The 144,179-nt window shown below is 41.5% G+C and overlaps 2 pseudogenes; both read left to right on the top strand.

The window, feature by feature from the left end:
- The first annotated feature begins 64,171 nt into the window (after window positions 1-64,171).
- LOC140036304 (uncharacterized) lies at window positions 64,172-114,842 on the top strand (annotated as a pseudogene).
- Window positions 114,409-140,295, top strand: LOC113720461 (uncharacterized; annotated as a pseudogene).
- Window positions 140,296-144,179: the final 3,884 nt, after the last annotated feature.

The raw sequence follows: 144,179 nt of genomic DNA, 5'->3' as shown, positions 1-144,179 counted from the left end.
CTCAAGGCTTCCATAGGAACATTGAAGGCTTGGAAGTTGCTAATCAAGGCATCTACACATTGATCCAAGTCAAGGAAGCATCAAGCGCGGCCTCAGCTACTTGGGCCGAGCACTAGGAATGTTAGCATTGTTAGTCGTATGAGTTGTTAGTTGGTTTTGATCATTATCGAGTCATTAGTTGTTAGTTGGTTTGTTAGTCGTGTTTTAATTAATAGTTTATTAGTTATTGGAGTCAAACAATCGGCCCACTCATGTTCAAGAGTGGATCGAGCTCCTTTTCTAGTTTAGGTTGGTGGGCCGCCAATCCTTGACCACAAAGGTTTCTAGCCTATAAAAAGGCGCCTTTTGTACCAGCAAAGGTTAGACACTTTTGATAATAAAATTTCAATTTGTTCTCTTACAATTTCGAGAGTACATTCCTACTTGCTTGGCAAGGGTTATTTGAGCAATCACGCGTGACGTCCTTGGTTGTTCATCCGGCCTATCTACTTGAGTAACCACCTCAATTGGAGTCGCCGTTCTGCCGCCTTGAATCGAGTTGAGTCGTCCCTCTTGGTTCTAGGTTCCGTAATCCAAACGGTTGAGTATCCCTCTAGGTCCTTGGGCAATCGTGCTACGTGTCTCGGAACGAGTTGACCGAGGAACGTATCAGTTGGCTTCAGAGCTGGTTGAGGTATCAAGTCGTTATATCCTCTTACTTGTTCTTGTCTAGTTCGTTTTAGGGTTCCTATTTTTCCGCTGTCTTGTTTGTTTGTTGCATCGCTAGTTGTTTCTTCGTTGTTCACAAATCTGTCCGAAGTTGTTTTGCCATTGGCGTCGTCAATTTCTGTCCGTTTTGTGTTCAATCATTGTGTTTTGCAATCGGGCCGTAGTTGGATTTTACTTATGTGTCAAATCTGTCCGAGTTTATTCCCTTGTTGCGCCGAATTTCTGTCCGTGTTTGTACCCTGTCGCGAGTCGTCAATATTCTGTCCGTTCTTGTGTTGGTTCGTTGTCTTGAATCTCCCCATAATTGTGTCCACAAATCTGTCCAAGTGCGTCTTCTAGTTCCGTCCATAGTGCCTTGAAATTCTGTCTTGTGTTCCATCGTTGGCTTGTCTATTGCTGTCCATAATTTCTGGTATCATTGTTTTGAGTTATCCAACTTGTTTACTTGGTTTTTCAAATCTGAATTGTGGTGAAACTTGTTGGTATTTGTGAATCTTGAGAGAACCTACAAGAATCTTGAGTTTCTCGACCACAATCTTGAAATTCTTGAAGTTCTTGATAACTTCCTTGAAAGTTCTTGAAGGATCTTGAAGTTCTTGAAGATTCCTTGTGCGTGTGAATTGGCTGAACCAAATCCGGAAAATAGTCCAATCGGCCAAGCTTGTGTTGTGTTGTTCGTATAAGTCAAAAAAAAAAAAAAGAAACGAAAAACAAGAAAGAAAGTCCGAAGTTTATTGCCAAAATCAATCACGGATTACATCTTGTATCCAAGACTACAAAAAGGAAAAAAAAATTTCAAAAGTTTCGGTCCACTACTACTTCTTGAAGTTCTTGAACCTCTTGATTCTTGGAAATTTGTTTCGTCCGTCTAGCGAACAATTTCTTGTACTCTCGAGCATTGGTGAAAGGCTTTCTTGGAGTCTTTGCTTCTATCTAGGGAATATCTTGGGTAACCCATTGGGGGGGAGCCTGAGGAGGGTTGATTGCGTCACGTTGTTGAGATTCCATCTAGTTGCTATTGTCTTGAACAAACATCCGAAACTGCCTTGGGTGTGTTTGAACAGAAAATCCGAGCTTGACCTTGTGCTTGCAAGTTAAGGCTAACGTGGGTGGGTCTTTAATAGCCTACCTTCCAACCGTACAAAAGGTTTCCAACCGAATTGTTCTTTCGGGAGTTGGAAGTGACAAAGTGTGCAGTCTCATCATTGATGGTAGTAGTTGCACCAATGTAGCAAGTTTGCCCATGGTAGAGAGCTTGGGACTTCCAACGACTAGACATCCACACCCGTACCGACTACAATGGCTAAGCGAAGATGGTGAAGTACGTGTCTACAAACAGGTACGTCTTCCTTTCTCCATTGGCAACTACATTGACGAAGTTGTTTGTGATGTTGTCCCCATGCATGCTACCCATGTAATTTTAGGAAGACCCTGGCAATTTGATAAGCATGTCACTTTTGATGGTAGATCTAATAAGTACACTCTCTTGCACAATGGAACGAGAATGTGACTTAGACCGACAAAAGAGGAAACAAAAGACGGCCGAATCTGGAAATTGCTCCACTTCCACAAATGAGCATTCGGCCAAGGGTCATACACTGATTAAATCAAGCACTAGGAAGCAAAACGTGATAATCAAGGCTAAGGAAGTTAGGAAATGTGTGAATTCTGATCAGCCTGTATTACTCATGATTTGCAAACATGTACTCTTGAATGTTGATGAACTCGATAGGGCATTGCCTTCGGGAGTAGTTGCTTTGTCGCAGGTTAAGCAAGGAGAGAATGAGTTGATCATGGCATGTTCCATCCCTAACTCCATTGGTGAATATCAGAATCTTCATGAAGTTTGCCTCTTAAGTGTTGTATCCCTTTACGATCCATTGGTATTTAACTTCACCCATGAGTCTGTTTTGCTTGTTGGGAGGAGTAATGGAGTTTCAATGGGGGTTCTTGCGTTTGAATCTTGTCCTATGCCTTCTTACCCTTTTGCAACAAGTGTTCCAAGTGATGATCAGTCTAATGCAGTTGAACGTGTTCAAAGTGTTCTTCATTATATCAGTTGCATTTTGGAGGATCCAAAAAGATGTAACCGAAGCTATATGCGTTATCTTCGAGGAGTCATTGGAGTAAAGCCATGAGTTTTTCTTGGCTGGCTGTGAGCATTTTCAAACTGACCAAGAGACATGTGCACCGCATTATAATAATCATGACGTATGCAAGTATCATTCAATCTAAGAGGGCCAATATGTGGTGGCATTAGATTTGAGGTTTCGTACTCCAACTCTTGCTAGTATCATTCATTTCCATCCAGATTTGAGGACAAATCCTTCTCAAGTGGAGGGGACTGATGTGTGCACGGATGGCGGCCTTGACTCAAGGCTTCCATAGGAACATTGAAGGCTTGGAAGTTGCTAATCAAGGCATCTACACATTGATCCAAGTCAAGGAAGCATCAAGCGCGGCCTCAGCTACTTGGGCCGAGCACTAGGAATGTTAGCATTGTTAGTCGTATGAGTTGTTAGTTGGTTTTGATCATTATCGAGTCATTAGTTGTTAGTTGGTTTGTTAGTCGTGTTTTAATTAATAGTTTATTAGTTATTGGAGTCAAACAATCGGCCCACTCATGTTCAAGAGTGGATCGAGCTCCTTTTCTAGTTTAGGTTGGTGGGCCGCCAATCCTTGACCACAAAGGTTTCTAGCCTATAAAAAGGCGCCTTTTGTACCAGCAAAGGTTAGACACTTTTGATAATAAAATTTCAATTTGTTCTCTTACAATTTCGAGAGTACATTCCTACTTGCTTGGCAAGGGTTATTTGAGCAATCACGCGTGACGTCCTTGGTTGTTCATCCGGCCTATCTACTTGAGTAACCACCTCAATTGGAGTCGCCGTTCTGCCGCCTTGAATCGAGTTGAGTCGTCCCTCTTGGTTCTAGGTTCCGTAATCCAAACGGTTGAGTATCCCTCTAGGTCCTTGGGCAATCGTGCTACGTGTCTCGGAACGAGTTGACCGAGGAACGTATCAGTTGGCTTCAGAGCTGGTTGAGGTATCAAGTCGTTATATCCTCTTACTTGTTCTTGTCTAGTTCGTTTTAGGGTTCCTATTTTTCCGCTGTCTTGTTTGTTTGTTGCATCGCTAGTTGTTTCTTCGTTGTTCACAAATCTGTCCGAAGTTGTTTTGCCATTGGCGTCGTCAATTTCTGTCCGTTTTGTGTTCAATCATTGTGTTTTGCAATCGGGCCGTAGTTGGATTTTACTTATGTGTCAAATCTGTCCGAGTTTATTCCCTTGTTGCGCCGAATTTCTGTCCGTGTTTGTACCCTGTCGCGAGTCGTCAATATTCTGTCCGTTCTTGTGTTGGTTCGTTGTCTTGAATCTCCCCATAATTGTGTCCACAAATCTGTCCAAGTGCGTCTTCTAGTTCCGTCCATAGTGCCTTGAAATTCTGTCTTGTGTTCCATCGTTGGCTTGTCTATTGCTGTCCATAATTTCTGGTATCATTGTTTTGAGTTATCCAACTTGTTTACTTGGTTTTTCAAATCTGAATTGTGGTGAAACTTGTTGGTATTTGTGAATCTTGAGAGAACCTACAAGAATCTTGAGTTTCTCGACCACAATCTTGAAATTCTTGAAGTTCTTGATAACTTCCTTGAAAGTTCTTGAAGGATCTTGAAGTTCTTGAAGATTCCTTGTGCGTGTGAATTGGCTGAACCAAATCCGGAAAATAGTCCAATCGGCCAAGCTTGTGTTGTGTTGTTCGTATAAGTCAAAAAAAAAAAAAAGAAACGAAAAACAAGAAAGAAAGTCCGAAGTTTATTGCCAAAATCAATCACGGATTACATCTTGTATCCAAGACTACAAAAAGGAAAAAAAAATTTCAAAAGTTTCGGTCCGCTACTACTTCTTGAAGTTCTTGAACCTCTTGATTCTTGGAAATTTGTTTCGTCCGTCTAGCGAACAATTTCTTGTACTCTCGAGCATTGGTGAAAGGCTTTCTTGGAGTCTTTGCTTCTATCTAGGGAATATCTTGGGTAACCCATTGGGGGGGAGCCTGAGGAGGGTTGATTGCGTCACGTTGTTGAGATTCCATCTAGTTGCTATTGTCTTGAACAAACATCCGAAACTGCCTTGGGTGTGTTTGAACAGAAAATCCGAGCTTGACCTTGTGCTTGCAAGTTAAGGCTAACGTGGGTGGGTCTTTAATAGCCTACCTTCCAACCGTACAAAAGGTTTCCAACCGAATTGTTCTTTCGGGAGTTGGAAGTGACAAAGTGTGCAGTCTCATCATTGATGGTAGTAGTTGCACCAATGTAGCAAGTTTGCCCATGGTAGAGAGCTTGGGACTTCCAACGACTAGACATCCACACCCGTACCGACTACAATGGCTAAGCGAAGATGGTGAAGTACGTGTCTACAAACAGGTACGTCTTCCTTTCTCCATTGGCAACTACATTGACGAAGTTGTTTGTGATGTTGTCCCCATGCATGCTACCCATGTAATTTTAGGAAGACCCTGGCAATTTGATAAGCATGTCACTTTTGATGGTAGATCTAATAAGTACACTCTCTTGCACAATGGAACGAGAATGTGACTTAGACCGACAAAAGAGGAAACAAAAGACGGCCGAATCTGGAAATTGCTCCACTTCCACAAATGAGCATTCGGCCAAGGGTCATACACTGATTAAATCAAGCACTAGGAAGCAAAACGTGATAATCAAGGCTAAGGAAGTTAGGAAATGTGTGAATTCTGATCAGCCTGTATTACTCATGATTTGCAAACATGTACTCTTGAATGTTGATGAACTCGATAGGGCATTGCCTTCGGGAGTAGTTGCTTTGTCGCAGGTTAAGCAAGGAGAGAATGAGTTGATCATGGCATGTTCCATCCCTAACTCCATTGGTGAATATCAGAATCTTCATGAAGTTTGCCTCTTAAGTGTTGTATCCCTTTACGATCCATTGGTATTTAACTTCACCCATGAGTCTGTTTTGCTTGTTGGGAGGAGTAATGGAGTTTCAATGGGTGTTCTTGCGTTTGAATCTTGTCCTATGCCTTCTTACCCTTTTGCAACAAGTGTTCCAAGTGATGATCAGTCTAATGCAGTTGAACGTGTTCAAAGTGTTCTTCATTATATCAGTTGCATTTTGGAGGATCCAAAAAGATGTAACCGAAGCTATATGCGTTATCTTCGAGGAGTCATTGGAGTAAAGCCATGAGTTTTTCTTGGCTGGCTGTGAGCATTTTCAAACTGACCAAGAGACATGTGCACCGCATTATAATAATCATGACGTATGCAAGTATCATTCAATCTAAGAGGGCCAATATGTGGTGGCATTAGATTTGAGGTTTCGTACTCCAACTCTTGCTAGTATCATTCATTTCCATCCAGATTTGAGGACAAATCCTTCTCAAGTGGAGGGGACTGATGTGTGCACGGATGGCGGCCTTGACTCAAGGCTTCCATAGGAACATTGAAGGCTTGGAAGTTGCTAATCAAGGCATCTACACATTGATCCAAGTCAAGGAAGCATCAAGCGCGGCCTCAGCTACTTGGGCCGAGCACTAGGAATGTTAGCATTGTTAGTCGTATGAGTTGTTAGTTGGTTTTGATCATTATTGAGTCATTAGTTGTTAGTTGGTTTGTTAGTCGTGTTTTAATTAATAGTTTATTAGTTATTGGAGTCAAACAATCGGCCCACTCATGTTCAAGAGTGGATCGAGCTCCTTTTCTAGTTTAGGTTGGTGGGCCGCCAATCCTTGACCACAAAGGTTTCTAGCCTATAAAAAGGCGCCTTTTGTACCAGCAAAGGTTAGACACTTTTGATAATAAAATTTCAATTTGTTCTCTTACAATTTCGAGAGTACATTCCTACTTGCTTGGCAAGGGTTATTTGAGCAATCACGCGTGACGTCCTTGGTTGTTCATCCGGCCTATCTACTTGAGTAACCACCTCAATTGGAGTCGCCGTTCTGCCGCCTTGAATCGAGTTGAGTCGTCCCTCTTGGTTCTAGGTTCCGTAATCCAAACGGTTGAGTATCCCTCTAGGTCCTTGGGCAATCGTGCTACGTGTCTCGGAACGAGTTGACCGAGGAACGTATCAGTTGGCTTCAGAGCTGGTTGAGGTATCAAGTCGTTATATCCTCTTACTTGTTCTTGTCTAGTTCGTTTTAGGGTTCCTATTTTTCCGCTGTCTTGTTTGTTTGTTGCATCGCTAGTTGTTTCTTCGTTGTTCACAAATCTGTCCGAAGTTGTTTTGCCATTGGCGTCGTCAATTTCTGTCCGTTTTGTGTTCAATCATTGTGTTTTGCAATCGGGCCGTAGTTGGATTTTACTTATGTGTCAAATCTGTCCGAGTTTATTCCCTTGTTGCGCCGAATTTCTGTCCGTGTTTGTACCCTGTCGCGAGTCGTCAATATTCTGTCCGTTCTTGTGTTGGTTCGTTGTCTTGAATCTCCCCATAATTGTGTCCACAAATCTGTCCAAGTGCGTCTTCTAGTTCCGTCCATAGTGCCTTGAAATTCTGTCTTGTGTTCCATCGTTGGCTTGTCTATTGCTGTCCATAATTTCTGGTATCATTGTTTTGAGTTATCCAACTTGTTTACTTGGTTTTTCAAATCTGAATTGTGGTGAAACTTGTTGGTATTTGTGAATCTTGAGAGAACCTACAAGAATCTTGAGTTTCTCGACCACAATCTTGAAATTCTTGAAGTTCTTGATAACTTCCTTGAAAGTTCTTGAAGGATCTTGAAGTTCTTGAAGATTCCTTGTGCGTGTGAATTGGCTGAACCAAATCCGGAAAATAGTCCAATCGGCCAAGCTTGTGTTGTGTTGTTCGTATAAGTCAAAAAAAAAAAAAAGAAACGAAAAACAAGAAAGAAAGTCCGAAGTTTATTGCCAAAATCAATCACGGATTACATCTTGTATCCAAGACTACAAAAAGGAAAAAAAAATTTCAAAAGTTTCGGTCCGCTACTACTTCTTGAAGTTCTTGAACCTCTTGATTCTTGGAAATTTGTTTCGTCCGTCTAGCGAACAATTTCTTGTACTCTCGAGCATTGGTGAAAGGCTTTCTTGGAGTCTTTGCTTCTATCTAGGGAATATCTTGGGTAACCCATTGGGGGGGAGCCTGAGGAGGGTTGATTGCGTCACGTTGTTGAGATTCCATCTAGTTGCTATTGTCTTGAACAAACATCCGAAACTGCCTTGGGTGTGTTTGAACAGAAAATCCGAGCTTGACCTTGTGCTTGCAAGTTAAGGCTAACGTGGGTGGGTCTTTAATAGCCTACCTTCCAACCGTACAAAAGGTTTCCAACCGAATTGTTCTTTCGGGAGTTGGAAGTGACAAAGTGTGCAGTCTCATCATTGATGGTAGTAGTTGCACCAATGTAGCAAGTTTGCCCATGGTAGAGAGCTTGGGACTTCCAACGACTAGACATCCACACCCGTACCGACTACAATGGCTAAGCGAAGATGGTGAAGTACGTGTCTACAAACAGGTACGTCTTCCTTTCTCCATTGGCAACTACATTGACGAAGTTGTTTGTGATGTTGTCCCCATGCATGCTACCCATGTAATTTTAGGAAGACCCTGGCAATTTGATAAGCATGTCACTTTTGATGGTAGATCTAATAAGTACACTCTCTTGCACAATGGAACGAGAATGTGACTTAGACCGACAAAAGAGGAAACAAAAGACGGCCGAATCTGGAAATTGCTCCACTTCCACAAATGAGCATTCGGCCAAGGGTCATACACTGATTAAATCAAGCACTAGGAAGCAAAACGTGATAATCAAGGCTAAGGAAGTTAGGAAATGTGTGAATTCTGATCAGCCTGTATTACTCATGATTTGCAAACATGTACTCTTGAATGTTGATGAACTCGATAGGGCATTGCCTTCGGGAGTAGTTGCTTTGTCGCAGGTTAAGCAAGGAGAGAATGAGTTGATCATGGCATGTTCCATCCCTAACTCCATTGGTGAATATCAGAATCTTCATGAAGTTTGCCTCTTAAGTGTTGTATCCCTTTACGATCCATTGGTATTTAACTTCACCCATGAGTCTGTTTTGCTTGTTGGGAGGAGTAATGGAGTTTCAATGGGTGTTCTTGCGTTTGAATCTTGTCCTATGCCTTCTTACCCTTTTGCAACAAGTGTTCCAAGTGATGATCAGTCTAATGCAGTTGAACGTGTTCAAAGTGTTCTTCATTATATCAGTTGCATTTTGGAGGATCCAAAAAGATGTAACCGAAGCTATATGCGTTATCTTCGAGGAGTCATTGGAGTAAAGCCATGAGTTTTTCTTGGCTGGCTGTGAGCATTTTCAAACTGACCAAGAGACATGTGCACCGCATTATAATAATCATGACGTATGCAAGTATCATTCAATCTAAGAGGGCCAATATGTGGTGGCATTAGATTTGAGGTTTCGTACTCCAACTCTTGCTAGTATCATTCATTTCCATCCAGATTTGAGGACAAATCCTTCTCAAGTGGAGGGGACTGATGTGTGCACGGATGGCGGCCTTGACTCAAGGCTTCCATAGGAACATTGAAGGCTTGGAAGTTGCTAATCAAGGCATCTACACATTGATCCAAGTCAAGGAAGCATCAAGCGCGGCCTCAGCTACTTGGGCCGAGCACTAGGAATGTTAGCATTGTTAGTCGTATGAGTTGTTAGTTGGTTTTGATCATTATTGAGTCATTAGTTGTTAGTTGGTTTGTTAGTCGTGTTTTAATTAATAGTTTATTAGTTATTGGAGTCAAACAATCGGCCCACTCATGTTCAAGAGTGGATCGAGCTCCTTTTCTAGTTTAGGTTGGTGGGCCGCCAATCCTTGACCACAAAGGTTTCTAGCCTATAAAAAGGCGCCTTTTGTACCAGCAAAGGTTAGACACTTTTGATAATAAAATTTCAATTTGTTCTCTTACAATTTCGAGAGTACATTCCTACTTGCTTGGCAAGGGTTATTTGAGCAATCACGCGTGACGTCCTTGGTTGTTCATCCGGCCTATCTACTTGAGTAACCACCTCAATTGGAGTCGCCGTTCTGCCGCCTTGAATCGAGTTGAGTCGTCCCTCTTGGTTCTAGGTTCCGTAATCCAAACGGTTGAGTATCCCTCTAGGTCCTTGGGCAATCGTGCTACGTGTCTCGGAACGAGTTGACCGAGGAACGTATCAGTTGGCTTCAGAGCTGGTTGAGGTATCAAGTCGTTATATCCTCTTACTTGTTCTTGTCTAGTTCGTTTTAGGGTTCCTATTTTTCCGCTGTCTTGTTTGTTTGTTGCATCGCTAGTTGTTTCTTCGTTGTTCACAAATCTGTCCGAAGTTGTTTTGCCATTGGCGTCGTCAATTTCTGTCCGTTTTGTGTTCAATCATTGTGTTTTGCAATCGGGCCGTAGTTGGATTTTACTTATGTGTCAAATCTGTCCGAGTTTATTCCCTTGTTGCGCCGAATTTCTGTCCGTGTTTGTACCCTGTCGCGAGTCGTCAATATTCTGTCCGTTCTTGTGTTGGTTCGTTGTCTTGAATCTCCCCATAATTGTGTCCACAAATCTGTCCAAGTGCGTCTTCTAGTTCCGTCCATAGTGCCTTGAAATTCTGTCTTGTGTTCCATCGTTGGCTTGTCTATTGCTGTCCATAATTTCTGGTATCATTGTTTTGAGTTATCCAACTTGTTTACTTGGTTTTTCAAATCTGAATTGTGGTGAAACTTGTTGGTATTTGTGAATCTTGAGAGAACCTACAAGAATCTTGAGTTTCTCGACCACAATCTTGAAATTCTTGAAGTTCTTGATAACTTCCTTGAAAGTTCTTGAAGGATCTTGAAGTTCTTGAAGATTCCTTGTGCGTGTGAATTGGCTGAACCAAATCCGGAAAATAGTCCAATCGGCCAAGCTTGTGTTGTGTTGTTCGTATAAGTCAAAAAAAAAAAAAAGAAACGAAAAACAAGAAAGAAAGTCCGAAGTTTATTGCCAAAATCAATCACGGATTACATCTTGTATCCAAGACTACAAAAAGGAAAAAAAAATTTCAAAAGTTTCGGTCCGCTACTACTTCTTGAAGTTCTTGAACCTCTTGATTCTTGGAAATTTGTTTCGTCCGTCTAGCGAACAATTTCTTGTACTCTCGAGCATTGGTGAAAGGCTTTCTTGGAGTCTTTGCTTCTATCTAGGGAATATCTTGGGTAACCCATTGGGGGGGAGCCTGAGGAGGGTTGATTGCGTCACGTTGTTGAGATTCCATCTAGTTGCTATTGTCTTGAACAAACATCCGAAACTGCCTTGGGTGTGTTTGAACAGAAAATCCGAGCTTGACCTTGTGCTTGCAAGTTAAGGCTAACGTGGGTGGGTCTTTAATAGCCTACCTTCCAACCGTACAAAAGGTTTCCAACCGAATTGTTCTTTCGGGAGTTGGAAGTGACAAAGTGTGCAGTCTCATCATTGATGGTAGTAGTTGCACCAATGTAGCAAGTTTGCCCATGGTAGAGAGCTTGGGACTTCCAACGACTAGACATCCACACCCGTACCGACTACAATGGCTAAGCGAAGATGGTGAAGTACGTGTCTACAAACAGGTACGTCTTCCTTTCTCCATTGGCAACTACATTGACGAAGTTGTTTGTGATGTTGTCCCCATGCATGCTACCCATGTAATTTTAGGAAGACCCTGGCAATTTGATAAGCATGTCACTTTTGATGGTAGATCTAATAAGTACACTCTCTTGCACAATGGAACGAGAATGTGACTTAGACCGACAAAAGAGGAAACAAAAGACGGCCGAATCTGGAAATTGCTCCACTTCCACAAATGAGCATTCGGCCAAGGGTCATACACTGATTAAATCAAGCACTAGGAAGCAAAACGTGATAATCAAGGCTAAGGAAGTTAGGAAATGTGTGAATTCTGATCAGCCTGTATTACTCATGATTTGCAAACATGTACTCTTGAATGTTGATGAACTCGATAGGGCATTGCCTTCGGGAGTAGTTGCTTTGTCGCAGGTTAAGCAAGGAGAGAATGAGTTGATCATGGCATGTTCCATCCCTAACTCCATTGGTGAATATCAGAATCTTCATGAAGTTTGCCTCTTAAGTGTTGTATCCCTTTACGATCCATTGGTATTTAACTTCACCCATGAGTCTGTTTTGCTTGTTGGGAGGAGTAATGGAGTTTCAATGGGTGTTCTTGCGTTTGAATCTTGTCCTATGCCTTCTTACCCTTTTGCAACAAGTGTTCCAAGTGATGATCAGTCTAATGCAGTTGAACGTGTTCAAAGTGTTCTTCATTATATCAGTTGCATTTTGGAGGATCCAAAAAGATGTAACCGAAGCTATATGCGTTATCTTCGAGGAGTCATTGGAGTAAAGCCATGAGTTTTTCTTGGCTGGCTGTGAGCATTTTCAAACTGACCAAGAGACATGTGCACCGCATTATAATAATCATGACGTATGCAAGTATCATTCAATCTAAGAGGGCCAATATGTGGTGGCATTAGATTTGAGGTTTCGTACTCCAACTCTTGCTAGTATCATTCATTTCCATCCAGATTTGAGGACAAATCCTTCTCAAGTGGAGGGGACTGATGTGTGCACGGATGGCGGCCTTGACTCAAGGCTTCCATAGGAACATTGAAGGCTTGGAAGTTGCTAATCAAGGCATCTACACATTGATCCAAGTCAAGGAAGCATCAAGCGCGGCCTCAGCTACTTGGGCCGAGCACTAGGAATGTTAGCATTGTTAGTCGTATGAGTTGTTAGTTGGTTTTGATCATTATTGAGTCATTAGTTGTTAGTTGGTTTGTTAGTCGTGTTTTAATTAATAGTTTATTAGTTATTGGAGTCAAACAATCGGCCCACTCATGTTCAAGAGTGGATCGAGCTCCTTTTCTAGTTTAGGTTGGTGGGCCGCCAATCCTTGACCACAAAGGTTTCTAGCCTATAAAAAGGCGCCTTTTGTACCAGCAAAGGTTAGACACTTTTGATAATAAAATTTCAATTTGTTCTCTTACAATTTCGAGAGTACATTCCTACTTGCTTGGCAAGGGTTATTTGAGCAATCACGCGTGACGTCCTTGGTTGTTCATCCGGCCTATCTACTTGAGTAACCACCTCAATTGGAGTCGCCGTTCTGCCGCCTTGAATCGAGTTGAGTCGTCCCTCTTGGTTCTAGGTTCCGTAATCCAAACGGTTGAGTATCCCTCTAGGTCCTTGGGCAATCGTGCTACGTGTCTCGGAACGAGTTGACCGAGGAACGTATCAGTTGGCTTCAGAGCTGGTTGAGGTATCAAGTCGTTATATCCTCTTACTTGTTCTTGTCTAGTTCGTTTTAGGGTTCCTATTTTTCCGCTGTCTTGTTTGTTTGTTGCATCGCTAGTTGTTTCTTCGTTGTTCACAAATCTGTCCGAAGTTGTTTTGCCATTGGCGTCGTCAATTTCTGTCCGTTTTGTGTTCAATCATTGTGTTTTGCAATCGGGCCGTAGTTGGATTTTACTTATGTGTCAAATCTGTCCGAGTTTATTCCCTTGTTGCGCCGAATTTCTGTCCGTGTTTGTACCCTGTCGCGAGTCGTCAATATTCTGTCCGTTCTTGTGTTGGTTCGTTGTCTTGAATCTCCCCATAATTGTGTCCACAAATCTGTCCAAGTGCGTCTTCTAGTTCCGTCCATAGTGCCTTGAAATTCTGTCTTGTGTTCCATCGTTGGCTTGTCTATTGCTGTCCATAATTTCTGGTATCATTGTTTTGAGTTATCCAACTTGTTTACTTGGTTTTTCAAATCTGAATTGTGGTGAAACTTGTTGGTATTTGTGAATCTTGAGAGAACCTACAAGAATCTTGAGTTTCTCGACCACAATCTTGAAATTCTTGAAGTTCTTGATAACTTCCTTGAAAGTTCTTGAAGGATCTTGAAGTTCTTGAAGATTCCTTGTGCGTGTGAATTGGCTGAACCAAATCCGGAAAATAGTCCAATCGGCCAAGCTTGTGTTGTGTTGTTCGTATAAGTCAAAAAAAAAAAAAAGAAACGAAAAACAAGAAAGAAAGTCCGAAGTTTATTGCCAAAATCAATCACGGATTACATCTTGTATCCAAGACTACAAAAAGGAAAAAAAAATTTCAAAAGTTTCGGTCCGCTACTACTTCTTGAAGTTCTTGAACCTCTTGATTCTTGGAAATTTGTTTCGTCCGTCTAGCGAACAATTTCTTGTACTCTCGAGCATTGGTGAAAGGCTTTCTTGGAGTCTTTGCTTCTATCTAGGGAATATCTTGGGTAACCCATTGGGGGGGAGCCTGAGGAGGGTTGATTGCGTCACGTTGTTGAGATTCCATCTAGTTGCTATTGTCTTGAACAAACATCCGAAACTGCCTTGGGTGTGTTTGAACAGAAAATCCGAGCTTGACCTTGTGCTTGCAAGTTAAGGCTAACGTGGGTGGGTCTTTAATAGCCTACCTTCCAACCGTACAAAAGGTTTCCAACCGAATTGTTCTTTCGGGAGTTGGAAGTGACAAAGTGTGCAGTCTCATCATTGATGGTAGTAGTTGCACCAATGTAGCAAGTTTGCCCATGGTAGAGAGCTTGGGACTTCCAACGACTAGACATCCACACCCGTACCGACTACAATGGCTAAGCGAAGATGGTGAAGTACGTGTCTACAAACAGGTACGTCTTCCTTTCTCCATTGGCAACTACATTGACGAAGTTGTTTGTGATGTTGTCCCCATGCATGCTACCCATGTAATTTTAGGAAGACCCTGGCAATTTGATAAGCATGTCACTTTTGATGGTAGATCTAATAAGTACACTCTCTTGCACAATGGAACGAGAATGTGACTTAGACCGACAAAAGAGGAAACAAAAGACGGCCGAATCTGGAAATTGCTCCACTTCCACAAATGAGCATTCGGCCAAGGGTCATACACTGATTAAATCAAGCACTAGGAAGCAAAACGTGATAATCAAGGCTAAGGAAGTTAGGAAATGTGTGAATTCTGATCAGCCTGTATTACTCATGATTTGCAAACATGTACTCTTGAATGTTGATGAACTCGATAGGGCATTGCCTTCGGGAGTAGTTGCTTTGTCGCAGGTTAAGCAAGGAGAGAATGAGTTGATCATGGCATGTTCCATCCCTAACTCCATTGGTGAATATCAGAATCTTCATGAAGTTTGCCTCTTAAGTGTTGTATCCCTTTACGATCCATTGGTATTTAACTTCACCCATGAGTCTGTTTTGCTTGTTGGGAGGAGTAATGGAGTTTCAATGGGTGTTCTTGCGTTTGAATCTTGTCCTATGCCTTCTTACCCTTTTGCAACAAGTGTTCCAAGTGATGATCAGTCTAATGCAGTTGAACGTGTTCAAAGTGTTCTTCATTATATCAGTTGCATTTTGGAGGATCCAAAAAGATGTAACCGAAGCTATATGCGTTATCTTCGAGGAGTCATTGGAGTAAAGCCATGAGTTTTTCTTGGCTGGCTGTGAGCATTTTCAAACTGACCAAGAGACATGTGCACCGCATTATAATAATCATGACGTATGCAAGTATCATTCAATCTAAGAGGGCCAATATGTGGTGGCATTAGATTTGAGGTTTCGTACTCCAACTCTTGCTAGTATCATTCATTTCCATCCAGATTTGAGGACAAATCCTTCTCAAGTGGAGGGGACTGATGTGTGCACGGATGGCGGCCTTGACTCAAGGCTTCCATAGGAACATTGAAGGCTTGGAAGTTGCTAATCAAGGCATCTACACATTGATCCAAGTCAAGGAAGCATCAAGCGCGGCCTCAGCTACTTGGGCCGAGCACTAGGAATGTTAGCATTGTTAGTCGTATGAGTTGTTAGTTGGTTTTGATCATTATTGAGTCATTAGTTGTTAGTTGGTTTGTTAGTCGTGTTTTAATTAATAGTTTATTAGTTATTGGAGTCAAACAATCGGCCCACTCATGTTCAAGAGTGGATCGAGCTCCTTTTCTAGTTTAGGTTGGTGGGCCGCCAATCCTTGACCACAAAGGTTTCTAGCCTATAAAAAGGCGCCTTTTGTACCAGCAAAGGTTAGACACTTTTGATAATAAAATTTCAATTTGTTCTCTTACAATTTCGAGAGTACATTCCTACTTGCTTGGCAAGGGTTATTTGAGCAATCACGCGTGACGTCCTTGGTTGTTCATCCGGCCTATCTACTTGAGTAACCACCTCAATTGGAGTCGCCGTTCTGCCGCCTTGAATCGAGTTGAGTCGTCCCTCTTGGTTCTAGGTTCCGTAATCCAAACGGTTGAGTATCCCTCTAGGTCCTTGGGCAATCGTGCTACGTGTCTCGGAACGAGTTGACCGAGGAACGTATCAGTTGGCTTCAGAGCTGGTTGAGGTATCAAGTCGTTATATCCTCTTACTTGTTCTTGTCTAGTTCGTTTTAGGGTTCCTATTTTTCCGCTGTCTTGTTTGTTTGTTGCATCGCTAGTTGTTTCTTCGTTGTTCACAAATCTGTCCGAAGTTGTTTTGCCATTGGCGTCGTCAATTTCTGTCCGTTTTGTGTTCAATCATTGTGTTTTGCAATCGGGCCGTAGTTGGATTTTACTTATGTGTCAAATCTGTCCGAGTTTATTCCCTTGTTGCGCCGAATTTCTGTCCGTGTTTGTACCCTGTCGCGAGTCGTCAATATTCTGTCCGTTCTTGTGTTGGTTCGTTGTCTTGAATCTCCCCATAATTGTGTCCACAAATCTGTCCAAGTGCGTCTTCTAGTTCCGTCCATAGTGCCTTGAAATTCTGTCTTGTGTTCCATCGTTGGCTTGTCTATTGCTGTCCATAATTTCTGGTATCATTGTTTTGAGTTATCCAACTTGTTTACTTGGTTTTTCAAATCTGAATTGTGGTGAAACTTGTTGGTATTTGTGAATCTTGAGAGAACCTACAAGAATCTTGAGTTTCTCGACCACAATCTTGAAATTCTTGAAGTTCTTGATAACTTCCTTGAAAGTTCTTGAAGGATCTTGAAGTTCTTGAAGATTCCTTGTGCGTGTGAATTGGCTGAACCAAATCCGGAAAATAGTCCAATCGGCCAAGCTTGTGTTGTGTTGTTCGTATAAGTCAAAAAAAAAAAAAAGAAACGAAAAACAAGAAAGAAAGTCCGAAGTTTATTGCCAAAATCAATCACGGATTACATCTTGTATCCAAGACTACAAAAAGGAAAAAAAAATTTCAAAAGTTTCGGTCCGCTACTACTTCTTGAAGTTCTTGAACCTCTTGATTCTTGGAAATTTGTTTCGTCCGTCTAGCGAACAATTTCTTGTACTCTCGAGCATTGGTGAAAGGCTTTCTTGGAGTCTTTGCTTCTATCTAGGGAATATCTTGGGTAACCCATTGGGGGGGAGCCTGAGGAGGGTTGATTGCGTCACGTTGTTGAGATTCCATCTAGTTGCTATTGTCTTGAACAAACATCCGAAACTGCCTTGGGTGTGTTTGAACAGAAAATCCGAGCTTGACCTTGTGCTTGCAAGTTAAGGCTAACGTGGGTGGGTCTTTAATAGCCTACCTTCCAACCGTACAAAAGGTTTCCAACCGAATTGTTCTTTCGGGAGTTGGAAGTGACAAAGTGTGCAGTCTCATCATTGATGGTAGTAGTTGCACCAATGTAGCAAGTTTGCCCATGGTAGAGAGCTTGGGACTTCCAACGACTAGACATCCACACCCGTACCGACTACAATGGCTAAGCGAAGATGGTGAAGTACGTGTCTACAAACAGGTACGTCTTCCTTTCTCCATTGGCAACTACATTGACGAAGTTGTTTGTGATGTTGTCCCCATGCATGCTACCCATGTAATTTTAGGAAGACCCTGGCAATTTGATAAGCATGTCACTTTTGATGGTAGATCTAATAAGTACACTCTCTTGCACAATGGAACGAGAATGTGACTTAGACCGACAAAAGAGGAAACAAAAGACGGCCGAATCTGGAAATTGCTCCACTTCCACAAATGAGCATTCGGCCAAGGGTCATACACTGATTAAATCAAGCACTAGGAAGCAAAACGTGATAATCAAGGCTAAGGAAGTTAGGAAATGTGTGAATTCTGATCAGCCTGTATTACTCATGATTTGCAAACATGTACTCTTGAATGTTGATGAACTCGATAGGGCATTGCCTTCGGGAGTAGTTGCTTTGTCGCAGGTTAAGCAAGGAGAGAATGAGTTGATCATGGCATGTTCCATCCCTAACTCCATTGGTGAATATCAGAATCTTCATGAAGTTTGCCTCTTAAGTGTTGTATCCCTTTACGATCCATTGGTATTTAACTTCACCCATGAGTCTGTTTTGCTTGTTGGGAGGAGTAATGGAGTTTCAATGGGTGTTCTTGCGTTTGAATCTTGTCCTATGCCTTCTTACCCTTTTGCAACAAGTGTTCCAAGTGATGATCAGTCTAATGCAGTTGAACGTGTTCAAAGTGTTCTTCATTATATCAGTTGCATTTTGGAGGATCCAAAAAGATGTAACCGAAGCTATATGCGTTATCTTCGAGGAGTCATTGGAGTAAAGCCATGAGTTTTTCTTGGCTGGCTGTGAGCATTTTCAAACTGACCAAGAGACATGTGCACCGCATTATAATAATCATGACGTATGCAAGTATCATTCAATCTAAGAGGGCCAATATGTGGTGGCATTAGATTTGAGGTTTCGTACTCCAACTCTTGCTAGTATCATTCATTTCCATCCAGATTTGAGGACAAATCCTTCTCAAGTGGAGGGGACTGATGTGTGCACGGATGGCGGCCTTGACTCAAGGCTTCCATAGGAACATTGAAGGCTTGGAAGTTGCTAATCAAGGCATCTACACATTGATCCAAGTCAAGGAAGCATCAAGCGCGGCCTCAGCTACTTGGGCCGAGCACTAGGAATGTTAGCATTGTTAGTCGTATGAGTTGTTAGTTGGTTTTGATCATTATTGAGTCATTAGTTGTTAGTTGGTTTGTTAGTCGTGTTTTAATTAATAGTTTATTAGTTATTGGAGTCAAACAATCGGCCCACTCATGTTCAAGAGTGGATCGAGCTCCTTTTCTAGTTTAGGTTGGTGGGCCGCCAATCCTTGACCACAAAGGTTTCTAGCCTATAAAAAGGCGCCTTTTGTACCAGCAAAGGTTAGACACTTTTGATAATAAAATTTCAATTTGTTCTCTTACAATTTCGAGAGTACATTCCTACTTGCTTGGCAAGGGTTATTTGAGCAATCACGCGTGACGTCCTTGGTTGTTCATCCGGCCTATCTACTTGAGTAACCACCTCAATTGGAGTCGCCGTTCTGCCGCCTTGAATCGAGTTGAGTCGTCCCTCTTGGTTCTAGGTTCCGTAATCCAAACGGTTGAGTATCCCTCTAGGTCCTTGGGCAATCGTGCTACGTGTCTCGGAACGAGTTGACCGAGGAACGTATCAGTTGGCTTCAGAGCTGGTTGAGGTATCAAGTCGTTATATCCTCTTACTTGTTCTTGTCTAGTTCGTTTTAGGGTTCCTATTTTTCCGCTGTCTTGTTTGTTTGTTGCATCGCTAGTTGTTTCTTCGTTGTTCACAAATCTGTCCGAAGTTGTTTTGCCATTGGCGTCGTCAATTTCTGTCCGTTTTGTGTTCAATCATTGTGTTTTGCAATCGGGCCGTAGTTGGATTTTACTTATGTGTCAAATCTGTCCGAGTTTATTCCCTTGTTGCGCCGAATTTCTGTCCGTGTTTGTACCCTGTCGCGAGTCGTCAATATTCTGTCCGTTCTTGTGTTGGTTCGTTGTCTTGAATCTCCCCATAATTGTGTCCACAAATCTGTCCAAGTGCGTCTTCTAGTTCCGTCCATAGTGCCTTGAAATTCTGTCTTGTGTTCCATCGTTGGCTTGTCTATTGCTGTCCATAATTTCTGGTATCATTGTTTTGAGTTATCCAACTTGTTTACTTGGTTTTTCAAATCTGAATTGTGGTGAAACTTGTTGGTATTTGTGAATCTTGAGAGAACCTACAAGAATCTTGAGTTTCTCGACCACAATCTTGAAATTCTTGAAGTTCTTGATAACTTCCTTGAAAGTTCTTGAAGGATCTTGAAGTTCTTGAAGATTCCTTGTGCGTGTGAATTGGCTGAACCAAATCCGGAAAATAGTCCAATCGGCCAAGCTTGTGTTGTGTTGTTCGTATAAGTCAAAAAAAAAAAAAAGAAACGAAAAACAAGAAAGAAAGTCCGAAGTTTATTGCCAAAATCAATCACGGATTACATCTTGTATCCAAGACTACAAAAAGGAAAAAAAAATTTCAAAAGTTTCGGTCCGCTACTACTTCTTGAAGTTCTTGAACCTCTTGATTCTTGGAAATTTGTTTCGTCCGTCTAGCGAACAATTTCTTGTACTCTCGAGCATTGGTGAAAGGCTTTCTTGGAGTCTTTGCTTCTATCTAGGGAATATCTTGGGTAACCCATTGGGGGGGAGCCTGAGGAGGGTTGATTGCGTCACGTTGTTGAGATTCCATCTAGTTGCTATTGTCTTGAACAAACATCCGAAACTGCCTTGGGTGTGTTTGAACAGAAAATCCGAGCTTGACCTTGTGCTTGCAAGTTAAGGCTAACGTGGGTGGGTCTTTAATAGCCTACCTTCCAACCGTACAAAAGGTTTCCAACCGAATTGTTCTTTCGGGAGTTGGAAGTGACAAAGTGTGCAGTCTCATCATTGATGGTAGTAGTTGCACCAATGTAGCAAGTTTGCCCATGGTAGAGAGCTTGGGACTTCCAACGACTAGACATCCACACCCGTACCGACTACAATGGCTAAGCGAAGATGGTGAAGTACGTGTCTACAAACAGGTACGTCTTCCTTTCTCCATTGGCAACTACATTGACGAAGTTGTTTGTGATGTTGTCCCCATGCATGCTACCCATGTAATTTTAGGAAGACCCTGGCAATTTGATAAGCATGTCACTTTTGATGGTAGATCTAATAAGTACACTCTCTTGCACAATGGAACGAGAATGTGACTTAGACCGACAAAAGAGGAAACAAAAGACGGCCGAATCTGGAAATTGCTCCACTTCCACAAATGAGCATTCGGCCAAGGGTCATACACTGATTAAATCAAGCACTAGGAAGCAAAACGTGATAATCAAGGCTAAGGAAGTTAGGAAATGTGTGAATTCTGATCAGCCTGTATTACTCATGATTTGCAAACATGTACTCTTGAATGTTGATGAACTCGATAGGGCATTGCCTTCGGGAGTAGTTGCTTTGTCGCAGGTTAAGCAAGGAGAGAATGAGTTGATCATGGCATGTTCCATCCCTAACTCCATTGGTGAATATCAGAATCTTCATGAAGTTTGCCTCTTAAGTGTTGTATCCCTTTACGATCCATTGGTATTTAACTTCACCCATGAGTCTGTTTTGCTTGTTGGGAGGAGTAATGGAGTTTCAATGGGGGTTCTTGCGTTTGAATCTTGTCCTATGCCTTCTTACCCTTTTGCAACAAGTGTTCCAAGTGATGATCAGTCTAATGCAGTTGAACGTGTTCAAAGTGTTCTTCATTATATCAGTTGCATTTTGGAGGATCCAAAAAGATGTAACCGAAGCTATATGCGTTATCTTCGAGGAGTCATTGGAGTAAAGCCATGAGTTTTTCTTGGCTGGCTGTGAGCATTTTCAAACTGACCAAGAGACATGTGCACCGCATTATAATAATCATGACGTATGCAAGTATCATTCAATCTAAGAGGGCCAATATGTGGTGGCATTAGATTTGAGGTTTCGTACTCCAACTCTTGCTAGTATCATTCATTTCCATCCAGATTTGAGGACAAATCCTTCTCAAGTGGAGGGGACTGATGTGTGCACGGATGGCGGCCTTGACTCAAGGCTTCCATAGGAACATTGAAGGCTTGGAAGTTGCTAATCAAGGCATCTACACATTGATCCAAGTCAAGGAAGCATCAAGCGCGGCCTCAGCTACTTGGGCCGAGCACTAGGAATGTTAGCATTGTTAGTCGTATGAGTTGTTAGTTGGTTTTGATCATTATTGAGTCATTAGTTGTTAGTTGGTTTGTTAGTCGTGTTTTAATTAATAGTTTATTAGTTATTGGAGTCAAACAATCGGCCCACTCATGTTCAAGAGTGGATCGAGCTCCTTTTCTAGTTTAGGTTGGTGGGCCGCCAATCCTTGACCACAAAGGTTTCTAGCCTATAAAAAGGCGCCTTTTGTACCAGCAAAGGTTAGACACTTTTGATAATAAAATTTCAATTTGTTCTCTTACAATTTCGAGAGTACATTCCTACTTGCTTGGCAAGGGTTATTTGAGCAATCACGCGTGACGTCCTTGGTTGTTCATCCGGCCTATCTACTTGAGTAACCACCTCAATTGGAGTCGCCGTTCTGCCGCCTTGAATCGAGTTGAGTCGTCCCTCTTGGTTCTAGGTTCCGTAATCCAAACGGTTGAGTATCCCTCTAGGTCCTTGGGCAATCGTGCTACGTGTCTCGGAACGAGTTGACCGAGGAACGTATCAGTTGGCTTCAGAGCTGGTTGAGGTATCAAGTCGTTATATCCTCTTACTTGTTCTTGTCTAGTTCGTTTTAGGGTTCCTATTTTTCCGCTGTCTTGTTTGTTTGTTGCATCGCTAGTTGTTTCTTCGTTGTTCACAAATCTGTCCGAAGTTGTTTTGCCATTGGCGTCGTCAATTTCTGTCCGTTTTGTGTTCAATCATTGTGTTTTGCAATCGGGCCGTAGTTGGATTTTACTTATGTGTCAAATCTGTCCGAGTTTATTCCCTTGTTGCGCCGAATTTCTGTCCGTGTTTGTACCCTGTCGCGAGTCGTCAATATTCTGTCCGTTCTTGTGTTGGTTCGTTGTCTTGAATCTCCCCATAATTGTGTCCACAAATCTGTCCAAGTGCGTCTTCTAGTTCCGTCCATAGTGCCTTGAAATTCTGTCTTGTGTTCCATCGTTGGCTTGTCTATTGCTGTCCATAATTTCTGGTATCATTGTTTTGAGTTATCCAACTTGTTTACTTGGTTTTTCAAATCTGAATTGTGGTGAAACTTGTTGGTATTTGTGAATCTTGAGAGAACCTACAAGAATCTTGAGTTTCTCGACCACAATCTTGAAATTCTTGAAGTTCTTGATAACTTCCTTGAAAGTTCTTGAAGGATCTTGAAGTTCTTGAAGATTCCTTGTGCGTGTGAATTGGCTGAACCAAATCCGGAAAATAGTCCAATCGGCCAAGCTTGTGTTGTGTTGTTCGTATAAGTCAAAAAAAAAAAAAGAAACGAAAAACAAGAAAGAAAGTCCGAAGTTTATTGCCAAAATCAATCACGGATTACATCTTGTATCCAAGACTACAAAAAGGAAAAAAAAATTTCAAAAGTTTCGGTCCGCTACTACTTCTTGAAGTTCTTGAACCTCTTGATTCTTGGAAATTTGTTTCGTCCGTCTAGCGAACAATTTCTTGTACTCTCGAGCATTGGTGAAAGGCTTTCTTGGAGTCTTTGCTTCTATCTAGGGAATATCTTGGGTAACCCATTGGGGGGGAGCCTGAGGAGGGTTGATTGCGTCACGTTGTTGAGATTCCATCTAGTTGCTATTGTCTTGAACAAACATCCGAAACTGCCTTGGGTGTGTTTGAACAGAAAATCCGAGCTTGACCTTGTGCTTGCAAGTTAAGGCTAACGTGGGTGGGTCTTTAATAGCCTACCTTCCAACCGTACAAAAGGTTTCCAACCGAATTGTTCTTTCGGGAGTTGGAAGTGACAAAGTGTGCAGTCTCATCATTGATGGTAGTAGTTGCACCAATGTAGCAAGTTTGCCCATGGTAGAGAGCTTGGGACTTCCAACGACTAGACATCCACACCCGTACCGACTACAATGGCTAAGCGAAGATGGTGAAGTACGTGTCTACAAACAGGTACGTCTTCCTTTCTCCATTGGCAACTACATTGACGAAGTTGTTTGTGATGTTGTCCCCATGCATGCTACCCATGTAATTTTAGGAAGACCCTGGCAATTTGATAAGCATGTCACTTTTGATGGTAGATCTAATAAGTACACTCTCTTGCACAATGGAACGAGAATGTGACTTAGACCGACAAAAGAGGAAACAAAAGACGGCCGAATCTGGAAATTGCTCCACTTCCACAAATGAGCATTCGGCCAAGGGTCATACACTGATTAAATCAAGCACTAGGAAGCAAAACGTGATAATCAAGGCTAAGGAAGTTAGGAAATGTGTGAATTCTGATCAGCCTGTATTACTCATGATTTGCAAACATGTACTCTTGAATGTTGATGAACTCGATAGGGCATTGCCTTCGGGAGTAGTTGCTTTGTCGCAGGTTAAGCAAGGAGAGAATGAGTTGATCATGGCATGTTCCATCCCTAACTCCATTGGTGAATATCAGAATCTTCATGAAGTTTGCCTCTTAAGTGTTGTATCCCTTTACGATCCATTGGTATTTAACTTCACCCATGAGTCTGTTTTGCTTGTTGGGAGGAGTAATGGAGTTTCAATGGGGGTTCTTGCGTTTGAATCTTGTCCTATGCCTTCTTACCCTTTTGCAACAAGTGTTCCAAGTGATGATCAGTCTAATGCAGTTGAACGTGTTCAAAGTGTTCTTCATTATATCAGTTGCATTTTGGAGGATCCAAAAAGATGTAACCGAAGCTATATGCGTTATCTTCGAGGAGTCATTGGAGTAAAGCCATGAGTTTTTCTTGGCTGGCTGTGAGCATTTTCAAACTGACCAAGAGACATGTGCACCGCATTATAATAATCATGACGTATGCAAGTATCATTCAATCTAAGAGGGCCAATTGGTATTTGTGAATCTTGAGAGAACCTACAAGAATCTTGAGTTTCTCGACCACAATCTTGAAATTCTTGAAGTTCTTGATAACTTCCTTGAAAGTTCTTGAAGGATCTTGAAGTTCTTGAAGATTCCTTGTGCGTGTGAATTGGCTGAACCAAATCCGGAAAATAGTCCAATCGGCCAAGCTTGTGTTGTGTTGTTCGTATAAGTCAAAAAAAAAAAAAAGAAACGAAAAACAAGAAAGAAAGTCCGAAGTTTATTGCCAAAATCAATCACGGATTACATCTTGTATCCAAGACTACAAAAAGGAAAAAAAAATTTCAAAAGTTTCGGTCCACTACTACTTCTTGAAGTTCTTGAACCTCTTGATTCTTGGAAATTTGTTTCGTCCGTCTAGCGAACAATTTCTTGTACTCTCGAGCATTGGTGAAAGGCTTTCTTGGAGTCTTTGCTTCTATCTAGGGAATATCTTGGGTAACCCATTGGGAGGGAGCCTGAGGAGGGTTGATTGCGTCACGTTGTTGAGATTCCATCTAGTTGCTATTGTCTTGAACAAACATCCGAAACTGCCTTCCTTGGGTGTGTTTGAACAGAAAATCCGAGCTTGACCTTGTGCTTGCAAGTTAAGGCTAACGTGGGTGGGTCTTTAATAGCCTACCTTCCAACCGTACAAAAGGTTTCCAACCGAATTGTTCTTTCGGGAGTTGGAAGTGACAAAGTGTGCAGTCTCATCATTGATGGTAGTAGTTGAACCAATGTAGCAAGTTTGCCCATGGTAGAGAGCTTGGGACTTCCAACGACTAGACATCCACACCCGTACCGACTACAATGGCTAAGCGAAGATGGTGAAGTACGTGTCTACAAACAGGTACGTCTTCCTTTCTCCATTGGCAACCACATTGACGAAGTTGTTTGTGATGTTGTCCCCATGCATGCTACCCATGTAATTTTAGGAAGACCCTGGCAATTTGATAAGCATGACACTTTTGATGGTAGATCTAATAAGTACACTCTCTTGCACAATGGAACGAGAATGTGACTTAGACCGACAAAAGAGGAAACAAAAGACAGCCGAATCTGGAAATTGCTCCACTTCCACAAATGAGCATTCGGCCAAGGGTCATACACTGATTAAATCAAGCACTAGGAAGCAAAACATGATAATCAAGGCTAAGGAAGTTAGGAAATGTGTGAATTCTGATCAGCCTGTATTACTCATGATTTGCAAACATGTACTCTTGAATGTTGATGAACTCGATAGGGCATTGCCTTCGGGAGTAGTTGCTTTGTCGCAGGTTAAGCAAGGAGAGAATGAGTTGATCATGGCATGCTCCATCCCTAACTCCATTGGTGAATATCAGAATCTTCATGAAGTTTGCCTCTTAAGTGTTGTATCCCTTTACGATCCATTGGTATTTAACTTCACCCATGAGTCTGTTTTGCTTGTTGGGAGGAGTAATGGAGTTTCAATGGGGGTTCTTGCGTTTGAATCTTGTCCTATGCCTTCTTACCCTTTTGCAACAAGTGTTCCAAGTGATGATCAGTCTAATGCAGTTGAACGTGTTCAAAGTGTTCTTCATTATATCAGTTGCATTTTGGAGGATCCAAAAAGATGTAACCGAAGCTATATGCGTTATCTTCGAGGAGTCATTGGAGTAAAGCCATGAGTTTTTCTTGGCTGGCTGTGAGCATTTTCAAACTGACCAAGAGACATGTGCACCGCATTATAATAATCATGACGTATGCAAGTATCATTCAATCTAAGAGGGCCAATATGTGGTGGCATTAGATTTGAGGTTTCGTACTCCAACTCTTGCTAGTATCATTCATTTCCATCCAGATTTGAGGACAAATCCTTCTCAAGTGGAGGGGACTGATGTGTGCACGGATGGCGGCCTTGACTCAAGGCTTCCATAGGAACATTGAAGGCTTGGAAGTTGCTAATCAAGGCATCTACACATTGATCCAAGTCAAGGAAGCATCAAGCGCGGCCTCAGCTACTTGGGCCGAGCACTAGGAATGTTAGCATTGTTAGTCGTATGAGTTGTTAGTTGGTTTTGATCATTATTGAGTCATTAGTTGTTAGTTGGTTTGTTAGTCGTGTTTTAATTAATAGTTTATTAGTTATTGGAGTCAAACAATCGGCCCACTCATGTTCAAGAGTGGATCGAGCTCCTTTTCTAGTTTAGGTTGGTGGGCCGCCAATCCTTGACCACAAAGGTTTCTAGCCTATAAAAAGGCGCCTTTTGTACCAGCAAAGGTTAGACACTTTTGATAATAAAATTTCAATTTGTTCTCTTACAATTTCGAGAGTACATTCCTACTTGCTTGGCAAGGGTTATTTGAGCAATCACGCGTGACGTCCTTGGTTGTTCATCCGGCCTATCTACTTGAGTAACCACCTCAATTGGAGTCGCCGTTCTGCCGCCTTGAATCGAGTTGAGTCGTCCCTCTTGGTTCTAGGTTCCGTAATCCAAACGGTTGAGTATCCCTCTAGGTCCTTGGGCAATCGTGCTACGTGTCTCGGAACGAGTTGACCGAGGAACGTATCAGTTGGCTTCAGAGCTGGTTGAGGTATCAAGTCGTTATATCCTCTTACTTGTTCTTGTCTAGTTCGTTTTAGGGTTCCTATTTTTCCGCTGTCTTGTTTGTTTGTTGCATCGCTAGTTGTTTCTTCGTTGTTCACAAATCTGTCCGAAGTTGTTTTGCCATTGGCGTCGTCAATTTCTGTCCGTTTTGTGTTCAATCATTGTGTTTTGCAATCGGGCCGTAGTTGGATTTTACTTATGTGTCAAATCTGTCCGAGTTTATTCCCTTGTTGCGCCGAATTTCTGTCCGTGTTTGTACCCTGTCGCGAGTCGTCAATATTCTGTCCGTTCTTGTGTTGGTTCGTTGTCTTGAATCTCCCCATAATTGTGTCCACAAATCTGTCCAAGTGCGTCTTCTAGTTCCGTCCATAGTGCCTTGAAATTCTGTCTTGTGTTCCATCGTTGGCTTGTCTATTGCTGTCCATAATTTCTGGTATCATTGTTTTGAGTTATCCAACTTGTTTACTTGGTTTTTCAAATCTGAATTGTGGTGAAACTTGTTGGTATTTGTGAATCTTGAGAGAACCTACAAGAATCTTGAGTTTCTCGACCACAATCTTGAAATTCTTGAAGTTCTTGATAACTTCCTTGAAAGTTCTTGAAGGATCTTGAAGTTCTTGAAGATTCCTTGTGCGTGTGAATTGGCTGAACCAAATCCGGAAAATAGTCCAATCGGCCAAGCTTGTGTTGTGTTGTTCGTATAAGTCAAAAAAAAAAAAAAGAAACGAAAAACAAGAAAGAAAGTCCGAAGTTTATTGCCAAAATCAATCACGGATTACATCTTGTATCCAAGACTACAAAAAGGAAAAAAAAATTTCAAAAGTTTCGGTCCACTACTACTTCTTGAAGTTCTTGAACCTCTTGATTCTTGGAAATTTGTTTCGTCCGTCTAGCGAACAATTTCTTGTACTCTCGAGCATTGGTGAAAGGCTTTCTTGGAGTCTTTGCTTCTATCTAGGGAATATCTTGGGTAACCCATTGGGAGGGAGCCTGAGGAGGGTTGATTGCGTCACGTTGTTGAGATTCCATCTAGTTGCTATTGTCTTGAACAAACATCCGAAACTGCCTTCCTTGGGTGTGTTTGAACAGAAAATCCGAGCTTGACCTTGTGCTTGCAAGTTAAGGCTAACGTGGGTGGGTCTTTAATAGCCTACCTTCCAACCGTACAAAAGGTTTCCAACCGAATTGTTCTTTCGGGAGTTGGAAGTGACAAAGTGTGCAGTCTCATCATTGATGGTAGTAGTTGAACCAATGTAGCAAGTTTGCCCATGGTAGAGAGCTTGGGACTTCCAACGACTAGACATCCACACCCGTACCGACTACAATGGCTAAGCGAAGATGGTGAAGTACGTGTCTACAAACAGGTACGTCTTCCTTTCTCCATTGGCAACCACATTGACGAAGTTGTTTGTGATGTTGTCCCCATGCATGCTACCCATGTAATTTTAGGAAGACCCTGGCAATTTGATAAGCATGTCACTTTTGATGGTAGATCTAATAAGTACACTCTCTTGCACAATGGAACGAGAATGTGACTTAGACCGACAAAAGAGGAAACAAAAGACGGCCGAATCTGGAAATTGCTCCACTTCCACAAATGAGCATTCGGCCAAGGGTCATACACTGATTAAATCAAGCACTAGGAAGCAAAACGTGATAATCAAGGCTAAGGAAGTTAGGAAATGTGTGAATTCTGATCAGCCTGTATTACTCATGATTTGCAAACATGTACTCTTGAATGTTGATGAACTCGATAGGGCATTGCCTTCGGGAGTAGTTGCTTTGTCGCAGGTTAAGCAAGGAGAGAATGAGTTGATCATGGCATGTTCCATCCCTAACTCCATTGGTGAATATCAGAATCTTCATGAAGTTTGCCTCTTAAGTGTTGTATCCCTTTACGATCCATTGGTATTTAACTTCACCCATGAGTCTGTTTTGCTTGTTGGGAGGAGTAATGGAGTTTCAATGGGGGTTCTTGCGTTTGAATCTTGTCCTATGCCTTCTTACCCTTTTGCAACAAGTGTTCCAAGTGATGATCAGTCTAATGCAGTTGAACGTGTTCAAAGTGTTCTTCATTATATCAGTTGCATTTTGGAGGATCCAAAAAGATGTAACCGAAGCTATATGCGTTATCTTCGAGGAGTCATTGGAGTAAAGCCATGAGTTTTTCTTGGCTGGCTGTGAGCATTTTCAAACTGACCAAGAGACATGTGCACCGCATTATAATAATCATGACGTATGCAAGTATCATTCAATCTAAGAGGGCCAATATGTGGTGGCATTAGATTTGAGGTTTCGTACTCCAACTCTTGCTAGTATCATTCATTTCCATCCAGATTTGAGGACAAATCCTTCTCAAGTGGAGGGGACTGATGTGTGCACGGATGGCGGCCTTGACTCAAGGCTTCCATAGGAACATTGAAGGCTTGGAAGTTGCTAATCAAGGCATCTACACATTGATCCAAGTCAAGGAAGCATCAAGCGCGGCCTCAGCTACTTGGGCCGAGCACTAGGAATGTTAGCATTGTTAGTCGTATGAGTTGTTAGTTGGTTTTGATCATTATTGAGTCATTAGTTGTTAGTTGGTTTGTTAGTCGTGTTTTAATTAATAGTTTATTAGTTATTGGAGTCAAACAATCGGCCCACTCATGTTCAAGAGTGGATCGAGCTCCTTTTCTAGTTTAGGTTGGTGGGCCGCCAATCCTTGACCACAAAGGTTTCTAGCCTATAAAAAGGCGCCTTTTGTACCAGCAAAGGTTAGACACTTTTGATAATAAAATTTCAATTTGTTCTCTTACAATTTCGAGAGTACATTCCTACTTGCTTGGCAAGGGTTATTTGAGCAATCACGCGTGACGTCCTTGGTTGTTCATCCGGCCTATCTACTTGAGTAACCACCTCAATTGGAGTCGCCGTTCTGCCGCCTTGAATCGAGTTGAGTCGTCCCTCTTGGTTCTAGGTTCCGTAATCCAAACGGTTGAGTATCCCTCTAGGTCCTTGGGCAATCGTGCTACGTGTCTCGGAACGAGTTGACCGAGGAACGTATCAGTTGGCTTCAGAGCTGGTTGAGGTATCAAGTCGTTATATCCTCTTACTTGTTCTTGTCTAGTTCGTTTTAGGGTTCCTATTTTTCCGCTGTCTTGTTTGTTTGTTGCATCGCTAGTTGTTTCTTCGTTGTTCACAAATCTGTCCGAAGTTGTTTTGCCATTGGCGTCGTCAATTTCTGTCCGTTTTGTGTTCAATCATTGTGTTTTGCAATCGGGCCGTAGTTGGATTTTACTTATGTGTCAAATCTGTCCGAGTTTATTCCCTTGTTGCGCCGAATTTCTGTCCGTGTTTGTACCCTGTCGCGAGTCGTCAATATTCTGTCCGTTCTTGTGTTGGTTCGTTGTCTTGAATCTCCCCATAATTGTGTCCACAAATCTGTCCAAGTGCGTCTTCTAGTTCCGTCCATAGTGCCTTGAAATTCTGTCTTGTGTTCCATCGTTGGCTTGTCTATTGCTGTCCATAATTTCTGGTATCATTGTTTTGAGTTATCCAACTTGTTTACTTGGTTTTTCAAATCTGAATTGTGGTGAAACTTGTTGGTATTTGTGAATCTTGAGAGAACCTACAAGAATCTTGAGTTTCTCGACCACAATCTTGAAATTCTTGAAGTTCTTGATAACTTCCTTGAAAGTTCTTGAAGGATCTTGAAGTTCTTGAAGATTCCTTGTGCGTGTGAATTGGCTGAACCAAATCCGGAAAATAGTCCAATCGGCCAAGCTTGTGTTGTGTTGTTCGTATAAGTCAAAAAAAAAAAAAAGAAACGAAAAACAAGAAAGAAAGTCCGAAGTTTATTGCCAAAATCAATCACGGATTACATCTTGTATCCAAGACTACAAAAAGGAAAAAAAAATTTCAAAAGTTTCGGTCCGCTACTACTTCTTGAAGTTCTTGAACCTCTTGATTCTTGGAAATTTGTTTCGTCCGTCTAGCGAACAATTTCTTGTACTCTCGAGCATTGGTGAAAGGCTTTCTTGGAGTCTTTGCTTCTATCTAGGGAATATCTTGGGTAACCCATTGGGGGGGAGCCTGAGGAGGGTTGATTGCTTCACGTTGTTGAGATTCCATCTAGTTGCTATTGTCTTGAACAAACATCCGAAACTGCCTTGGGTGTGTTTGAACAGAAAATCCGAGCTTGACCTTGTGCTTGCAAGTTAAGGCTAACGTGGGTGGGTCTTTAATAGCCTACCTTCCAACCGTACAAAAGGTTTCCAACCGAATTGTTCTTTCGGGAGTTGGAAGTGACAAAGTGTGCAGTCTCATCATTGATGGTAGTAGTTGCACCAATGTAGCAAGTTTGCCCATGGTAGAGAGCTTGGGACTTCCAACGACTAGACATCCACACCCGTACCGACTACAATGGCTAAGCGAAGATGGTGAAGTACGTGTCTACAAACAGGTACGTCTTCCTTTCTCCATTGGCAACTACATTGACGAAGTTGTTTGTGATGTTGTCCCCATGCATGCTACCCATGTAATTTTAGGAAGACCCTGGCAATTTGATAAGCATGTCACTTTTGATGGTAGATCTAATAAGTACACTCTCTTGCACAATGGAACGAGAATGTGACTTAGACCGACAAAAGAGGAAACAAAAGACGGCCGAATCTGGAAATTGCTCCACTTCCACAAATGAGCATTCGGCCAAGGGTCATACACTGATTAAATCAAGCACTAGGAAGCAAAACGTGATAATCAAGGCTAAGGAAGTTAGGAAATGTGTGAATTCTGATCAGCCTGTATTACTCATGATTTGCAAACATGTACTCTTGAATGTTGATGAACTCGATAGGGCATTGCCTTCGGGAGTAGTTGCTTTGTCGCAGGTTAAGCAAGGAGAGAATGAGTTGATCATGGCATGTTCCATCCCTAACTCCATTGGTGAATATCAGAATCTTCATGAAGTTTGCCTCTTAAGTGTTGTATCCCTTTACGATCCATTGGTATTTAACTTCACCCATGAGTCTGTTTTGCTTGTTGGGAGGAGTAATGGAGTTTCAATGGGGGTTCTTGCGTTTGAATCTTGTCCTATGCCTTCTTACCCTTTTGCAACAAGTGTTCCAAGTGATGATCAGTCTAATGCAGTTGAACGTGTTCAAAGTGTTCTTCATTATATCAGTTGCATTTTGGAGGATCCAAAAAGATGTAACCGAAGCTATATGCGTTATCTTCGAGGAGTCATTGGAGTAAAGCCATGAGTTTTTCTTGGCTGGCTGTGAGCATTTTCAAACTGACCAAGAGACATGTGCACCGCATTATAATAATCATGACGTATGCAAGTATCATTCAATCTAAGAGGGCCAATATGTGGTGGCATTAGATTTGAGGTTTCGTACTCCAACTCTTGCTAGTATCATTCATTTCCATCCAGATTTGAGGACAAATCCTTCTCAAGTGGAGGGGACTGATGTGTGCACGGATGGCGGCCTTGACTCAAGGCTTCCATAGGAACATTGAAGGCTTGGAAGTTGCTAATCAAGGCATCTACACATTGATCCAAGTCAAGGAAGCATCAAGCGCGGCCTCAGCTACTTGGGCCGAGCACTAGGAATGTTAGCATTGTTAGTCGTATGAGTTGTTAGTTGGTTTTGATCATTATTGAGTCATTAGTTGTTAGTTGGTTTGTTAGTCGTGTTTTAATTAATAGTTTATTAGTTATTGGAGTCAAACAATCGGCCCACTCATGTTCAAGAGTGGATCGAGCTCCTTTTCTAGTTTAGGTTGGTGGGCCGCCAATCCTTGACCACAAAGGTTTCTAGCCTATAAAAAGGCGCCTTTTGTACCAGCAAAGGTTAGACACTTTTGATAATAAAATTTCAATTTGTTCTCTTACAATTTCGAGAGTACATTCCTACTTGCTTGGCAAGGGTTATTTGAGCAATCACGCGTGACGTCCTTGGTTGTTCATCCGGCCTATCTACTTGAGTAACCACCTCAATTGGAGTCGCCGTTCTGCCGCCTTGAATCGAGTTGAGTCGTCCCTCTTGGTTCTAGGTTCCGTAATCCAAACGGTTGAGTATCCCTCTAGGTCCTTGGGCAATCGTGCTACGTGTCTCGGAACGAGTTGACCGAGGAACGTATCAGTTGGCTTCAGAGCTGGTTGAGGTATCAAGTCGTTATATCCTCTTACTTGTTCTTGTCTAGTTCGTTTTAGGGTTCCTATTTTTCCGCTGTCTTGTTTGTTTGTTGCATCGCTAGTTGTTTCTTCGTTGTTCACAAATCTGTCCGAAGTTGTTTTGCCATTGGCGTCGTCAATTTCTGTCCGTTTTGTGTTCAATCATTGTGTTTTGCAATCGGGCCGTAGTTGGATTTTACTTATGTGTCAAATCTGTCCGAGTTTATTCCCTTGTTGCGCCGAATTTCTGTCCGTGTTTGTACCCTGTCGCGAGTCGTCAATATTCTGTCCGTTCTTGTGTTGGTTCGTTGTCTTGAATCTCCCCATAATTGTGTCCACAAATCTGTCCAAGTGCGTCTTCTAGTTCCGTCCATAGTGCCTTGAAATTCTGTCTTGTGTTCCATCGTTGGCTTGTCTATTGCTGTCCATGATTTCTGGTATCATTGTTTTGAGTTATCCAACTTGTTTACTAGGTTTTTCAAATCTGAATTGTGGTGAAACTTGTTGGTATTTGTGAATCTTGAGAGAACCTACAAGAATCTTGAGTTTCTCGACCACAATCTTGAAATTCTTGAAGTTCTTGATAACTTCCTTGAAAGTTCTTGAAGGATCTTGAAGTTCTTGAAGATTCCTTGTGCGTGTGAATTGGCTGAACCAAATCCGGAAAATAGTTCAATCGGCCAAGCTTGTGTTGTGTTGTTCGTATAAGTCAAAAAAAAAAAAAAGAAACGAAAAACAAGAAAGAAAGTCCGAAGTTTATTGCCAAAATCAATCACGGATTACATCTTGTATCCAAGACTACAAAAAGGAAAAAAAAATTTCAAAAGTTTCGGTCCACTACTACTTCTTGAAGTTCTTGAACCTCTTGATTCTTGGAAATTTGTTTCGTCCGTCTAGCGAACAATTTCTTGTACTCTCGAGCATTGGTGAAAGGCTTTCTTGGAGTCTTTGCTTCTATCTAGGGAATATCTTGGGTAACCCATTGGGGGGGAGCCTGAGGAGGGTTGATTGCTTCACGTTGTTGAGATTCCATCTAGTTGCTATTGTCTTGAACAAACATCCGAAACTGCCTTGGGTGTGTTTGAACAGAAAATCCGAGCTTGACCTTGTGCTTGCAAGTTAAGGCTAACGTGGGTGGGTCTTTAATAGCCTACCTTCCAACCGTACAAAAGGTTTCCAACCGAATTGTTCTTTCGGGAGTTGGAAGTGACAAAGTGTGCAGTCTCATCATTGATGGTAGTAGTTGCACCAATGTAGCAAGTTTGCCCATGGTAGAGAGCTTGGGACTTCCAACGACTAGACATCCACACCCGTACCGACTACAATGGCTAAGCGAAGATGGTGAAGTACGTGTCTACAAACAGGTACGTCTTCCTTTCTCCATTGGCAACTACATTGACGAAGTTGTTTGTGATGTTGTCCCCATGCATGCTACCCATGTAATTTTAGGAAGACCCTGGCAATTTGATAAGCATGTCACTTTTGATGGTAGATCTAATAAGTACACTCTCTTGCACAATGGAACGAGAATGTGACTTAGACCGACAAAAGAGGAAACAAAAGACGGCCGAATCTGGAAATTGCTCCACTTCCACAAATGAGCATTCGGCCAAGGGTCATACACTGATTAAATCAAGCACTAGGAAGCAAAACGTGATAATCAAGGCTAAGGAAGTTAGGAAATGTGTGAATTCTGATCAGCCTGTATTACTCATGATTTGCAAACATGTACTCTTGAATGTTGATGAACTCGATAGGGCATTGCCTTCGGGAATAGTTGCTTTGTCGCAGGTTAAGCAAGGAGAGAATGAGTTGATCATGGCATGTTCCATCCCTAACTCCATTGGTGAATATCAGAATCTTCATGAAGTTTGCCTCTTAAGTGTTGTATCCCTTTACGATCCATTGGTATTTAACTTCACCCATGAGTCTGTTTTGCTTGTTGGGAGGAGTAATGGAGTTTCAATGGGGGTTCTTGCGTTTGAATCTTGTCCTATGCCTTCTTACCCTTTTGCAACAAGTGTTCCAAGTGATGATCAGTCTAATGCAGTTGAACGTGTTCAAAGTGTTCTTCATTATATCAGTTGCATTTTGGAGGATCCAAAAAGATGTAACCGAAGCTATATGCGTTATCTTCGAGGAGTCATTGGAGTAAAGCCATGAGTTTTTCTTGGCTGGCTGTGAGCATTTTCAAACTGACCAAGAGACATGTGCACCGCATTATAATAATCATGACGTATGCAAGTATCATTCAATCTAAGAGGGCCAATATGTGGTGGCATTAGATTTGAGGTTTCGTACTCCAACTCTTGCTAGTATCATTCATTTCCATCCAGATTTGAGGACAAATCCTTCTCAAGTGGAGGGGACTGATGTGTGCACGGATGGCGGCCTTGACTCAAGGCTTCCATAGGAACATTGAAGGCTTGGAAGTTGCTAATCAAGGCATCTACACATTGATCCAAGTCAAGGAAGCATCAAGCGCGGCCTTAGCTACTTGGGCCGAGCACTAGGAATGTTAGCATTGTTAGTCGTATGAGTTGTTAGTTGGTTTTGATCATTATCGAGTCATTAGTTGTTAGTTGGTTTGTTAGTCGTGTTTTAATTAATAGTTTATTAGTTATTGGAGTCAAACAATCGGCCCACTCATGTTCAAGAGTGGATCGAGCTCCTTTTCTAGTTTAGGTTGGTGGGCCGCCAATCCTTGACCACAAAGGTTTCTAGCCTATAAAAGGCGCCTTTTGTACCAGCAAAGGTTAGACACTTTTGATAATAAAATTTCAATTTGTTCTCTTACAATTTCGAGAGTACATTCCTACTTGCTTGGCAAGGGTTATTTGAGCAATCACGCGTGACGTCCTTGGTTGTTCATCCGGCCTATCTACTTGAGTAACCACCTCAATTGGAGTCGCCGTTCTGCCGCCTTGAATCGAGTTGAGTCGTCCCTCTTGGTTCTAGGTTCCGTAATCCAAACGGTTGAGTATCCCTCTAGGTCCTTGGGCAATCGTGCTACGTGTCTCGGAACGAGTTGACCGAGGAACGTATCAGTTGGCTTCAGAGCTGGTTGAGGTATCAAGTCGTTATATCCTCTTACTTGTTCTTGTCTAGTTCGTTTTAGGGTTCCTATTTTTCCGCTGTCTTGTTTGTTTGTTGCATCGCTAGTTGTTTCTTCGTTGTTCACAAATCTGTCCGAAGTTGTTTTGCCATTGGCGTCGTCAATTTCTGTCCGTTTTGTGTTCAATCATTGTGTTTTGCAATCGGGCCGTAGTTGGATTTTACTTATGTGTCAAATCTGTCCGAGTTTATTCCCTTGTTGCGCCGAATTTCTGTCCGTGTTTGTACCCTGTCGCGAGTCGTCAATATTCTGTCCGTTCTTGTGTTGGTTCGTTGTCTTGAATCTCCCCATAATTGTGTCCACAAATCTGTCCAAGTGCGTCTTCTAGTTCCGTCCATAGTGCCTTGAAATTCTGTCTTGTGTTCCATCGTTGGCTTGTCTATTGCTGTCCATAATTTCTGGTATCATTGTTTTGAGTTATCCAACTTGTTTACTTGGTTTTTCAAATCTGAATTGTGGTGAAACTTGTTGGTATTTGTGAATCTTGAGAGAACCTACAAGAATCTTGAGTTTCTCGACCACAATCTTGAAATTCTTGAAGTTCTTGATAACTTCCTTGAAAGTTCTTGAAGGATCTTGAAGTTCTTGAAGATTCCTTGTGCGTGTGAATTGGCTGAACCAAATCCGGAAAATAGTCCAATCGGCCAAGCTTGTGTTGTGTTGTTCGTATAAGTCAAAAAAAAAAAAAAGAAACGAAAAACAAGAAAGAAAGTCCGAAGTTTATTGCCAAAATCAATCACGGATTACATCTTGTATCCAAGACTACAAAAAGGAAAAAAAAATTTCAAAAGTTTCGGTCCACTACTACTTCTTGAAGTTCTTGAACCTCTTGATTCTTGGAAATTTGTTTCGTCCGTCTAGCGAACAATTTCTTGTACTCTCGAGCATTGGTGAAAGGCTTTCTTGGAGTCTTTGCTTCTATCTAGGGAATATCTTGGGTAACCCATTGGGGGGGAGCCTGAGGAGGGTTGATTGCTTCACGTTGTTGAGATTCCATCTAGTTGCTATTGTCTTGAACAAACATCCGAAACTGCCTTGGGTGTGTTTGAACAGAAAATCCGAGCTTGACCTTGTGCTTGCAAGTTAAGGCTAACGTGGGTGGGTCTTTAATAGCCTACCTTCCAACCGTACAAAAGGTTTCCAACCGAATTGTTCTTTCGGGAGTTGGAAGTGACAAAGTGTGCAGTCTCATCATTGATGGTAGTAGTTGCACCAATGTAGCAAGTTTGCCCATGGTAGAGAGCTTGGGACTTCCAACGACTAGACATCCACACCCGTACCGACTACAATGGCTAAGCGAAGATGGTGAAGTACGTGTCTACAAACAGGTACGTCTTCCTTTCTCCATTGGCAACTACATTGACGAAGTTGTTTGTGATGTTGTCCCCATGCATGCTACCCATGTAATTTTAGGAAGACCCTGGCAATTTGATAAGCATGTCACTTTTGATGGTAGATCTAATAAGTACACTCTCTTGCACAATGGAACGAGAATGTGACTTAGACCGACAAAAGAGGAAACAAAAGACGGCCGAATCTGGAAATTGCTCCACTTCCACAAATGAGCATTCGGCCAAGGGTCATACACTGATTAAATCAAGCACTAGGAAGCAAAACGTGATAATCAAGGCTAAGGAAGTTAGGAAATGTGTGAATTCTGATCAGCCTGTATTACTCATGATTTGCAAACATGTACTCTTGAATGTTGATGAACTCGATAGGGCATTGCCTTCGGGAGTAGTTGCTTTGTCGCAGGTTAAGCAAGGAGAGAATGAGTTGATCATGGCATGTTCCATCCCTAACTCCATTGGTGAATATCAGAATCTTCATGAAGTTTGCCTCTTAAGTGTTGTATCCCTTTACGATCCATTGGTATTTAACTTCACCCATGAGTCTGTTTTGCTTGTTGGGAGGAGTAATGGAGTTTCAATGGGGGTTCTTGCGTTTGAATCTTGTCCTATGCCTTCTTACCCTTTTGCAACAAGTGTTCCAAGTGATGATCAGTCTAATGCAGTTGAACGTGTTCAAAGTGTTCTTCATTATATCAGTTGCATTTTGGAGGATCCAAAAAGATGTAACCGAAGCTATATGCGTTATCTTCGAGGAGTCATTGGAGTAAAGCCATGAGTTTTTCTTGGCTGGCTGTGAGCATTTTCAAACTGACCAAGAGACATGTGCACCGCATTATAATAATCATGACGTATGCAAGTATCATTCAATCTAAGAGGGCCAATATGTGGTGGCATTAGATTTGAGGTTTCGTACTCCAACTCTTGCTAGTATCATTCATTTCCATCCAGATTTGAGGACAAATCCTTCTCAAGTGGAGGGGACTGATGTGTGCACGGATGGCGGCCTTGACTCAAGGCTTCCATAGGAACATTGAAGGCTTGGAAGTTGCTAATCAAGGCATCTACACATTGATCCAAGTCAAGGAAGCATCAAGCGCGGCCTTAGCTACTTGGGCCGAGCACTAGGAATGTTAGCATTGTTAGTCGTATGAGTTGTTAGTTGGTTTTGATCATTATCGAGTCATTAGTTGTTAGTTGGTTTGTTAGTCGTGTTTTAATTAATAGTTTATTAGTTATTGGAGTCAAACAATCGGCCCACTCATGTTCAAGAGTGGATCGAGCTCCTTTTCTAGTTTAGGTTGGTGGGCCGCCAATCCTTGACCACAAAGGTTTCTAGCCTATAAAAAGGCGCCTTTTGTACCAGCAAAGGTTAGACACTTTTGATAATAAAATTTCAATTTGTTCTCTTACAATTTCGAGAGTACATTCCTACTTGCTTGGCAAGGGTTATTTGAGCAATCACGCGTGACGTCCTTGGTTGTTCATCCGGCCTATCTACTTGAGTAACCACCTCAATTGGAGTCGCCGTTCTGCCGCCTTGAATCGAGTTGAGTCGTCCCTCTTGGTTCTAGGTTCCGTAATCCAAACGGTTGAGTATCCCTCTAGGTCCTTGGGCAATCGTGCTACGTGTCTCGGAACGAGTTGACCGAGGAACGTATCAGTTGGCTTCAGAGCTGGTTGAGGTATCAAGTCGTTATATCCTCTTACTTGTTCTTGTCTAGTTCGTTTTAGGGTTCCTATTTTTCCGCTGTCTTGTTTGTTTGTTGCATCGCTAGTTGTTTCTTCGTTGTTCACAAATCTGTCCGAAGTTGTTTTGCCATTGGCGTCGTCAATTTCTGTCCGTTTTGTGTTCAATCATTGTGTTTTGCAATCGGGCCGTAGTTGGATTTTACTTATGTGTCAAATCTGTCCGAGTTTATTCCCTTGTTGCGCCGAATTTCTGTCCGTGTTTGTACCCTGTCGCGAGTCGTCAATATTCTGTCCGTTCTTGTGTTGGTTCGTTGTCTTGAATCTCCCCATAATTGTGTCCACAAATCTGTCCAAGTGCGTCTTCTAGTTCCGTCCATAGTGCCTTGAAATTCTGTCTTGTGTTCCATCGTTGGCTTGTCTATTGCTGTCCATGATTTCTGGTATCATTGTTTTGAGTTATCCAACTTGTTTACTAGGTTTTTCAAATCTGAATTGTGGTGAAACTTGTTGGTATTTGTGAATCTTGAGAGAACCTACAAGAATCTTGAGTTTCTCGACCACAATCTTGAAATTCTTGAAGTTCTTGATAACTTCCTTGAAAGTTCTTGAAGGATCTTGAAGTTCTTGAAGATTCCTTGTGCGTGTGAATTGGCTGAACCAAATCCGGAAAATAGTCCAATCGGCCAAGCTTGTGTTGTGTTGTTCGTATAAGTCAAAAAAAAAAAAAGAAACGAAAAACAAGAAAGAAAGTCCGAAGTTTATTGCCAAAATCAATCACGGATTACATCTTGTATCCAAGACTACAAAAAGGAAAAAAAAATTTCAAAAGTTTCGGTCCACTACTACTTCTTGAAGTTCTTGAACCTCTTGATTCTTGGAAATTTGTTTCGTCCGTCTAGCGAACAATTTCTTGTACTCTCGAGCATTGGTGAAAGGCTTTCTTGGAGTCTTTGCTTCTATCTAGGGAATATCTTGGGTAACCCATTGGGGGGGAGCCTGAGGAGGGTTGATTGCGTCACGTTGTTGAGATTCCATCTAGTTGCTATTGTCTTGAACAAACATCCGAAACTGCCTTGGGTGTGTTTGAACAGAAAATCCGAGCTTGACCTTGTGCTTGCAAGTTAAGGCTAACGTGGGTGGGTCTTTAATAGCCTACCTTCCAACCGTACAAAAGGTTTCCAACCGAATTGTTCTTTCGGGAGTTGGAAGTGACATAGTGTGCAGTCTCATCATTGATGGTAGTAGTTGCACCAATGTAGCAAGTTTGCCCATGGTAGAGAGCTTGGGACTTCCAACGACTAGACATCCACACCCGTACCGACTACAATGGCTAAGCGAAGATGGTGAAGTACGTGTCTACAAACAGGTACGTCTTCCTTTCTCCATTGGCAACTACATTGACGAAGTTGTTTGTGATGTTGTCCCCATGCATGCTACCCATGTAATTTTAGGAAGACCCTGGCAATTTGATAAGCATGTCACTTTTGATGGTAGATCTAATAAGTACACTCTCTTGCACAATGGAACGAGAATGTGACTTAGACCGACAAAAGAGGAAACAAAAGACGGCCGAATCTGGAAATTGCTCCACTTCCACAAATGAGCATTCGGCCAAGGGTCATACACTGATTAAATCAAGCACTAGGAAGCAAAACGTGATAATCAAGGCTAAGGAAGTTAGGAAATGTGTGAATTCTGATCAGCCTGTATTACTCATGATTTGCAAACATGTACTCTTGAATGTTGATGAACTCGATAGGGCATTGCCTTCGGGAGTAGTTGCTTTGTCGCAGGTTAAGCAAGGAGAGAATGAGTTGATCATGGCATGTTCCATCCCTAACTCCATTGGTGAATATCAGAATCTTCATGAAGTTTGCCTCTTAAGTGTTGTATCCCTTTACGATCCATTGGTATTTAACTTCACCCATGAGTCTGTTTTGCTTGTTGGGAGGAGTAATGGAGTTTCAATGGGGGTTCTTGCGTTTGAATCTTGTCCTATGCCTTCTTACCCTTTTGCAACAAGTGTTCCAAGTGATGATCAGTCTAATGCAGTTGAACGTGTTCAAAGTGTTCTTCATTATATGAGTTGCATTTTGGAGGATCCAAAAAGATGTAACCGAAGCTATATGCGTTATCTTCGAGGAGTCATTGGAGTAAAGCCATGAGTTTTTCTTGGCTGGCTGTGAGCATTTTCAAACTGACCAAGAGACATGTGCACCGCATTATAATAATCATGACGTATGCAAGTATCATTCAATCTAAGAGGGCCAATATGTGGTGGCATTAGATTTGAGGTTTCGTACTCCAACTCTTGCTAGTATCATTCATTTCCATCCACATTTGAGGACAAATCCTTCTCAAGTGGAGGGGACTGATGTGTGCACGGATGGCGGCCTTGACTCAAGGCTTCCATAGGAACATTGAAGGCTTGGAAGTTGCTAATCAAGGCATCTACACATTGATCCAAGTCAAGGAAGCATCAAGCGCGGCCTCAGCTACTTGGGCCGAGCACTAGGAATGTTAGCATTGTTAGTCGTATGAGTTGTTAGTTGGTTTTGATCATTATTGAGTCATTAGTTGTTAGTTGGTTTGTTAGTCGTGTTTTAATTAATAGTTTATTAGTTATTGGAGTCAAACAATCGGCCCACTCATGTTCAAGAGTGGATCGAGCTCCTTTTCTAGTTTAGGTTGGTGGGCCGCCAATCCTTGACCACAAAGGTTTCTAGCCTATAAAAAGGCGCCTTTTGTACCAGCAAAGGTTAGACACTTTTGATAATAAAATTTCAATTTGTTCTCTTACAATTTCGAGAGTACATTCCTACTTGCTTGGCAAGGGTTATTTGAGCAATCACGCGTGACGTCCTTGGTTGTTCATCCGGCCTATCTACTTGAGTAACCACCTCAATTGGAGTCGCCGTTCTGCCGCCTTGAATCGAGTTGAGTCGTCCCTCTTGGTTCTAGGTTCCGTAATCCAAACGGTTGAGTATCCCTCTAGGTCCTTGGGCAATCGTGCTACGTGTCTCGGAACGAGTTGACCGAGGAACGTATCAGTTGGCTTCAGAGCTGGTTGAGGTATCAAGTCGTTATATCCTCTTACTTGTTCTTGTCTAGTTCGTTTTAGGGTTCCTATTTTTCCGCTGTCTTGTTTGTTTGTTGCATCGCTAGTTGTTTCTTCGTTGTTCACAAATCTGTCCGAAGTTGTTTTGCCATTGGCGTCGTCAATTTCTGTCCGTTTTGTGTTCAATCATTGTGTTTTGCAATCGGGCCGTAGTTGGATTTTACTTATGTGTCAAATCTGTCCGAGTTTATTCCCTTGTTGCGCCGAATTTCTGTCCGTGTTTGTACCCTGTCGCGAGTCGTCAATATTCTGTCCGTTCTTGTGTTGGTTCGTTGTCTTGAATCTCCCCATAATTGTGTCCACAAATCTGTCCAAGTGCGTCTTCTAGTTCCGTCCATAGTGCCTTGAAATTCTGTCTTGTGTTCCATCGTTGGCTTGTCTATTGCTGTCCATAATTTCTGGTATCATTGTTTTGAGTTATCCAACTTGTTTACTTGGTTTTTCAAATCTGAATTGTGGTGAAACTTGTTGGTATTTGTGAATCTTGAGAGAACCTACAAGAATCTTGAGTTTCTCGACCACAATCTTGAAATTCTTGAAGTTCTTGATAACTTCCTTGAAAGTTCTTGAAGGATCTTGAAGTTCTTGAAGATTCCTTGTGCGTGTGAATTGGCTGAACCAAATCCGGAAAATAGTCCAATCGGCCAAGCTTGTGTTGTGTTGTTCGTATAAGTCAAAAAAAAAAAAAGAAACGAAAAACAAGAAAGAAAGTCCGAAGTTTATTGCCAAAATCAATCACGGATTACATCTTGTATCCAAGACTACAAAAAGGAAAAAAAAAATTTCAAAAGTTTCGGTCCACTACTACTTCTTGAAGTTCTTGAACCTCTTGATTCTTGGAAATTTGTTTCGTCCGTCTAGCGAACAATTTCTTGTACTCTCGAGCATTGGTGAAAGGCTTTCTTGGAGTCTTTGCTTCTATCTAGGGAATATCTTGGGTAACCCATTGGGGGGGAGCCTGAGGAGGGTTGATTGCGTCACGTTGTTGAGATTCCATCTAGTTGCTATTGTCTTGAACAAACATCCGAAACTGCCTTGGGTGTGTTTGAACAGAAAATCCGAGCTTGACCTTGTGCTTGCAAGTTAAGGCTAACGTGGGTGGGTCTTTAATAGCCTACCTTCCAACCGTACAAAAGGTTTCCAACCGAATTGTTCTTTCGGGAGTTGGAAGTGACAAAGTGTGCAGTCTCATCATTGATGGTAGTAGTTGCACCAATGTAGCAAGTTTGCCCATGGTAGAGAGCTTGGGACTTCCAACGACTAGACATCCACACCCGTACCGACTACAATGGCTAAGCGAAGATGGTGAAGTACGTGTCTACAAACAGGTACGTCTTCCTTTCTCCATTGGCAACTACATTGACGAAGTTGTTTGTGATGTTGTCCCCATGCATGCTACCCATGTAATTTTAGGAAGACCCTGGCAATTTGATAAGCATGTCACTTTTGATGGTAGATCTAATAAGTACACTCTCTTGCACAATGGAACGAGAATGTGACTTAGACCGACAAAAGAGGAAACAAAAGACGGCCGAATCTGGAAATTGCTCCACTTCCACAAATGAGCATTCGGCCAAGGGTCATACACTGATTAAATCAAGCACTAGGAAGCAAAACGTGATAATCAAGGCTAAGGAAGTTAGGAAATGTGTGAATTCTGATCAGCCTGTATTACTCATGATTTGCAAACATGTACTCTTGAATGTTGATGAACTCGATAGGGCATTGCCTTCGGGAGTAGTTGCTTTGTCGCAGGTTAAGCAAGGAGAGAATGAGTTGATCATGGCATGTTCCATCCCTAACTCCATTGGTGAATATCAGAATCTTCATGAAGTTTGCCTCTTAAGTGTTGTATCCCTTTACGATCCATTGGTATTTAACTTCACCCATGAGTCTGTTTTGCTTGTTGGGAGGAGTAATGGAGTTTCAATGGGGGTTCTTGCGTTTGAATCTTGTCCTATGCCTTCTTACCCTTTTGCAACAAGTGTTCCAAGTGATGATCAGTCTAATGCAGTTGAACGTGTTCAAAGTGTTCTTCATTATATCAGTTGCATTTTGGAGGATCCAAAAAGATGTAACCGAAGCTATATGCGTTATCTTCGAGGAGTCATTGGAGTAAAGCCATGAGTTTTTCTTGGCTGGCTGTGAGCATTTTCAAACTGACCAAGAGACATGTGCACCGCATTATAATAATCATGACGTATGCAAGTATCATTCAATCTAAGAGGGCCAATATGTGGTGGCATTAGATTTGAGGTTTCGTACTCCAACTCTTGCTAGTATCATTCATTTCCACCCAGATTTGAGGACAAATCCTTCTCAAGTGGAGGGGACTGATGTGTGCACGGATGGCGGCCTTGACTCAAGGCTTCCATAGGAACATTGAAGGCTTGGAAGTTGCTAATCAAGGCATCTACACATTGATCCAAGTCAAGGAAGCATCAAGCGCGGCCTTAGCTACTTGGGCCGAGCACTAGGAATGTTAGCATTGTTAGTCGTATGAGTTGTTAGTTGGTTTTGATCATTATCGAGTCATTAGTTGTTAGTTGGTTTGTTAGTCGTGTTTTAATTAATAGTTTATTAGTTATTGGAGTCAAACAATCGGCCCACTCATGTTCAAGAGTGGATCGAGCTCCTTTTCTAGTTTAGGTTGGTGGGCCGCCAATCCTTGACCACAAAGGTTTCTAGCCTATAAAAAGGCGCCTTTTGTACCAGCAAAGGTTAGACACTTTTGATAATAAAATTTCAATTTGTTCTCTTACAATTTCGAGAGTACATTCCTACTTGCTTGGCAAGGGTTATTTGAGCAATCACGCGTGACGTCCTTGGTTGTTCATCCGGCCTATCTACTTGAGTAACCACCTCAATTGGAGTCGCCGTTCTGCCGCCTTGAATCGAGTTGAGTCGTCCCTCTTGGTTCTAGGTTCCGTAATCCAAACGGTTGAGTATCCCTCTAGGTCCTTGGGCAATCGTGCTACGTGTCTCGGAACGAGTTGACCGAGGAACGTATCAGTTGGCTTCAGAGCTGGTTGAGGTATCAAGTCGTTATATCCTCTTACTTGTTCTTGTCTAGTTCGTTTTAGGGTTCCTATTTTTCCGCTGTCTTGTTTGTTTGTTGCATCGCTAGTTGTTTCTTCGTTGTTCACAAATCTGTCCGAAGTTGTTTTGCCATTGGCGTCGTCAATTTCTGTCCGTTTTGTGTTCAATCATTGTGTTTTGCAATCGGGCCGTAGTTGGATTTTACTTATGTGTCAAATCTGTCCGAGTTTATTCCCTTGTTGCGCCGAATTTCTGTCCGTGTTTGTACCCTGTCGCGAGTCGTCAATATTCTGTCCGTTCTTGTGTTGGTTCGTTGTCTTGAATCTCCCCATAATTGTGTCCACAAATCTGTCCAAGTGCGTCTTCTAGTTCCGTCCATAGTGCCTTGAAATTCTGTCTTGTGTTCCATCGTTGGCTTGTCTATTGCTGTCCATAATTTCTGGTATCATTGTTTTGAGTTATCCAACTTGTTTACTTGGTTTTTCAAATCTGAATTGTGGTGAAACTTGTTGGTATTTGTGAATCTTGAGAGAACCTACAAGAATCTTGAGTTTCTCGACCACAATCTTGAAATTCTTGAAGTTCTTGATAACTTCCTTGAAAGTTCTTGAAGGATCTTGAAGTTCTTGAAGATTCCTTGTGCGTGTGAATTGGCTGAACCAAATCCGGAAAATAGTCCAATCGGCCAAGCTTGTGTTGTGTTGTTCGTATAAGTCAAAAAAAAAAAAAGAAACGAAAAACAAGAAAGAAAGTCCGAAGTTTATTGCCAAAATCAATCACGGATTACATCTTGTATCCAAGACTACAAAAAGGAAAAAAAAAATTTCAAAAGTTTCGGTCCACTACTACTTCTTGAAGTTCTTGAACCTCTTGATTCTTGGAAATTTGTTTCGTCCGTCTAGCGAACAATTTCTTGTACTCTCGAGCATTGGTGAAAGGCTTTCTTGGAGTCTTTGCTTCTATCTAGGGAATATCTTGGGTAACCCATTGGGGGGGAGCCTGAGGAGGGTTGATTGCGTCACGTTGTTGAGATTCCATCTAGTTGCTATTGTCTTGAACAAACATCCGAAACTGCCTTGGGTGTGTTCGAACAGAAAATCCGAGCTTGACCTTGTGCTTGCAAGTTAAGGCTAACGTGGGTGGGTCTTTAATAGCCTACCTTCCAACCGTACAAAAGGTTTCCAACCGAATTGTTCTTTCGGGAGTTGGAAGTGACAAAGTGTGCAGTCTCATCATTGATGGTAGTAGTTGCACCAATGTAGCAAGTTTGCCCATGGTAGAGAGCTTGGGACTTCCAACGACTAGACATCCACACCCGTACCGACTACAATGGCTAAGCGAAGATGGTGAAGTACGTGTCTACAAACAGGTACGTCTTCCTTTCTCCATTGGCAACTACATTGACGAAGTTGTTTGTGATGTTGTCCCCATGCATGCTACCCATGTAATTTTAGGAAGACCCTGGCAATTTGATAAGCATGTCACTTTTGATGGTAGATCTAATAAGTACACTCTCTTGCACAATGGAACGAGAATGTGACTTAGACCGACAAAAGAGGAAACAAAAGACGGCCGAATCTGGAAATTGCTCCACTTCCACAAATGAGCATTCGGCCAAGGGTCATACACTGATTAAATCAAGCACTAGGAAGCAAAACGTGATAATCAAGGCTAAGGAAGTTAGGAAATGTGTGAATTCTGATCAGCCTGTATTACTCATGATTTGCAAACATGTACTCTTGAATGTTGATGAACTCGATAGGGCATTGCCTTCGGGAGTAGTTGCTTTGTCGCAGGTTAAGCAAGGAGAGAATGAGTTGATCATGGCATGTTCCATCCCTAACTCCATTGGTGAATATCAGAATCTTCATGAAGTTTGCCTCTTAAGTGTTGTATCCCTTTACGATCCATTGGTATTTAACTTCACCCATGAGTCTGTTTTGCTTGTTGGGAGGAGTAATGGAGTTTCAATGGGGGTTCTTGCGTTTGAATCTTGTCCTATGCCTTCTTACCCTTTTGCAACAAGTGTTCCAAGTGATGATCAGTCTAATGCAGTTGAACGTGTTCAAAGTGTTCTTCATTATATCAGTTGCATTTTGGAGGATCCAAAAAGATGTAACCGAAGCTATATGCGTTATCTTCGAGGAGTCATTGGAGTAAAGCCATGAGTTTTTCTTGGCTGGCTGTGAGCATTTTCAAACTGACCAAGAGACATGTGCACCGCATTATAATTAGGGATGTAATCGAGCCGAGTCGAGCTCGAGTATCACTATACTCGAGCTCGACTCGACTCATACACACAGAAACTCGAGCTCGACTCGAGCTCGATCGAGCCCGAAAATCGATACTCGAAGATCGACTCGAAGAATTTCCTTAGGCTCGAGACTCGACTCGATAAGGCTCGATCTTTAATCGAGCCTTATCAAGTCGAGTCTTATCAAGCTTTTTGACTCGATTTGACGAAAATGCAACAAAGCAGGGACCTAATTAAGGGACTTATGATGGTGTTGGAGGCAAATATGAAGCTCAGGAAAAGACAGGACCAAATCACTAAACAAAAAGAAAACGGAGGGACTGAAATTGCAATTTTGGACAAGTGATCATCTTCTCCAACGAGCAAATATCAATTACCATTCAGCAACCAGAAATCTGGCTTCAATTTCTAACCATTCCAACAAACAATGAGACTCACAACACTCCCTCTCATAACATCAATTCGAATTCACTCGACCGGAAGCATAAGGAGCAGAAAAATGTAAGACATCAACACACCAAAAATTCTTAGATGCGAGGAAGTGAACTGGCCGACTTGGCCAGTATTTTTCATGTGCAAAAATGCAGACCAATCACCCTTCAACTAAAACTTTCAATCAAGCATTTTGTCGAACAGTAAATGGGCATTAAAATTTTGCCGGATTCTCACTCAAATTAAAGCAATAACTAGCCCAAAAATGATCAGAAACCTTATCAATTCAGGATAACAAGTTTCCTAGTCGATCTTGGCCCATTTTAATGCCAGAGACACAGAGCCAAAAACAGAGGAGCACTTACCTAAGTGAGCCACAGATGAGCAGTGATGAACCAGCGATGAACTAGTGAGATCTTGGTGCTTCGTCTTCGACACTCGGCAGCGATGAACCAGCACGGCAGGACACAGCCGACAGGAGACGTAGAGCGCGGCGGACTGGCGGAGGCCGGAGAGGCAGAGAGCAGCTTCGATTTGGGACTTGGGACTTGGGACTTGTTAAGGCGATGGCGATGGCGATGGAGCCTCACAGATGCGGCGAGCAACGGCGTCGGCGACGAACGGAGTGAGGGTGTAGATCTAAATCAGTCAGAGTCAGCTGCCGGCTGGTAAGTGAATTTTTTTGCTAGGCTTTCTTCGAACAGAGAAGAAAGTCGCACAGTCGGCACAGAGAAGGAAGAAAGGCTTCCTTTTTTTACATTTTTTCTTTTTAGTGTTTTTTACAATTATGTTATTACTTTTTTGCCATTATAGGATTTTATTATAAAGAAGGTAATATTGTAAATTCCATATATCTTATACCCATAATGGTCATTTTATAATTATAATAAATATATATTATTTAAATTATAAATATTTTATTTAATTAATGCCGGCTCGTCGAGTAGCTCGACGAGCCACGAGCTCGGAATATACGGCTCGAAGCTCGACTCGATTACGAGTCGAGCTACTCGAAACTCGACTCGAACTCGGTCAACCCGAGTTCGAGTCGAGTTGTTGACCGAGCTACTCGCGAGCTACTCGCGAGTAGCTCGGCTCACCAACAACCCTAATTATAATAATCATGACGTATGCAAGTATCATTCAATCTAAGAGGGCCAATATGTGGTGGCATTAGATTTGAGGTTTCGTACTCCAACTCTTGCTAGTATCATTCATTTCCATCCAGATTTGAGGACAAATCCTTCTCAAGTGGAGGGGACTGATGTGTGCACGGATGGCGGCCTTGACTCAAGGCTTCCATAGGAACATTGAAGGCTTGGAAGTTGCTAATCAAGGCATCTACACATTGATCCAAGTCAAGGAAGCTTCAAGCGCGGCCTCAGCTACTTGGGCCGAGCACTAGGAATGTTAGCATTGTTAGTCGTATGAGTTGTTAGTTGGTTTTGATCATTATCGAGTCATTAGTTGTTAGTTGGTTTGTTAGTCGTGTTTTAATTAATAGTTTATTAGTTATTGGAGTCAAACAATCGGCCCACTCATGTTCAAGAGTGGATCGAGCTCCTTTTCTAGTTTAGGTTGGTGGGCCGCCAATCCTTGACCACAAAGGTTTCTAGCCTATAAAAAGGCGCCTTTTGTACCAGCAAAGGTTAGACACTTTTGATAATAAAATTTCAATTTGTTCTCTTACAATTTCGAGAGTACATTCCTACTTGCTTGGCAAGGGTTATTTGAGCAATCACGCGTGACGTCCTTGGTTGTTCATCCGGCCTATCTACTTGAGTAACCACCTCAATTGGAGTCGCCGTTCTGCCGCCTTGAATCGAGTTGAGTCGTCCCTCTTGGTTCTAGGTTCCGTAATCCAAACGGTTGAGTATCCCTCTAGGTCCTTGGGCAATCGTGCTACGTGTCTCGGAACGAGTTGACCGAGGAACGTATCAGTTGGCTTCAGAGCTGGTTGAGGTATCAAGTCGTTATATCCTCTTACTTGTTCTTGTCTAGTTCGTTTTAGGGTTCCTATTTTTCCGCTGTCTTGTTTGTTTGTTGCATCGCTAGTTGTTTCTTCGTTGTTCACAAATCTGTCCGAAGTTGTTTTGCCATTGGCGTCGTCAATTTCTGTCCGTTTTGTGTTCAATCATTGTGTTTTGCAATCGGGCCGTAGTTGGATTTTACTTATGTGTCAAATCTGTCCGAGTTTATTCCCTTGTTGCGCCGAATTTCTGTCCGTGTTTGTACCCTGTCGCGAGTCGTCAATATTCTGTCCGTTCTTGTGTTGGTTCGTTGTCTTGAATCTCCCCATAATTGTGTCCACAAATCTGTCCAAGTGCGTCTTCTAGTTCCGTCCATAGTGCCTTGAAATTCTGTCTTGTGTTCCATCGTTGGCTTGTCTATTGCTGTCCATAATTTCTGGTATCATTGTTTTGAGTTATCCAACTTGTTTACTTGGTTTTTCAAATCTGAATTGTGGTGAAACTTGTTGGTATTTGTGAATCTTGAGAGAACCTACAAGAATCTTGAGTTTCTCGACCACAATCTTGAAATTCTTGAAGTTCTTGATAACTTCCTTGAAAGTTCTTGAAGGATCTTGAAGTTCTTGAAGATTCCTTGTGCGTGTGAATTGGCTGAACCAAATCCGGAAAATAGTCCAATCGGCCAAGCTTGTGTTGTGTTGTTCGTATAAGTCAAAAAAAAAAAAAAAAGAAACGAAAAACAAGAAAGAAAGTCCGAAGTTTATTGCCAAAATCAATCACGGATTACATCTTGTATCCAAGACTACAAAAAGGAAAAAAAAATTTCAAAAGTTTCGGTCCACTACTACTTCTTGAAGTTCTTGAACCTCTTGATTCTTGGAAATTTGTTTCGTCCGTCTAGCGAACAATTTCTTGTACTCTCGAGCATTGGTGAAAGGCTTTCTTGGAGTCTTTGCTTCTATCTAGGGAATATCTTGGGTAACCCATTGGGGGGGAGCCTGAGGAGGGTTGATTGCGTCACGTTGTTGAGATTCCATCTAGTTGCTATTGTCTTGAACAAACATCCGAAACTGCCTTGGGTGTGTTTGAACAGAAAATCCGAGCTTGACCTTGTGCTTGCAAGTTAAGGCTAACGTGGGTGGGTCTTTAATAGCCTACCTTCCAACCGTACAAAAGGTTTCCAACCGAATTGTTCTTTCGGGAGTTGGAAGTGACAAAGTGTGCAGTCTCATCATTGATGGTAGTAGTTGCACCAATGTAGCAAGTTTGCCCATGGTAGAGAGCTTGGGACTTCCAACGACTAGACATCCACACCCGTACCGACTACAATGGCTAAGCGAAGATGGTGAAGTACGTGTCTACAAACAGGTACGTCTTCCTTTCTCCATTGGCAACTACATTGACGAAGTTGTTTGTGATGTTGTCCCCATGCATGCTACCCATGTAATTTTAGGAAGACCCTGGCAATTTGATAAGCATGTCACTTTTGATGGTAGATCTAATAAGTACACTCTCTTGCACAATGGAACGAGAATGTGACTTAGACCGACAAAAGAGGAAACAAAAGACGGCCGAATCTGGAAATTGCTCCACTTCCACAAATGAGCATTCGGCCAAGGGTCATACACTGATTAAATCAAGCACTAGGAAGCAAAACGTGATAATCAAGGCTAAGGAAGTTAGGAAATGTGTGAATTCTGATCAGCCTGTATTACTCATGATTTGCAAACATGTACTCTTGAATGTTGATGAACTCGATAGGGCATTGCCTTCGGGAGTAGTTGCTTTGTCGCAGGTTAAGCAAGGAGAGAATGAGTTGATCATGGCATGTTCCATCCCTAACTCCATTGGTGAATATCAGAATCTTCATGAAGTTTGCCTCTTAAGTGTTGTATCCCTTTACGATCCATTGGTATTTAACTTCACCCATGAGTCTGTTTTGCTTGTTGGGAGGAGTAATGGAGTTTCAATGGGGGTTCTTGCGTTTGAATCTTGTCCTATGCCTTCTTACCCTTTTGCAACAAGTGTTCCAAGTGATGATCAGTCTAATGCAGTTGAACGTGTTCAAAGTGTTCTTCATTATATCAGTTGCATTTTGGAGGATCCAAAAAGATGTAACCGAAGCTATATGCGTTATCTTCGAGGAGTCATTGGAGTAAAGCCATGAGTTTTTCTTGGCTGGCTGTGAGCATTTTCAAACTGACCAAGAGACATGTGCACCGCATTATAATAATCATGACGTATGCAAGTATCATTCAATCTAAGAGGGCCAATATGTGGTGGCATTAGATTTGAGGTTTCGTACTCCAACTCTTGCTAGTATCATTCATTTCCACCCAGATTTGAGGACAAATCCTTCTCAAGTGGAGGGGACTGATGTGTGCACGGATGGCGGCCTTGACTCAAGGCTTCCATAGGAACATTGAAGGCTTGGAAGTTGCTAATCAAGGCATCTACACATTGATCCAAGTCAAGGAAGCATCAAGCGCGGCCTTAGCTACTTGGGCCGAGCACTAGGAATGTTAGCATTGTTAGTCGTATGAGTTGTTAGTTGGTTTTGATCATTATCGAGTCATTAGTTGTTAGTTGGTTTGTTAGTCGTGTTTTAATTAATAGTTTATTAGTTATTGGAGTCAAACAATCGGCCCACTCATGTTCAAGAGTGGATCGAGCTCCTTTTCTAGTTTAGGTTGGTGGGCCGCCAATCCTTGACCACAAAGGTTTCTAGCCTATAAAAAGGCGCCTTTTGTACCAGCAAAGGTTAGACACTTTTGATAATAAAATTTCAATTTGTTCTCTTACAATTTCGAGAGTACATTCCTACTTGCTTGGCAAGGGTTATTTGAGCAATCACGCGTGACGTCCTTGGTTGTTCATCCGGCCTATCTACTTGAGTAACCACCTCAATTGGAGTCGCCGTTCTGCCGCCTTGAATCGAGTTGAGTCGTCCCTCTTGGTTCTAGGTTCCGTAATCCAAACGGTTGAGTATCCCTCTAGGTCCTTGGGCAATCGTGCTACGTGTCTCGGAACGAGTTGACCGAGGAACGTATCAGTTGGCTTCAGAGCTGGTTGAGGTATCAAGTCGTTATATCCTCTTACTTGTTCTTGTCTAGTTCGTTTTAGGGTTCCTATTTTTCCGCTGTCTTGTTTGTTTGTTGCATCGCTAGTTGTTTCTTCGTTGTTCACAAATCTGTCCGAAGTTGTTTTGCCATTGGCGTCGTCAATTTCTGTCCGTTTTGTGTTCAATCATTGTGTTTTGCAATCGGGCCGTAGTTGGATTTTACTTATGTGTCAAATCTGTCCGAGTTTATTCCCTTGTTGCGCCGAATTTCTGTCCGTGTTTGTACCCTGTCGCGAGTCGTCAATATTCTGTCCGTTCTTGTGTTGGTTCGTTGTCTTGAATCTCCCCATAATTGTGTCCACAAATCTGTCCAAGTGCGTCTTCTAGTTCCGTCCATAGTGCCTTGAAATTCTGTCTTGTGTTCCATCGTTGGCTTGTCTATTGCTGTCCATAATTTCTGGTATCATTGTTTTGAGTTATCCAACTTGTTTACTTGGTTTTTCAAATCTGAATTGTGGTGAAACTTGTTGGTATTTGTGAATCTTGAGAGAACCTACAAGAATCTTGAGTTTCTCGACCACAATCTTGAAATTCTTGAAGTTCTTGATAACTTCCTTGAAAGTTCTTGAAGGATCTTGAAGTTCTTGAAGATTCCTTGTGCGTGTGAATTGGCTGAACCAAATCCGGAAAATAGTCCAATCGGCCAAGCTTGTGTTGTGTTGTTCGTATAAGTCAAAAAAAAAAAAAGAAACGAAAAACAAGAAAGAAAGTCCGAAGTTTATTGCCAAAATCAATCACGGATTACATCTTGTATCCAAGACTACAAAAAGGAAAAAAAAAATTTCAAAAGTTTCGGTCCACTACTACTTCTTGAAGTTCTTGAACCTCTTGATTCTTGGAAATTTGTTTCGTCCGTCTAGCGAACAATTTCTTGTACTCTCGAGCATTGGTGAAAGGCTTTCTTGGAGTCTTTGCTTCTATCTAGGGAATATCTTGGGTAACCCATTGGGGGGGAGCCTGAGGAGGGTTGATTGCGTCACGTTGTTGAGATTCCATCTAGTTGCTATTGTCTTGAACAAACATCCGAAACTGCCTTGGGTGTGTTCGAACAGAAAATCCGAGCTTGACCTTGTGCTTGCAAGTTAAGGCTAACGTGGGTGGGTCTTTAATAGCCTACCTTCCAACCGTACAAAAGGTTTCCAACCGAATTGTTCTTTCGGGAGTTGGAAGTGACAAAGTGTGCAGTCTCATCATTGATGGTAGTAGTTGCACCAATGTAGCAAGTTTGCCCATGGTAGAGAGCTTGGGACTTCCAACGACTAGACATCCACACCCGTACCGACTACAATGGCTAAGCGAAGATGGTGAAGTACGTGTCTACAAACAGGTACGTCTTCCTTTCTCCATTGGCAACTACATTGACGAAGTTGTTTGTGATGTTGTCCCCATGCATGCTACCCATGTAATTTTAGGAAGACCCTGGCAATTTGATAAGCATGTCACTTTTGATGGTAGATCTAATAAGTACACTCTCTTGCACAATGGAACGAGAATGTGACTTAGACCGACAAAAGAGGAAACAAAAGACGGCCGAATCTGGAAATTGCTCCACTTCCACAAATGAGCATTCGGCCAAGGGTCATACACTGATTAAATCAAGCACTAGGAAGCAAAACGTGATAATCAAGGCTAAGGAAGTTAGGAAATGTGTGAATTCTGATCAGCCTGTATTACTCATGATTTGCAAACATGTACTCTTGAATGTTGATGAACTCGATAGGGCATTGCCTTCGGGAGTAGTTGCTTTGTCGCAGGTTAAGCAAGGAGAGAATGAGTTGATCATGGCATGTTCCATCCCTAACTCCATTGGTGAATATCAGAATCTTCATGAAGTTTGCCTCTTAAGTGTTGTATCCCTTTACGATCCATTGGTATTTAACTTCACCCATGAGTCTGTTTTGCTTGTTGGGAGGAGTAATGGAGTTTCAATGGGGGTTCTTGCGTTTGAATCTTGTCCTATGCCTTCTTACCCTTTTGCAACAAGTGTTCCAAGTGATGATCAGTCTAATGCAGTTGAACGTGTTCAAAGTGTTCTTCATTATATCAGTTGCATTTTGGAGGATCCAAAAAGATGTAACCGAAGCTATATGCGTTATCTTCGAGGAGTCATTGGAGTAAAGCCATGAGTTTTTCTTGGCTGGCTGTGAGCATTTTCAAACTGACCAAGAGACATGTGCACCGCATTATAATTAGGGATGTAATCGAGCCGAGTCGAGCTCGAGTATCACTATACTCGAGCTCGACTCGACTCATACACACAGAAACTCGAGCTCGACTCGAGCTCGATCGAGCCCGAAAATCGATACTCGAAGATCGACTCGAAGAATTTCCTTAGGCTCGAGACTCGACTCGATAAGGCTCGATCTTTAATCGAGCCTTATCAAGTCGAGTCTTATCAAGCTTTTTGACTCGATTTGACGAAAATGCAACAAAGCAGGGACCTAATTAAGGGACTTATGATGGTGTTGGAGGCAAATATGAAGCTCAGGAAAAGACAGGACCAAATCACTAAACAAAAAGAAAACGGAGGGACTGAAATTGCAATTTTGGACAAGTGATCATCTTCTCCAACGAGCAAATATCAATTACCATTCAGCAACCAGAAATCTGGCTTCAATTTCTAACCATTCCAACAAACAATGAGACTCACAACACTCCCTCTCATAACATCAATTCGAATTCACTCGACCGGAAGCATAAGGAGCAGAAAAATGTAAGACATCAACACACCAAAAATTCTTAGATGCGAGGAAGTGAACTGGCCGACTTGGCCAGTATTTTTCATGTGCAAAAATGCAGACCAATCACCCTTCAACTAAAACTTTCAATCAAGCATTTTGTCGAACAGTAAATGGGCATTAAAATTTTGCCGGATTCTCACTCAAATTAAAGCAATAACTAGCCCAAAAATGATCAGAAACCTTATCAATTCAGGATAACAAGTTTCCTAGTCGATCTTGGCCCATTTTAATGCCAGAGACACAGAGCCAAAAACAGAGGAGCACTTACCTAAGTGAGCCACAGATGAGCAGTGATGAACCAGCGATGAACTAGTGAGATCTTGGTGCTTCGTCTTCGACACTCGGCAGCGATGAACCAGCACGGCAGGACACAGCCGACAGGAGACGTAGAGCGCGGCGGACTGGCGGAGGCCGGAGAGGCAGAGAGCAGCTTCGATTTGGGACTTGGGACTTGGGACTTGTTAAGGCGATGGCGATGGCGATGGAGCCTCACAGATGCGGCGAGCAACGGCGTCGGCGACGAACGGAGTGAGGGTGTAGATCTAAATCAGTCAGAGTCAGCTGCCGGCTGGTAAGTGAATTTTTTTGCTAGGCTTTCTTCGAACAGAGAAGAAAGTCGCACAGTCGGCACAGAGAAGGAAGAAAGGCTTCCTTTTTTTACATTTTTTCTTTTTAGTGTTTTTTACAATTATGTTATTACTTTTTTGCCATTATAGGATTTTATTATAAAGAAGGTAATATTGTAAATTCCATATATCTTATACCCATAATGGTCATTTTATAATTATAATAAATATATATTATTTAAATTATAAATATTTTATTTAATTAATGCCGGCTCGTCGAGTAGCTCGACGAGCCACGAGCTCGGAATATACGGCTCGAAGCTCGACTCGATTACGAGTCGAGCTACTCGAAACTCGACTCGAACTCGGTCAACCCGAGTTCGAGTCGAGTTGTTGACCGAGCTACTCGCGAGCTACTCGCGAGTAGCTCGGCTCACCAACAACCCTAATTATAATAATCATGACGTATGCAAGTATCATTCAATCTAAGAGGGCCAATATGTGGTGGCATTAGATTTGAGGTTTCGTACTCCAACTCTTGCTAGTATCATTCATTTCCATCCAGATTTGAGGACAAATCCTTCTCAAGTGGAGGGGACTGATGTGTGCACGGATGGCGGCCTTGACTCAAGGCTTCCATAGGAACATTGAAGGCTTGGAAGTTGCTAATCAAGGCATCTACACATTGATCCAAGTCAAGGAAGCTTCAAGCGCGGCCTCAGCTACTTGGGCCGAGCACTAGGAATGTTAGCATTGTTAGTCGTATGAGTTGTTAGTTGGTTTTGATCATTATCGAGTCATTAGTTGTTAGTTGGTTTGTTAGTCGTGTTTTAATTAATAGTTTATTAGTTATTGGAGTCAAACAATCGGCCCACTCATGTTCAAGAGTGGATCGAGCTCCTTTTCTAGTTTAGGTTGGTGGGCCGCCAATCCTTGACCACAAAGGTTTCTAGCCTATAAAAAGGCGCCTTTTGTACCAGCAAAGGTTAGACACTTTTGATAATAAAATTTCAATTTGTTCTCTTACAATTTCGAGAGTACATTCCTACTTGCTTGGCAAGGGTTATTTGAGCAATCACGCGTGACGTCCTTGGTTGTTCATCCGGCCTATCTACTTGAGTAACCACCTCAATTGGAGTCGCCGTTCTGCCGCCTTGAATCGAGTTGAGTCGTCCCTCTTGGTTCTAGGTTCCGTAATCCAAACGGTTGAGTATCCCTCTAGGTCCTTGGGCAATCGTGCTACGTGTCTCGGAACGAGTTGACCGAGGAACGTATCAGTTGGCTTCAGAGCTGGTTGAGGTATCAAGTCGTTATATCCTCTTACTTGTTCTTGTCTAGTTCGTTTTAGGGTTCCTATTTTTCCGCTGTCTTGTTTGTTTGTTGCATCGCTAGTTGTTTCTTCGTTGTTCACAAATCTGTCCGAAGTTGTTTTGCCATTGGCGTCGTCAATTTCTGTCCGTTTTGTGTTCAATCATTGTGTTTTGCAATCGGGCCGTAGTTGGATTTTACTTATGTGTCAAATCTGTCCGAGTTTATTCCCTTGTTGCGCCGAATTTCTGTCCGTGTTTGTACCCTGTCGCGAGTCGTCAATATTCTGTCCGTTCTTGTGTTGGTTCGTTGTCTTGAATCTCCCCATAATTGTGTCCACAAATCTGTCCAAGTGCGTCTTCTAGTTCCGTCCATAGTGCCTTGAAATTCTGTCTTGTGTTCCATCGTTGGCTTGTCTATTGCTGTCCATAATTTCTGGTATCATTGTTTTGAGTTATCCAACTTGTTTACTTGGTTTTTCAAATCTGAATTGTGGTGAAACTTGTTGGTATTTGTGAATCTTGAGAGAACCTACAAGAATCTTGAGTTTCTCGACCACAATCTTGAAATTCTTGAAGTTCTTGATAACTTCCTTGAAAGTTCTTGAAGGATCTTGAAGTTCTTGAAGATTCCTTGTGCGTGTGAATTGGCTGAACCAAATCCGGAAAATAGTCCAATCGGCCAAGCTTGTGTTGTGTTGTTCGTATAAGTCAAAAAAAAAAAAAAAAGAAACGAAAAACAAGAAAGAAAGTCCGAAGTTTATTGCCAAAATCAATCACGGATTACATCTTGTATCCAAGACTACAAAAAGGAAAAAAAAATTTCAAAAGTTTCGGTCCACTACTACTTCTTGAAGTTCTTGAACCTCTTGATTCTTGGAAATTTGTTTCGTCCGTCTAGCGAACAATTTCTTGTACTCTCGAGCATTGGTGAAAGGCTTTCTTGGAGTCTTTGCTTCTATCTAGGGAATATCTTGGGTAACCCATTGGGGGGGAGCCTGAGGAGGGTTGATTGCGTCACGTTGTTGAGATTCCATCTAGTTGCTATTGTCTTGAACAAACATCCGAAACTGCCTTGGGTGTGTTTGAACAGAAAATCCGAGCTTGACCTTGTGCTTGCAAGTTAAGGCTAACGTGGGTGGGTCTTTAATAGCCTACCTTCCAACCGTACAAAAGGTTTCCAACCGAATTGTTCTTTCGGGAGTTGGAAGTGACAAAGTGTGCAGTCTCATCATTGATGGTAGTAGTTGCACCAATGTAGCAAGTTTGCCCATGGTAGAGAGCTTGGGACTTCCAACGACTAGACATCCACACCCGTACCGACTACAATGGCTAAGCGAAGATGGTGAAGTACGTGTCTACAAACAGGTACGTCTTCCTTTCTCCATTGGCAACTACATTGACGAAGTTGTTTGTGATGTTGTCCCCATGCATGCTACCCATGTAATTTTAGGAAGACCCTGGCAATTTGATAAGCATGTCACTTTTGATGGTAGATCTAATAAGTACACTCTCTTGCACAATGGAACGAGAATGTGACTTAGACCGACAAAAGAGGAAACAAAAGACGGCCGAATCTGGAAATTGCTCCACTTCCACAAATGAGCATTCGGCCAAGGGTCATACACTGATTAAATCAAGCACTAGGAAGCAAAACGTGATAATCAAGGCTAAGGAAGTTAGGAAATGTGTGAATTCTGATCAGCCTGTATTACTCATGATTTGCAAACATGTACTCTTGAATGTTGATGAACTCGATAGGGCATTGCCTTCGGGAGTAGTTGCTTTGTCGCAGGTTAAGCAAGGAGAGAATGAGTTGATCATGGCATGTTCCATCCCTAACTCCATTGGTGAATATCAGAATCTTCATGAAGTTTGCCTCTTAAGTGTTGTATCCCTTTACGATCCATTGGTATTTAACTTCACCCATGAGTCTGTTTTGCTTGTTGGGAGGAGTAATGGAGTTTCAATGGGGGTTCTTGCGTTTGAATCTTGTCCTATGCCTTCTTACCCTTTTGCAACAAGTGTTCCAAGTGATGATCAGTCTAATGCAGTTGAACGTGTTCAAAGTGTTCTTCATTATATCAGTTGCATTTTGGAGGATCCAAAAAGATGTAACCGAAGCTATATGCGTTATCTTCGAGGAGTCATTGGAGTAAAGCCATGAGTTTTTCTTGGCTGGCTGTGAGCATTTTCAAACTGACCAAGAGACATGTGCACCGCATTATAATAATCATGACGTATGCAAGTATCATTCAATCTAAGAGGGCCAATATGTGGTGGCATTAGATTTGAGGTTTCGTACTCCAACTCTTGCTAGTATCATTCATTTCCACCCAGATTTGAGGACAAATCCTTCTCAAGTGGAGGGGACTGATGTGTGCACGGATGGCGGCCTTGACTCAAGGCTTCCATAGGAACATTGAAGGCTTGGAAGTTGCTAATCAAGGCATCTACACATTGATCCAAGTCAAGGAAGCATCAAGCGCGGCCTTAGCTACTTGGGCCGAGCACTAGGAATGTTAGCATTGTTAGTCGTATGAGTTGTTAGTTGGTTTTGATCATTATCGAGTCATTAGTTGTTAGTTGGTTTGTTAGTCGTGTTTTAATTAATAGTTTATTAGTTATTGGAGTCAAACAATCGGCCCACTCATGTTCAAGAGTGGATCGAGCTCCTTTTCTAGTTTAGGTTGGTGGGCCGCCAATCCTTGACCACAAAGGTTTCTAGCCTATAAAAAGGCGCCTTTTGTACCAGCAAAGGTTAGACACTTTTGATAATAAAATTTCAATTTGTTCTCTTACAATTTCGAGAGTACATTCCTACTTGCTTGGCAAGGGTTATTTGAGCAATCACGCGTGACGTCCTTGGTTGTTCATCCGGCCTATCTACTTGAGTAACCACCTCAATTGGAGTCGCCGTTCTGCCGCCTTGAATCGAGTTGAGTCGTCCCTCTTGGTTCTAGGTTCCGTAATCCAAACGGTTGAGTATCCCTCTAGGTCCTTGGGCAATCGTGCTACGTGTCTCGGAACGAGTTGACCGAGGAACGTATCAGTTGGCTTCAGAGCTGGTTGAGGTATCAAGTCGTTATATCCTCTTACTTGTTCTTGTCTAGTTCGTTTTAGGGTTCCTATTTTTCCGCTGTCTTGTTTGTTTGTTGCATCGCTAGTTGTTTCTTCGTTGTTCACAAATCTGTCCGAAGTTGTTTTGCCATTGGCGTCGTCAATTTCTGTCCGTTTTGTGTTCAATCATTGTGTTTTGCAATCGGGCCGTAGTTGGATTTTACTTATGTGTCAAATCTGTCCGAGTTTATTCCCTTGTTGCGCCGAATTTCTGTCCGTGTTTGTACCCTGTCGCGAGTCGTCAATATTCTGTCCGTTCTTGTGTTGGTTCGTTGTCTTGAATCTCCCCATAATTGTGTCCACAAATCTGTCCAAGTGCGTCTTCTAGTTCCGTCCATAGTGCCTTGAAATTCTGTCTTGTGTTCCATCGTTGGCTTGTCTATTGCTGTCCATAATTTCTGGTATCATTGTTTTGAGTTATCCAACTTGTTTACTTGGTTTTTCAAATCTGAATTGTGGTGAAACTTGTTGGTATTTGTGAATCTTGAGAGAACCTACAAGAATCTTGAGTTTCTCGACCACAATCTTGAAATTCTTGAAGTTCTTGATAACTTCCTTGAAAGTTCTTGAAGGATCTTGAAGTTCTTGAAGATTCCTTGTGCGTGTGAATTGGCTGAACCAAATCCGGAAAATAGTCCAATCGGCCAAGCTTGTGTTGTGTTGTTCGTATAAGTCAAAAAAAAAAAAAGAAACGAAAAACAAGAAAGAAAGTCCGAAGTTTATTGCCAAAATCAATCACGGATTACATCTTGTATCCAAGACTACAAAAAGGAAAAAAAAAATTTCAAAAGTTTCGGTCCACTACTACTTCTTGAAGTTCTTGAACCTCTTGATTCTTGGAAATTTGTTTCGTCCGTCTAGCGAACAATTTCTTGTACTCTCGAGCATTGGTGAAAGGCTTTCTTGGAGTCTTTGCTTCTATCTAGGGAATATCTTGGGTAACCCATTGGGGGGGAGCCTGAGGAGGGTTGATTGCGTCACGTTGTTGAGATTCCATCTAGTTGCTATTGTCTTGAACAAACATCCGAAACTGCCTTGGGTGTGTTCGAACAGAAAATCCGAGCTTGACCTTGTGCTTGCAAGTTAAGGCTAACGTGGGTGGGTCTTTAATAGCCTACCTTCCAACCGTACAAAAGGTTTCCAACCGAATTGTTCTTTCGGGAGTTGGAAGTGACAAAGTGTGCAGTCTCATCATTGATGGTAGTAGTTGCACCAATGTAGCAAGTTTGCCCATGGTAGAGAGCTTGGGACTTCCAACGACTAGACATCCACACCCGTACCGACTACAATGGCTAAGCGAAGATGGTGAAGTACGTGTCTACAAACAGGTACGTCTTCCTTTCTCCATTGGCAACTACATTGACGAAGTTGTTTGTGATGTTGTCCCCATGCATGCTACCCATGTAATTTTAGGAAGACCCTGGCAATTTGATAAGCATGTCACTTTTGATGGTAGATCTAATAAGTACACTCTCTTGCACAATGGAACGAGAATGTGACTTAGACCGACAAAAGAGGAAACAAAAGACGGCCGAATCTGGAAATTGCTCCACTTCCACAAATGAGCATTCGGCCAAGGGTCATACACTGATTAAATCAAGCACTAGGAAGCAAAACGTGATAATCAAGGCTAAGGAAGTTAGGAAATGTGTGAATTCTGATCAGCCTGTATTACTCATGATTTGCAAACATGTACTCTTGAATGTTGATGAACTCGATAGGGCATTGCCTTCGGGAGTAGTTGCTTTGTCGCAGGTTAAGCAAGGAGAGAATGAGTTGATCATGGCATGTTCCATCCCTAACTCCATTGGTGAATATCAGAATCTTCATGAAGTTTGCCTCTTAAGTGTTGTATCCCTTTACGATCCATTGGTATTTAACTTCACCCATGAGTCTGTTTTGCTTGTTGGGAGGAGTAATGGAGTTTCAATGGGGGTTCTTGCGTTTGAATCTTGTCCTATGCCTTCTTACCCTTTTGCAACAAGTGTTCCAAGTGATGATCAGTCTAATGCAGTTGAACGTGTTCAAAGTGTTCTTCATTATATCAGTTGCATTTTGGAGGATCCAAAAAGATGTAACCGAAGCTATATGCGTTATCTTCGAGGAGTCATTGGAGTAAAGCCATGAGTTTTTCTTGGCTGGCTGTGAGCATTTTCAAACTGACCAAGAGACATGTGCACCGCATTATAATTAGGGATGTAATCGAGCCGAGTCGAGCTCGAGTATCACTATACTCGAGCTCGACTCGACTCATACACACAGAAACTCGAGCTCGACTCGAGCTCGATCGAGCCCGAAAATCGATACTCGAAGATCGACTCGAAGAATTTCCTTAGGCTCGAGACTCGACTCGATAAGGCTCGATCTTTAATCGAGCCTTATCAAGTCGAGTCTTATCAAGCTTTTTGACTCGATTTGACGAAAATGCAACAAAGCAGGGACCTAATTAAGGGACTTATGATGGTGTTGGAGGCAAATATGAAGCTCAGGAAAAGACAGGACCAAATCACTAAACAAAAAGAAAACGGAGGGACTGAAATTGCAATTTTGGACAAGTGATCATCTTCTCCAACGAGCAAATATCAATTACCATTCAGCAACCAGAAATCTGGCTTCAATTTCTAACCATTCCAACAAACAATGAGACTCACAACACTCCCTCTCATAACATCAATTCGAATTCACTCGACCGGAAGCATAAGGAGCAGAAAAATGTAAGACATCAACACACCAAAAATTCTTAGATGCGAGGAAGTGAACTGGCCGACTTGGCCAGTATTTTTCATGTGCAAAAATGCAGACCAATCACCCTTCAACTAAAACTTTCAATCAAGCATTTTGTCGAACAGTAAATGGGCATTAAAATTTTGCCGGATTCTCACTCAAATTAAAGCAATAACTAGCCCAAAAATGATCAGAAACCTTATCAATTCAGGATAACAAGTTTCCTAGTCGATCTTGGCCCATTTTAATGCCAGAGACACAGAGCCAAAAACAGAGGAGCACTTACCTAAGTGAGCCACAGATGAGCAGTGATGAACCAGCGATGAACTAGTGAGATCTTGGTGCTTCGTCTTCGACACTCGGCAGCGATGAACCAGCACGGCAGGACACAGCCGACAGGAGACGTAGAGCGCGGCGGACTGGCGGAGGCCGGAGAGGCAGAGAGCAGCTTCGATTTGGGACTTGGGACTTGGGACTTGTTAAGGCGATGGCGATGGCGATGGAGCCTCACAGATGCGGCGAGCAACGGCGTCGGCGACGAACGGAGTGAGGGTGTAGATCTAAATCAGTCAGAGTCAGCTGCCGGCTGGTAAGTGAATTTTTTTGCTAGGCTTTCTTCGAACAGAGAAGAAAGTCGCACAGTCGGCACAGAGAAGGAAGAAAGGCTTCCTTTTTTTACATTTTTTCTTTTTAGTGTTTTTTACAATTATGTTATTACTTTTTTGCCATTATAGGATTTTATTATAAAGAAGGTAATATTGTAAATTCCATATATCTTATACCCATAATGGTCATTTTATAATTATAATAAATATATATTATTTAAATTATAAATATTTTATTTAATTAATGCCGGCTCGTCGAGTAGCTCGACGAGCCACGAGCTCGGAATATACGGCTCGAAGCTCGACTCGATTACGAGTCGAGCTACTCGAAACTCGACTCGAACTCGGTCAACCCGAGTTCGAGTCGAGTTGTTGACCGAGCTACTCGCGAGCTACTCGCGAGTAGCTCGGCTCACCAACAACCCTAATTATAATAATCATGACGTATGCAAGTATCATTCAATCTAAGAGGGCCAATATGTGGTGGCATTAGATTTGAGGTTTCGTACTCCAACTCTTGCTAGTATCATTCATTTCCATCCAGATTTGAGGACAAATCCTTCTCAAGTGGAGGGGACTGATGTGTGCACGGATGGCGGCCTTGACTCAAGGCTTCCATAGGAACATTGAAGGCTTGGAAGTTGCTAATCAAGGCATCTACACATTGATCCAAGTCAAGGAAGCTTCAAGCGCGGCCTCAGCTACTTGGGCCGAGCACTAGGAATGTTAGCATTGTTAGTCGTATGAGTTGTTAGTTGGTTTTGATCATTATCGAGTCATTAGTTGTTAGTTGGTTTGTTAGTCGTGTTTTAATTAATAGTTTATTAGTTATTGGAGTCAAACAATCGGCCCACTCATGTTCAAGAGTGGATCGAGCTCCTTTTCTAGTTTAGGTTGGTGGGCCGCCAATCCTTGACCACAAAGGTTTCTAGCCTATAAAAAGGCGCCTTTTGTACCAGCAAAGGTTAGACACTTTTGATAATAAAATTTCAATTTGTTCTCTTACAATTTCGAGAGTACATTCCTACTTGCTTGGCAAGGGTTATTTGAGCAATCACGCGTGACGTCCTTGGTTGTTCATCCGGCCTATCTACTTGAGTAACCACCTCAATTGGAGTCGCCGTTCTGCCGCCTTGAATCGAGTTGAGTCGTCCCTCTTGGTTCTAGGTTCCGTAATCCAAACGGTTGAGTATCCCTCTAGGTCCTTGGGCAATCGTGCTACGTGTCTCGGAACGAGTTGACCGAGGAACGTATCAGTTGGCTTCAGAGCTGGTTGAGGTATCAAGTCGTTATATCCTCTTACTTGTTCTTGTCTAGTTCGTTTTAGGGTTCCTATTTTTCCGCTGTCTTGTTTGTTTGTTGCATCGCTAGTTGTTTCTTCGTTGTTCACAAATCTGTCCGAAGTTGTTTTGCCATTGGCGTCGTCAATTTCTGTCCGTTTTGTGTTCAATCATTGTGTTTTGCAATCGGGCCGTAGTTGGATTTTACTTATGTGTCAAATCTGTCCGAGTTTATTCCCTTGTTGCGCCGAATTTCTGTCCGTGTTTGTACCCTGTCGCGAGTCGTCAATATTCTGTCCGTTCTTGTGTTGGTTCGTTGTCTTGAATCTCCCCATAATTGTGTCCACAAATCTGTCCAAGTGCGTCTTCTAGTTCCGTCCATAGTGCCTTGAAATTCTGTCTTGTGTTCCATCGTTGGCTTGTCTATTGCTGTCCATAATTTCTGGTATCATTGTTTTGAGTTATCCAACTTGTTTACTTGGTTTTTCAAATCTGAATTGTGGTGAAACTTGTTGGTATTTGTGAATCTTGAGAGAACCTACAAGAATCTTGAGTTTCTCGACCACAATCTTGAAATTCTTGAAGTTCTTGATAACTTCCTTGAAAGTTCTTGAAGGATCTTGAAGTTCTTGAAGATTCCTTGTGCGTGTGAATTGGCTGAACCAAATCCGGAAAATAGTCCAATCGGCCAAGCTTGTGTTGTGTTGTTCGTATAAGTCAAAAAAAAAAAAAAAAGAAACGAAAAACAAGAAAGAAAGTCCGAAGTTTATTGCCAAAATCAATCACGGATTACATCTTGTATCCAAGACTACAAAAAGGAAAAAAAAATTTCAAAAGTTTCGGTCCACTACTACTTCTTGAAGTTCTTGAACCTCTTGATTCTTGGAAATTTGTTTCGTCCGTCTAGCGAACAATTTCTTGTACTCTCGAGCATTGGTGAAAGGCTTTCTTGGAGTCTTTGCTTCTATCTAGGGAATATCTTGGGTAACCCATTGGGGGGGAGCCTGAGGAGGGTTGATTGCGTCACGTTGTTGAGATTCCATCTAGTTGCTATTGTCTTGAACAAACATCCGAAACTGCCTTGGGTGTGTTTGAACAGAAAATCCGAGCTTGACCTTGTGCTTGCAAGTTAAGGCTAACGTGGGTGGGTCTTTAATAGCCTACCTTCCAACCGTACAAAAGGTTTCCAACCGAATTGTTCTTTCGGGAGTTGGAAGTGACAAAGTGTGCAGTCTCATCATTGATGGTAGTAGTTGCACCAATGTAGCAAGTTTGCCCATGGTAGAGAGCTTGGGACTTCCAACGACTAGACATCCACACCCGTACCGACTACAATGGCTAAGCGAAGATGGTGAAGTACGTGTCTACAAACAGGTACGTCTTCCTTTCTCCATTGGCAACTACATTGACGAAGTTGTTTGTGATGTTGTCCCCATGCATGCTACCCATGTAATTTTAGGAAGACCCTGGCAATTTGATAAGCATGTCACTTTTGATGGTAGATCTAATAAGTACACTCTCTTGCACAATGGAACGAGAATGTGACTTAGACCGACAAAAGAGGAAACAAAAGACGGCCGAATCTGGAAATTGCTCCACTTCCACAAATGAGCATTCGGCCAAGGGTCATACACTGATTAAATCAAGCACTAGGAAGCAAAACGTGATAATCAAGGCTAAGGAAGTTAGGAAATGTGTGAATTCTGATCAGCCTGTATTACTCATGATTTGCAAACATGTACTCTTGAATGTTGATGAACTCGATAGGGCATTGCCTTCGGGAGTAGTTGCTTTGTCGCAGGTTAAGCAAGGAGAGAATGAGTTGATCATGGCATGTTCCATCCCTAACTCCATTGGTGAATATCAGAATCTTCATGAAGTTTGCCTCTTAAGTGTTGTATCCCTTTACGATCCATTGGTATTTAACTTCACCCATGAGTCTGTTTTGCTTGTTGGGAGGAGTAATGGAGTTTCAATGGGGGTTCTTGCGTTTGAATCTTGTCCTATGCCTTCTTACCCTTTTGCAACAAGTGTTCCAAGTGATGATCAGTCTAATGCAGTTGAACGTGTTCAAAGTGTTCTTCATTATATCAGTTGCATTTTGGAGGATCCAAAAAGATGTAACCGAAGCTATATGCGTTATCTTCGAGGAGTCATTGGAGTAAAGCCATGAGTTTTTCTTGGCTGGCTGTGAGCATTTTCAAACTGACCAAGAGACATGTGCACCGCATTATAATAATCATGACGTATGCAAGTATCATTCAATCTAAGAGGGCCAATATGTGGTGGCATTAGATTTGAGGTTTCGTACTCCAACTCTTGCTAGTATCATTCATTTCCATCCAGATTTGAGGACAAATCCTTCTCAAGTGGAGGGGACTGATGTGTGCACGGATGGCGGCCTTGACTCAAGGCTTCCATAGGAACATTGAAGGCTTGGAAGTTGCTAATCAAGGCATCTACACATTGATCCAAGTCAAGGAAGCATCAAGCGCGGCCTTAGCTACTTGGGCCGAGCACTAGGAATGTTAGCATTGTTAGTCGTATGAGTTGTTAGTTGGTTTTGATCATTATCGAGTCATTAGTTGTTAGTTGGTTTGTTAGTCGTGTTTTAATTAATAGTTTATTAGTTATTGGAGTCAAACAATCGGCCCACTCATGTTCAAGAGTGGATCGAGCTCCTTTTCTAGTTTAGGTTGGTGGGCCGCCAATCCTTGACCACAAAGGTTTCTAGCCTATAAAAAGGCGCCTTTTGTACCAGCAAAGGTTAGACACTTTTGATAATAAAATTTCAATTTGTTCTCTTACAATTTCGAGAGTACATTCCTACTTGCTTGGCAAGGGTTATTTGAGCAATCACGCGTGACGTCCTTGGTTGTTCATCCGGCCTATCTACTTGAGTAACCACCTCAATTGGAGTCGCCGTTCTACCGCCTTGAATCGAGTTGAGTCGTCCCTCTTGGTTCTAGGTTCCGTAATCCAAACGGTTGAGTATCCCTCTAGGTCCTTGGGCAATCGTGCTACGTGTCTCGGAACGAGTTGACCGAGGAACGTATCAGTTGGCTTCAGAGCTGGTTGAGGTATCAAGTCGTTATATCCTCTTACTTGTTCTTGTCTAGTTCGTTTTAGGGTTCCTATTTTTCCGCTGTCTTGTTTGTTTGTTGCATCGCTAGTTGTTTCTTCGTTGTTCACAAATCTGTCCGAAGTTGTTTTGCCATTGGCGTCGTCAATTTCTGTCCGTTTTGTGTTCAATCATTGTGTTTTGCAATCGGGCCGTAGTTGGATTTTACTTATGTGTCAAATCTGTCCGAGTTTATTCCCTTGTTGCGCCGAATTTCTGTCCGTGTTTGTACCCTGTCGCGAGTCGTCAATATTCTGTCCGTTCTTGTGTTGGTTCGTTGTCTTGAATCTCCCCATAATTGTGTCCACAAATCTGTCCAAGTGCGTCTTCTAGTTCCGTCCATAGTGCCTTGAAATTCTGTCTTGTGTTCCATCGTTGGCTTGTCTATTGCTGTCCATAATTTCTGGTATCATTGTTTTGAGTTATCCAACTTGTTTACTTGGTTTTTCAAATCTGAATTGTGGTGAAACTTGTTGGTATTTGTGAATCTTGAGAGAACCTACAAGAATCTTGAGTTTCTCGACCACAATCTTGAAATTCTTGAAGTTCTTGATAACTTCCTTGAAAGTTCTTGAAGGATCTTGAAGTTCTTGAAGATTCCTTGTGCGTGTGAATTGGCTGAACCAAATCCGGAAAATAGTCCAATCGGCCAAGCTTGTGTTGTGTTGTTCGTATAAGTCAAAAAAAAAAAAAAGAAACGAAAAACAAGAAAGAAAGTCCGAAGTTTATTGCCAAAATCAATCACGGATTACATCTTGTATCCAAGACTACAAAAAGGAAAAAAAAATTTCAAAAGTTTCGGTCCACTACTACTTCTTGAAGTTCTTGAACCTCTTGATTCTTGGAAATTTGTTTCGTCCGTCTAGCGAACAATTTCTTGTACTCTCGAGCATTGGTGAAAGGCTTTCTTGGAGTCTTTGCTTCTATCTAGGGAATATCTTGGGTAACCCATTGGGAGGGAGCCTGAGGAGGGTTGATTGCGTCACGTTGTTGAGATTCCATCTAGTTGCTATTGTCTTGAACAAACATCCGAAACTGCCTTCCTTGGGTGTGTTTGAACAGAAAATCCGAGCTTGACCTTGTGCTTGCAAGTTAAGGCTAACGTGGGTGGGTCTTTAATAGCCTACCTTCCAACCGTACAAAAGGTTTCCAACCGAATTGTTCTTTCGGGAGTTGGAAGTGACAAAGTGTGCAGTCTCATCATTGATGGTAGTAGTTGAACCAATGTAGCAAGTTTGCCCATGGTAGAGAGCTTGGGACTTCCAACGACTAGACATCCACACCCGTACCGACTACAATGGCTAAGCGAAGATGGTGAAGTACGTGTCTACAAACAGGTACGTCTTCCTTTCTCCATTGGCAACCACATTGACGAAGTTGTTTGTGATGTTGTCCCCATGCATGCTACCCATGTAATTTTAGGAAGACCCTGGCAATTTGATAAGCATGACACTTTTGATGGTAGATCTAATAAGTACACTCTCTTGCACAATGGAACGAGAATGTGACTTAGACCGACAAAAGAGGAAACAAAAGACAGCCGAATCTGGAAATTGCTCCACTTCCACAAATGAGCATTCGGCCAAGGGTCATACACTGATTAAATCAAGCACTAGGAAGCAAAACATGATAATCAAGGCTAAGGAAGTTAGGAAATGTGTGAATTCTGATCAGCCTGTATTACTCATGATTTGCAAACATGTACTCTTGAATGTTGATGAACTCGATAGGGCATTGCCTTCGGGAGTAGTTGCTTTGTCGCAGGTTAAGCAAGGAGAGAATGAGTTGATCATGGCATGCTCCATCCCTAACTCCATTGGTGAATATCAGAATCTTCATGAAGTTTGCCTCTTAAGTTTTGTATCCCTTTACGATCCATTGGTATTTAACTTCACCCATGAGTCTGTTTTGCTTGTTGGGAGGAGTAATGGAGTTTCAATGGGGGTTCTTGCGTTTGAATCTTGTCCTATGCCTTCTTACCCTTTTGCAACAAGTGTTCCAAGTGATGATCAGTCTAATGCAGTTGAACGTGTTCAAAGTGTTCTTCATTATATCAGTTGCATTTTGGAGGATCCAAAAAGATGTAACCGAAGCTATATGCGTTATCTTCGAGGAGTCATTGGAGTAAAGCCATGAGTTTTTCTTGGCTGGCTGTGAGCATTTTCAAACTGACCAAGAGACATGTGCACCGCATTATAATAATCATGACGTATGCAAGTATCATTCAATCTAAGAGGGCCAATATGTGGTGGCATTAGATTTGAGGTTTCGTACTCCAACTCTTGCTAGTATCATTCATTTCCATCCAGATTTGAGGACAAATCCTTCTCAAGTGGAGGGGACTGATGTGTGCACGGATGGCGGCCTTGACTCAAGGCTTCCATAGGAACATTGAAGGCTTGGAAGTTGCTAATCAAGGCATCTACACATTGATCCAAGTCAAGGAAGCATCAAGCGCGGCCTTAGCTACTTGGGCCGAGCACTAGGAATGTTAGCATTGTTAGTCGTATGAGTTGTTAGTTGGTTTTGATCATTATCGAGTCATTAGTTGTTAGTTGGTTTGTTAGTCGTGTTTTAATTAATAGTTTATTAGTTATTGGAGTCAAACAATCGGCCCACTCATGTTCAAGAGTGGATCGAGCTCCTTTTCTAGTTTAGGTTGGTGGGCCGCCAATCCTTGACCACAAAGGTTTCTAGCCTATAAAAAGGCGCCTTTTGTACCAGCAAAGGTTAGACACTTTTGATAATAAAATTTCAATTTGTTCTCTTACAATTTCGAGAGTACATTCCTACTTGCTTGGCAAGGGTTATTTGAGCAATCACGCGTGACGTCCTTGGTTGTTCATCCGGCCTATCTACTTGAGTAACCACCTCAATTGGAGTCGCCGTTCTACCGCCTTGAATCGAGTTGAGTCGTCCCTCTTGGTTCTAGGTTCCGTAATCCAAACGGTTGAGTATCCCTCTAGGTCCTTGGGCAATCGTGCTACGTGTCTCGGAACGAGTTGACCGAGGAACGTATCAGTTGGCTTCAGAGCTGGTTGAGGTATCAAGTCGTTATATCCTCTTACTTGTTCTTGTCTAGTTCGTTTTAGGGTTCCTATTTTTCCGCTGTCTTGTTTGTTTGTTGCATCGCTAGTTGTTTCTTCGTTGTTCACAAATCTGTCCGAAGTTGTTTTGCCATTGGCGTCGTCAATTTCTGTCCGTTTTGTGTTCAATCATTGTGTTTTGCAATCGGGCCGTAGTTGGATTTTACTTATGTGTCAAATCTGTCCGAGTTTATTCCCTTGTTGCGCCGAATTTCTGTCCGTGTTTGTACCCTGTCGCGAGTCGTCAATATTCTGTCCGTTCTTGTGTTGGTTCGTTGTCTTGAATCTCCCCATAATTGTGTCCACAAATCTGTCCAAGTGCGTCTTCTAGTTCCGTCCATAGTGCCTTGAAATTCTGTCTTGTGTTCCATCGTTGGCTTGTCTATTGCTGTCCATAATTTCTGGTATCATTGTTTTGAGTTATCCAACTTGTTTACTTGGTTTTTCAAATATGAATTGTGGTGAAACTTGTTGGTATTTGTGAATCTTGAGAGAACCTACAAGAATCTTGAGTTTCTCGACCACAATCTTGAAATTCTTGAAGTTCTTGATAACTTCCTTGAAAGTTCTTGAAGGATCTTGAAGTTCTTGAAGATTCCTTGTGCGTGTGAATTGGCTGAACCAAATCCGGAAAATAGTCCAATCGGCCAAGCTTGTGTTGTGTTGTTCGTATAAGTCAAAAAAAAAAAAAAGAAACGAAAAACAAGAAAGAAAGTCCGAAGTTTATTGCCAAAATCAATCACGGATTACATCTTGTATCCAAGACTACAAAAAGGAAAAAAAAATTTCAAAAGTTTCGGTCCACTACTACTTCTTGAAGTTCTTGAACCTCTTGATTCTTGGAAATTTGTTTCGTCCGTCTAGCGAACAATTTCTTGTACTCTCGAGCATTGGTGAAAGGCTTTCTTGGAGTCTTTGCTTCTATCTAGGGAATATCTTGGGTAACCCATTGGGAGGGAGCCTGAGGAGGGTTGATTGCGTCACGTTGTTGAGATTCCATCTAGTTGCTATTGTCTTGAACAAACATCCGAAACTGCCTTCCTTGGGTGTGTTTGAACAGAAAATCCGAGCTTGACCTTGTGCTTGCAAGTTAAGGCTAACGTGGGTGGGTCTTTAATAGCCTACCTTCCAACCGTACAAAAGGTTTCCAACCGAATTGTTCTTTCGGGAGTTGGAAGTGACAAAGTGTGCAGTCTCATCATTGATGGTAGTAGTTGCACCAATGTAGCAAGTTTGCCCATGGTAGAGAGCTTGGGACTTCCAACGACTAGACATCCACACCCGTACCGACTACAATGGCTAAGCGAAGATGGTGAAGTACGTGTCTACAAACAGGTACGTCTTCCTTTCTCCATTGGCAACTACATTGACGAAGTTGTTTGTGATGTTGTCCCCATGCATGCTACCCATGTAATTTTAGGAAGACCCTGGCAATTTGATAAGCATGTCACTTTTGATGGTAGATCTAATAAGTACACTCTCTTGCACAATGGAACGAGAATGTGACTTAGACCGACAAAAGAGGAAACAAAAGACGGCCGAATCTGGAAATTGCTCCACTTCCACAAATGAGCATTCGGCCAAGGGTCATACACTGATTAAATCAAGCACTAGGAAGCAAAACGTGATAATCAAGGCTAAGGAAGTTAGGAAATGTGTGAATTCTGATAAGCCTGTATTACTCATGATTTGCAAACATGTACTCTTGAATGTTGATGAACTCGATAGGGCATTGCCTTCGGGAGTAGTTGCTTTGTCGCAGGTTAAGCAAGGAGAGAATGAGTTGATCATGGCATGCTCCATCCCTAACTCCATTGGTGAATATCAGAATCTTCATGAAGTTTGCCTCTTAAGTGTTGTATCCCTTTACGATCCATTGGTATTTAACTTCACCCATGAGTCTGTTTTGCTTGTTGGGAGGAGTAATGGAGTTTCAATGGGGGTTCTTGCGGTTGAATCTTGTCCTATGCCTTCTTACCCTTTTGCAACAAGTGTTCCAAGTGATGATCAGTCTAATGCAGTTGAACGTGTTCAAAGTGTTCTTCATTATATCAGTTGCATTTTGGAGGATCCAAAAAGATGTAACCGAAGCTATATGCGTTATCTTCGAGGAGTCATTGGAGTAAAGCCATGAGTTTTTCTTGGCTGGCTGTGAGCATTTTCAAACTGACCAAGAGACATGTGCACCGCATTATAATAATCATGACGTATGCAAGTATCATTCAATCTAAGAGGGCCAATATGTGGTGGCATTAGATTTGAGGTTTCGTACTCCAACTCTTGCTAGTATCATTCATTTCCATCCAGATTTGAGGACAAATCCTTCTCAAGTGGAGGGGACTGATGTGTGCACGGATGGCGGCCTTGACTCAAGGCTTCCATAGGAACATTGAAGGCTTGGAAGTTGCTAATCAAGGCATCTACACATTGATCCAAGTCAAGGAAGCATCAAGCGCGGCCTTAGCTACTTGGGCCGAGCACTAGGAATGTTAGCATTGTTAGTCGTATGAGTTGTTAGTTGGTTTTGATCATTATCGAGTCATTAGTTGTTAGTTGGTTTGTTAGTCGTGTTTTAATTAATAGTTTATTAGTTATTGGAGTCAAACAATCGGCCCACTCATGTTCAAGAGTGGATCGAGCTCCTTTTCTAGTTTAGGTTGGTGGGCCGCCAATCCTTGACCACAAAGGTTTCTAGCCTATAAAAAGGCGCCTTTTGTACCAGCAAAGGTTAGACACTTTTGATAATAAAATTTCAATTTGTTCTCTTACAATTTCGAGAGTACATTCCTACTTGCTTGGCAAGGGTTATTTGAGCAATCACGCGTGACGTCCTTGGTTGTTCATCCGGCCTATCTACTTGAGTAACCACCTCAATTGGAGTCGCCGTTCTACCGCCTTGAATCGAGTTGAGTCGTCCCTCTTGGTTCTAGGTTCCGTAATCCAAACGGTTGAGTATCCCTCTAGGTCCTTGGGCAATCGTGCTACGTGTCTCGGAACGAGTTGACCGAGGAACGTATCAGTTGGCTTCAGAGCTGGTTGAGGTATCAAGTCGTTATATCCTCTTACTTGTTCTTGTCTAGTTCGTTTTAGGGTTCCTATTTTTCCGCTGTCTTGTTTGTTTGTTGCATCGCTAGTTGTTTCTTCGTTGTTCACAAATCTGTCCGAAGTTGTTTTGCCATTGGCGTCGTCAATTTCTGTCCGTTTTGTGTTCAATCATTGTGTTTTGCAATCGGGCCGTAGTTGGATTTTACTTATGTGTCAAATCTGTCCGAGTTTATTCCCTTGTTGCGCCGAATTTCTGTCCGTGTTTGTACCCTGTCGCGAGTCGTCAATATTCTGTCCGTTCTTGTGTTGGTTCGTTGTCTTGAATCTCCCCATAATTGTGTCCACAAATCTGTCCAAGTGCGTCTTCTAGTTCCGTCCATAGTGCCTTGAAATTCTGTCTTGTGTTCCATCGTTGGCTTGTCTATTGCTGTCCATAATTTCTGGTATCATTGTTTTGAGTTATCCAACTTGTTTACTTGGTTTTTCAAATCTGAATTGTGGTGAAACTTGTTGGTATTTGTGAATCTTGAGAGAACCTACAAGAATCTTGAGTTTCTCGACCACAATCTTGAAATTCTTGAAGTTCTTGATAACTTCCTTGAAAGTTCTTGAAGGATCTTGAAGTTCTTGAAGATTCCTTGTGCGTGTGAATTGGCTGAACCAAATCCGGAAAATAGTCCAATCGGCCAAGCTTGTGTTGTGTTGTTCGTATAAGTCAAAAAAAAAAAAAAGAAACGAAAAACAAGAAAGAAAGTCCGAAGTTTATTGCCAAAATCAATCACGGATTACATCTTGTATCCAAGACTACAAAAAGGAAAAAAAAATTTCAAAAGTTTCGGTCCACTACTACTTCTTGAAGTTCTTGAACCTCTTGATTCTTGGAAATTTGTTTCGTCCGTCTAGCGAACAATTTCTTGTACTCTCGAGCATTGGTGAAAGGCTTTCTTGGAGTCTTTGCTTCTATCTAGGGAATATCTTGGGTAACCCATTGGGAGGGAGCCTGAGGAGGGTTGATTGCGTCACGTTGTTGAGATTCCATCTAGTTGCTATTGTCTTGAACAAACATCCGAAACTGCCTTCCTTGGGTGTGTTTGAACAGAAAATCCGAGCTTGACCTTGTGCTTGCAAGTTAAGGCTAACGTGGGTGGGTCTTTAATAGCCTACCTTCCAACCGTACAAAAGGTTTCCAACCGAATTGTTCTTTCGGGAGTTGGAAGTGACAAAGTGTGCAGTCTCATCATTGATGGTAGTAGTTGAACCAATGTAGCAAGTTTGCCCATGGTAGAGAGCTTGGGACTTCCAACGACTAGACATCCACACCCGTACCGACTACAATGGCTAAGCGAAGATGGTGAAGTACGTGTCTACAAACAGGTACGTCTTCCTTTCTCCATTGGCAACCACATTGACGAAGTTGTTTGTGATGTTGTCCCCATGCATGCTACCCATGTAATTTTAGGAAGACCCTGGCAATTTGATAAGCATGACACTTTTGATGGTAGATCTAATAAGTACACTCTCTTGCACAATGGAACGAGAATGTGACTTAGACCGACAAAAGAGGAAACAAAAGACAGCCGAATCTGGAAATTGCTCCACTTCCACAAATGAGCATTCGGCCAAGGGTCATACACTGATTAAATCAAGCACTAGGAAGCAAAACATGATAATCAAGGCTAAGGAAGTTAGGAAATGTGTGAATTCTGATCAGCCTGTATTACTCATGATTTGCAAACATGTACTCTTGAATGTTGATGAACTCGATAGGGCATTGCCTTCGGGAGTAGTTGCTTTGTCGCAGGTTAAGCAAGGAGAGAATGAGTTGATCATGGCATGCTCCATCCCTAACTCCATTGGTGAATATCAGAATCTTCATGAAGTTTGCCTCTTAAGTTTTGTATCCCTTTACGATCCATTGGTATTTAACTTCACCCATGAGTCTGTTTTGCTTGTTGGGAGGAGTAATGGAGTTTCAATGGGGGTTCTTGCGTTTGAATCTTGTCCTATGCCTTCTTACCCTTTTGCAACAAGTGTTCCAAGTGATGATCAGTCTAATGCAGTTGAACGTGTTCAAAGTGTTCTTCATTATATCAGTTGCATTTTGGAGGATCCAAAAAGATGTAACCGAAGCTATATGCGTTATCTTCGAGGAGTCATTGGAGTAAAGCCATGAGTTTTTCTTGGCTGGCTGTGAGCATTTTCAAACTGACCAAGAGACATGTGCACCGCATTATAATAATCATGACGTATGCAAGTATCATTCAATCTAAGAGGGCCAATATGTGGTGGCATTAGATTTGAGGTTTCGTACTCCAACTCTTGCTAGTATCATTCATTTCCATCCAGATTTGAGGACAAATCCTTCTCAAGTGGAGGGGACTGATGTGTGCACGGATGGCGGCCTTGACTCAAGGCTTCCATAGGAACATTGAAGGCTTGGAAGTTGCTAATCAAGGCATCTACACATTGATCCAAGTCAAGGAAGCATCAAGCGCGGCCTTAGCTACTTGGGCCGAGCACTAGGAATGTTAGCATTGTTAGTCGTATGAGTTGTTAGTTGGTTTTGATCATTATCGAGTCATTAGTTGTTAGTTGGTTTGTTAGTCGTGTTTTAATTAATAGTTTATTAGTTATTGGAGTCAAACAATCGGCCCACTCATGTTCAAGAGTGGATCGAGCTCCTTTTCTAGTTTAGGTTGGTGGGCCGCCAATCCTTGACCACAAAGGTTTCTAGCCTATAAAAAGGCGCCTTTTGTACCAGCAAAGGTTAGACACTTTTGATAATAAAATTTCAATTTGTTCTCTTACAATTTCGAGAGTACATTCCTACTTGCTTGGCAAGGGTTATTTGAGCAATCACGCGTGACGTCCTTGGTTGTTCATCCGGCCTATCTACTTGAGTAACCACCTCAATTGGAGTCGCCGTTCTACCGCCTTGAATCGAGTTGAGTCGTCCCTCTTGGTTCTAGGTTCCGTAATCCAAACGGTTGAGTATCCCTCTAGGTCCTTGGGCAATCGTGCTACGTGTCTCGGAACGAGTTGACCGAGGAACGTATCAGTTGGCTTCAGAGCTGGTTGAGGTATCAAGTCGTTATATCCTCTTACTTGTTCTTGTCTAGTTCGTTTTAGGGTTCCTATTTTTCCGCTGTCTTGTTTGTTTGTTGCATCGCTAGTTGTTTCTTCGTTGTTCACAAATCTGTCCGAAGTTGTTTTGCCATTGGCGTCGTCAATTTCTGTCCGTTTTGTGTTCAATCATTGTGTTTTGCAATCGGGCCGTAGTTGGATTTTACTTATGTGTCAAATCTGTCCGAGTTTATTCCCTTGTTGCGCCGAATTTCTGTCCGTGTTTGTACCCTGTCGCGAGTCGTCAATATTCTGTCCGTTCTTGTGTTGGTTCGTTGTCTTGAATCTCCCCATAATTGTGTCCACAAATCTGTCCAAGTGCGTCTTCTAGTTCCGTCCATAGTGCCTTGAAATTCTGTCTTGTGTTCCATCGTTGGCTTGTCTATTGCTGTCCATAATTTCTGGTATCATTGTTTTGAGTTATCCAACTTGTTTACTTGGTTTTTCAAATCTGAATTGTGGTGAAACTTGTTGGTATTTGTGAATCTTGAGAGAACCTACAAGAATCTTGAGTTTCTCGACCACAATCTTGAAATTCTTGAAGTTCTTGATAACTTCCTTGAAAGTTCTTGAAGGATCTTGAAGTTCTTGAAGATTCCTTGTGCGTGTGAATTGGCTGAACCAAATCCGGAAAATAGTCCAATCGGCCAAGCTTGTGTTGTGTTGTTCGTATAAGTCAAAAAAAAAAAAAAGAAACGAAAAACAAGAAAGAAAGTCCGAAGTTTATTGCCAAAATCAATCACGGATTACATCTTGTATCCAAGACTACAAAAAGGAAAAAAAAATTTCAAAAGTTTCGGTCCACTACTACTTCTTGAAGTTCTTGAACCTCTTGATTCTTGGAAATTTGTTTCGTCCGTCTAGCGAACAATTTCTTGTACTCTCGAGCATTGGTGAAAGGCTTTCTTGGAGTCTTTGCTTCTATCTAGGGAATATCTTGGGTAACCCATTGGGAGGGAGCCTGAGGAGGGTTGATTGCGTCACGTTGTTGAGATTCCATCTAGTTGCTATTGTCTTGAACAAACATCCGAAACTGCCTTCCTTGGGTGTGTTTGAACAGAAAATCCGAGCTTGACCTTGTGCTTGCAAGTTAAGGCTAACGTGGGTGGGTCTTTAATAGCCTACCTTCCAACCGTACAAAAGGTTTCCAACCGAATTGTTCTTTCGGGAGTTGGAAGTGACAAAGTGTGCAGTCTCATCATTGATGGTAGTAGTTGAACCAATGTAGCAAGTTTGCCCATGGTAGAGAGCTTGGGACTTCCAACGACTAGACATCCACACCCGTACCGACTACAATGGCTAAGCGAAGATGGTGAAGTACGTGTCTACAAACAGGTACGTCTTCCTTTCTCCATTGGCAACCACATTGACGAAGTTGTTTGTGATGTTGTCCCCATGCATGCTACCCATGTAATTTTAGGAAGACCCTGGCAATTTGATAAGCATGACACTTTTGATGGTAGATCTAATAAGTACACTCTCTTGCACAATGGAACGAGAATGTGACTTAGACCGACAAAAGAGGAAACAAAAGACAGCCGAATCTGGAAATTGCTCCACTTCCACAAATGAGCATTCGGCCAAGGGTCATACACTGATTAAATCAAGCACTAGGAAGCAAAACATGATAATCAAGGCTAAGGAAGTTAGGAAATGTGTGAATTCTGATCAGCCTGTATTACTCATGATTTGCAAACATGTACTCTTGAATGTTGATGAACTCGATAGGGCATTGCCTTCGGGAGTAGTTGCTTTGTCGCAGGTTAAGCAAGGAGAGAATGAGTTGATCATGGCATGCTCCATCCCTAACTCCATTGGTGAATATCAGAATCTTCATGAAGTTTGCCTCTTAAGTTTTGTATCCCTTTACGATCCATTGGTATTTAACTTCACCCATGAGTCTGTTTTGCTTGTTGGGAGGAGTAATGGAGTTTCAATGGGGGTTCTTGCGTTTGAATCTTGTCCTATGCCTTCTTACCCTTTTGCAACAAGTGTTCCAAGTGATGATCAGTCTAATGCAGTTGAACGTGTTCAAAGTGTTCTTCATTATATCAGTTGCATTTTGGAGGATCCAAAAAGATGTAACCGAAGCTATATGCGTTATCTTCGAGGAGTCATTGGAGTAAAGCCATGAGTTTTTCTTGGCTGGCTGTGAGCATTTTCAAACTGACCAAGAGACATGTGCACCGCATTATAATAATCATGACGTATGCAAGTATCATTCAATCTAAGAGGGCCAATATGTGGTGGCATTAGATTTGAGGTTTCGTACTCCAACTCTTGCTAGTATCATTCATTTCCATCCAGATTTGAGGACAAATCCTTCTCAAGTGGAGGGGACTGATGTGTGCACGGATGGCGGCCTTGACTCAAGGCTTCCATAGGAACATTGAAGGCTTGGAAGTTGCTAATCAAGGCATCTACACATTGATCCAAGTCAAGGAAGCATCAAGCGCGGCCTTAGCTACTTGGGCCGAGCACTAGGAATGTTAGCATTGTTAGTCGTATGAGTTGTTAGTTGGTTTTGATCATTATCGAGTCATTAGTTGTTAGTTGGTTTGTTAGTCGTGTTTTAATTAATAGTTTATTAGTTATTGGAGTCAAACAATCGGCCCACTCATGTTCAAGAGTGGATCGAGCTCCTTTTCTAGTTTAGGTTGGTGGGCCGCCAATCCTTGACCACAAAGGTTTCTAGCCTATAAAAAGGCGCCTTTTGTACCAGCAAAGGTTAGACACTTTTGATAATAAAATTTCAATTTGTTCTCTTACAATTTCGAGAGTACATTCCTACTTGCTTGGCAAGGGTTATTTGAGCAATCACGCGTGACGTCCTTGGTTGTTCATCCGGCCTATCTACTTGAGTAACCACCTCAATTGGAGTCGCCGTTCTACCGCCTTGAATCGAGTTGAGTCGTCCCTCTTGGTTCTAGGTTCCGTAATCCAAACGGTTGAGTATCCCTCTAGGTCCTTGGGCAATCGTGCTACGTGTCTCGGAACGAGTTGACCGAGGAACGTATCAGTTGGCTTCAGAGCTGGTTGAGGTATCAAGTCGTTATATCCTCTTACTTGTTCTTGTCTAGTTCGTTTTAGGGTTCCTATTTTTCCGCTGTCTTGTTTGTTTGTTGCATCGCTAGTTGTTTCTTCGTTGTTCACAAATCTGTCCGAAGTTGTTTTGCCATTGGCGTCGTCAATTTCTGTCCGTTTTGTGTTCAATCATTGTGTTTTGCAATCGGGCCGTAGTTGGATTTTACTTATGTGTCAAATCTGTCCGAGTTTATTCCCTTGTTGCGCCGAATTTCTGTCCGTGTTTGTACCCTGTCGCGAGTCGTCAATATTCTGTCCGTTCTTGTGTTGGTTCGTTGTCTTGAATCTCCCCATAATTGTGTCCACAAATCTGTCCAAGTGCGTCTTCTAGTTCCGTCCATAGTGCCTTGAAATTCTGTCTTGTGTTCCATCGTTGGCTTGTCTATTGCTGTCCATAATTTCTGGTATCATTGTTTTGAGTTATCCAACTTGTTTACTTGGTTTTTCAAATCTGAATTGTGGTGAAACTTGTTGGTATTTGTGAATCTTGAGAGAACCTACAAGAATCTTGAGTTTCTCGACCACAATCTTGAAATTCTTGAAGTTCTTGATAACTTCCTTGAAAGTTCTTGAAGGATCTTGAAGTTCTTGAAGATTCCTTGTGCGTGTGAATTGGCTGAACCAAATCCGGAAAATAGTCCAATCGGCCAAGCTTGTGTTGTGTTGTTCGTATAAGTCAAAAAAAAAAAAAAGAAACGAAAAACAAGAAAGAAAGTCCGAAGTTTATTGCCAAAATCAATCACGGATTACATCTTGTATCCAAGACTACAAAAAGGAAAAAAAAATTTCAAAAGTTTCGGTCCACTACTACTTCTTGAAGTTCTTGAACCTCTTGATTCTTGGAAATTTGTTTCGTCCGTCTAGCGAACAATTTCTTGTACTCTCGAGCATTGGTGAAAGGCTTTCTTGGAGTCTTTGCTTCTATCTAGGGAATATCTTGGGTAACCCATTGGGAGGGAGCCTGAGGAGGGTTGATTGCGTCACGTTGTTGAGATTCCATCTAGTTGCTATTGTCTTGAACAAACATCCGAAACTGCCTTCCTTGGGTGTGTTTGAACAGAAAATCCGAGCTTGACCTTGTGCTTGCAAGTTAAGGCTAACGTGGGTGGGTCTTTAATAGCCTACCTTCCAACCGTACAAAAGGTTTCCAACCGAATTGTTCTTTCGGGAGTTGGAAGTGACAAAGTGTGCAGTCTCATCATTGATGGTAGTAGTTGAACCAATGTAGCAAGTTTGCCCATGGTAGAGAGCTTGGGACTTCCAACGACTAGACATCCACACCCGTACCGACTACAATGGCTAAGCGAAGATGGTGAAGTACGTGTCTACAAACAGGTACGTCTTCCTTTCTCCATTGGCAACCACATTGACGAAGTTGTTTGTGATGTTGTCCCCATGCATGCTACCCATGTAATTTTAGGAAGACCCTGGCAATTTGATAAGCATGACACTTTTGATGGTAGATCTAATAAGTACACTCTCTTGCACAATGGAACGAGAATGTGACTTAGACCGACAAAAGAGGAAACAAAAGACAGCCGAATCTGGAAATTGCTCCACTTCCACAAATGAGCATTCGGCCAAGGGTCATACACTGATTAAATCAAGCACTAGGAAGCAAAACATGATAATCAAGGCTAAGGAAGTTAGGAAATGTGTGAATTCTGATCAGCCTGTATTACTCATGATTTGCAAACATGTACTCTTGAATGTTGATGAACTCGATAGGGCATTGCCTTCGGGAGTAGTTGCTTTGTCGCAGGTTAAGCAAGGAGAGAATGAGTTGATCATGGCATGCTCCATCCCTAACTCCATTGGTGAATATCAGAATCTTCATGAAGTTTGCCTCTTAAGTTTTGTATCCCTTTACGATCCATTGGTATTTAACTTCACCCATGAGTCTGTTTTGCTTGTTGGGAGGAGTAATGGAGTTTCAATGGGGGTTCTTGCGTTTGAATCTTGTCCTATGCCTTCTTACCCTTTTGCAACAAGTGTTCCAAGTGATGATCAGTCTAATGCAGTTGAACGTGTTCAAAGTGTTCTTCATTATATCAGTTGCATTTTGGAGGATCCAAAAAGATGTAACCGAAGCTATATGCGTTATCTTCGAGGAGTCATTGGAGTAAAGCCATGAGTTTTTCTTGGCTGGCTGTGAGCATTTTCAAACTGACCAAGAGACATGTGCACCGCATTATAATAATCATGACGTATGCAAGTATCATTCAATCTAAGAGGGCCAATATGTGGTGGCATTAGATTTGAGGTTTCGTACTCCAACTCTTGCTAGTATCATTCATTTCCATCCAGATTTGAGGACAAATCCTTCTCAAGTGGAGGGGACTGATGTGTGCACGGATGGCGGCCTTGACTCAAGGCTTCCATAGGAACATTGAAGGCTTGGAAGTTGCTAATCAAGGCATCTACACATTGATCCAAGTCAAGGAAGCATCAAGCGCGGCCTTAGCTACTTGGGCCGAGCACTAGGAATGTTAGCATTGTTAGTCGTATGAGTTGTTAGTTGGTTTTGATCATTATCGAGTCATTAGTTGTTAGTTGGTTTGTTAGTCGTGTTTTAATTAATAGTTTATTAGTTATTGGAGTCAAACAATCGGCCCACTCATGTTCAAGAGTGGATCGAGCTCCTTTTCTAGTTTAGGTTGGTGGGCCGCCAATCCTTGACCACAAAGGTTTCTAGCCTATAAAAAGGCGCCTTTTGTACCAGCAAAGGTTAGACACTTTTGATAATAAAATTTCAATTTGTTCTCTTACAATTTCGAGAGTACATTCCTACTTGCTTGGCAAGGGTTATTTGAGCAATCACGCGTGACGTCCTTGGTTGTTCATCCGGCCTATCTACTTGAGTAACCACCTCAATTGGAGTCGCCGTTCTACCGCCTTGAATCGAGTTGAGTCGTCCCTCTTGGTTCTAGGTTCCGTAATCCAAACGGTTGAGTATCCCTCTAGGTCCTTGGGCAATCGTGCTACGTGTCTCGGAACGAGTTGACCGAGGAACGTATCAGTTGGCTTCAGAGCTGGTTGAGGTATCAAGTCGTTATATCCTCTTACTTGTTCTTGTCTAGTTCGTTTTAGGGTTCCTATTTTTCCGCTGTCTTGTTTGTTTGTTGCATCGCTAGTTGTTTCTTCGTTGTTCACAAATCTGTCCGAAGTTGTTTTGCCATTGGCGTCGTCAATTTCTGTCCGTTTTGTGTTCAATCATTGTGTTTTGCAATCGGGCCGTAGTTGGATTTTACTTATGTGTCAAATCTGTCCGAGTTTATTCCCTTGTTGCGCCGAATTTCTGTCCGTGTTTGTACCCTGTCGCGAGTCGTCAATATTCTGTCCGTTCTTGTGTTGGTTCGTTGTCTTGAATCTCCCCATAATTGTGTCCACAAATCTGTCCAAGTGCGTCTTCTAGTTCCGTCCATAGTGCCTTGAAATTCTGTCTTGTGTTCCATCGTTGGCTTGTCTATTGCTGTCCATAATTTCTGGTATCATTGTTTTGAGTTATCCAACTTGTTTACTTGGTTTTTCAAATCTGAATTGTGGTGAAACTTGTTGGTATTTGTGAATCTTGAGAGAACCTACAAGAATCTTGAGTTTCTCGACCACAATCTTGAAATTCTTGAAGTTCTTGATAACTTCCTTGAAAGTTCTTGAAGGATCTTGAAGTTCTTGAAGATTCCTTGTGCGTGTGAATTGGCTGAACCAAATCCGGAAAATAGTCCAATCGGCCAAGCTTGTGTTGTGTTGTTCGTATAAGTCAAAAAAAAAAAAAAGAAACGAAAAACAAGAAAGAAAGTCCGAAGTTTATTGCCAAAATCAATCACGGATTACATCTTGTATCCAAGACTACAAAAAGGAAAAAAAAATTTCAAAAGTTTCGGTCCACTACTACTTCTTGAAGTTCTTGAACCTCTTGATTCTTGGAAATTTGTTTCGTCCGTCTAGCGAACAATTTCTTGTACTCTCGAGCATTGGTGAAAGGCTTTCTTGGAGTCTTTGCTTCTATCTAGGGAATATCTTGGGTAACCCATTGGGAGGGAGCCTGAGGAGGGTTGATTGCGTCACGTTGTTGAGATTCCATCTAGTTGCTATTGTCTTGAACAAACATCCGAAACTGCCTTCCTTGGGTGTGTTTGAACAGAAAATCCGAGCTTGACCTTGTGCTTGCAAGTTAAGGCTAACGTGGGTGGGTCTTTAATAGCCTACCTTCCAACCGTACAAAAGGTTTCCAACCGAATTGTTCTTTCGGGAGTTGGAAGTGACAAAGTGTGCAGTCTCATCATTGATGGTAGTAGTTGAACCAATGTAGCAAGTTTGCCCATGGTAGAGAGCTTGGGACTTCCAACGACTAGACATCCACACCCGTACCGACTACAATGGCTAAGCGAAGATGGTGAAGTACGTGTCTACAAACAGGTACGTCTTCCTTTCTCCATTGGCAACCACATTGACGAAGTTGTTTGTGATGTTGTCCCCATGCATGCTACCCATGTAATTTTAGGAAGACCCTGGCAATTTGATAAGCATGACACTTTTGATGGTAGATCTAATAAGTACACTCTCTTGCACAATGGAACGAGAATGTGACTTAGACCGACAAAAGAGGAAACAAAAGACAGCCGAATCTGGAAATTGCTCCACTTCCACAAATGAGCATTCGGCCAAGGGTCATACACTGATTAAATCAAGCACTAGGAAGCAAAACATGATAATCAAGGCTAAGGAAGTTAGGAAATGTGTGAATTCTGATCAGCCTGTATTACTCATGATTTGCAAACATGTACTCTTGAATGTTGATGAACTCGATAGGGCATTGCCTTCGGGAGTAGTTGCTTTGTCGCAGGTTAAGCAAGGAGAGAATGAGTTGATCATGGCATGCTCCATCCCTAACTCCATTGGTGAATATCAGAATCTTCATGAAGTTTGCCTCTTAAGTTTTGTATCCCTTTACGATCCATTGGTATTTAACTTCACCCATGAGTCTGTTTTGCTTGTTGGGAGGAGTAATGGAGTTTCAATGGGGGTTCTTGCGTTTGAATCTTGTCCTATGCCTTCTTACCCTTTTGCAACAAGTGTTCCAAGTGATGATCAGTCTAATGCAGTTGAACGTGTTCAAAGTGTTCTTCATTATATCAGTTGCATTTTGGAGGATCCAAAAAGATGTAACCGAAGCTATATGCGTTATCTTCGAGGAGTCATTGGAGTAAAGCCATGAGTTTTTCTTGGCTGGCTGTGAGCATTTTCAAACTGACCAAGAGACATGTGCACCGCATTATAATAATCATGACGTATGCAAGTATCATTCAATCTAAGAGGGCCAATATGTGGTGGCATTAGATTTGAGGTTTCGTACTCCAACTCTTGCTAGTATCATTCATTTCCATCCAGATTTGAGGACAAATCCTTCTCAAGTGGAGGGGACTGATGTGTGCACGGATGGCGGCCTTGACTCAAGGCTTCCATAGGAACATTGAAGGCTTGGAAGTTGCTAATCAAGGCATCTACACATTGATCCAAGTCAAGGAAGCATCAAGCGCGGCCTTAGCTACTTGGGCCGAGCACTAGGAATGTTAGCATTGTTAGTCGTATGAGTTGTTAGTTGGTTTTGATCATTATCGAGTCATTAGTTGTTAGTTGGTTTGTTAGTCGTGTTTTAATTAATAGTTTATTAGTTATTGGAGTCAAACAATCGGCCCACTCATGTTCAAGAGTGGATCGAGCTCCTTTTCTAGTTTAGGTTGGTGGGCCGCCAATCCTTGACCACAAAGGTTTCTAGCCTATAAAAAGGCGCCTTTTGTACCAGCAAAGGTTAGACACTTTTGATAATAAAATTTCAATTTGTTCTCTTACAATTTCGAGAGTACATTCCTACTTGCTTGGCAAGGGTTATTTGAGCAATCACGCGTGACGTCCTTGGTTGTTCATCCGGCCTATCTACTTGAGTAACCACCTCAATTGGAGTCGCCGTTCTACCGCCTTGAATCGAGTTGAGTCGTCCCTCTTGGTTCTAGGTTCCGTAATCCAAACGGTTGAGTATCCCTCTAGGTCCTTGGGCAATCGTGCTACGTGTCTCGGAACGAGTTGACCGAGGAACGTATCAGTTGGCTTCAGAGCTGGTTGAGGTATCAAGTCGTTATATCCTCTTACTTGTTCTTGTCTAGTTCGTTTTAGGGTTCCTATTTTTCCGCTGTCTTGTTTGTTTGTTGCATCGCTAGTTGTTTCTTCGTTGTTCACAAATCTGTCCGAAGTTGTTTTGCCATTGGCGTCGTCAATTTCTGTCCGTTTTGTGTTCAATCATTGTGTTTTGCAATCGGGCCGTAGTTGGATTTTACTTATGTGTCAAATCTGTCCGAGTTTATTCCCTTGTTGCGCCGAATTTCTGTCCGTGTTTGTACCCTGTCGCGAGTCGTCAATATTCTGTCCGTTCTTGTGTTGGTTCGTTGTCTTGAATCTCCCCATAATTGTGTCCACAAATCTGTCCAAGTGCGTCTTCTAGTTCCGTCCATAGTGCCTTGAAATTCTGTCTTGTGTTCCATCGTTGGCTTGTCTATTGCTGTCCATAATTTCTGGTATCATTGTTTTGAGTTATCCAACTTGTTTACTTGGTTTTTCAAATCTGAATTGTGGTGAAACTTGTTGGTATTTGTGAATCTTGAGAGAACCTACAAGAATCTTGAGTTTCTCGACCACAATCTTGAAATTCTTGAAGTTCTTGATAACTTCCTTGAAAGTTCTTGAAGGATCTTGAAGTTCTTGAAGATTCCTTGTGCGTGTGAATTGGCTGAACCAAATCCGGAAAATAGTCCAATCGGCCAAGCTTGTGTTGTGTTGTTCGTATAAGTCAAAAAAAAAAAAAAGAAACGAAAAACAAGAAAGAAAGTCCGAAGTTTATTGCCAAAATCAATCACGGATTACATCTTGTATCCAAGACTACAAAAAGGAAAAAAAAATTTCAAAAGTTTCGGTCCACTACTACTTCTTGAAGTTCTTGAACCTCTTGATTCTTGGAAATTTGTTTCGTCCGTCTAGCGAACAATTTCTTGTACTCTCGAGCATTGGTGAAAGGCTTTCTTGGAGTCTTTGCTTCTATCTAGGGAATATCTTGGGTAACCCATTGGGAGGGAGCCTGAGGAGGGTTGATTGCGTCACGTTGTTGAGATTCCATCTAGTTGCTATTGTCTTGAACAAACATCCGAAACTGCCTTCCTTGGGTGTGTTTGAACAGAAAATCCGAGCTTGACCTTGTGCTTGCAAGTTAAGGCTAACGTGGGTGGGTCTTTAATAGCCTACCTTCCAACCGTACAAAAGGTTTCCAACCGAATTGTTCTTTCGGGAGTTGGAAGTGACAAAGTGTGCAGTCTCATCATTGATGGTAGTAGTTGAACCAATGTAGCAAGTTTGCCCATGGTAGAGAGCTTGGGACTTCCAACGACTAGACATCCACACCCGTACCGACTACAATGGCTAAGCGAAGATGGTGAAGTACGTGTCTACAAACAGGTACGTCTTCCTTTCTCCATTGGCAACCACATTGACGAAGTTGTTTGTGATGTTGTCCCCATGCATGCTACCCATGTAATTTTAGGAAGACCCTGGCAATTTGATAAGCATGACACTTTTGATGGTAGATCTAATAAGTACACTCTCTTGCACAATGGAACGAGAATGTGACTTAGACCGACAAAAGAGGAAACAAAAGACTGTTTGCAAATCATGAGTAATACAGGCTGATCAGAATTCACACATTTCCTAACTTCCTTAGCCTTGATTATCATGTTTTGCTTCCTAGTGCTTGATTTAATCAGTGTATGACCCTTGGCCGAATGCTCATTTGTGGAAGTGGAGCAATTTCCAGATTCGGCCGTCTTTTGTTTCCTCTTTTGTCGGTCTAAGTCACATTCTCGTTCCATTGTGCAAGAGAGTGTACTTATTAGATCTACCATCAAAAGTGACATGCTTATCAAATTGCCAGGGTCTTCCTAAAATTACATGGGTAGCATGCATGGGGACAACATCACAAACAACTTCGTCAATGTGGTTGCCAATGGAGAAAGGAAGACGTACCTGTTTGTAGACACGTACTTCACCATCTTCGCTTAGCCATTGTAGTCGGTACGGGTGTGGATGTCTAGTCGTTGGAAGTCCCAAGCTCTCTACCATGGGCAAACTTGCTACATTGGTGCAACTACTACCATCAATGATGAGACTGCACACTTTGTCACTTCCAACTCCCGAAAGAACAATTCGGTTGGAAACCTTTTGTACGGTTGGAAGGTAGGCTATTAAAGACCCACCCACGTTAGCCTTAACTTGCAAGCACAAGGTCAAGCTCGGATTTTCTGTTCAAACACACCCAAGGAAGGCAGTTTCGGATGTTTGTTCAAGACAATAGCAACTAGATGGAATCTCAACAACGTGACGCAATCAACCCTCCTCAGGCTCCCCCCCAATGGGTTACCCAAGATATTCCCTAGATAGAAGCAAAGACTCCAAGAAAGCCTTTCACCAATGCTCGAGAGTACAAGAAATTGTTCGCTAGACGGACGAAACAAATTTCCAAGAATCAAGAGGTTCAAGAACTTCAAGAAGTAGTAGTGGACCGAAACTTTTGAAATTTTTTTTTCCTTTTTGTAGTCTTGGATACAAGATGTAATCCGTGATTGATTTTGGCAATAAACTTCGGACTTTCTTTCTTGTTTTTCGTTTCTTTTTTTTTTTTGACTTATACGAACAACACAACACAAGCTTGGCCGATTGGACTATTTTCCGGATTTGGTTCAGCCAATTCACACGCACAAGGAATCTTCAAGAACTTCAAGATCCTTCAAGAACTTTCAAGGAAGTTATCAAGAACTTCAAGAATTTCAAGATTGTGGTCGAGAAACTCAAGATTCTTGTAGGTTCTCTCAAGATTCACAAATACCAACAAGTTTCACCACAATTCAGATTTGAAAAACCAAGTAAACAAGTTGGATAACTCAAAACAATGATACCAGAAATTATGGACAGCAATAGACAAGCCAACGATGGAATTCAAGGCACTATGGACGGAACTAGAAGACGCACTTGGACAGATTTGTGGACACAATTATGGGGAGATTCAAGACAACGAACCAACACAAGAACGGACAGAATATTGACGACTCGCGACAGGGTACAAACACGGACAGAAATTCGGCGCAACAAGGGAATAAACTCGGACAGATTTGACACATAAGTAAAATCCAACTACGGCCCGATTGCAAAACACAATGATTGAACACAAAACGGACAGAAATTGACGACGCCAATGGCAAAACAACTTCGGACAGATTTGTGAACAACGAAGAAACAACTAGCGATGCAACAAACAAACAAGACAGCGGAAAAATAGGAACCCTAAAACGAACTAGACAAGAACAAGTACGAGGATATAACGACTTGATACCTCAACCAGCTCTGAAGCCAACTGATACGTTCCTCGGTCAACTCGTTCCGAGACACGTAGCACGATTGCCCAAGGACCTAGAGGGATACTCAACCGTTTGGATTACGGAACCTAGAACCAAGAGGGACGACTCAACTCGATTCAAGGCGGTAGAACGGCGACTCCAATTGAGGTGGTTACTCAAGTAGATAGGCCGGATGAACAACCAAGGACGTCACGCGTGATTGCTCAAATAACCCTTGCCAAGCAAGTAGGAATGTACTCTCGAAATTGTAAGAGAACAAATTGAAATTTTATTATCAAAAGTGTCTAACCTTTGCTGGTACAAAAGGCGCCTTTTTATAGGCTAGAAACCTTTGTGGTCAAGGATTGGCGGCCCACCAACCTAAACTAGAAAAGGAGCTCGATCCACTCTTGAACATGAGTGGGCCGATTGTTTGACTCCAATAACTAATAAACTATTAATTAAAACACGACTAACAAACCAACTAACAACTAATGACTCGATAATGATCAAAACCAACTAACAACTCATACGACTAACAATGCTAACATTCCTAGTGCTCGGCCCAAGTAGCTAAGGCCGCGCTTGATGCTTCCTTGACTTGGATCAATGTGTAGATGCCTTGATTAGCAACTTCCAAGCCTTCAATGTTCCTATGGAAGCCTTGAGTCAAGGCCGCCATCCGTGCACACATCAGTCCCCTCCACTTGAGAAGGATTTGTCCTCAAATATGGATGGAAATGAATGATACTAGCAAGAGTTGGAGTACGAAACCTCAAATCTAATGCCACCACATATTGGCCCTCTTAGATTGAATGATACTTGCATACGTCATGATTATTATAATGCGGTGCACATGTCTCTTGGTCAGTTTGAAAATGCTCACAGCCAGCCAAGAAAAACTCATGGCTTTACTCCAATGACTCCTCGAAGATAACGCATATAGCTTCGGTTACATCTTTTTGGATCCTCCAAAATGCAACTGATATAATGAAGAGCACTTTGAACACGTTCAACTGCATTAGACTGATCATCACTTGGAACACTTGTTGCAAAAGGGTAAGAAGGCATAGGACAAGATTCAAGCGCAAGAACCCCCATTGAAACTCCATTACTCCTCCCAACAAGCAAAACAGACTCATGGGTGAAGTTAAATACCAATGGATCGTAAAGGGATACAACACTTAAGAGGCAAACTTCATGAAGATTCTGATACTCACCAATGGAGTTAGGGATGGAGCATGCCATGATCAACTCATTCTCTCCTTGCTTAACCTGCGACAAAGCAACTACTCCCGAAGGCAATGCCCTATCGAGTTCATCAACATTCAAGAGTACATGTTTGCAAATCATGAGTAATACAGGCTGATCAGAATTCACACATTTCCTAACTTCCTTAGCCTTGATTATCATGTTTTGCTTCCTAGTGCTTGATTTAATCAGTGTATGACCCTTGGCCGAATGCTCATTTGTGGAAGTGGAGCAATTTCCAGATTCGGCCGTCTTTTGTTTCCTCTTTTGTCGGTCTAAGTCACATTCTCGTTCCATTGTGCAAGAGAGTGTACTTATTAGATCTACCATCAAAAGTGACATGCTTATCAAATTGCCAGGGTCTTCCTAAAATTACATGGGTAGCATGCATGGGGACAACATCACAAACAACTTCGTCAATGTGGTTGCCAATGGAGAAAGGAAGACGTACCTGTTTGTAGACACGTACTTCACCATCTTCGCTTAGCCATTGTAGTCGGTACGGGTGTGGATGTCTAGTCGTTGGAAGTCCCAAGCTCTCTACCATGGGCAAACTTGCTACATTGGTGCAACTACTACCATCAATGATGAGACTGCACACTTTGTCACTTCCAACTCCCGAAAGAACAATTCGGTTGGAAACCTTTTGTACGGTTGGAAGGTAGGCTATTAAAGACCCACCCACGTTAGCCTTAACTTGCAAGCACAAGGTCAAGCTCGGATTTTCTGTTCAAACACACCCAAGGAAGGCAGTTTCGGATGTTTGTTCAAGACAATAGCAACTAGATGGAATCTCAACAACGTGACGCAATCAACCCTCCTCAGGCTCCCCCCCAATGGGTTACCCAAGATATTCCCTAGATAGAAGCAAAGACTCCAAGAAAGCCTTTCACCAATGCTCGAGAGTACAAGAAATTGTTCGCTAGACGGACGAAACAAATTTCCAAGAATCAAGAGGTTCAAGAACTTCAAGAAGTAGTAGTGGACCGAAACTTTTGAAATTTTTTTTTCCTTTTTGTAGTCTTGGATACAAGATGTAATCCGTGATTGATTTTGGCAATAAACTTCGGACTTTCTTTCTTGTTTTTCGTTTCTTTTTTTTTTTTTTACTTATACGAACAACACAACACAAGCTTGGCCGATTGGACTATTTTCCGGATTTGGTTCAGCCAATTCACACGCACAAGGAATCTTCAAGAACTTCAAGATCCTTCAAGAACTTTCAAGGAAGTTATCAAGAACTTCAAGAATTTCAAGATTGTGGTCGAGAAACTCAAGATTCTTGTAGGTTCTCTCAAGATTCACAAATACCAACAAGTTTCACCACAATTCAGATTTGAAAAACCAAGTAAACAAGTTGGATAACTCAAAACAATGATACCAGAAATTATGGACAGCAATAGACAAGCCAACGATGGAATTCAAGGCACTATGGACGGAACTAGAAGACGCACTTGGACAGATTTGTGGACACAATTATGGGGAGATTCAAGACAACGAACCAACACAAGAACGGACAGAATATTGACGACTCGCGACAGGGTACAAACACGGACAGAAATTCGGCGCAACAAGGGAATAAACTCGGACAGATTTGACACATAAGTAAAATCCAACTACGGCCCGATTGCAAAACACAATGATTGAACACAAAACGGACAGAAATTGACGACGCCAATGGCAAAACAACTTCGGACAGATTTGTGAACAACGAAGAAACAACTAGCGATGCAACAAACAAACAAGACAGCGGAAAAATAGGAACCCTAAAACGAACTAGACAAGAACAAGTACGAGGATATAACGACTTGATACCTCAACCAGCTCTGAAGCCAACTGATACGTTCCTCGGTCAACTCGTTCCGAGACACGTAGCACGATTGCCCAAGGACCTAGAGGGATACTCAACCGTTTGGATTACGGAACCTAGAACCAAGAGGGACGACTCAACTCGATTCAAGGCGGTAGAACGGCGACTCCAATTGAGGTGGTTACTCAAGTAGATAGGCCGGATGAACAACCAAGGACGTCACGCGTGATTGCTCAAATAACCCTTGCCAAGCAAGTAGGAATGTACTCTCGAAATTGTAAGAGAACAAATTGAAATTTTATTATCAAAAGTGTCTAACCTTTGCTGGTACAAAAGGCGCCTTTTTATAGGCTAGAAACCTTTGTGGTCAAGGATTGGCGGCCCACCAACCTAAACTAGAAAAGGAGCTCGATCCACTCTTGAACATGAGTGGGCCGATTGTTTGACTCCAATAACTAATAAACTATTAATTAAAACACGACTAACAAACCAACTAACAACTAATGACTCGATAATGATCAAAACCAACTAACAACTCATACGACTAACAATGCTAACATTCCTAGTGCTCGGCCCAAGTAGCTAAGGCCGCGCTTGATGCTTCCTTGACTTGGATCAATGTGTAGATGCCTTGATTAGCAACTTCCAAGCCTTCAATGTTCCTATGGAAGCCTTGAGTCAAGGCCGCCATCCGTGCACACATCAGTCCCCTCCACTTGAGAAGGATTTGTCCTCAAATCTGGATGGAAATGAATGATACTAGCAAGAGTTGGAGTACGAAACCTCAAATCTAATGCCACCACATATTGGCCCTCTTAGATTGAATGATACTTGCATACGTCATGATTATTATAATGCGGTGCACATGTCTCTTGGTCAGTTTGAAAATGCTCACAGCCAGCCAAGAAAAACTCATGGCTTTACTCCAATGACTCCTCGAAGATAACGCATATAGCTTCGGTTACATCTTTTTGGATCCTCCAAAATGCAACTGATATAATGAAGAACACTTTGAACACGTTCAACTGCATTAGACTGATCATCACTTGGAACACTTGTTGCAAAAGGGTAAGAAGGCATAGGACAAGATTCAAGCGCAAGAACCCCCATTGAAACTCCATTACTCCTCCCAACAACCAAAACAGACTCATGGGTGAAGTTAAATACCAATGGATCGTAAAGGGATACAACACTTAAGAGGCAAACTTCATGAAGATTCTGATACTCACCAATGGAGTTAGGGATGGAGCATGCCATGATCAACTCATTCTCTCCTTGCTTAACCTGCGACAAAGCAACTACTCCCGAAGGCAATGCCCTATCGAGTTCATCAACATTCAAGAGTACATGTTTGCAAATCATGAGTAATACAGGCTGATCAGAATTCACACATTTCCTAACTTCCTTAGCCTTGATTATCATGTTTTGCTTCCTAGTGCTTGATTTAATCAGTGTATGACCCTTGGCCGAATGCTCATTTGTGGAAGTGGAGCAATTTCCAGATTCGGCCGTCTTTTGTTTCCTCTTTTGTCGGTCTAAGTCACATTCTCGTTCCATTGTGCAAGAGAGTGTACTTATTAGATCTACCATCAAAAGTGACATGCTTATCAAATTGCCAGGGTCTTCCTAAAATTACATGGGTAGCATGCATGGGGACAACATCACAAACAACTTCGTCAATGTGGTTGCCAATGGAGAAAGGAAGACGTACCTGTTTGTAGACACGTACTTCACCATCTTCGCTTAGCCATTGTAGTCGGTACGGGTGTGGATGTCTAGTCGTTGGAAGTCCCAAGCTCTCTACCATGGGCAAACTTGCTACATTGGTGCAACTACTACCATCAATGATGAGACTGCACACTTTGTCACTTCCAACTCCCGAAAGAACAATTCGGTTGGAAACCTTTTGTACGGTTGGAAGGTAGGCTATTAAAGACCCACCCACGTTAGCCTTAACTTGCAAGCACAAGGTCAAGCTCGGATTTTCTGTTCAAACACACCCAAGGAAGGCAGTTTCGGATGTTTGTTCAAGACAATAGCAACTAGATGGAATCTCAACAACGTGACGCAATCAACCCTCCTCAGGCTCCCCCCCAATGGGTTACCCAAGATATTCCCTAGATAGAAGCAAAGACTCCAAGAAAGCCTTTCACCAATGCTCGAGAGTACAAGAAATTGTTCGCTAGACGGACGAAACAAATTTCCAAGAATCAAGAGGTTCAAGAACTTCAAGAAGTAGTAGTGGACCGAAACTTTTGAAATTTTTTTTTCCTTTTTGTAGTCTTGGATACAAGATGTAATCCGTGATTGATTTTGGCAATAAACTTCGGACTTTCTTTCTTGTTTTTCGTTTCTTTTTTTTTTTTGACTTATACGAACAACACAACACAAGCTTGGCCGATTGGACTATTTTCCGGATTTGGTTCAGCCAATTCACACGCACAAGGAATCTTCAAGAACTTCAAGATCCTTCAAGAACTTTCAAGGAAGTTATCAAGAACTTCAAGAATTTCAAGATTGTGGTCGAGAAACTCAAGATTCTTGTAGGTTCTCTCAAGATTCACAAATACCAACAAGTTTCACCACAATTCAGATTTGAAAAACCAAGTAAACAAGTTGGATAACTCAAAACAATGATACCAGAAATTATGGACAGCAATAGACAAGCCAACGATGGAATTCAAGGCACTATGGACGGAACTAGAAGACGCACTTGGACAGATTTGTGGACACAATTATGGGGAGATTCAAGACAACGAACCAACACAAGAACGGACAGAATATTGACGACTCGCGACAGGGTACAAACACGGACAGAAATTCGGCGCAACAAGGGAATAAACTCGGACAGATTTGACACATAAGTAAAATCCAACTACGGCCCGATTGCAAAACACAATGATTGAACACAAAACGGACAGAAATTGACGACGCCAATGGCAAAACAACTTCGGACAGATTTGTGAACAACGAAGAAACAACTAGCGATGCAACAAACAAACAAGACAGCGGAAAAATAGGAACCCTAAAACGAACTAGACAAGAACAAGTACGAGGATATAACGACTTGATACCTCAACCAGCTCTGAAGCCAACTGATACGTTCCTCGGTCAACTCGTTCCGAGACACGTAGCACGATTGCCCAAGGACCTAGAGGGATACTCAACCGTTTGGATTACGGAACCTAGAACCAAGAGGGACGACTCAACTCGATTCAAGGCGGTAGAACGGCGACTCCAATTGAGGTGGTTACTCAAGTAGATAGGCCGGATGAACAACCAAGGACGTCACGCGTGATTGCTCAAATAACCCTTGCCAAGCAAGTAGGAATGTACTCTCGAAATTGTAAGAGAACAAATTGAAATTTTATTATCAAAAGTGTCTAACCTTTGCTGGTACAAAAGGCGCCTTTTTATAGGCTAGAAACCTTTGTGGTCAAGGATTGGCGGCCCACCAACCTAAACTAGAAAAGGAGCTCGATCCACTCTTGAACATGAGTGGGCCGATTGTTTGACTCCAATAACTAATAAACTATTAATTAAAACACGACTAACAAACCAACTAACAACTAATGACTCGATAATGATCAAAACCAACTAACAACTCATACGACTAACAATGCTAACATTCCTAGTGCTCGGCCCAAGTAGCTAAGGCCGCGCTTGATGCTTCCTTGACTTGGATCAATGTGTAGATGCCTTGATTAGCAACTTCCAAGCCTTCAATGTTCCTATGGAAGCCTTGAGTCAAGGCCGCCATCCGTGCACACATCAGTCCCCTCCACTTGAGAAGGATTTGTCCTCAAATATGGATGGAAATGAATGATACTAGCAAGAGTTGGAGTACGAAACCTCAAATCTAATGCCACCACATATTGGCCCTCTTAGATTGAATGATACTTGCATACGTCATGATTATTATAATGCGGTGCACATGTCTCTTGGTCAGTTTGAAAATGCTCACAGCCAGCCAAGAAAAACTCATGGCTTTACTCCAATGACTCCTCGAAGATAACGCATATAGCTTCGGTTACATCTTTTTGGATCCTCCAAAATGCAACTGATATAATGAAGAGCACTTTGAACACGTTCAACTGCATTAGACTGATCATCACTTGGAACACTTGTTGCAAAAGGGTAAGAAGGCATAGGACAAGATTCAAGCGCAAGAACCCCCATTGAAACTCCATTACTCCTCCCAACAAGCAAAACAGACTCATGGGTGAAGTTAAATACCAATGGATCGTAAAGGGATACAACACTTAAGAGGCAAACTTCATGAAGATTCTGATACTCACCAATGGAGTTAGGGATGGAGCATGCCATGATCAACTCATTCTCTCCTTGCTTAACCTGCGACAAAGCAACTACTCCCGAAGGCAATGCCCTATCGAGTTCATCAACATTCAAGAGTACATGTTTGCAAATCATGAGTAATACAGGCTGATCAGAATTCACACATTTCCTAACTTCCTTAGCCTTGATTATCATGTTTTGCTTCCTAGTGCTTGATTTAATCAGTGTATGACCCTTGGCCGAATGCTCATTTGTGGAAGTGGAGCAATTTCCAGATTCGGCCGTCTTTTGTTTCCTCTTTTGTCGGTCTAAGTCACATTCTCGTTCCATTGTGCAAGAGAGTGTACTTATTAGATCTACCATCAAAAGTGACATGCTTATCAAATTGCCAGGGTCTTCCTAAAATTACATGGGTAGCATGCATGGGGACAACATCACAAACAACTTCGTCAATGTGGTTGCCAATGGAGAAAGGAAGACGTACCTGTTTGTAGACACGTACTTCACCATCTTCGCTTAGCCATTGTAGTCGGTACGGGTGTGGATGTCTAGTCGTTGGAAGTCCCAAGCTCTCTACCATGGGCAAACTTGCTACATTGGTGCAACTACTACCATCAATGATGAGACTGCACACTTTGTCACTTCCAACTCCCGAAAGAACAATTCGGTTGGAAACCTTTTGTACGGTTGGAAGGTAGGCTATTAAAGACCCACCCACGTTAGCCTTAACTTGCAAGCACAAGGTCAAGCTCGGATTTTCTGTTCAAACACACCCAAGGAAGGCAGTTTCGGATGTTTGTTCAAGACAATAGCAACTAGATGGAATCTCAACAACGTGACGCAATCAACCCTCCTCAGGCTCCCCCCCAATGGGTTACCCAAGATATTCCCTAGATAGAAGCAAAGACTCCAAGAAAGCCTTTCACCAATGCTCGAGAGTACAAGAAATTGTTCGCTAGACGGACGAAACAAATTTCCAAGAATCAAGAGGTTCAAGAACTTCAAGAAGTAGTAGTGGACCGAAACTTTTGAAATTTTTTTTTCCTTTTTGTAGTCTTGGATACAAGATGTAATCCGTGATTGATTTTGGCAATAAACTTCGGACTTTCTTTCTTGTTTTTCGTTTCTTTTTTTTTTTTGACTTATACGAACAACACAACACAAGCTTGGCCGATTGGACTATTTTCCGGATTTGGTTCAGCCAATTCACACGCACAAGGAATCTTCAAGAACTTCAAGATCCTTCAAGAACTTTCAAGGAAGTTATCAAGAACTTCAAGAATTTCAAGATTGTGGTCGAGAAACTCAAGATTCTTGTAGGTTCTCTCAAGATTCACAAATACCAACAAGTTTCACCACAATTCAGATTTGAAAAACCAAGTAAACAAGTTGGATAACTCAAAACAATGATACCAGAAATTATGGACAGCAATAGACAAGCCAACGATGGAATTCAAGGCACTATGGACGGAACTAGAAGACGCACTTGGACAGATTTGTGGACACAATTATGGGGAGATTCAAGACAACGAACCAACACAAGAACGGACAGAATATTGACGACTCGCGACAGGGTACAAACACGGACAGAAATTCGGCGCAACAAGGGAATAAACTCGGACAGATTTGACACATAAGTAAAATCCAACTACGGCCCGATTGCAAAACACAATGATTGAACACAAAACGGACAGAAATTGACGACGCCAATGGCAAAACAACTTCGGACAGATTTGTGAACAACGAAGAAACAACTAGCGATGCAACAAACAAACAAGACAGCGGAAAAATAGGAACCCTAAAACGAACTAGACAAGAACAAGTACGAGGATATAACGACTTGATACCTCAACCAGCTCTGAAGCCAACTGATACGTTCCTCGGTCAACTCGTTCCGAGACACGTAGCACGATTGCCCAAGGACCTAGAGGGATACTCAACCGTTTGGATTACGGAACCTAGAACCAAGAGGGACGACTCAACTCGATTCAAGGCGGTAGAACGGCGACTCCAATTGAGGTGGTTACTCAAGTAGATAGGCCGGATGAACAACCAAGGACGTCACGCGTGATTGCTCAAATAACCCTTGCCAAGCAAGTAGGAATGTACTCTCGAAATTGTAAGAGAACAAATTGAAATTTTATTATCAAAAGTGTCTAACCTTTGCTGGTACAAAAGGCGCCTTTTTATAGGCTAGAAACCTTTGTGGTCAAGGATTGGCGGCCCACCAACCTAAACTAGAAAAGGAGCTCGATCCACTCTTGAACATGAGTGGGCCGATTGTTTGACTCCAATAACTAATAAACTATTAATTAAAACACGACTAACAAACCAACTAACAACTAATGACTCGATAATGATCAAAACCAACTAACAACTCATACGACTAACAATGCTAACATTCCTAGTGCTCGGCCCAAGTAGCTAAGGCCGCGCTTGATGCTTCCTTGACTTGGATCAATGTGTAGATGCCTTGATTAGCAACTTCCAAGCCTTCAATGTTCCTATGGAAGCCTTGAGTCAAGGCCGCCATCCGTGCACACATCAGTCCCCTCCACTTGAGAAGGATTTGTCCTCAAATCTGGATGGAAATGAATGATACTAGCAAGAGTTGGAGTACGAAACCTCAAATCTAATGCCACCACATATTGGCCCTCTTAGATTGAATGATACTTGCATACGTCATGATTATTATAATGCGGTGCACATGTCTCTTGGTCAGTTTGAAAATGCTCACAGCCAGCCAAGAAAAACTCATGGCTTTACTCCAATGACTCCTCGAAGATAACGCATATAGCTTCGGTTACATCTTTTTGGATCCTCCAAAATGCAACTGATATAATGAAGAGCACTTTGAACACGTTCAACTGCATTAGACTGATCATCACTTGGAACACTTGTTGCAAAAGGGTAAGAAGGCATAGGACAAGATTCAAGCGCAAGAACCCCCATTGAAACTCCATTACTCCTCCCAACAAGCAAAACAGACTCATGGGTGAAGTTAAATACCAATGGATCGTAAAGGGATACAACACTTAAGAGGCAAACTTCATGAAGATTCTGATACTCACCAATGGAGTTAGGGATGGAGCATGCCATGATCAACTCATTCTCTCCTTGCTTAACCTGCGACAAAGCAACTACTCCCGAAGGCAATGCCCTATCGAGTTCATCAACATTCAAGAGTACATGTTTGCAAATCATGAGTAATACAGGCTGATCAGAATTCACACATTTCCTAACTTCCTTAGCCTTGATTATCATGTTTTGCTTCCTAGTGCTTGATTTAATCAGTGTATGACCCTTGGCCGAATGCTCATTTGTGGAAGTGGAGCAATTTCCAGATTCGGCCGTCTTTTGTTTCCTCTTTTGTCGGTCTAAGTCACATTCTCGTTCCATTGTGCAAGAGAGTGTACTTATTAGATCTACCATCAAAAGTGACATGCTTATCAAATTGCCAGGGTCTTCCTAAAATTACATGGGTAGCATGCATGGGGACAACATCACAAACAACTTCGTCAATGTGGTTGCCAATGGAGAAAGGAAGACGTACCTGTTTGTAGACACGTACTTCACCATCTTCGCTTAGCCATTGTAGTCGGTACGGGTGTGGATGTCTAGTCGTTGGAAGTCCCAAGCTCTCTACCATGGGCAAACTTGCTACATTGGTGCAACTACTACCATCAATGATGAGACTGCACACTTTGTCACTTCCAACTCCCGAAAGAACAATTCGGTTGGAAACCTTTTGTACGGTTGGAAGGTAGGCTATTAAAGACCCACCCACGTTAGCCTTAACTTGCAAGCACAAGGTCAAGCTCGGATTTTCTGTTCAAACACACCCAAGGAAGGCAGTTTCGGATGTTTGTTCAAGACAATAGCAACTAGATGGAATCTCAACAACGTGACGCAATCAACCCTCCTCAGGCTCCCCCCCAATGGGTTACCCAAGATATTCCCTAGATAGAAGCAAAGACTCCAAGAAAGCCTTTCACCAATGCTCGAGAGTACAAGAAATTGTTCGCTAGACGGACGAAACAAATTTCCAAGAATCAAGAGGTTCAAGAACTTCAAGAAGTAGTAGTGGACCGAAACTTTTGAAATTTTTTTTTCCTTTTTGTAGTCTTGGATACAAGATGTAATCCGTGATTGATTTTGGCAATAAACTTCGGACTTTCTTTCTTGTTTTTCGTTTCTTTTTTTTTTTGACTTATACGAACAACACAACACAAGCTTGGCCGATTGGACTATTTTCCGGATTTGGTTCAGCCAATTCACACGCACAAGGAATCTTCAAGAACTTCAAGATCCTTCAAGAACTTTTCAAGGAAGTTATCAAGAACTTCAAGAATTTCAAGATTGTGGTCGAGAAACTCAAGATTCTTGTAGGTTCTCTCAAGATTCACAAATACCAACAAGTTTCACCACAATTCAGATTTGAAAAACCAAGTAAACAAGTTGGATAACTCAAAACAATGATACCAGAAATTATGGACAGCAATAGACAAGCCAACGATGGAATTCAAGGCACTATGGACGGAACTAGAAGACGCACTTGGACAGATTTGTGGACACAATTATGGGGAGATTCAAGACAACGAACCAACACAAGAACGGACAGAATATTGACGACTCGCGACAGGGTACAAACACGGACAGAAATTCGGCGCAACAAGGGAATAAACTCGGACAGATTTGACACATAAGTAAAATCCAACTACGGCCCGATTGCAAAACACAATGATTGAACACAAAACGGACAGAAATTGACGACGCCAATGGCAAAACAACTTCGGACAGATTTGTGAACAACGAAGAAACAACTAGCGATGCAACAAACAAACAAGACAGCGGAAAAATAGGAACCCTAAAACGAACTAGACAAGAACAAGTACGAGGATATAACGACTTGATACCTCAACCAGCTCTGAAGCCAACTGATACGTTCCTCGGTCAACTCGTTCCGAGACACGTAGCACGATTGCCCAAGGACCTAGAGGGATACTCAACCGTTTGGATTACGGAACCTAGAACCAAGAGGGACGACTCAACTCGATTCAAGGCGGTAGAACGGCGACTCCAATTGAGGTGGTTACTCAAGTAGATAGGCCGGATGAACAACCAAGGACGTCACGCGTGATTGCTCAAATAACCCTTGCCAAGCAAGTAGGAATGTACTCTCGAAATTGTAAGAGAACAAATTGAAATTTTATTATCAAAAGTGTCTAACCTTTGCTGGTACAAAAGGCGCCTTTTTATAGGCTAGAAACCTTTGTGGTCAAGGATTGGCGGCCCACCAACCTAAACTAGAAAAGGAGCTTGATCCACTCTTGAACATGAGTAGGCCTGATACGCTCCTCGATCCACGGTCGAGACACGTAGCACGTTTGCCCAAGGATCTAGCGGGGATGTCCTACGCTTGGTGTGCGGAACCTCTAACCAAACGGACAACACGATTTGATTTGAAGGTGGTAGACGACACTCCGATGAAGGTGAATACTCCAGGGGAATAGGTCGGATGAACAATCAAGGACAGGACGCGAGATTGCTCAATAACCCTTGCCAAGCAAGTTAAAAGGCTCGAATTCTCTTTGAAAGAAAACGAATGCACTGAGAATTTTATTCATCAAAAACTAAGTTTTAACCTTACAAGACTAGCCTATTTATAGGCTTAATGAAATAACAAAACCCTAAAGAAACCTAAAGGGGAGGTCGGCTACCTTGTCATCAAGGTGGGCCGGCCCATGCCTTCTACGAACAACGAATCCAACTAAATTGAAAACAATGACTAAGGCCCTACTCGGCCGCTTCGTAAGGAGGCCCACTGGGGTCTTCTTGGGCTTGGACCAAAGTGTAAGTTGCTTGATTGACCCTCTCCAAGCCTTCAATATCTCTATAGGCTCCATGTTGATCGTGGACAGCTCGAACAAGGGCTTGGAGTGATTCCTTGAAGAGCTTGGCCCGTGCACGTGTGACTGGGCCCAATGGAACTTGGACTGGGCCCTGGCCCTGGTTCACATCAGTCCCCTCCTCTTGAGAAGGATTTGCCCTCAAATCTGGATCCTCCTCACCAAGAAACGGGCTCAAGTCCGCGACATTGAAGGTCGCGCTAACATTGTACTCCCCAGGTAGCTCCAATTTGTATGCGTTGTCATTGACCCGTTGGAGTACACGAAAAGGTCCATCCCCTCTGGGGGATAATTTGCTTTGTCGCTGCTTGGGGAACCTCTCTTTGCGTAAGTGTAACCAAACCCAATCACCAGGCTCGAAAATCATTTTGCGGCGGTGCTTGTTAGCCTGCTGGGTGTATTGCTGAGTACGCCTTTCAATGTTTGCTCGAGCGGCTTCATGTAACCTGCGTACAAAATCGGCCTTCTTTTTCCCATCTAAGCTTGTGTGCTCAGAGGAAGGTAAGGGTACTAAATCAAGAGGGGTCAGCGGGTTAAAGCCATAAACAATCTCAAAAGGTGAGTAGTGTGTAGCACTGTGAACAACTCGATTGTAGGCGAATTCAACATGAGGCAAACACTCTTCCCAAGTCTTAAGATTCTTTTTAATCAATGCCCGAAGTAGTGTGCCGAGTGTGCGATTGACAACTTCAGTTTGTCCATCGCTTTGTGGATGACTGGTGGTGGAGAATAGTAACCGAGTGCCAAGTTTAGACCACAGAGTCTTCCAAAAGTAACTTAGGAATTTCACATCCCTATCACTAACAATGGTCCTAGGCATACCATGCAGACGGACAATTTCCTTGAAGAATAGAGTAGCAATATGAGATGCATCATCAGTTTTGTGACAGGGGATAAAATGAGCCATCTTAGAAAACCTATCAACCACCACAAATATAGAATCATTACCCCTTGGTGATCGAGGCAAACCTAGTATAAAGTCCATAGACAAGTCAACCCAGGGATGGTGAGGGATAGGTAACGGGGTATATAAGCCATGTGGGTTTGTCTTGGACTTAGCTTTGTGACAAGTAGCACACCTACCAACCATGCGTTCAACATCCCTACGCATATGGGGCCAGTAAAAGTGCTCTTGTAACATAGCCAGAGTCTTGGCAATGCCAAAGTGGCCCATGAGACCACTACTATGTGCCTCGCGAATCAAAAGATCACGAATGGAAGAGTTAGGCACACATAGTTTATCTACATGGAATAGGAATCCATCATGCAAAAAGTACTTTCCCTGTGGATTCTTAACACACACAGCATAGATAGCACCAAAGTCATGATCATTGGTGTAGAGGTCTTTCACCATTTCGAACCCAAGTAACTTGGCATCAAGACAGACAAGTAAGGAGTGTCTACGTGACAAAGCATCAGCGACCACATTCGTCTTGCCAGTCTTGTACTTAATCACATAGGAGAAGGTGTCAATGAAGCTTACCCATTTGGCATGGCGCTTGCTTAGCTTGGGTTGGCCTTTGAGGTACTTCAATGACTCGTGATCAGTGTGGATCACGAACTCCCGAGGCCGAAGGTAGTGTTGCCAGGTCTCCAAGGCCCTCACTAAGGCGTACAACTCCTTGTCGTACGTGGGGTAGTTCAGTGCAGCTCCTCCCAATTTCTCGATAAAGAAGGCACACGGCCTCTTGTCTTGCATGAGGACTGCTCCAATACCTACACCAGAAGCATCACAGTCAATTTCAAACGTCTTATTAAAGTTTGGTAATGCTAACACAGGTGCATGTGTGAGTGTGTCCTTAAGGGCGAGAAACGCTTGTTCTTGTGATTCCCCCCAATGGAACTTGTCATCCTTCTTTGTCACGGCGGTCAATGGGGCGGCAATAGTGCTAAAGTTTTTAACAAATCGCCGATAAAAACCCGCCAGTCCAAGAAAGCTGCGCACGTCAGGAACGGATGTGGGAGTTGGCCATTGTTCGATGGCCTCAATCTTGGATTTGTCTACCTTGATGCCCTGCGAACTTACCACATAGCCTAAAAACACAAGCTCGTTAGTAAAAAAGGTGCACTTCTTGAGGTTAGCGTATAGACGCGCCTGTCGAAGTGTCTCAAGAACTAATCGTACATGCTCCAAGTGCTCATGCTCACTACGACTATAGATCAGGATGTCATCAAAGTAAACAATGACAAATTTACCAATAAAGTGTCTCAACACATGGTTCATGAGTCGCATGAAGGTGCTAGGGGCATTTGTCAAGCCAAAAGGCATGACCAACCACTCATAGAGACCATGCTTGGTTTTGAAGGCTGTCTTCCACTCATCGCCTTCCTTCATCCTAATTTGATGATAACCACTCCGCAAGTCAATTTTGGTGAAAATAATAGCTCCATCGAGCTCATCAAGCATATCATCAAGTCTGGGAATGGGATGACGATATTTGACAGTGATAGCGTTCACAGCCCGACAGTCAGTGCACATGCGCCAAGTACCGTCCTTCTTGGGAACAAGTATCACAGGTACCGCGCAAGGGCTTAGACTTTCCTTAACCCAACCCTTACTTAAGAGGCCATCAACTTGCCTTTGAAGCTCCTTGGTCTCCTCAGGGCCCATGCGGTAAGCAGGTTTGTTGGGCAATGGTGCTCCAGGGATGAGGTCGATTTGGTGTTCAATTCCCCGAATGGGTGGTACACCGTCAGGGACCTCGTCAGGAAAAACATCTTCAAATTCCTGCAAAAGAGCAACTATGCTCGAGGGCAAAGCCTTGTCGAGCTCAGCAACATCTAAGAGCACATGCTTGCAAATCATGAGAAGTATAGGCTGATTAGAGTGCACCACTTTTCGAACATCTTTAGCCTTAATAATCATGTTGTGCTTGGGCGGAGCGGCCGGTGTTTTGTCGCGTATGCCCCTAGGTGTGCTCCCTTGACCCTTGGTTGGTGGCTCAGTCGTAGACGTCACTACAAGAAAATTGGTCATCAGTGACAACTTTTCTCTGTGACGAAAAAAAGTTGTCACAAAAGTGGATCCTTTATTGACGACTTTCTAACTCGTCACAAACCTCTAATGGGAGCCAACTCATTTGTGACGACTTTTCTAAGTCGTCACTAGTAAATTCCCGCCAAGATTTAGGAAGAGCGCGGGAGTGTTTAGAACACACAATAGTGACGACATTAAGAACATCATCACTATTGCTTGGCTTATTTACGGACGACTTTTTGTTGTCGTCACTGATCACTAAAAAAAAAGTTATTAGTGACAACATTTTGTAGTGATGACAATAGGTCGTCACAAAAGGAGCTTCTTTAGTCGCGACACCTAAAGTTGTCACAATTGCATCAAAGCAACTAAATGTTTAGTGACGACCCGTTATTTTCGTCACAAACTACACTGCAAGAAATATGGTCATTAGTGACAACATTTTTTAGTGACGACAAAAGTCGTCACAAAACGTGGTTGTTTAGTGACGACAAGGAAAGTTGTCATAATTGCTCAAAGCAACTAAGTCTTCAGTGACGACCTTGAAAAAGTTGTCACTAAAATGCTCTATATAGTGACAACTTCTAATATCGTCACTGTCACTCTACCGATTCGGATTTAGTGACAAGAATTGATCGTCACTGTTTAAAGTACTTATTTCTAAGTCACTTTCATTAATTCTACTGTGCCACCCTAACTTTTGCGATTTAGCCCCAAATGTTATAAAAAATTTCATTAATTCCATTATGATACCTTAACTTTTACAATTTAGCCCCATATGTAGTACACCGATTTCTTTAATTCTATTATTACTCCCTAACTTTTGTAATTTAGCCCCATATGTAATTCACCAATTTCATTAATTCTACTATGGCACTCTAACTTTTGCAATTTAACCCCCATATGTAATACACCAATTTTATTATTTCTATTATGGCACCCTAACTTTTACAATTTAGCCCCTATTTTTTTATTAGGAAATTGCGAATGGTATCTTGATAAACTATGCATAAATATTTTATAATTTTCTCAAACTTAAGTAATAATTTGTTATAAACTCTAAAGATATATCTTTCATTACAATAGTTATAAGGCAGACAGGTCTTTTTATCAATGGAATAAGAAATTTATGCCAGATTTATCCTTTGTACTACATGCCAAGTAGTATTAGCAAAGGAATAACAAAGTACTACAAAGTAATTAACAAAATAGCCTTCAGGGAGTGTAGTTTATGGGCAAATGACCATTATCTATTCAAAGTACCAACTTTTTATGGGCATTTTACTCTCAAACATATAATTTATGATAAATTTATAAATGTTTGTAAGTAAAATTCAAAAAGTGTTACACTGATTTCTTACAAAACGAAAACTGGCAGGTTATCTTTTCAACATAAATTATTTTTTTTTAAAAAAAGAAATGGCCCATAAAATACCAACTCTTTGTGGGTTTCCTCCATTACATGAACAAATATTCTGCTCTTTATGGGCATTTCACTCCGAATCATTTAATTTATGTTAAATACATAAATGTTTGTAAGTAAAATTCAAAAAGTGTTGCACTAATATTTTTATGGAAGGGAAACTGGTAGGTTTTGTATTTAACATAAATTAAATATGTGAAAGGAAAAAAAAGAAATTACCCATAAATCTATGTCTTGCAAATGTATACTAGTAAAATAGTTTCAAACAAAATTAAACATTAAAATAAACTGTAATTTATACACATTAAAATATTTGTAATTTATACACATTTTGCAACTACTACTTTGTGTTTTCTCTGTAATGAATTTTTTAACTATTGAGAACTTAAGTTTTGTCTTGCAAATCTATACTAGTACAATAGTTTTAAACAAAATTAAACATTAAAATAAATGTTTCAAAAAGAACAAAAGTACATTTATCACTTGCGGTAATGTACCAAAATTTTCTCAACCATTATCAATATTTTCACAAAAGTATTAAAAACTAGCAATTGACAATATTAAAAACTATCAATTTAATTAATGACGACTTTTCTTGTCATTATAATCTTGAATAAATTAGTGATAACATTATGTCATCACTAAATTTTCTTTGATTTTGACTTAACAATAATGTCTTATTAATAGCATTTGATTATTTTTAATGAAAGTCTGTTATAACCATAGAATTTGACTTTCGTTATTTTCAATTAATGATGTACTTTAGTGCTGCAATTATAAAAAATTGCAGGGCTAAAATATTTGCAAATTATAAAAGTATATTTTCACTTATATGTAATTAACAAATTTTGCCACCTATATTGATGAAAATTTGTGTTTTTGTACTAAAAAATAAAGAATAATACTATAGCAATAAAATCTATGCTTCAAACCAAATTAAAAATAAAAAAAAGCATTGTGTTTTTGTAATCATTATGTGTTCTCTAATGATTTTTAACTGTTATATACTTATGAGCCTCCTTGTTAATTTAATTTTCTTGTATATGTAATAACTTCATTAGAATAAAAATAATTGAATAAATAAATAATTCATTAGTGTAAATAAACTTGTGACTACTTAACTTAGAATGATTATCAATTAATTTGATATGAAAATTTGTGCCCAAGTTTTTTGGATATTGTTTGAGTTATGGGCGAAATCATCTCCACTAGAATTATTTTAGTTGTGAATACCATTACTTCATTTTTTTATTGTGCAAGATAAAGGTTTTCAGCGGAGTTGGTAGTGGAAACGAGTTTGAGAGATTGGAGTTTGGGGACGAAGGTGAAGGTTTTAATTAGCTATAGTGGTAGGAGTGGATCCCCTTCTTCATCCACCTCTTCCACCGAGATTAACCCATCTAACTCCACTTCCTTCAACCACCAAAACGGTGGTCCTGCTCCCCACCGCATCGCTGCCGGAGCAAATAACTCCGACTCGATGCACTCCTGGTGGGAGTCCATATCAAAAGCCCGCACTCGAATCCATCTCCTCTCCACTCTTCTCCCCGAAACCTCCTCAGTTCTCTCGTTCCTTGCCGACTCCGACCGCCCTGCCCGCTCCCTCCTCCTCTCTTCCGCCGCCTATTCTTCCATCTCATCTTCCCTCTGCTCCCCTTCATCCGGCTCCGACGACGACTCTCTTTGCCTGTGGCTATACGACACCTTCCTCTCCGCTGACTCCGAACTCCGCCTCGTTGTCCTCTGCTATATCCCTCTCCTCTCCTCCTTCTATCTATCCCGCATCCACTCCTCCTCCACCACATCCGCTATCTCCCCCACCCCTAATCTGTAACATCCCGAATATTAGGAGGTTGTTTGTGAAGAAAATATTAAAGTGTATTTCTTTGGGTTGATTTAAAACCTTATTTTGGTTTAAAAGACTAGAAATCCTAATATTGTAGCCAAAAACCCTAGTTTACTTGTGACTAACCGGTTTTCCTAAATGTTTCATATTTTAATTGAAACCCTAATTTTAATTACTGGAATTGGAAAATTCCTCACGTTTTCTTAAAAATTTATTTTTATTTGAAGATTATCATTTATTAAAGCCCTACTATCCAATTATTCCATGATAAGTGTAAATAAACCTAGAAAGAAAGGTTTTACGCTTCGGTTTCAAGTTTGGAGCAAAATTAGGGTTTTCGCGATTTTTCGCCGAATGAATTTTCGGTACAGAGTAAGGATTAAATTTGGAGATTAAAAGTGACTTTTAAGTAAAAAATAATATGTGAGTAGTAGCAGTAAAATAAGGTTGGTGAATGGGAAGTAAAAACCCTAGTACGTGAGTTTTTAAGAAAAACGGCGCGAACCGGCGGGTCCCGCGCACTACCGTTTGAACGCACCACTGGACCACCACTTTCTTGCACCACAAGCTTATTGATATTTGAGCCAAAATATCTTCTTATATTACAGCTAAGGGGACCGAAATTTGTGGCTTATAAGCAAGGGGAAGAAAGAGAAAAATTAGTGGCTAAGAATTGTCCAAGTGTTAGCCAAATTGTGGTCTTAATTAACTCTAACCTTCTTACTCCTTATAAGACAAAAATCAGCTTCATTTCTCTTCATTTTCTGCTGCTAAGAGCCGAGAGAGAGAGAGAGTAAGAACAAGAGAGGAAAAACAAAACTCTTCTCCATTTCTTCTTCAATCCACCAACAAAGTGAGAAAACAAACAAAAGAAACCGATTAATCTTGTCTTTGAGTGGTTAGTTAGTGTTTGGTGGTGAAAGTTTGGAAAAGGAAAGCTTGGGGCTGCTTTTAGAGACTTCTAACCAAGGTAAGAGAACTCATCTCTCTAAGTTTTGCTTTTGATTTTGTTAAATTAAGTTAGTAGTTTGATTATAGTGGTGGAATCATGGATGATTAGCATGATTTAGAGGTTTTCCCCAATTTATTTGATGAACTAGGGGTTCTGATTTTCTGCTCAATGTGATGTATGATGTGTAAATGTTGCAATTAAGGTTATATAAGGTTGTTTAGTGGTGATTAGAACCAGAAATTTGAGGAAATTACACTTAGAGCTAAAAATTCCAGATTTCTGGAAAATTTTCCAAGCATTCTGTCCGAATTTTTATCTATATGTTAGAGGCCGATTTGGCCTTTGGTCAAAAAAGGAAAGTTGTAGAGAATGGCATTTTATAGGTGCCTACAAAATTTCAGCTCAATCGGAGCAACGCAGAACGTGAAAAGTCCAAAATACCCTTGCTGTTTTAAGAATTTCCCAGCAGTCCGTTTCTTCAGTTCAGTCCAGTTTATCACGATTTTTGATCAGGATCCATTCTGATTTAGCTCTGGGCCAAAACATAAAAGTTGTAGTGTTCTGAAGTAGCTTTAAAATGCCTCAAAGAAAACCTGATTCGGACTTGTGTACACTGAGTTAGGTCCGCTACAGCATAATGCGTTTAAACAGCCGATGAATTGGTTTCTGGTTTAGTAATCTGAGATTTTGACTAAGTTACATTAGGAAATGGACTAAGTGACCTTCATAAATGTTGTAGATTTGTGTCTTAGATTCGAAACGGCATAGGTTTCGCCTTAATCCGATAAGCGTAGCCTCGGACAAGTTATTTCCGCTTGTATACGTCAAATCTGTCTTGTGCCACATTGAATTTCTGCACTTGTACTTGATGCGGTTCTTGTTGTTATGATATTGTGAGCCTATGGAACGGCTCTTGACATAAATTGCTGATATGTATGTTGTTGGGCTGTTGTTGAAGAAAAATAATGAAGCCTAAATGGCTGGAAAATTAGGTAAACACAAAGGGCATGCTGCCCAAATTTACGCTCGAGGACTATATAAATACACTTGCGACTTGGGTCGAGTTGATATGAATAGTACTTGAACCATCTAGGGTACTTGAGTCTTCTTGTTCGAGGTATATAAGTAAGGACTTGGCCGAACTTGTACCCTTGAGAAATGAAATAATGATTGCTCAAAGTACGTTTTCCCTTGTACTTTCGACTCGCATGACCATTTCAAGTATAAATGTTACAAAGTTTTATCATTTAAAAAGTGAGCGAGTATCTCACGAGTATTCTCCAAGTGAATTTCAATTTCTTGATTCTTATTGAACGAAACGTCTAAGTTTCGAACTCTAGTCATGTTTCAAAGTTCTCAAATTGAGTTTTATCGCAGATTTGGACTCCGAACTCGGAGTATAACCTGAAAGTGACCAGTAGCACTATATCTTTTGGGTGAGTGCTTTCAAATACCGAATTGAACTTGATACTTGAACTTGATACGTGACCAATCTGATTACATGTTATATACGTGAATTGTAAGGGCAAGAGTGTACTTTATCGCACTTGCCCTTACGTGATATACTTGTTTATTGTTGCAATTGACTTGATATACTTGTTTATGATGCGCGCACTTCCTGGAATTCCAGAAACCCTGTGGCGAGTTACTCTAGTCGAGCCGGCAAGGGCTTGGTCGATTGGGTAACGAACCCTGGGTCTCTTGTATTGTCGAGTGGAGTGATATCTCCTCGACTAATCGGTATACTCGAGTATTACCACCCGTGTTCTTGAGGATTTTGGGCCCAGCTGGGGGTTGAACGGTGGACGGAGAGTCGTTTAAGTGGTGTTCTACTGGATTGGTTACTTACTTGAAAGTTGACGGAGTGTCAACTACTACGGGATCAAGCTTCTAGTAATGTAATGGGAATTTGGCTCCTGAGAGTCATCCGTATCCTTATACTTTGGAATGATTATTGTTTATTGGATTATTGTTTCTTTTGAAAAATTTTCTACATGCGCTCATTTTAAGATTGCTACTTGACGTGCTACTGTTCACATTTATGAACACTTTATGAACACTTTATGCTCGTTACTTTGCTATATCGAAAACTCGTACTTATAAATAATGGTCAATTTGCTATTTGGAACCTCACTGGGCTTTTAGCTCATTCCACTCCATTTGTTTTCCTTTCAGGGGTACGAGCGAGGTGTGAGATATGTAAAGTCTAGCATAGACTAGCTGTTTGATTTTGACTTGTACTCACGCTATTCCTCGGATGGAACATGTTGTATTTGGATTGTATTCGTTTTGATCTAGTTTGGTGTATTGAGACTTCGTACTTCGATTTCTATTAATGTAAATTATAAGCTTGAATTGGGAATGTTATTTATGGTTCATGAATGTGTGTACGTGACTTGATTGAGATAGTGAGTGAGTCCTGGCGAGAGCTGGGCAGGCGGTCCGCCGAACCCTTTGGTACGCCTTAGGGGGAGGTGGGGTCGTCACATAATCTCGCCGGCTTCGAAGCTGTCCTTCTTGTCCTCTACTCATCTGAAGTCAAGGCTCATTCGGGTATACCCGTGCTCATTTCAATCCCTGATCTCTCTCAACCTTCTCTTTATCACTCCTCTCGAAATCCCCCTTCGAATAAATCGAACCCCATTAACAATAACCCCTCGTCTCGGCCTCTAGTCGGCGTTCTATCGCCTTCTCTCGAACCCCAGATAGCGGTGAAGTCTACTAAACGAGCTTCCATTGTAGGCATTGCCCTTGATTGTTATTATAAGCAGATCTCGCAAATGCCCAGTTGGTCAAAGCTTGATTTTTGCAAATTTTCGGCAGATTGGGCAAGTCAGGATTGCCTTTGTAAATCTGATTTCGATGATTTTACTACCCAAAAATCTGATAATTTTACTGAAAGTAGCCATGGGCTTTCGGGTGACTCGAGGGGTCACAATGAGATTGAGGATGTTGTGGAAGAAATTCGGCATTTGCGAAGTGAGGGGAGGGATGACGAGTTGAGGTCACAGGGGGAGAGAATTCCGCTGCCATGGGAGTTATTACAGCCGGCATTGAGGATTTTGGGGCACTGCTTGCTAGGGCATTTGATTACAGAGGATGTGAAAGCAGCAACTTCAGTGGCAATAAGGAGCTTGTATGCTGGGCCTCCCATGACCTGAACCCGCAGGCCATTTTGGCGACTAGCAGTCTGATTTAGCTAGATAACAGGGCACGCGAGGCTGTTGCTGCAGCTGCAGCTGCCAGTGCTACCTCCAATGCTAATACACCCAGTAAGGCTAAAAAGCCTGAGATCCTTTTGGTTTCTAAGTGATATCAAAAGTGAATGAGATAATTTGCTTTAATTCTTGAATGTGAGTTTATATGTGGAATTATGTAGGTATAGGTGTAGATTATACGCGAGTAATGAGTAGCTTATTTTGAACTTGGAACTCAGCCTGAAAGTTGTGTATCATTATTACTGTGATATGAATAGGTGTTCCAATTGCTTATATTTGGACTTAAAAAAAATATAAATAAATAAATCGAATGAATATGTAAGTTTTGATGATTATGTAGTGCTCTTGGAATATGTAGTTGTAACGTAATTAGGTACAAGTATAGATTAGTATCAAAATTAAAAGAAGAAAACATATGTTTTATATGCAAACATTTTCTTATAAGAACTACAGCTACCATTTTATTCATTGTCTTCGAGCTTATAATGCACATTATCATTTCGTAGGGACATCATTGGTTTGTTATTGTCTTGCAGCTCATTATGCTGATGCTATTGGTCCCTGCTATGGAATTCCCAATTATTGTGATGTTTGGGTAAGTATATACTCCTTTCTATCTATGTTAGACTTGTTTCAAATGGTTGGGTCTTGTCAACAAAGTTTTTGTAAAAGTGACAATTTTCACTTTGTTCTAGGAGACATTTGCATATAAACAAGCTACAAGTGGTCTCTGATTTGTGTTTGATTTTCCTGCCAATTAATGAATATGATAGGAGTAATTTTCTTTTCCTTCCTTTTGGAAGTTTTTGCATGGTTTAGTTGAGTTGTTTGTGTGAGAGTAATTGATTCAGCTTCCTTTTTTTTGCATTATTGTTTGCTGACTTATTGGCCAAGAGGGCTCTCAATTAGTTTTAGGACCAAGAATTCCTTCTATAGTTTTCTAGTGCTAGTATTAGCTTCAAGTTAGCTTCTTAATGTCTCCTGCAGTCGACTGATTTTTGTTATTATTTGCAGCAATTGAACCTGTTGACAGAGGCTTCGGATTCGGATTTGGGTCTAGGATATTACAATCTACCAATCAAGCTACCATTTTCGCTTGTGGTACCCTTATACTCTCTATCTCCTCTTTGCTTCTTTTTTTCTGTTATTTATAGCCAATCCAATTCACTATAAATTTATACTTTCTAAATCATCCTAAAAATTGAAATGTTGCTATACAGCTACTAAATGCACTATGTATATAATGCATATGTAGGTGCACAGTGGTTAATGTGATTTAATAGCTAAGACTAATTACTATGATTTTTTTTGTACTTTTTTGTGTTCTTGCTCCAGTTCATGACAATCTCAAATATGGATGTGTTCCATTTTGTTTACTTTTCATTGTTGTTGTTTGGGAAGATTAAATTAACTGCCGTGTCTTCATTATGTTACTTGCTGCCCTTTTATGGACAACAAGTGATTTTCCAGCATAAGCCTATTTTCAACTATATATACTTGTCTAAATTGTGTTATGTTTGTAAATGAGACGCTCTTGTAATTTTCCAGCATATATGAGACCTTAAATTGTGACTAAGGCATATTTATTATAGATACAGTGGCTGTTGCGATTCAAAAATAGCATAAGTTATTGAACCTTAATCCTTGGTCTGTGACAATATTAACATGTAATTTGCCAAAGAATTTAGTAAATGCTTGTTACTTTTGTTTTTTTATTTAGGAAATTTGAAGGCTGTTATACGTCTTTGATATTAAGAGTTTTCTTTGTCTGTGACAATACCTGATTTTTACTCTCTATAATTGGTTCCTATGTGCATATTAAGAGCTATCTTTGCTTTTATTTTGTCTCTTATTCTGCTCTTTATGTAGTCACTATTTGGATGAGAGTTTAAATAAATGAGACTTTATTTTTTGTGAATCCTCATTTGATTTTCCTTGTCTCAAGTTTGTTTTGTCATCTACTAATAATTGTATTTTTCTATTGCAGATATATTGCACATTTTAGAGTTTTGGAAGATGAGTAGCCGAGGCTACTTATTAGCTCAAAAACTGGTTATAGTGCTATCTTATGCTTAGGAAATGTTTCGTATAACACAAAAATGTTTTGGGACTTGGATTCGTTTTGTATAGCTCCCTTGCCTTATATGATACAACTCATTCTAATACTACTTGTCAAACTCTTTATAATGTGATGTTGCACATGATTATGATATTGGAAGGATTATTATAATATTTTGGCATTTTCTATTGTAATGGGTGAATGTGTTTGTTATTCACTAAGCATTGTTGGTGGCTCCCATTTTTTTATATTACTCTAGCAAGAAATACATCAAACTACACAGTGACAAGATATTGTAACTGAATCACAATTCTCCAATGACAAGTGCCTATTGTCAGTAAATCAAATGTCTTTATTGACAACAATTGTTGTAATTGAATTAAATTCTATATTGACAACAATATGTTGTCACTGTTGAAAGGTGTTTAGTGACAACAAAATTGCTAGTAATTGGACCATATACTGATGACCATTGTTGAGTTTTAGTGACGATATTGTTTCATGCATCATTGATAAGAAGTCATGTTGTCACTAAACTTAAAGCATTTATTGATGAGAAAAGTTGTCACAAAAGCTCTTTATTCACTGACGACTTTTAAGTCATCAGTGTATACTTTTACCGACGGGCATTCAGTGACGACCCTGTGACGACCGAAAAGTTGTCAGTAAAATCTATTAGTGATGACTTTTTACTTTTTTGTGACAAGAATAGATTGTCACTAAAGGTCAAAATTCTTGTAGTGCGTGGAGCTGTCACCAGGGTCGACCGCCTTGAGTTTCCTCTTTTGACGGTCTTGTTCACACTCCCTTTGCAAAAGTAGTTGGTCCTCATAAACTTGTGCAGGTGTGAGAGGTGTAAGGACCTTACGTTTGCCATCGTGCAAAAGTGTGTACTTATTTGCTCTTCCATCGAATGTGACGTGTTTGTCGAATTGCCAGGGCCTTCCCAAAATGATATGGGTAGCATGCATTGGCACCACGTCGCACACGATTTCATCAGTGTAAGTACCAATGGAAAAGGGAATGCGTGCTTGCTTGAAGACTCGTACTTCACCATCCTCACTTAGCCATTGGAGGCGGTAAGGGTGTGGATGCCGGGTAGTGGTGAGTCCTAGACTTTCAACCATGAGCAAGCTGGCCACGTTCGTGCAACTCCCACCGTCGACGATGAGACTACACACTTTGTCGCCTACCTTACAGCGGGTGTAGAATAGGTTTTCGCGTTGTAGCTGCTCGTCCTCTTTGACGCGGGCGGTTAACACTCGTCGTGCTACCAAGCAACCTACTTCGCCACGTGTAGGCGAGCATGCCTCCCCAGCTGGCTCTACTTCTAGGCAGTCGTCTTCGACCAGTTCGGGCATGTCCTCACATTCGTCATCATCCGACACGATTTCGCCAGTGTGAGTGATCAGCATTACCCGTTGGTTTGGACATTGAGATTGAATATGCCCAAACCCTTGGCACTTAAAACACTTGATGTCCCTACTCTTAGCTTTAGGAGTCTCTTGCGGTGCCTTTGAGGTAGACCTGGACACATCAGAAACCTTGTTAGGTGTAGAATAGGCATTACGGGTAGAAGCATTACCTTGGAAGCGGTTAGAATAGGTTGGTGTTGTCGCATTTCCAACTTCGTGGGTCACTCTTCGTGGTTGGTTGCCTTTCCACGAGGTGGTGGTAGGAGATTGGAAAGTACGGGCTCCCCGTCTTAATTTCTTCCCCCGTTCGGCCTTAATGGCGAGTTCTAGAAGGTCGTGCATGTCCAAATAATGTTGAAGCTCCAAGGCATCCTGAAGGTCAGGATTGAGACCCCTAAGAAACCTAGCCATTGTGGCTTCGTTGTCTTCTTGAATGTTGGCCCTCATCATGGCCATCTCGATTTCCTTGTGGTAATCCTCCACACTCATGTTGCCTTGCGTGAGTGTTTGAAGCTTAGAGTGGAGATCACGATTGTAGTAGCTAGGAACAAATCGCTTGCGCATTAGTGCCTTGAGCGCCAAGTCCGGACACGTGGTTCTCCCATCCTCCTCCTCGTGGTCCTCACTTGGTCCCACCAGACTAGTGCGTAGTCGGTGAACTCGACGGTGGCAACCTTCACTTTTTGCTCCTCGCTATAGTCATAGCAGTCGAAGACCATCTCGATACGGCCTTCCCACTCCAAGTAAGCCTCAGGGTCACTTTTGCCCTTGAATGCGGGAACTTGAATTTTAAGCCCCTTGATTTCGTTTTTGGGCATGTCCCTTGTAGGCCTCTCGGGTCGTTCCTCATCCTCACTAGCGGAGTAGTCTTCGCCATTTGTTTCTTTGGTGCCATGGTTACTCCGGTTATGGGACCTAGAACGAGAGCCTCGCGTAAGGCTCCTAGACAACTCCTCAAAACGAGTGTGTAACGTCTCCATTTGTTGGTCACTGATTCGTTTGAGCTCATGCCTCATGGCGGTGAACAATAGAGAGTAGTCTTTTGATGGTGGTTGTTGATCTTGCTCCATGTCTCTTTTGTGCCCCTGCAAAGGTTAGTAACAAGCAAGAAAGTGCAAATATAATCCTCACTTCACTCCCTGAGTGTATCTCTCGCGCTCGTGTATAGTGCTCAAGTCACTCTATAAAACTTACCAAGTACCTTACCTGTTGGTTTAGGTAGTTGAGTAATGTTGCTCGAGTCCAATAATTGTCTCCAACTTTTCCCACAAGAGTAAACAAGAGTGAAGGATGCAAGTGGATGATATTTTGGTGTAGGAAAGGACGGTTTTGGAAGGCTTAAAGGTGGTGGACAGATTTGGAAATATTGCCAAGAAAGGAAACTCTAAGAATTCCTAAGATGTAGGAGTGGTTTCCTAAAAAGGATGATAAAATATAGGAGGATATCCTAAAATGGAGGAGAAAGTGTAGGAAGGTGTCCAAGTGTTATCCAAGTGTGGTACTTAGTCTCCTAAACTAAGTTAGAAAACAAGTTAGAGTTGGTAATCCCCTTGAAGTCCTTCTTTAAGCAACTTCGAATCCCCCCCCAAACAGATTCGGTTCCCTCTCTCTCCTTTTACCGCAATTTTCCAGAAATCTTCCCTTTATTCCCTTCCCAAAGTCGGCTAAAAGAACCCTTATAACCCCCCCCTTGAGCAGCCGCACACTTTGCTCACAACACCAACCAGATTTGGAACTCTGAAATTTCCAGATTTCCTCCTCTTTGAAGGCCTTCCCAAAGTCGGTTATACTCCCTATAAGACTCCCTCTTCACAGCCGCAATTTACCCAAACAATTCGGCTCTCCCTCTACTCCAAGAACAAGAAGTTCGGCCCTCTCTCCTTCAAGGCAGATTCGGTTCTTGTGACTCCAGAAGTTAACTCTTGTGATTCCAGAAATTAACTCTTGTGATTCCAGAAATTCGGCTCTAATGGACTCCCAAGGGCATGCGAGTGATGCTACTCAAGAATCTCCCAAGAAATTCACCCCTCAACCAAGAAAGCCACGTATGGATGCAAGGGCTTACAAGAAACTCTTTGTGCGAAGGGAAGTGCAAGTGTTTAAAGTTCAAGATAATCAAGAACCTCAAACAAAGGTTGCTCAAGTGATCAAGGCTCAAGATAACCAAGAATTTCAAGAAGAGGTTGGCCAAAACTTTTGAATTCCTTTTCTTTTCTTGATGTAATTTTCTGGTTGGCCAAAAACTTTTGAATTCTTTTCTTTTCTTGATGTAATTTTCTGGTTTGAAACAAGAAATAACAAGACAGATTTGACAATAAAGAGTTACGGCTTCCTTCTTGGTTTCTTGTTGGCCGAATGTTCTTCTTGTTTCCCTCTTGCCTTTTGCGTTTCTGTTTTTTTTTTTTTTTTTTTTTTTTTAACTTAACAACTGCAACTAAACCTGGACGGAAGAAAGGTTCACAAACCAGATTTCTGGGCAGCTCTACGTACTACAACTAATCAGCCAAAAACTCCAAGATTTCCCAAGAACTCCCAAGAACTTCAAGATTTAATTCCAAGAACTCAAGAAACCCTAGATGGTTGTAGTTTCCTTCAAGATTCTCAACTCCAACAAGTTTTAACCCCAAATCAGTTTAGACAAGATAAGTAAACAACTTGAATAAGCTACTAAGATTTGGACAGATTTGGCCACAAGGCAAAGCCCTAGCCGCAACTTGGAACCCTAGCCGCAACTTGCTTCTTCTTTTTTTTTTTATTTTTTTGCAGATTCGGCAAGGCTAATTGCTGGGCAGAATGGATGTCACTAGAGTATGAAATCTGGGCAGATTGGGACTATCGACAATAACACACAACTGTCCAGAAATTGACGCGACAAACAACGAGAACTAGCGGACAGAATTTTTTTTTCTCTTTGACAAGCGATGCAAACAGATTTTGTGTGTTTTGTTTTTTTTTTTGTTTTTACTAACAAAGCAGCAACGGACAGACTTGAAGACACAAACGGACGGACTCAATTAATAAAAGCAATGACCAGAATTTCTAGACATCAAACGAAAGGAAACGGCACAACAAAATACCAAAGCTAGCGAACAGAATTTTTTTTTAACAAGGCAGCGGAATTAATGAAAACTAAGACACAACTACGGATATAACGGAAGATACCTCCACCAAAGCTCTGAAGCCAACTGATACGCTCCTCGATCCACGGTCGAGACACGTAGCACGTTTGCCCAAGGATCTAGCGGGGATGTCCTACGCTTGGTGTGCGGAACCTCTAACCAAACGGACAACACGATTTGATTTGAAGGTGGTAGACGACACTCCGATGAAGGTGAATACTCCAGGGGAATAGGTCGGATGAACAATCAAGGACAGGACGCGAGATTGCTCAATAACCCTTGCCAAGCAAGTTAAAAGGCTCGAATTCTCTTTGAAAGAAAACGAATGCACTGAGAATTTTATTCATCAAAAACTAAGTTTTAACCTTACAAGACTAGCCTATTTATAGGCTTAATGAAATAACAAAACCCTAAAGAAACCTAAAGGGGAGGTCGGCTACCTTGTCATCAAGGTGGGCCGGCCCATGCCTTCTACGAACAACGAATCCAACTAAATTGAAAACAATGACTAAGGCCCTACTCGGCCGCTTCGTAAGGAGGCCCACTGGGGTCTTCTTGGGCTTGGACCAAAGTGTAAGTTGCTTGATTGACCCTCTCCAAGCCTTCAATATCTCTATAGGCTCCATGTTGATCGTGGACAGCTCGAACAAGGGCTTGGAGTGATTCCTTGAAGAGCTTGGCCCGTGCACGTGTGACTGGGCCCAATGGAACTTGGACTGGGCCCTGGCCCTGGTTCACATCAGGGCCGATTGTTTGACTCCAATAACTAATAAACTATTAATTAAAACACGACTAACAAACCAACTAACAACTAATGACTCGATAATGATCAAAACCAACTAACAACTCATACGACTAACAATGCTAACATTCCTAGTGCTCGGCCCAAGTAGCTAAGGCCGCGCTTGATGCTTCCTTGACTTGGATCAATGTGTAGATGCCTTGATTAGCAACTTCCAAGCCTTCAATGTTCCTATGGAAGCCTTGAGTCAAGGCCGCCATCCGTGCACACATCAGTCCCCTCCACTTGAGAAGGATTTGTCCTCAAATCTGGATGGAAATGAATGATACTAGCAAGAGTTGGAGTACGAAACCTCAAATCTAATGCCACCACATATTGGCCCTCTTAGATTGAATGATACTTGCATACGTCATGATTATTATAATGCGGTGCACATGTCTCTTGGTCAGTTTGAAAATGCTCACAGCCAGCCAAGAAAAACTCATGGCTTTACTCCAATGACTCCTCGAAGATAACGCATATAGCTTCGGTTACATCTTTTTGGATCCTCCAAAATGCAACTGATATAATGAAGAACACTTTGAACACGTTCAACTGCATTAGACTGATCATCACTTGGAACACTTGTTGCAAAAGGGTAAGAAGGCATAGGACAAGATTCAAGCGCAAGAACCCCCATTGAAACTCCATTACTCCTCCCAACAAGCAAAACAGACTCATGGGTGAAGTTAAATACCAATGGATCGTAAAGGGATACAACACTTAAGAGGCAAACTTCATGAAGATTCTGATACTCACCAATGGAGTTAGGGATGGAGCATGCCATGATCAACTCATTCTCTCCTTGCTTAACCTGCGACAAAGCAACTACTCCCGAAGGCAATGCCCTATCGAGTTCATCAACATTCAAGAGTACATGTTTGCAAATCATGAGTAATACAGGCTGATCAGAATTCACACATTTCCTAACTTCCTTAGCCTTGATTATCATGTTTTGCTTCCTAGTGCTTGATTTAATCAGTGTATGACCCTTGGCCGAATGCTCATTTGTGGAAGTGGAGCAATTTCCAGATTCGGCCGTCTTTTGTTTCCTCTTTTGTCGGTCTAAGTCACATTCTCGTTCCATTGTGCAAGAGAGTGTACTTATTAGATCTACCATCAAAAGTGACATGCTTATCAAATTGCCAGGGTCTTCCTAAAATTACATGGGTAGCATGCATGGGGACAACATCACAAACAACTTCGTCAATGTGGTTGCCAATGGAGAAAGGAAGACGTACCTGTTTGTAGACACGTACTTCACCATCTTCGCTTAGCCATTGTAGTCGGTACGGGTGTGGATGTCTAGTCGTTGGAAGTCCCAAGCTCTCTACCATGGGCAAACTTGCTACATTGGTGCAACTACTACCATCAATGATGAGACTGCACACTTTGTCACTTCCAACTCCCGAAAGAACAATTCGGTTGGAAACCTTTTGTACGGTTGGAAGGTAGGCTATTAAAGACCCACCCACGTTAGCCTTAACTTGCAAGCACAAGGTCAAGCTCGGATTTTCTGTTCAAACACACCCAAGGAAGGCAGTTTCGGATGTTTGTTCAAGACAATAGCAACTAGATGGAATCTCAACAACGTGACGCAATCAACCCTCCTCAGGCTCCCCCCCAATGGGTTACCCAAGATATTCCCTAGATAGAAGCAAAGACTCCAAGAAAGCCTTTCACCAATGCTCGAGAGTACAAGAAATTGTTCGCTAGACGGACGAAACAAATTTCCAAGAATCAAGAGGTTCAAGAACTTCAAGAAGTAGTAGTGGACCGAAACTTTTGAAATTTTTTTTTCCTTTTTGTAGTCTTGGATACAAGATGTAATCCGTGATTGATTTTGGCAATAAACTTCGGACTTTCTTTCTTGTTTTTCGTTTCTTTTTTTTTTTGACTTATACGAACAACACAACACAAGCTTGGCCGATTGGACTATTTTCCGGATTTGGTTCAGCCAATTCACACGCACAAGGAATCTTCAAGAACTTCAAGATCCTTCAAGAACTTTTCAAGGAAGTTATCAAGAACTTCAAGAATTTCAAGATTGTGGTCGAGAAACTCAAGATTCTTGTAGGTTCTCTCAAGATTCACAAATACCAACAAGTTTCACCACAATTCAGATTTGAAAAACCAAGTAAACAAGTTGGATAACTCAAAACAATGATACCAGAAATTATGGACAGCAATAGACAAGCCAACGATGGAATTCAAGGCACTATGGACGGAACTAGAAGACGCACTTGGATAGATTTGTGGACACAATTATGGGGAGATTCAAGACAACGAACCAACACAAGAACGGACAGAATATTGATGACTCGCGACAGGGTACAAACACGGACAGAAATTCGGCGCAACAAGGGAATAAACTCGGACAGATTTGACACATAAGTAAAATCCAACTACGGCCCGATTGGAAAACACAATGATTGAACACAAAACGGACAGAAATTGACGACGCCAATGGCAAAACAACTTCGGACAGATTTGTGAACAACGAAGAAACAACTAGCGATGCAACAAACAAACAAGACAGCGGAAAAATAGGAACCCTAAAACGAACTAGACAAGAACAAGTACGAGGATATAACGACTTGATACCTCAACCAGCTCTGAAGCCAACTGATACGTTCCTCGGTCAACTCGTTCCGAGACACGTAGCACGATTGCCCAAGGACCTAGAGGGATACTCAACCGTTTGGATTACGGAACCTAGAACCAAGAGGGACGACTCAACTCGATTCAAGGCGGTAGAACGGCGACTCCAATTGAGGTGGTTACTCAAGTAGATAGGCCGGATGAACAACCAAGGACGTCACGCGTGATTGCTCAAATAACCCTTGCCAAGCAAGTAGGAATGTACTCTCGAAATTGTAAGAGAACAAATTGAAATTTTATTATCAAAAGTGTCTAACCTTTGCTGGTACAAAAGGCGCCTTTTTATAGGCTAGAAACCTTTGTGGTCAAGGATTGGCGGCCCACCAACCTAAACTAGAAAAGGAGCTTGATCCACTCTTGAACATGAGTAGGCCTGATACGCTCCTCGATCCACGGTCGAGACACGTAGCACGTTTGCCCAAGGATCTAGCGGGGATGTCCTACGCTTGGTGTGCGGAACCTCTAACCAAACGGACAACACGATTTGATTTGAAGGTGGTAGACGACACTCCGATGAAGGTGAATACTCCAGGGGAATAGGTCGGATGAACAATCAAGGACAGGACGCGAGATTGCTCAATAACCCTTGCCAAGCAAGTTAAAAGGCTCGAATTCTCTTTGAAAGAAAACGAATGCACTGAGAATTTTATTCATCAAAAACTAAGTTTTAACCTTACAAGACTAGCCTATTTATAGGCTTAATGAAATAACAAAACCCTAAAGAAACCTAAAGGGGAGGTCGGCTACCTTGTCATCAAGGTGGGCCGGCCCATGCCTTCTACGAACAACGAATCCAACTAAATTGAAAACAATGACTAAGGCCCTACTCGGCCGCTTCGTAAGGAGGCCCACTGGGGTCTTCTTGGGCTTGGACCAAAGTGTAAGTTGCTTGATTGACCCTCTCCAAGCCTTCAATATCTCTATAGGCTCCATGTTGATCGTGGACAGCTCGAACAAGGGCTTGGAGTGATTCCTTGAAGAGCTTGGCCCGTGCACGTGTGACTGGGCCCAATGGAACTTGGACTGGGCCCTGGCCCTGGTTCACATCAGTCCCCTCCTCTTGAGAAGGATTTGCCCTCAAATCTGGATCCTCCTCACCAAGAAACGGGCTCAAGTCCGCGACATTGAAGGTCGCGCTAACATTGTACTCCCCAGGTAGCTCCAATTTGTATGCGTTGTCATTGACCCGTTGGAGTACACGAAAAGGTCCATCCCCTCTGGGGGATAATTTGCTTTGTCGCTGCTTGGGGAACCTCTCTTTGCGTAAGTGTAACCAAACCCAATCACCAGGCTCGAAAATCATTTTGCGGCGGTGCTTGTTAGCCTGCTGGGTGTATTGCTGAGTACGCCTTTCAATGTTTGCTCGAGCGGCTTCATGTAACCTGCGTACAAAATCGGCCTTCTTTTTCCCATCTAAGCTTGTGTGCTCAGAGGAAGGTAAGGGTACTAAATCAAGAGGGGTCAGCGGGTTAAAGCCATAAACAATCTCAAAAGGTGAGTAGTGTGTAGCACTGTGAACAACTCGATTGTAGGCGAATTCAACATGAGGCAAACACTCTTCCCAAGTCTTAAGATTCTTTTTAATCAATGCCCGAAGTAGTGTGCCGAGTGTGCGATTGACAACTTCAGTTTGTCCATCGCTTTGTGGATGACTGGTGGTGGAGAATAGTAACCGAGTGCCAAGTTTAGACCACAGAGTCTTCCAAAAGTAACTTAGGAATTTCACATCCCTATCACTAACAATGGTCCTAGGCATACCATGCAGACGGACAATTTCCTTGAAGAATAGAGTAGCAATATGAGATGCATCATCAGTTTTGTGACAGGGGATAAAATGAGCCATCTTAGAAAACCTATCAACCACCACAAATATAGAATCATTACCCCTTGGTGATCGAGGCAAACCTAGTATAAAGTCCATAGACAAGTCAACCCAGGGATGGTGAGGGATAGGTAACGGGGTATATAAGCCATGTGGGTTTGTCTTGGACTTAGCTTTGTGACAAGTAGCACACCTACCAACCATGCGTTCAACATCCCTACGCATATGGGGCCAGTAAAAGTGCTCTTGTAACATAGCCAGAGTCTTGGCAATGCCAAAGTGGCCCATGAGACCACTACTATGTGCCTCGCGAATCAAAAGATCACGAATGGAAGAGTTAGGCACACATAGTTTATCTACATGGAATAGGAATCCATCATGCAAAAAGTACTTTCCCTGTGGATTCTTAACACACACAGCATAGATAGCACCAAAGTCATGATCATTGGTGTAGAGGTCTTTCACCATTTCGAACCCAAGTAACTTGGCATCAAGACAGACAAGTAAGGAGTGTCTACGTGACAAAGCATCAGCGACCACATTCGTCTTGCCAGTCTTGTACTTAATCACATAGGAGAAGGTGTCAATGAAGCTTACCCATTTGGCATGGCGCTTGCTTAGCTTGGGTTGGCCTTTGAGGTACTTCAATGACTCGTGATCAGTGTGGATCACGAACTCCCGAGGCCGAAGGTAGTGTTGCCAGGTCTCCAAGGCCCTCACTAAGGCGTACAACTCCTTGTCGTACGTGGGGTAGTTCAGTGCAGCTCCTCCCAATTTCTCGATAAAGAAGGCACACGGCCTCTTGTCTTGCATGAGGACTGCTCCAATACCTACACCAGAAGCATCACAGTCAATTTCAAACGTCTTATTAAAGTTTGGTAATGCTAACACAGGTGCATGTGTGAGTGTGTCCTTAAGGGCGAGAAACGCTTGTTCTTGTGATTCCCCCCAATGGAACTTGTCATCCTTCTTTGTCACGGCGGTCAATGGGGCGGCAATAGTGCTAAAGTTTTTAACAAATCGCCGATAAAAACCCGCCAGTCCAAGAAAGCTGCGCACGTCAGGAACGGATGTGGGAGTTGGCCATTGTTCGATGGCCTCAATCTTGGATTTGTCTACCTTGATGCCCTGCGAACTTACCACATAGCCTAAAAACACAAGCTCGTTAGTAAAAAAGGTGCACTTCTTGAGGTTAGCGTATAGACGCGCCTGTCGAAGTGTCTCAAGAACTAATCGTACATGCTCCAAGTGCTCATGCTCACTACGACTATAGATCAGGATGTCATCAAAGTAAACAATGACAAATTTACCAATAAAGTGTCTCAACACATGGTTCATGAGTCGCATGAAGGTGCTAGGGGCATTTGTCAAGCCAAAAGGCATGACCAACCACTCATAGAGACCATGCTTGGTTTTGAAGGCTGTCTTCCACTCATCGCCTTCCTTCATCCTAATTTGATGATAACCACTCCGCAAGTCAATTTTGGTGAAAATAATAGCTCCATCGAGCTCATCAAGCATATCATCAAGTCTGGGAATGGGATGACGATATTTGACAGTGATAGCGTTCACAGCCCGACAGTCAGTGCACATGCGCCAAGTACCGTCCTTCTTGGGAACAAGTATCACAGGTACCGCGCAAGGGCTTAGACTTTCCTTAACCCAACCCTTACTTAAGAGGCCATCAACTTGCCTTTGAAGCTCCTTGGTCTCCTCAGGGCCCATGCGGTAAGCAGGTTTGTTGGGCAATGGTGCTCCAGGGATGAGGTCGATTTGGTGTTCAATTCCCCGAATGGGTGGTACACCGTCAGGGACCTCGTCAGGAAAAACATCTTCAAATTCCTGCAAAAGAGCAACTATGCTCGAGGGCAAAGCCTTGTCGAGCTCAGCAACATCTAAGAGCACATGCTTGCAAATCATGAGAAGTATAGGCTGATTAGAGTGCACCACTTTTCGAACATCTTTAGCCTTAATAATCATGTTGTGCTTGGGCGGAGCGGCCGGTGTTTTGTCGCGTATGCCCCTAGGTGTGCTCCCTTGACCCTTGGTTGGTGGCTCAGTCGTAGACGTCACTACAAGAAAATTGGTCATCAGTGACAACTTTTCTCTGTGACGAAAAAAAGTTGTCACAAAAGTGGATCCTTTATTGACGACTTTCTAACTCGTCACAAACCTCTAATGGGAGCCAACTCATTTGTGACGACTTTTCTAAGTCGTCACTAGTAAATTCCCGCCAAGATTTAGGAAGAGCGCGGGAGTGTTTAGAACACACAATAGTGACGACATTAAGAACATCATCACTATTGCTTGGCTTATTTACGGACGACTTTTTGTTGTCGTCACTGATCACTAAAAAAAAAGTTATTAGTGACAACATTTTGTAGTGATGACAATAGGTCGTCACAAAAGGAGCTTCTTTAGTCGCGACACCTAAAGTTGTCACAATTGCATCAAAGCAACTAAATGTTTAGTGACGACCCGTTATTTTCGTCACAAACTACACTGCAAGAAATATGGTCATTAGTGACAACATTTTTTAGTGACGACAAAAGTCGTCACAAAACGTGGTTGTTTAGTGACGACAAGGAAAGTTGTCATAATTGCTCAAAGCAACTAAGTCTTCAGTGACGACCTTGAAAAAGTTGTCACTAAAATGCTCTATATAGTGACAACTTCTAATATCGTCACTGTCACTCTACCGATTCGGATTTAGTGACAAGAATTGATCGTCACTGTTTAAAGTACTTATTTCTAAGTCACTTTCATTAATTCTACTGTGCCACCCTAACTTTTGCGATTTAGCCCCAAATGTTATAAAAAATTTCATTAATTCCATTATGATACCTTAACTTTTACAATTTAGCCCCATATGTAGTACACCGATTTCTTTAATTCTATTATTACTCCCTAACTTTTGTAATTTAGCCCCATATGTAATTCACCAATTTCATTAATTCTACTATGGCACTCTAACTTTTGCAATTTAACCCCCATATGTAATACACCAATTTTATTATTTCTATTATGGCACCCTAACTTTTACAATTTAGCCCCTATTTTTTTATTAGGAAATTGCGAATGGTATCTTGATAAACTATGCATAAATATTTTATAATTTTCTCAAACTTAAGTAATAATTTGTTATAAACTCTAAAGATATATCTTTCATTACAATAGTTATAAGGCAGACAGGTCTTTTTATCAATGGAATAAGAAATTTATGCCAGATTTATCCTTTGTACTACATGCCAAGTAGTATTAGCAAAGGAATAACAAAGTACTACAAAGTAATTAACAAAATAGCCTTCAGGGAGTGTAGTTTATGGGCAAATGACCATTATCTATTCAAAGTACCAACTTTTTATGGGCATTTTACTCTCAAACATATAATTTATGATAAATTTATAAATGTTTGTAAGTAAAATTCAAAAAGTGTTACACTGATTTCTTACAAAACGAAAACTGGCAGGTTATCTTTTCAACATAAATTATTTTTTTTTAAAAAAAGAAATGGCCCATAAAATACCAACTCTTTGTGGGTTTCCTCCATTACATGAACAAATATTCTGCTCTTTATGGGCATTTCACTCCGAATCATTTAATTTATGTTAAATACATAAATGTTTGTAAGTAAAATTCAAAAAGTGTTGCACTAATATTTTTATGGAAGGGAAACTGGTAGGTTTTGTATTTAACATAAATTAAATATGTGAAAGGAAAAAAAAGAAATTACCCATAAATCTATGTCTTGCAAATGTATACTAGTAAAATAGTTTCAAACAAAATTAAACATTAAAATAAACTGTAATTTATACACATTAAAATATTTGTAATTTATACACATTTTGCAACTACTACTTTGTGTTTTCTCTGTAATGAATTTTTTAACTATTGAGAACTTAAGTTTTGTCTTGCAAATCTATACTAGTACAATAGTTTTAAACAAAATTAAACATTAAAATAAATGTTTCAAAAAGAACAAAAGTACATTTATCACTTGCGGTAATGTACCAAAATTTTCTCAACCATTATCAATATTTTCACAAAAGTATTAAAAACTAGCAATTGACAATATTAAAAACTATCAATTTAATTAATGACGACTTTTCTTGTCATTATAATCTTGAATAAATTAGTGATAACATTATGTCATCACTAAATTTTCTTTGATTTTGACTTAACAATAATGTCTTATTAATAGCATTTGATTATTTTTAATGAAAGTCTGTTATAACCATAGAATTTGACTTTCGTTATTTTCAATTAATGATGTACTTTAGTGCTGCAATTATAAAAAATTGCAGGGCTAAAATATTTGCAAATTATAAAAGTATATTTTCACTTATATGTAATTAACAAATTTTGCCACCTATATTGATGAAAATTTGTGTTTTTGTACTAAAAAATAAAGAATAATACTATAGCAATAAAATCTATGCTTCAAACCAAATTAAAAATAAAAAAAAGCATTGTGTTTTTGTAATCATTATGTGTTCTCTAATGATTTTTAACTGTTATATACTTATGAGCCTCCTTGTTAATTTAATTTTCTTGTATATGTAATAACTTCATTAGAATAAAAATAATTGAATAAATAAATAATTCATTAGTGTAAATAAACTTGTGACTACTTAACTTAGAATGATTATCAATTAATTTGATATGAAAATTTGTGCCCAAGTTTTTTGGATATTGTTTGAGTTATGGGCGAAATCATCTCCACTAGAATTATTTTAGTTGTGAATACCATTACTTCATTTTTTTATTGTGCAAGATAAAGGTTTTCAGCGGAGTTGGTAGTGGAAACGAGTTTGAGAGATTGGAGTTTGGGGACGAAGGTGAAGGTTTTAATTAGCTATAGTGGTAGGAGTGGATCCCCTTCTTCATCCACCTCTTCCACCGAGATTAACCCATCTAACTCCACTTCCTTCAACCACCAAAACGGTGGTCCTGCTCCCCACCGCATCGCTGCCGGAGCAAATAACTCCGACTCGATGCACTCCTGGTGGGAGTCCATATCAAAAGCCCGCACTCGAATCCATCTCCTCTCCACTCTTCTCCCCGAAACCTCCTCAGTTCTCTCGTTCCTTGCCGACTCCGACCGCCCTGCCCGCTCCCTCCTCCTCTCTTCCGCCGCCTATTCTTCCATCTCATCTTCCCTCTGCTCCCCTTCATCCGGCTCCGACGACGACTCTCTTTGCCTGTGGCTATACGACACCTTCCTCTCCGCTGACTCCGAACTCCGCCTCGTTGTCCTCTGCTATATCCCTCTCCTCTCCTCCTTCTATCTATCCCGCATCCACTCCTCCTCCACCACATCCGCTATCTCCCCCACCCCTAATCTGTAACATCCCGAATATTAGGAGGTTGTTTGTGAAGAAAATATTAAAGTGTATTTCTTTGGGTTGATTTAAAACCTTATTTTGGTTTAAAAGACTAGAAATCCTAATATTGTAGCCAAAAACCCTAGTTTACTTGTGACTAACCGGTTTTCCTAAATGTTTCATATTTTAATTGAAACCCTAATTTTAATTACTGGAATTGGAAAATTCCTCACGTTTTCTTAAAAATTTATTTTTATTTGAAGATTATCATTTATTAAAGCCCTACTATCCAATTATTCCATGATAAGTGTAAATAAACCTAGAAAGAAAGGTTTTACGCTTCGGTTTCAAGTTTGGAGCAAAATTAGGGTTTTCGCGATTTTTCGCCGAATGAATTTTCGGTACAGAGTAAGGATTAAATTTGGAGATTAAAAGTGACTTTTAAGTAAAAAATAATATGTGAGTAGTAGCAGTAAAATAAGGTTGGTGAATGGGAAGTAAAAACCCTAGTACGTGAGTTTTTAAGAAAAACGGCGCGAACCGGCGGGTCCCGCGCACTACCGTTTGAACGCACCACTGGACCACCACTTTCTTGCACCACAAGCTTATTGATATTTGAGCCAAAATATCTTCTTATATTACAGCTAAGGGGACCGAAATTTGTGGCTTATAAGCAAGGGGAAGAAAGAGAAAAATTAGTGGCTAAGAATTGTCCAAGTGTTAGCCAAATTGTGGTCTTAATTAACTCTAACCTTCTTACTCCTTATAAGACAAAAATCAGCTTCATTTCTCTTCATTTTCTGCTGCTAAGAGCCGAGAGAGAGAGAGAGAGTAAGAACAAGAGAGGAAAAACAAAACTCTTCTCCATTTCTTCTTCAATCCACCAACAAAGTGAGAAAACAAACAAAAGAAACCGATTAATCTTGTCTTTGAGTGGTTAGTTAGTGTTTGGTGGTGAAAGTTTGGAAAAGGAAAGCTTGGGGCTGCTTTTAGAGACTTCTAACCAAGGTAAGAGAACTCATCTCTCTAAGTTTTGCTTTTGATTTTGTTAAATTAAGTTAGTAGTTTGATTATAGTGGTGGAATCATGGATGATTAGCATGATTTAGAGGTTTTCCCCAATTTATTTGATGAACTAGGGGTTCTGATTTTCTGCTCAATGTGATGTATGATGTGTAAATGTTGCAATTAAGGTTATATAAGGTTGTTTAGTGGTGATTAGAACCAGAAATTTGAGGAAATTACACTTAGAGCTAAAAATTCCAGATTTCTGGAAAATTTTCCAAGCATTCTGTCCGAATTTTTATCTATATGTTAGAGGCCGATTTGGCCTTTGGTCAAAAAAGGAAAGTTGTAGATAATGGCATTTTATAGGTGCCTACAAAATTTCAGCTCAATCGGAGCAACGCAGAACGTGAAAAGTCCAAAATACCCTTGCTGTTTTAAGAATTTCCCAGCAGTCCGTTTCTTCAGTTCAGTCCAGTTTATCACGATTTTTGATCAGGATCCATTCTGATTTAGCTCTGGGCCAAAACATAAAAGTTGTAGTGTTCTGAAGTAGCTTTAAAATGCCTCAAAGAAAACCTGATTCGGACTTGTGTACACTGAGTTAGGTCCGCTACAGCATAATGCGTTTAAACAGCCGATGAATTGGTTTCTGGTTTAGTAATCTGAGATTTTGACTAAGTTACATTAGGAAATGGACTAAGTGACCTTCATAAATGTTGTAGCTTTGTGTCTTAGATTCGAAACGGCATAGGTTTCGCCTTAATCCGATAAGCGTAGCCTCGGACAAGTTATTTCCGCTTGTATACGTCAAATCTGTCTTGTGCCACATTGAATTTCTGCACTTGTACTTGATGCGGTTCTTGTTGTTATGATATTGTGAGCCTATGGAACGGCTCTTGACATAAATTGCTGATATGTATGTTGTTGGGCTGTTGTTGAAGAAAAATAATGAAGCCTAAATGGCTGGAAAATTAGGTAAACACAAAGGGCATGCTGCCCAAATTTACGCTCGAGGACTATATAAATACACTTGCGACTTGGGTCGAGTTGATATGAATAGTACTTGAACCATCTAGGGTACTTGAGTCTTCTTGTTCGAGGTATATAAGTAAGGACTTGGCCGAACTTGTACCCTTGAGAAATGAAATAATGATTGCTCAAAGTACGTTTTCCCTTGTACTTTCGACTCGCATGACCATTTCAAGTATAAATGTTACAAAGTTTTATCATTTAAAAAGTGAGCGAGTATCTCACGAGTATTCTCCAAGTGAATTTCAATTTCTTGATTCTTATTGAACGAAACGTCTAAGTTTCGAACTCTAGTCATGTTTCAAAGTTCTCAAATTGAGTTTTATCGCAGATTTGGACTCCGAACTCGGAGTATAACCTGAAAGTGACCAGTAGCACTATATCTTTTGGGTGAGTGCTTTCAAATACCGAATTGAACTTGATACTTGAACTTGATACGTGACCAATCTGATTACATGTTATATACGTGAATTGTAAGGGCAAGAGTGTACTTTATCGCACTTGCCCTTACGTGATATACTTGTTTATTGTTGCAATTGACTTGATATACTTGTTTATGATGCGCGCACTTCCTGGAATTCCAGAAACCCTGTGGCGAGTTACTCTAGTCGAGCCGGCAAGGGCTTGGTCGATTGGGTAACGAACCCTGGGTCTCTTGTATTGTCGAGTGGAGTGATATCTCCTCGACTAATCGGTATACTCGAGTATTACCACCCGTGTTCTTGAGGATTTTGGGCCCAGCTGGGGGTTGAACGGTGGACGGAGAGTCGTTTAAGTGGTGTTCTACTGGATTGGTTACTTACTTGAAAGTTGACGGAGTGTCAACTACTACGGGATCAAGCTTCTAGTAATGTAATGGGAATTTGGCTCCTGAGAGTCATCCGTATCCTTATACTTTGGAATGATTATTGTTTATTGGATTATTGTTTCTTTTGAAAAATTTTCTACATGCGCTCATTTTAAGATTGCTACTTGACGTGCTACTGTTCACATTTATGAACACTTTATGAACACTTTATGCTCGTTACTTTGCTATATCGAAAACTCGTACTTATAAATAATGGTCAATTTGCTATTTGGAACCTCACTGGGCTTTTAGCTCATTCCACTCCATTTGTTTTCCTTTCAGGGGTACGAGCGAGGTGTGAGATATGTAAAGTCTAGCATAGACTAGCTGTTTGATTTTGACTTGTACTCACGCTATTCCTCGGATGGAACATGTTGTATTTGGATTGTATTCGTTTTGATCTAGTTTGGTGTATTGAGACTTCGTACTTCGATTTCTATTAATGTAAATTATAAGCTTGAATTGGGAATGTTATTTATGGTTCATGAATGTGTGTACGTGACTTGATTGAGATAGTGAGTGAGTCCTGGCGAGAGCTGGGCAGGCGGTCCGCCGAACCCTTTGGTACGCCTTAGGGGGAGGTGGGGTCGTCACAGATGGTATCAGAGCTCCTATCGAGCTCGTGCCGGGAGAAGGTTCTTGGACTGTGGGGATTGACTTGTTAAGTGTGGAACAATTGTCTATTGTTGGGGACCTTAGATATGTATGCTGGGTAGGAAAATCTAATATGGGTAATTTACTCTTGGGACCGGCCGGCTCGAGTTGTGAATTACCTTATTGTGGATTCTTGTACCTGAACACCCAGGAGTGTTTTCATGGATGAATCGAGTAATAGTTTGGCTAGGGTTCCTATAGAGGATGATGAGGTTGTAGTATATGTCGAGAAAGTCTCGCCAAAGACCGATTTCTTTCTTCTTCCCTTGGTTATGCTTCCTTGATGTCATTTTAAGATATTGCCCCGATTATGTTCTACCCTCCCGTCCGTCTCATTCGATTTTTCAACCAACCGGTATATGGTTAGATTATTACTTGTGTTTAGTTACTTACCCTGATCTGTTGATCTGCCTGACAGGCTATCACTTGAGTTCCAGTGAATCTGTGAGATGGCACAATTGGATGATATATATAAGGAAAATACCCTATGTTATTCGAAGTGCATGTATGAATTTCGAGGACGAAATTCTTTTAAGGAGGGGAGATTGTAACATCCCGAATATTAGGAGGTTGTTTGTGAAGAAAATATTAAAGTGTATTTCTTTGGGTTGATTTAAAACCTTATTTTGGTTTAAAAGACTAGAAATCCTAATATTGTAGCCAAAAACCCTAGTTTACTTGTGACTAACCGGTTTTCCTAAATGTTTCATATTTTAATTGAAACCCTAATTTTAATTACTGGAATTGGAAAATTCCTCACGTTTTCTTAAAAATTTATTTTTATTTGAAGATTATCATTTATTAAAGCCCTACTATCCAATTATTCCATGATAAGTGTAAATAAACCTAGAAAGAAAGGTTTTACGCTTCGGTTTCAAGTTTGGAGCAAAATTAGGGTTTTCGCGATTTTTCTCCGAATGAATTTTCGGTACAGAGTAAGGATTAAATTTGGAGATTAAAAGTGACTTTTAAGTGAAAAATAATATGTGAGTAGTAGCAGTAAAATAAGGTTAGTGAATGGGAAGTAAAAACCCTAGTACGTGAGTTTTTAAGAAAAACGGCGCGAACCGGCGAGTCCCGCGCACTACCGTTTGAACGCACCACTGGACCACCACTTTCTTGCACCACAAGCTTATTGATATTTGAGCCAAAATATCTTCTTATATTACAGCTAAGGGGACCGAAATTTGTGGCTTATAAGCAAGGGGAAGAAAGAGAAAAATTAGTGGCTAAGAATTGTCCAAGTGTTAGCCAAATTGTGGTCTTAATTAACTCTAACCTTCTTACTCCTTATAAGACAAAAATCAGCTTCATTTCTCTTCATTTTCTGCTGCTAAGAGCCGAGAGAGAGAGAGAGAGTAAGAACAAGAGAGGAAAAACAAAACTCTTCTCCATTTCTTCTTCAATCCACCAACAAAGTGAGAAAACAAACAAAAGAAACCGATTAATCTTGTCTTTGAGTGGTTAGTTAGTGTTTGGTGGTGAAAGTTTGGAAAAGGAAAGCTTGGGGCTGCTTTTAGAGACTTCTAACCAAGGTAAGAGAACTCATCTCTCTAAGTTTTGCTTTTGATTTTGTTAAATTAAGTTAGTAGTTTGATTATAGTGGTGGAATCATGGATGATTAGCATGATTTAGAGGTTTTCCCCAATTTATTTGATGAACTAGGGGTTCTGATTTTCTGCTCAATGTGATGTATGATGTGTAAATGTTGCAATTAAGGTTATATAAGGTTGTTTAGTGGTGATTAGAACCAGAAATTTGAGGAAATTACACTTAGAGCTAAAAATTCCAGATTTCTGGAAAATTTTCCAAGCATTCTGTCCGAATTTTTATCTATATGTTAGAGGCCGATTTGGCCTTTGGTCAAAAAAGGAAAGTTGTAGAGAATGGCATTTTATAGGTGCCTACAAAATTTCAGCTCAATCGGAGCAACGCAGAACGTGAAAAGTCCAAAATACCCTTGCTGTTTTAAGAATTTCCCAGCAGTCCGTTTCTTCAGTTCAGTCCAGTTTATCACGATTTTTGATCAGGATCCATTCTGATTTAGCTCTGGGCCAAAACATAAAAGTTGTAGTGTTCTGAAGTAGCTTTAAAATGCCTCAAAGAAAACCTGATTCGGACTTGTGTACACTGAGTTAGGTCCGCTACAGCATAATGCGTTTAAACAGCCGATGAATTGGTTTCTGGTTTAGTAATCTGAGATTTTGACTAAGTTACATTAGGAAATGGACTAAGTGACCTTCATAAATGTTGTAGATTTGTGTCTTAGATTCGAAACGGCATAGGTTTCGCCTTAATCCGATAAGCGTAGCCTCGGACAAGTTATTTCCGCTTGTATACGTCAAATCTGTCTTGTGCCACATTGAATTTCTGCACTTGTACTTGATGCGGTTCTTGTTGTTATGATATTGTGAGCCTATGGAACGGCTCTTGACATAAATTGCTGATATGTATGTTGTTGGGCTGTTGTTGAAGAAAAATAATGAAGCCTAAATGGCTGGAAAATTAGGTAAACACAAAGGGCATGCTGCCCAAATTTACGCTCGAGGACTATATAAATACACTTGCGACTTGGGTCGAGTTGATATGAATAGTACTTGAACCATCTAGGGTACTTGAGTCTTCTTGTTCGAGGTATATAAGTAAGGACTTGGCCGAACTTGTACCCTTGAGAAATGAAATAATGATTGCTCAAAGTACGTTTTCCCTTGTACTTTCGACTCGCATGACCATTTCAAGTATAAATGTTACAAAGTTTTATCATTTAAAAAGTGAGCGAGTATCTCACGAGTATTCTCCAAGTGAATTTCAATTTCTTGATTCTTATTGAACGAAACGTCTAAGTTTCGAACTCTAGTCATGTTTCAAAGTTCTCAAATTGAGTTTTATCGCAGATTTGGACTCCGAACTCGGAGTATAACCTGAAAGTGACCAGTAGCACTATATCTTTTGGGTGAGTGCTTTCAAATACCGAATTGAACTTGATACTTGAACTTGATACGTGACCAATCTGATTACATGTTATATACGTGAATTGTAAGGGCAAGAGTGTACTTTATCGCACTTGCCCTTACGTGATATACTTGTTTATTGTTGCAATTGACTTGATATACTTGTTTATGATGCGCGCACTTCCTGGAATTCCAGAAACCCTGTGGCGAGTTACTCTAGTCGAGCCGGCAAGGGCTTGGTCGATTGGGTAACGAACCCTGGGTCTCTTGTATTGTCGAGTGGAGTGATATCTCCTCGACTAATCGGTATACTCGAGTATTACCACCCGTGTTCTTGAGGATTTTGGGCCCAGCTGGGGGTTGAACGGTGGACGGAGAGTCGTTTAAGTGGTGTTCTACTGGATTGGTTACTTACTTGAAAGTTGACGGAGTGTCAACTACTACGGGATCAAGCTTCTAGTAATGTAATGGGAATTTGGCTCCTGAGAGTCATCCGTATCCTTATACTTTGGAATGATTATTGTTTATTGGATTATTGTTTCTTTTGAAAAATTTTCTACATGCGCTCATTTTAAGATTGCTACTTGACGTGCTACTGTTCACATTTATGAACACTTTATGAACACTTTATGCTCGTTACTTTGCTATATCGAAAACTCGTACTTATAAATAATGGTCAATTTGCTATTTGGAACCTCACTGGGCTTTTAGCTCATTCCACTCCATTTGTTTTCCTTTCAGGGGTACGAGCGAGGTGTGAGATATGTAAAGTCTAGCATAGACTAGCTGTTTGATTTTGACTTGTACTCACGCTATTCCTCGGATGGAACATGTTGTATTTGGATTGTATTCGTTTTGATCTAGTTTGGTGTATTGAGACTTCGTACTTCGATTTCTATTAATGTAAATTATAAGCTTGAATTGGGAATGTTATTTATGGTTCATGAATGTGTGTACGTGACTTGATTGAGATAGTGAGTGAGTCCTGGCGAGAGCTGGGCAGGCGGTCCGCCGAACCCTTTGGTACGCCTTAGGGGGAGGTGGGGTCGTCACATAATCTCGCCGGCTTCGAAGCTGTCCTTCTTGTCCTCTACTCATCTGAAGTCAAGGCTCATTCGGGTATACCCGTGCTCATTTCAATCCCTGATCTCTCTCAACCTTCTCTTTATCACTCCTCTCGAAATCCCCCTTCGAATAAATCGAACCCCATTAACAATAACCCCTCGTCTCGGCCTCTAGTCGGCGTTCTATCGCCTTCTCTCGAACCCCAGATAGCGGTGAAGTCTACTAAACGAGCTTCCATTGTAGGCATTGCCCTTGATTGTTATTATAAGCAGATCTCGCAAATGCCCAGTTGGTCAAAGCTTGATTTTTGCAAATTTTCGGCAGATTGGGCAAGTCAGGATTGCCTTTGTAAATCTGATTTCGATGATTTTACTACCCAAAAATCTGATAATTTTACTGAAAGTAGCCATGGGCTTTCGGGTGACTCGAGGGGTCACAATGAGATTGAGGATGTTGTGGAAGAAATTCGGCATTTGCGAAGTGAGGGGAGGGATGACGAGTTGAGGTCACAGGGGGAGAGAATTCCGCTGCCATGGGAGTTATTACAGCCGGCATTGAGGATTTTGGGGCACTGCTTGCTAGGGCATTTGATTACAGAGGATGTGAAAGCAGCAACTTCAGTGGCAATAAGGAGCTTGTATGCTGGGCCTCCCATGACCTGAACCCGCAGGCCATTTTGGCGACTAGCAGTCTGATTTAGCTAGATAACAGGGCACGCGAGGCTGTTGCTGCAGCTGCAGCTGCCAGTGCTACCTCCAATGCTAATACACCCAGTAAGGCTAAAAAGCCTGAGATCCTTTTGGTTTCTAAGTGATATCAAAAGTGAATGAGATAATTTGCTTTAATTCTTGAATGTGAGTTTATATGTGGAATTATGTAGGTATAGGTGTAGATTATACGCGAGTAATGAGTAGCTTATTTTGAACTTGGAACTCAGCCTGAAAGTTGTGTATCATTATTACTGTGATATGAATAGGTGTTCCAATTGCTTATATTTGGACTTAAAAAAAATATAAATAAATAAATCGAATGAATATGTAAGTTTTGATGATTATGTAGTGCTCTTGGAATATGTAGTTGTAACGTAATTAGGTACAAGTATAGATTAGTATCAAAATTAAAAGAAGAAAACATATGTTTTATATGCAAACATTTTCTTATAAGAACTACAGCTACCATTTTATTCATTGTCTTCGAGCTTATAATGCACATTATCATTTCGTAGGGACATCATTGGTTTGTTATTGTCTTGCAGCTCATTATGCTGATGCTATTGGTCCCTGCTATGGAATTCCCAATTATTGTGATGTTTGGGTAAGTATATACTCCTTTCTATCTATGTTAGACTTGTTTCAAATGGTTGGGTCTTGTCAACAAAGTTTTTGTAAAAGTGACAATTTTCACTTTGTTCTAGGAGACATTTGCATATAAACAAGCTACAAGTGGTCTCTGATTTGTGTTTGATTTTCCTGCCAATTAATGAATATGATAGGAGTAATTTTCTTTTCCTTCCTTTTGGAAGTTTTTGCATGGTTTAGTTGAGTTGTTTGTGTGAGAGTAATTGATTCAGCTTCCTTTTTTTTGCATTATTGTTTGCTGACTTATTGGCCAAGAGGGCTCTCAATTAGTTTTAGGACCAAGAATTCCTTCTATAGTTTTCTAGTGCTAGTATTAGCTTCAAGTTAGCTTCTTAATGTCTCCTGCAGTCGACTGATTTTTGTTATTATTTGCAGCAATTGAACCTGTTGACAGAGGCTTCGGATTCGGATTTGGGTCTAGGATATTACAATCTACCAATCAAGCTACCATTTTCGCTTGTGGTACCCTTATACTCTCTATCTCCTCTTTGCTTCTTTTTTTCTGTTATTTATAGCCAATCCAATTCACTATAAATTTATACTTTCTAAATCATCCTAAAAATTGAAATGTTGCTATACAGCTACTAAATGCACTATGTATATAATGCATATGTAGGTGCACAGTGGTTAATGTGATTTAATAGCTAAGACTAATTACTATGATTTTTTTTGTACTTTTTTGTGTTCTTGCTCCAGTTCATGACAATCTCAAATATGGATGTGTTCCATTTTGTTTACTTTTCATTGTTGTTGTTTGGGAAGATTAAATTAACTGCCGTGTCTTCATTATGTTACTTGCTGCCCTTTTATGGACAACAAGTGATTTTCCAGCATAAGCCTATTTTCAACTATATATACTTGTCTAAATTGTGTTATGTTTGTAAATGAGACGCTCTTGTAATTTTCCAGCATATATGAGACCTTAAATTGTGACTAAGGCATATTTATTATAGATACAGTGGCTGTTGCGATTCAAAAATAGCATAAGTTATTGAACCTTAATCCTTGGTCTGTGACAATATTAACATGTAATTTGCCAAAGAATTTAGTAAATGCTTGTTACTTTTGTTTTTTTATTTAGGAAATTTGAAGGCTGTTATACGTCTTTGATATTAAGAGTTTTCTTTGTCTGTGACAATACCTGATTTTTACTCTCTATAATTGGTTCCTATGTGCATATTAAGAGCTATCTTTGCTTTTATTTTGTCTCTTATTCTGCTCTTTATGTAGTCACTATTTGGATGAGAGTTTAAATAAATGAGACTTTATTTTTTGTGAATCCTCATTTGATTTTCCTTGTCTCAAGTTTGTTTTGTCATCTACTAATAATTGTATTTTTCTATTGCAGATATATTGCACATTTTAGAGTTTTGGAAGATGAGTAGCCGAGGCTACTTATTAGCTCAAAAACTGGTTATAGTGCTATCTTATGCTTAGGAAATGTTTCGTATAACACAAAAATGTTTTGGGACTTGGATTCGTTTTGTATAGCTCCCTTGCCTTATATGATACAACTCATTCTAATACTACTTGTCAAACTCTTTATAATGTGATGTTGCACATGATTATGATATTGGAAGGATTATTATAATATTTTGGCATTTTCTATTGTAATGGGTGAATGTGTTTGTTATTCACTAAGCATTGTTGGTGGCTCCCATTTTTTTATATTACTCTAGCAAGAAATACATCAAACTACACAGTGACAAGATATTGTAACTGAATCACAATTCTCCAATGACAAGTGCCTATTGTCAGTAAATCAAATGTCTTTATTGACAACAATTGTTGTAATTGAATTAAATTCTATATTGACAACAATATGTTGTCACTGTTGAAAGGTGTTTAGTGACAACAAAATTGCTAGTAATTGGACCATATACTGATGACCATTGTTGAGTTTTAGTGACGATATTGTTTCATGCATCATTGATAAGAAGTCATGTTGTCACTAAACTTAAAGCATTTATTGATGAGAAAAGTTGTCACAAAAGCTCTTTATTCACTGACGACTTTTAAGTCATCAGTGTATACTTTTACCGACGGGCATTCAGTGACGACCCTGTGACGACCGAAAAGTTGTCAGTAAAATCTATTAGTGATGACTTTTTACTTTTTTGTGACAAGAATAGATTGTCACTAAAGGTCAAAATTCTTGTAGTGCGTGGAGCTGTCACCAGGGTCGACCGCCTTGAGTTTCCTCTTTTGACGGTCTTGTTCACACTCCCTTTGCAAAAGTAGTTGGTCCTCATAAACTTGTGCAGGTGTGAGAGGTGTAAGGACCTTACGTTTGCCATCGTGCAAAAGTGTGTACTTATTTGCTCTTCCATCGAATGTGACGTGTTTGTCGAATTGCCAGGGCCTTCCCAAAATGATATGGGTAGCATGCATTGGCACCACGTCGCACACGATTTCATCAGTGTAAGTACCAATGGAAAAGGGAATGCGTGCTTGCTTGAAGACTCGTACTTCACCATCCTCACTTAGCCATTGGAGGCGGTAAGGGTGTGGATGCCGGGTAGTGGTGAGTCCTAGACTTTCAACCATGAGCAAGCTGGCCACGTTCGTGCAACTCCCACCGTCGACGATGAGACTACACACTTTGTCGCCTACCTTACAGCGGGTGTAGAATAGGTTTTCGCGTTGTAGCTGCTCGTCCTCTTTGACGCGGGCGGTTAACACTCGTCGTGCTACCAAGCAACCTACTTCGCCACGTGTAGGCGAGCATGCCTCCCCAGCTGGCTCTACTTCTAGGCAGTCGTCTTCGACCAGTTCGGGCATGTCCTCACATTCGTCATCATCCGACACGATTTCGCCAGTGTGAGTGATCAGCATTACCCGTTGGTTTGGACATTGAGATTGAATATGCCCAAACCCTTGGCACTTAAAACACTTGATGTCCCTACTCTTAGCTTTAGGAGTCTCTTGCGGTGCCTTTGAGGTAGACCTGGACACATCAGAAACCTTGTTAGGTGTAGAATAGGCATTACGGGTAGAAGCATTACCTTGGAAGCGGTTAGAATAGGTTGGTGTTGTCGCATTTCCAACTTCGTGGGTCACTCTTCGTGGTTGGTTGCCTTTCCACGAGGTGGTGGTAGGAGATTGGAAAGTACGGGCTCCCCGTCTTAATTTCTTCCCCCGTTCGGCCTTAATGGCGAGTTCTAGAAGGTCGTGCATGTCCAAATAATGTTGAAGCTCCAAGGCATCCTGAAGGTCAGGATTGAGACCCCTAAGAAACCTAGCCATTGTGGCTTCGTTGTCTTCTTGAATGTTGGCCCTCATCATGGCCATCTCGATTTCCTTGTGGTAATCCTCCACACTCATGTTGCCTTGCGTGAGTGTTTGAAGCTTAGAGTGGAGATCACGATTGTAGTAGCTAGGAACAAATCGCTTGCGCATTAGTGCCTTGAGCGCCAAGTCCGGACACGTGGTTCTCCCATCCTCCTCCTCGTGGTCCTCACTTGGTCCCACCAGACTAGTGCGTAGTCGGTGAACTCGACGGTGGCAACCTTCACTTTTTGCTCCTCGCTATAGTCATAGCAGTCGAAGACCATCTCGATACGGCCTTCCCACTCCAAGTAAGCCTCAGGGTCACTTTTGCCCTTGAATGCGGGAACTTGAATTTTAAGCCCCTTGATTTCGTTTTTGGGCATGTCCCTTGTAGGCCTCTCGGGTCGTTCCTCATCCTCACTAGCGGAGTAGTCTTCGCCATTTGTTTCTTTGGTGCCATGGTTACTCCGGTTATGGGACCTAGAACGAGAGCCTCGCGTAAGGCTCCTAGACAACTCCTCAAAACGAGTGTGTAACGTCTCCATTTGTTGCTC

Source organism: Coffea arabica, chromosome 2e (assembly GCF_036785885.1).
Source record: "Coffea arabica cultivar ET-39 chromosome 2e, Coffea Arabica ET-39 HiFi, whole genome shotgun sequence".
Taxonomy (NCBI): domain Eukaryota; kingdom Viridiplantae; phylum Streptophyta; class Magnoliopsida; order Gentianales; family Rubiaceae; genus Coffea; species Coffea arabica.
Note: the sequence above shows the minus strand (reverse complement) of the source record. Positions and strands in the feature narration are given on the sequence as shown.